A 141,997-nucleotide genomic window follows, 5' to 3' on the forward strand; every position below is an offset into this window, starting at 1 on the left:
TGCTTTTGGTATATGCTCAGTGTTAATGACCCTCATCAGGTAATCGTAGCTTGAATGCAGGGATCTATTCTTCTTACTGTACAAGGGTGTTTATGGAATATAGTCCCAAGAGAGCATAATGGCACATTGCAAATGCTTCCAGTACATGGCATCTGTTCACCTGTTCACCTGACGGTGACTCCCTACATGATCAGAAAGCTATGCAAGACTCAAAGATTAATCTGAGTCACTGAGGGGTTCGTTTGGGCTGACTTTAGAAGGCGGTCCCTGAAAATCAATTGGCTTATTCAATTCAGTGGAAAAGAAAAAAAATGCGTTACTCAGGTTGACCAAAGCTGTCTGCTGTGAAATGGCAATGTGTAGAAATTGCTTCAGTGATTTGTGACCCAAGTTAATGGAATAGTCTCAGTTGGCACAAGCCTTTTTAGCAGGGAAAAATGCTTCTCAGCTGAATTATCTTTTTTCATTGGGTTCATCCTCTTTAATGTTATCTCTCATACAAATAATGAGCATTCAGGAGTGCCGGACATGTGTTCACTTGGGAGGTGTCAGGATGCACAAATCCGCTGTCCAGATTGGTGTCACCATCTCCATGCCCCCAGCCTGCGCTTGAAGGCTCCTATGACCCCACATTGTTACCAACACTTGGCACCATTTAGCTTTCTCCTTTATGCTCACTTATTATCTGCCGGATGAAACCTCATTGTTTAAGTTTTCATTTCTCTGACTACTAATGACTGGAACAATCTCTTTTGTACATGGTTAGACTCTTGCACTTTCTCCTGTCGATAGCCTGTTCATATCCTTTGCCCATTTTTCTATTGGGTTTCTCTTTTCTTCCTCTCGTCTCATGGCCATTAAATTTTTGGTCAGATTCAAACGTCGTCCTTATCATTTTCCAATACGTTAGTGATCTACCCATACCTTTTGTCCAGGGTGTCCTTTGTGGAACATAATTCTTTATCTTGATGTAAGCAAGGTCCCCAACAACATATACTCTTACTTTTGCTTTATGGTTTGTGCTTTTGAGAACAAAACTTTCCCCCATCTTTAGACCACAAAGATGTTTTCCTACACTTTCTTCTATGACCTTTACGATGTCACTTTTCACATTTCGTCCTCTAGCCCACTTGGAGCCCGCCTTTGGGGGTGGCGTTAGTGAAGGACCCAGTTGTATCTCTCCCATCTAGAGAGCCGGTTTCCCAATGCCACGTACTGGCGTTGAAGATGCAAGAACAAAAGTTCTCAATAACATTCATGTTGCGTATTGTTCCCAACACTGTACCCATAACTCTGGACCTAAGCTCTCTTTTGTGTTATATTATTCTGGGGTATATTTTTGTGCCCCAAACACAATGTTTTCCCATTTCATTTTTACAACTGTGAGTTTGTAGTAGGTCTCAATACCTGGTTGGGTAAGTTATAGCTATTTTATCTATTTCAGGATATTTTTTTCTCCCCTATGATGTACATTTTAGAATAAGTATCTTGCATGCCTCAAGAAATCCAGATGAGCCTGACCGGGCGGTGGCGCAGTGGATAGAGCATCGGACTGGGATGCAGAGGACCCAGGTTCGAGACCCTGAGGTCACCAGTTTGAGCGCGGGCTCATCTGGTTTGAGCAAAGCTCACAAGCTCAGACCCAAGGTCGCTAGCTCAAGCAAGTAGCAAGAGGTTGCTTGGTCTGGGCTGTAGCCCTACGGTCAAGGCACATATGAGAGAGCAATCAATGAACAACTAAGGTGTTGCAATGTGCAACGAAAAGATGCTTCTCATCTCTCCGTTCCTGTCTGTCTGTCCCTGTCTATCTGACTCTCTGTCTCTGTAAAAAAAAAAAAAAAAAAAAGAAATCCAGATGAATTTTATATTGCAGGTAATTTACTTCTATTTATAATTAATTAATTTATAGATTACTTTGTGGAGGAATTGAATCTTTGGGATCCTGAGCTGTCCTTGAAAGACCAGGGACTGTCTTGCCACTTGTCCAGGGTGTCGTCTATGTCTTTTATTAAAATTTCAAAACTTTCTTCATTGGGTAAATTTTAAAATATTGCCAGTCATAATCACTGCTACTATATGTAAAGTCATCTGATCTTGTATTATTATTTTTGTGTTTGTTGTGACTGTTGTAGAGAAAGGTTATTGATATCTAGAAAACTTAGAGCGCTTTCATCATCCAATCTTGCAAAACTATGCTTTAGTTTGTTTAATGATTCTGCTGATCTTTCTTGGATAAATCACCAGATTATTCATGTCTAATCACAATGATTTTTTTTTCGATTTTATTTATTGATTTAGGGAGAGAGAAAGAAAGAGAGCGCGCAAGAGAAAGTGGAGGGGAGAAGCACGAAGCATCAACTCATGTAGCTGCTTCCTGTATGTGCCTTGACCGGGCAAGGCCAGGGTTTTGAACCGGTGACCTCAGCGTTCCAGGTCGGTGCTTTATCCACTGTGCCACCATGGGTCATGCTAATCATAATGAATTAAAAAAAACTTTTCCTGCTAAATTTATACCTTCTCTCTCCTTTCATCTGCCTAAAGCCTTGGCCACGGCTTCCAGGACCACGGGAAACAGTCTGTGATGGGCATCTGGCTTGGAAGGCAGTCTTAATGACAATGTATCTAAAAGTACTCCATAATTACAATGTTCGCCGTGGACTTCGGTGTTAGCCTTTGTCAAGATAAGAACCTTTCCTTCTATTCGTAGTTTTCTAAGAGTTTCTTTCCTAAATAGGTGTTGAATTTTAAAGAATGTTTCTCTGATTCAGATAATTGTCCAGTTTCCGTCTTTTGGTTTACTGACGTGATGAACCATGTAGGTAGACGTTTTGTTGTTGAGCCGTCCTCGTATTCCTAAAACAAGGCCAAGGTTATTATATCACATTATAAAAAAAAAAAATAAGCTCCTGGATTCAGTTAGCTAATATTTGACCTAAAGTTTTATGCGTCCATGTGCCTACCGAAACGAGCCCATTGCATCCCTTTTAAAAAATATTGTCATTCTCTGGTTTTAGGATCCAGATGATGTTAGCTGCCTGAAATGATCTAAGAAGCTTTAACTCTACTTCTGTTTCCTAGAAGAAAACTTTTTTAAGATGGACATTTTGGTGTTTTTATAAGGTTGATAAATTCACCTGTAGAATTACTTGGAACTTCCTTACAAAGACCGGCCGACTCCCGTTTTAACTTGTTGAGTACTACTGGTCTGTTCCTGTTCTCTGTTGGGTCACCCGTAGCACACAGGTTGGATGAGACCCTATCTGGAAACTGTCCCGCCCACGGTAGATGACCAAGAATGCTAGATCTCCAGGGAGGCTGAGCAGCCTCTGGCCACCCTCAGCTCACTGTCTCCCAGGGTGTCTGTTGGTGCAATCACTTAACAGTGTTCACAACCGCATCTGCTTATCTACGAACGGGATGTCTCCAGCCAAGCCCAGTGTCTCCAGGTCAACCCGAAAACGAACCATTGCACAGAGGCCACCGTGAGGGGAGGAACCAGGCTGCAAGGCGGGAGAGCCCACGAACTCAGAATGGGGCTTATATATATATAAAAAAGATGCCAAATCTACAGGGCACAGGAGTAAGAACAAACATGCTGAAAGTTAAGTGTGAAATGGGTAATTACCTAGTAATGCGATGGAGGACATGACAAAAGATGCTGCCATTTAAACCACTACATCTCAACAGAGTCATGAATGGGGGGGGACCTTCAGCTCCGTAGCGATAATCATAGTTGCCATAACAACTTAGTGTCTCTTTCCATGAGCACCCATCTTGAGACTATATTTTTAGCAATGACTATGTCAGAGCATTTTTTTTTTTTTTTACATAGCAGCTAATTTTTCAAATTACCGATCTTAAAAAAAAAATTCATTTTCATTCTCTCTGAATGTAAAAGTCTCAGGGATAATTAGGGAAATGAGCAGGTGTGTGTGAAAGTTCCTTATGACAAATGCTTTAAAGGTACCAGTGTCTTTACAACATTGGTTTCAACAGAATGTTCTCTGGACCTGTAACCCTGCATTGTTCCTCGTCAAGCGACTTCTTGTAAATTTCTGTGGGGCTCATAAATATTTGAAAACTTATTAACTCTGTAAGGTGTTTGAGGATTATTTGACAAGTACAGATGTAGGTCATGTAATAGAAATTAGCTTAACAGAACCCTGAGTGTCAGGAAGGAATGGATGAACGCTGGCTAACCTCGCTTAACAGACCGGCACTTGCCCGATTCCCAACAGAAGCAAATGATGGGTTGACTTCAAAGAACGCCATTTGAAAGAACTCAGAAGCCAGTAGGGATTCTGAGCTGCCATTTTGGTTTCCAACTTTGCCTCAGCTGCTCCACCCACCTGGAAGGTTTAGTTTTATAGCGTGGCTGGTGTCCAGGAAAGATCAGTGCCTCCCCAAGCTCCACTTACACTACTGGGAGAAGCTAATAGTGCTTTGTCAGGTCTCAGATTTAAGTAGAACACATTGTGAGGTCGAGAACAAAAATGTCTCAGAACAAAGCGCTCTTGGCCAGCGCCATGAAAGACCCTTAGTCAGGGTCAGTCATGCAACAAGGATTTATTGAGAATTTTCTGTCTTCCTTGCACTCTATTGCTTCCACAGAGGATATAAAGTTAGCAGATTATAATGATCACAAGTTTCTAAAGAGCTTATAGACTCTGGGCAAAGGGCAGAGAAGAGCATGTTTTATGGTTGTTGCCCGTTGGTAAGCGGGGAGAGCACAGTTTGGGCGAGTGTGTGAGCCCGAGTCCTATGCAGAGGCGCACTCTGGGTTCTTCCGTAGGAGAGCAGCCCTATACATGGTGTTTCAGGGAGAAAGCTGGTGAGCTTCCCTGGCAGGGTGGACAGCAAGTCATGGAGAGAGTCCTGCTGAGTATGTGTTCCATTCATCTGGCATGAGGCTCTGGAGCGTGGTCTAGGATGCTGGCCGCAGGGGTGCAGGTAGAGGTGAATCGAGGTCACGTGCCACAAGAAACAATAGGACTTGATAATATGTGAGATCTATACAGGGGTGGGAAAAGTAGGCTTACAGTTGTGGGTATGCGAAACATAGTTCATTCTTGTATTGTTCTTCATTAATTATATTACTTCCATACGAACAACTGTACACCTAGTTTTGCCCACCCCTTATATTTTATTAGACGGTAAAGGCGAGATGGGACCATCTTCATCTGGGAAAGCTGACCTTCCCGAGTGGATAGGCAGTGTTGAGAAGCAGGATGAGGCATGGAGACCAAGAACACGAGGTCGGCTGTGCCGGCCGGCCGATCTCCGGACGCACCCTGAACTCTGGCTGTGCCCTGCCGAGTCCCGGGTGAGCAGCTCCCGAGGAGGGACTCCGAGGTAGAGCTCAGGGACCGCGCTGCGGGTTGCTGCAGGTTGAGAGAATTGGCATCCATGCCATCGATTCTTGTTCTGTTTGTTCTGCCTGCTTTAAATACATGTCTCTCCATGGAGGACAAACAAGGAATAATGGAGAACGGAGACCCATGGGGCCCGTCTCCTGACGCCAGGGAGGTGCTGAAAACCACGCTGGGGTGGGACGGTCTCTGAACACTCACCAGACTCACACTGCCAGACGTGCACACCTGGATAAAGGCAGAAGAGCAGGGTGTGGTCCTGACCGCCAGTAGTTGGCTTTGTGTCCCTGCGGGAGCCTGGGCCTCAGTCTTCTCCTCTGTGTAATGGGAGGAGAGAGGCGAGGGTCAAGTCCTCACTATATCACAATCCCCCGAGGAGCTTCCTCGACATGCCAGTGTCCAGTTCCGCTTCTCAGGACATTCTGGAGGTCTGGGGTTGGGCCAGGTGTGTGCCTGTTTTTCAGGCTCTGGGGTCTTCGATGGAGGTGGTGCACAGTGTGGTGTTGGAGGCCCCTGCTGGGATGGGATGCAGGCCGCCGGCTCTCCTGTGTTTTGTGCAGCTAGCTGGGACTTCTGCACAGAAGCGCGTTGCTTGCTGCCGCCGCGGTCACATTCTGTTCTGCCACAGAAGCCCCGCGCCGGCCCGTTCTACTGTCGGGAGCGCCTGGCTTCAGATGAAAGCACCCCGTGTGAGTGCTCCCTGGGGATAGACCATGGAGGAATGTGAGCAGGCATCCAGAGGGGGTCGCGGGCCAGCCCAGGCAGTCTGGGAGAGTGGCTGGGGGAGAAGGGGGTCTGCTTCCTCTCTCACTCTGGAGATCTTTCCTGGCTCTGGGTTCTGGAATGTCCTGGGGATTGATGTCCCAGTCCAAGGCCTCCTGGTGGGGAGACAAGCTGGGGCCCTGCCTGGGCCTGCAGCCTGGGAGACCGAGAGACCTGCCCTAAGGATGGCCTGTTGGGCCGCCAGTGGTGGTGGCAGTGTTGGGGGTGTTGGGGGTGGGGGGACCAATGAGAAAAAAGAAGGCGATGAATGGGGAGGCTAGAGGCAGAGCATGGCAGCTGTCCTGGCCCACGTCCTGCCCACTGTGTGGGCTCAGAAGTGTGACACCAGGAAAATGGGGGAGTCCTTGCCCTTGTGTCCAGATTCATTCGGCTCACTGGCATCCTGGAATGGCAGGGTCCTCAAAAATGAGGGCCAATCTGTCTCTGTGGGAGGCAGAATGTCCCTCCAAAGACACCCTCCCTGCACCTCAGGGACCTATGAATATGTTGGTTTCATGGCAACATGGAGTTTGTAGAAGTGGTTGAGGTTATCATATTAAGAGAAGGGGATTATCCTGGATTGCCTGAGTGGGCCCATCTAAGTCCAGGAACCCTTAAAAGCGGAGAGAACCTTCCCCAGCTGGAAGGAGGAGAGCTCTGGCAGGAGGGGAAGTCATTGCGATTGGAAGCCATTGGAGGGACTCAGTGGACCAGCGCTGGCCCCGAGATGTGAACCCACCTGCCAGGCCAGAGGGAGGCCGCTAGGTACTCCCCACGGAAAGCATGTAGGCCGCTGGCCGGAGGAAACAAGTGCTGGCTGGGGTTGATAGCCATCCAGCCCACAGGACCACTGTGCTACCACCTGGGACTGAATTTGCACCTGTGTGAGCCTGGAAGCCCCCCCCCCCCCACACACACACACACACACTCTAGGATCGCAGCTGCCTGATTTGGGCTGGTGCCACCTGCTCAGACTTCTAACCTGCAGGTCTCCACTTTTCAGTCCAACAGAGGCACGTCTTGGATGGGAGCAGGCCCTGGCCCCATGGATACACTGCTCCCCTGAACCCTGGCCCCCTGGGGGGCTCAGCAATTTCACCCGCAGCTCCTGAGATAGGATCAGGGTCAAGTTGAGCAGGAAGGTTGGCATGCCCCGCAGGGAATGCATGACTGGTGTGGGTTTCTCGCTCCAGTTTGCTTAAGGACCTGTGTGAATCCTTTCTCTTCAGGGGTCACATTTCTCCAACCTTTAAAACGGAGGGGTGGGACCAAGGATTGGCCTAGAGCTTCCTTCCAGGGGGGAGCGCCTTTGAGTCTCTGGGGGAGCCGGCGCCCAGCAGGGCAGCTCTCTGCCTGGTGTCCCGGGTGCCAGGAAGGGGGAGGTTTGGAGCCATTTATGGGATGGAGAGGTCTCCAATACCTGCGTGCCAGGGCCAACCATCTCGGAGTTGGAGGGGAAAGGGGAAAGGGAGGGAAGAAGGAAGGGCGGGGCCGGCCCCCCTGCTCCCGCCCCCGCCTGGAGGGCCCCTGCCCGCCCCTGGCCCGGCCCAGTCGGCCCAGCCCAGCCCAGCCCAGCCCAGCCCAGCCCAGTGGACCCGTCACACGCGCCGCGGGCCAGCCGCCTCCTGCGCCCTGTGCGCCGCTCCACCGTCTGCGCCCGCTGCCCGGCCGGCGCTCTCGGCCACCGTGACCCTGCCTGGTGCACGGGGCAGAGTGGCCATGGCCCGCCGGGGGGTTGCCGCACTGGCGCTGGCCCTCGCGCTCCTGGAGGTGGCCTTGGCCGGGGTTGAGGCGCAGGGCACAGCCTTCGAGGACTCTGACTACTACGTGCAGGAGATCTGGAGCCAGGAGCCCTACTATGCGCGCCCAAAGCCCGAGCCCGAGTCCGAGTCCTTCTCGCCGCCACTGCCTGCAGAGACAGGGGAGGAGGTGCGGGATTCGCGCCCGCTGGAGTCCGGGCCGCCCAAGAAGGCGACCAAGCCCAAGAAAGCTCCCAGGGGGGAGAAGTTAGCTCCGGAGACGCCTCCACCAGGTAACTTTCTGTGCTGGCGGCCCGAGGGGGCTCCCCTGGCTATGAGCGCTCTCAGTGGTGGCCCACTGAGTCTGTGCGGGGACGGGGAAGGGTGCCTTCCCTGCCTGTTTGGGAGGAGAGCGCCCCGAGAGCCTCCTCATCGCTGCCCCCACCTTCCCTGAGACTGCGGGGTACCCGCTGGCCCTCGGAGCTTTCGGGAACTTAAACCTGACCAGCACCCCCCGCAGGCGGAGACTGAGCAGTGCAGTTGGGAGGCTGCCTGGGGACCTGGGGACCTTTTGCACCAAGTTTGAAATTTACTGAGCCAAGGATCTTTCTTCCTCACACTTCTTTCTCTGCCTCGTTTTCTGTCTTCCTCCAGGGCGTATTCTTGAGAGTGAATTTCTGATTTGGGATGCGAACTGCAGGTGTGTTTTGGCACAATGGCCTTCTGGGGACAGCTCAGCAATGGGCCTTTACTCAGCCAGTGTGTGTCCTCTCAGCTGCCTCCCCAGCTCCTGTGGGTCCTTTGACTCCTCTGCCCAGTTAGGGCAGGATGGCAGAGCCCCTGCCGGGGGGCCTTGGGCAGCAGCCGGACCCCAGTGCCCCGTGTGGAGAGGGCAAGCTGAGGCCTCTGGGAAAGGCCAGCTGCACCTGGCAGCCTGGCTGCTGTGTCTTCCATTAGTCTCTCCTCCCTCTGGAATCTGCCCCTCTCCCCCCCGCCCCAGTTTCTGCCAGTCCGGCCTTGGGGGAAATGACTTTCATTCTGTTTCTTATACGCCTTGTGAAGGGGAACTCTCTCTTAATTGTTCCAAATGTCCTTTCCTCAAATTGCAAAGGGCTTCTGTCCTTGTATTTCAAGATTGAGGAGCAAGCCGGCCTGTGGCCAAATTCTCTGGCCTTCCTTGAAAGGAGAGCGGTGGCACCTTACGCAGCCCCTGGCAGGGAAGGAACCGGGACTGTTTGGCTGAATTATTGGGGGAAGTCTGCAGTCTGCAGCGAGCAGGGGGGGAGGGGGGCAGATGGAGCCACAACTCTTGAGTGTGTGGGCCGGTGTCAGCAACTCTTTCTCTTTTGTACTCGCTGGGGGGGGGGGGGGGGCCTGCCTGCCCTATTTCAGTTCTAGGCAACTCTGTGAATCAGCAGGCCAATTCTGTGAGTTGTATAACCCTGAACAAAACCGCCTAGAATTTCCAATATTTTCAGCAGAATTATGAAAATGAAGAGTTGGAAAAGCCACCGTGGAATAGGAGTGGGAAGGGACACTCATGTTTGCAGGACCCCCTACTGTGACTGCACTAGGAGCTGTCTGTATCAATGTCTCACTTCATGCCTTCAGTGGCTCTGAGGGAGGGGCGGGCATTTTTGTTGTCTTACGGCATACCCGAGGCTCTGACTCTTTAATAACTTGCTCAGTGTCACTCGCTGGCTTAGGAGATTTGAAAGCCCTTTACCTGGGTTTTTCAACCCAAGGCCTATTTTTTGTTTTGTTTTGTTGGGTTTGGTAGTTTGAATCAAATTTGCATGTGTTTTTACTTTAGTATTTTATTTTGGTTGCAGACACGTATGTTAGGTGCTGTTATTTACTGGGGGGGAGGGAGGGGAGAAGGTGTGAAAGAAGCCCAGAATCTGATGAGAGCACTTAACACCCAGGGCTGGGGCTGAGCCTTCAGCTTCCAAGACCTCTGAGCCTCTTCATCTGCAAGTAGGAAGACTGGACCTGCGACCTCACTGTACTTTGCTAATTGCTCCAGGTGCTTTTCAACAAAACCTTGCCTGTGTCAATCAGTGCCTGGTTATGCGAGTCCTTCTGTGAACCATTCATTATTCCACAGGTTTTTATCAAGAACTTGCTCAGTACGGGGAGCTGGGAGGAGGAGGGTAAGACAGCCCTGCCCCAACCTCTTGGAACAGAAGTTGGGAGACTTTGAGACAGTAATGGCAGGCGTACCGAGGGCTGGATTGCTGATCCCCAAACTGAAAACGGCTTCCTTGGAAATTTCAGACTCGGCTCAGAGACTCAGCTCAAGATCCCCCAGGGTAGGGGGAGGGGGACATGCTTCCAGGCCTGCCACATTTCTAATTAATTGTGTGGGCTTTTTAGGGAACCCCCAACCATGACAAGCAAAGTGTGACATTTATCACACTGACTTTCAACTCCTGTCCTTTTGGGGGGGGGGTGCATTTGACCAGTGCAATCTCTCACCCAGGACCCCAAGGGGGGGGACTGGTTTAAGAATGACCTTGATTAAGGAAGTCAGTGATACTTTTGTGCAGTTAAACGGCTTATAAAAGAAATAATTTTTCCTACGTTTCGTGGTGGCTTAATCTATGGACTGTCCATGATGTAAGAGATGTGTTCATCTCTGCACTGGACCGTTTCATAAGCAGGTGTCGTAATAGCCTAGGAAGACGTTTATTTATAGAGGAAGAAGAAACACCGGGCCTCGGTTGGGGTGTTTAATGTGAATTTCAGGACTTGGCTTCATGGGGTAGATGGTGCACGGTACATATCAGGCACTGTCTGGGAACTGAGGCAGGCACGAGAGGTCAGATCCAGAAAGGAGGAAGGATGCGAGAGCGCGTATGACTAATTTAAAAGTCTGCCATGTGCTTTGTCTTTGCAGATGGTAAGATATTTTCCAGGTAGTTCTTGTCTTGCTTACAGGTTGGGCTCGAGGGAAGGCGGAAGGCACACGTTCTGTGTGTCAGAGTTCCGTCTCCGTTTCACAGGGAGGTTGGCTGAAGGAGCCAGCACGCTGGAGTCTGATTGCGGTGTCAGTTTTGGCCCTGACCCTGGGCTGCTCCTTCGTACCATCTGTGGTGACTGTCCTGTGCTGGCGTCCTGGGGTTGCCCTGGACGGCTGGGTCCTTTGGTTCGTTGAGAGTGTTGCATTTTTCCATGAGTGGTTGATTACCAGAGAAGTAGAGCTCTGATATACTGAGAAGACTTGAATCTTTAAAAGAACTTATGATTTTATTTTGAAATAACTATATAGACTCCCAGGTTACTGCAACAAACAGTACAGCGAGGTCCTGTGTGTCCGTCACCCAGCTTTCCCCAATGATAACGTCTTTGGTAACATGCACAATTTCTCAACCTTGACAGTATGGATATTTTGGGGCCAGTTTGTGTGTGTGTGTGTGTGTGTGTGTGTGTGTGTGTGTGTGTGTGTGTGTATTGGGACGGGCTGCCCTGTGCATTGTGGGATATTTAGCAGCATCCCTGTCCTTGACCTGCTAGATGCCAGTAGCGCCCACCTCCTAGTTGTGACAGTGTCTCTAGACATTGCTAGGTGTCCCCAGTGGGTTGAGAATCACTGCTATATACAATATCAAAACCCAGAAATTGATATGGGTTCAAACTATTAACTGGATTACACGCCTAATATTTCACTAGTTTTTACATTAACGTGTGCGTGCATGCACGTGCGTGTGTAGCTTTCTGCCATTTCATTGCACAAGCGGAAGTGTGGAATCACCACCACCACCATCGGGATCCAGAACAGTGCAGTCCTTTTCTGAGGTTGAGTGGGGCTCTGTTTCATACGATTTCTAAGGTCCTCACTGTGAACATCAGTTAACCCCAGAATTTGAGACTCGTAGGAAACCCCGAGGTCATTATGTGTGCCGTGACGCTCGTCCTCCGCAAGAGTCCAGCGGTGGTTTACCCAGTGTCTGCTCATGCCTTTCTTCTGGTGGGCTCTGCCTACCTCCCATTGCATCGTACTGATTGCTAGGATGCTGTTCCTCATAGGACCTGGCTTCTCGCTTCTAACTCCAGGTAGTCAGCTGTTTCTAACAGAATCCAATAGCTCCTCGTGCCTGCAGCTGGAATGCTCTGGGGTCCAGGGAGTGAGGCTCAGAGCCCCGTTTGCATTAGCCCGGGCGAAGAGTAGCTCGGGGGCCACATTGTGGGCATGCCAGTGGGTTTGGGGTGTACTTACTTTGCATGTCATCTCCAAGTTGGTGACAAGGTTTGTGGCCGTACTATTTTCAGAGAATAAGCTAGAACAGAGAAGTAAATCATAGTTGCATGACTCACGTTTTCTTTCCTAAGGGGCAGTAAGAAACAGACAAATTGATCAACAAAACCCTAAGTAGGTGATTGGAAGACTCCCCCACTCCCTTCTCCATCATGCCTTGGATTAGAAGTAGACTAAGTCATGTAGCCTTTATACCTCTTGGGTTCTGACTTGTTTGTTGCTTTTTTGAGGGGCCGGGGAGAATGCAGCACTGTCGAGTGTGCATCCGCCTGCCTCACATTCGTAGTTCCGGTTCCCAGTTCTCAGCAGTGGAATTTGCAGAGTGAGCAGCGAGCCACATGTGTTTGTACGTCTGTGCCCAGAATCTGTGAGTTTGCATTTTGTACTGTGTTGTGCCCGGGCCCGCAGGGCAATAACCGAAGAGTTGTTATTTGAGCATACTGGGGTGTAAACAAAGCCCTTTCTGTGTGTGCGCTCGAAGCCAGTCACCGGGAAGAGTCAAACGTATGAGCCTCACTCGGCTCTTGGGGGGGGGGGGGCTGGCTCTGTTGGGACCTTCGGATGACAATGTCTTCTCCTGGGCGAGGCTGGAGGTTGAGGACTCAGAGAACGTTTGTAAATATTTCAGCGTGAATTTGAACAGCAATCACCACGCTTTCAGCACACGTAAACAAGGAGCAAGACATCTTTATGTCCTGACGTTACACGCTCACTTGAAGAGTTAAATCCAGACAAACTCCCTACAAAATTCCAAGGAAAATGACGTTTCATGAAAAAAGGTAATTTCATGCACATCAGCAAACGTCTCTTTTTCCAAAGTGTTCTCCAAAGTCAACTGTTCATGCTGGCACACCCCCCTGCCTGTGCCCATGGCTCTGGGAACCAGAGTAGGTGCATTGAGAATGAAGGGGAAACACTCCACGTTTAGGGAAGCTGGGTTGGAGGCTGTGGTTCTTTAAAAAAAAAAATAGTCTCTGTGTTTCCCATGTGCCTTGAGCATTTGTGGCTGTCAGATCTCACGGTGGCAGCAACATCAGTGCCCGGACGACAGCAGTCTGGGCCCTGGAGCCTGCATTCTTGAGGCGAGGTTTCTGCTGGGTGTCCTCAAGGGCCAGGGAGCCTCGCTCTCAGGCTTGGAGCTTCCAACAATGGCTCTGCCCTCTGTGACCTTCTCAGAGCCCTGCCATCACAGCTGCCACCACAGCTGCCCCTCTGGGCTCATGAAACCCATGAAACTGGGGTGTCTTTGGAGGGCCACTGGAAGGACTAATGTCCATAACTGGCTGGCCTTCAGTCCGCTATGCATGTGGACACCACAGGATGCTTGAAATGTTACAAAACATCTTCACATGTTAATTTAAGACTCTCTGTCAGACTTTTTATGGACTAGTCAATGGCATGACATCTGTAGGTGTTTGACAGCTTGTTCAGGACTCAGAGAGAGCTGGGATCAAAATTGGGCTCTGCCACCTACGGGTACATGTGACTTCTCCAAGCCTCGGACCATTCACTGTGACGTGGGAATAATAATAAGCCACTTCCTGAGGTGGCACGAGGTGAGATGAGTCACCACACCGCCTTCCAGCCTCCAGAGGGACAGTTCAGAGGCACTTTCTATTCAGTTTCCCAGAGTCCCAGCCAGGTTGAGTCCCCAAGGGTCCTGTTCAACACATAACCTGGGTTATCGGCATTCCTTCCTCCGTGTCTCTGTCCCCTCGCTTCTTCATGAAGTCACCCCCCAGAGACTCTCCTGCACCAAGGCCTTGTCTCGGGCTGTTTCCAGCCAAACCTAAACTGAGCTGGCGAGTACCAGCAGTGCCCTGCACGTCCCTGCACACCCCTCCTGCTGCTGTGACAGAGCTGGCCCTTTCTTCAAGGTGTTTTACTTGGCTGCAAGTTAGGAAAGGTGGCTACAGCTGCATAAAGGCTGGGAGTGACTGTAGCTCATGCCCTAGGACCTTGGTGGAGACCAAGCCTTCTGCATAAAAGCTGGCCCCGAGGTGGGCAGAGGCTGACGGGGAAGACACAGGCGAGGAGGGTTTTGATTGGTTGGTTGATTGGTTGGTTGGTTGATTGACTGGTTGGTTGGTTGATTAGTTAGTTGATTGGTTGGTTAGTTGGTTGGTTGGTTGGTTGGTTGATTTTGGTCCAACCCTGGTGAAAGACTTAAAAAATTGGACTGGTACCTCCATCCCCCCCCCCCCCCAGTCCATCCAGGTCACTAAGTAACAGAAGCAAGTGCTTCATCCAACCACTCAAACTTCTTTCAGGATTCACCCGATTCCTGGGAGAACCCGTGTCCTAGGGGCGCTGGGCAGTCTCAGAACTGGGTAAGAACACAGGTCGTTCCCTCCCCCCGTCCTGGCCCTTCTGCTAACACCACTGGAGCCTGAGTGTGTGGCCACTGTTCCCCCGCAGAGACCCCGGCTCTCATAGACGAGGGTCTCCGCAGGCATGCGTGGCTGGCGGTGTTTTAGAAAGTGGTCATCATCGTCTGTCTCGATGCCCCAAGGCTGCATTTCTGGGCCGCTCCTGAGAAGCCCCTTCCATGGGGGGAGGTCTCCCTCCTACGTGGGTTCCTTACCAGGAGACAAGGCCGGGAGCCTGGGGCCCTGGGCCGAGCCCTTCGCAAGGGGGAGTACAGATGCTGTTGGGCTGGAATTTCCTGGGGAAAATTCAAATATGCAGCAAAGAATTTTTCAGTTTCTGGGGTTTGCTACTGTAAGCTCCTTGTATGGGGGGAGGGCAAATCACTTCCTATCAACTAAAAAGCATTCTGTGTGTCGCCACAGACCAGAATAGAACGCAGGGCCCACACTGGCAATCCCGTCTTGCTACTCTTAAGGAATTCAGTTCTGTCACGCAGCCCAGATGGAGATACTGATTTAAACTGTGGCTCCTTCCCTGCGCCCTATTTCCATGTGACTGTCTCCTTCCACCTGGACGGACCAGATGCCCCCTTTCTCGCTCTAAGACGGGAAGGGGCTGGGAAGGGCCTGGACTTGGAGTCGGACTCCAGCTCCGCCCGGCTCTGTCAGCGACCTTGGGTGGGTCTCTTCGCCCTCTGACCCTCAGTGTCCCTGCCTGGACAGTACTATTCATAGCCAGCTTCCCGCCCTCCGAGGGTACTTGCCAGGATTGAATGTTATCAGCTATGTGAAAGTGCCTCGTAAACTGTGAATCACACTCCATGTGTTGGCTGCTGTTGTGTTTCCAGCAACCGGAATGGCGCGTGGTGACGGGAGGTCCCCGCGATGTGGCTCACGGTGGAGAGGTGGCGGCTCCCGTGATTGCGCCCTGCCCTGGGCACTCGGCGTGTGTGGCGTGTTCTTTGCTTCCTCCCTGGACCTGCTGTCGAGGCAGGTGCCACGCCTCCTTGTCTTACTGAGGAAGGACAGGGACACAGCGGTGAAGCGGGTCACTGAGGATGCACCGTGGTCAGGGCAGTGGCAGCATCCGGAACCCGTCCTTACGCCCGGGCAGCACCGGGAGCTTCGAGAAGGTGGTCGGGCCCTTCCTCTCGCCTCTGTCCCCCACCACAACCTTCTGAGCATCTGTCCCGCACGTGTCGGCCCCCCCCACCGGGAAGCAAGCTTTCAGGGGTGTTGCACATGTGTCCCACATCTGGACCCTCCCTGGACCCCCAGAGCTGAGCGGGGGCATTTTGGCCATGGGCATGGATCCAGCGTATGGGAGGTGAGGCTGAACGTGTAGCAGGGGCCAGGCCCTTTACCCTCACGCCCCCTAGGAGGCTGCAGAGAGGTCACCCGGGCGGGGAGAAGGCAGAGAGGTCACCCGGGCGGGGAGAAGGCAGAGAGGTCACCCGGGCGGGGAGAAGGCAGAGAGGTCACCCCGGCGGGGAGAAGGCAGAGAGGTCACCCCGGCGGGGAGAAGGCAGAGAGGTCACCCGGGCAGGGAGAAGGCAGAGAGGTCACCCCGGCGGGGAGAAGGCAGAGAGGTCACCCGGGCGGGGAGAAGGCAGAGAGGTCACCCCGGCGGGGAGAAGGCAGAGAGGTCACCCGGGCGGGGAGAAGGCAGAGAGGTCACCCGGGCGGGGAGAAGGCAGAGAGGTCACCCCGGCGGGGAGAAGGCAGAGAGGTCACCCGGGCGGGGAGAAGGCAGAGAGGTCACCCGGGCGGGGAGAAGGCAGAGAGGTCACCCGGGCGGGGAGAAGGCAGAGAGGTCATCCCGGCGGGGAGAAGGCAGAGAGGTCACCCCGGCGGGGAGAAGGCAGAGAGGTCACCCGGGCGGGGAGAAGGCAGAGAGGTCATCCCGGCGGGGAGAAGGCAGAGAGGTCACCCCGGCGGGGAGAAGGCAGAGAGGTCACCCCGGCGGGGAGAAGGCAGAGAGGTCACCCCGGCGGGGAGAAGGCAGAGAGGTCACCCCGGCGGGGAGAAGGCAGAGAGGTCACCCGGGCGGGGAGAAGGCAGAGAGGTCACCCCGGCGGGGAGAAGGCAGAGAGGTCACCCGGGCGGGGAGAAGGCAGAGAGGTCACCCCGGCGGGGAGAAGGCAGAGAGGTCACCCGGGCGGGGAGAAGGCAGAGAGGTCACCCCGGCGGGGAGAAGGCAGAGAGGTCACCCCGGCGGGGAGAAGGCAGAGAGGTCACCCGGGCGGGGAGAAGGCAGAGAGGTCACCCCGGCGGGGAGAAGGCAGAGAGGTCACCCGGGCGGGGAGAAGGCAGAGAGGTCACCCGGGCGGGGAGAAGGCAGAGAGGTCACCCGGGCGGGGAGAAGGCAGAGAGGTCACCCCGGCGGGGAGAAGGCAGAGAGGTCACCCCGGCGGGGAGAAGGCAGAGAGGTCACCCCGGCGGGGAGAAGGCAGAGAGGTCACCCGGGCGGGGAGAAGGCAGAGAGGTCACCCGGGCGGGGAGAAGGCAGAGAGGTCACCCGGGCGGGGAGAAGGCAGAGAGGTCACCCGGGCGGGGAGAAGGCAGAGAGGTCACCCCGGCGGGGAGAAGGCAGAGAGGTCACCCCGGCGGGGAGAAGGCAGAGAGGTCACCCGGGCGGGGAGAAGGCAGAGAGGTCACCCGGGCGGGGAGAAGGCAGAGAGGTCACCCGGGCGGGGAGAAGGCAGAGAGGTCACCCGGTGGGGAGAAGGCAGAGAGGTCACCCGGTGGGGAGAAGGCAGAGAGGTCACCCGGTGGGGAGAAGGCAGAGAGGTCACCCGGTGGGGAGAAGGCAGAGAGGTCACCCCGGCGGGGAGAAGGCCATGAACGGCCGACTTCCGGGCAGGGTTGGGATGGAACATTCCTTCCCAGAACTTGGGCTTCTTCCTCACATATTTGGTAGAGCTTCCTGCCTGCAATGTCTTATCTTTCTGCCAAACTCAAGTCACACCCCACAAGGTTACGGCATTGGCTTTGCCAAACGGTCAGGGTCTTCGCAGACCCTCGGCCAGGCTCTTTCAGATCAGGCCATCTTTGGAGGTCACTGGCCATGACATTCCGACCCACAGAAATGGCCCGGGTGCCCGGGAGGCATCAGGCTGGGGTCAGATGCACCCAGGTCAGCAGGCTCTCTCCTCTGGCCTTTCTAGATGTTGGGTTTATTGACTTTCTTGACCTGAGGGGGACGCTTAGCCTTGTAATATTTTTTAGCTTATATGAAAAATGAAAGACCCTCCCAGCCGGTGTCATCCAAAAATATGATGGGGAGAGGCTCGCCCTTAGCTGGGCCCAATGTGCCCTTTGAGTTCTTTGCAGATTTAGGTTTTTTCTTTTTAAGTACCCTTTTCACTGTGGGTGACTGTGGAACAATCTGACATGACTTCATTAAGTGGCACGGTCCACCAGATGTTTTTGGTATTTCAGCTTGGCTTTCATAAAGTCCGAAACTAAGTGTCTTTTCTCCACAGAGCGGCTCCTCCTCTTGTCTTTGTCTCTTTGGTCACTGAGTGATTCATTACTTATTTCATTCGATCATTAGTCACGGCAGATCATCTACCAGACTCCGGAGCCGGGGCTGTGAGCAAAACCAGACGCGGATCCTGCCCCCACGGACAGATGGGCATGTGTCACCCGTGTGTGACGCTGATGCACACACAGCACAGATGTGTGGAGCTCTATCGGGGCTGCGGGCCCCCTTTTCTGCCGGACACCCAGACCCTGTGGCCGGAGTCTTGGTGCAATGGCTCACAGTGGCTTTCTTCTCTGGAGCACTGCCCTGGATGGTTACAGCTCAACACCCCCCTCCCCCAGCTGGACAGGCAGGCTGTGGCCAGAGGTAGAAAAGCAGCCCTTTACCTCAAGTGGGGAGTGGGGGACACGCCGTGTGCAGTTCCTGCTCTAGCACCCCATGGGATCAGGCTGAGGCAGAGGCCAGCTGACAGTACAGCCTTGGCCTGACCAGGTGGTGGTGCAGTGGATAGAGTGTTGGACTGGGACACGGAGGACCCAGGTTCAAAACCCTGAGGTCACTGGCTTGAGTGTGGGCTCATCCAGCTTGAGCGTGGGGTTGCTGGCTTGAGCGTGGGATCATGGATATGACCCCAAGGTCACTGGCTTGAGCAAGGATTCACTGGCTCGGCTGGAGCCCCCCCACCCCCATGCCCCGTCAAGGCACATATGAGAAAGCAATCAGTGAACAACTAAGGTGCTGCAACAAAGAATTGATGCTTCTCATCTCTCTCCCTTTCTATCTGTCAGTCCCTACAGTCCCTATCTGTCCCTATCTATCCCTCTCTGTCTCTGTCAAAAAAGAAAAAAAGAGAACACAGCCTTGCTTTGCTCCCTCCTCTGTCCCACCCTGAGCCCTCACCCCCTCTCTCCTTAGAGCGCTCCCTCAGGACACCCCTGGGCCTCCGCGTCAGTCTCTGCATAGAGGTCTCTGGACCTGAGGCAGGTGCCATCAGGGCCGTCGAAGAGGCATCGATTGAGGCCGGGAGTTCGGGAGAGCCTTCTCAGGTTGGGAACTGAGAAGCTGGTTGTGGGACCAGCAGGAGTTAGTTAGGAGGAGATGAGGGAGGGGCGCTCCGGGAGGAAGACCAGCAGGGACCAGCACAGACCAGCAGGGACCAGCATGGACCAGGACCTACTGGGCAGGAAACAGGAACCGAAGGCTCAAAGGAGTTGGGTGTTTCTGGGGCGGAAAGAGAGGGAGCGGGTGTGAGAGAAGCTGGACAGGCCCACGGGGCCTGTGCAGGAGGCTTCCTGGGTGCCACTAAGGAGTCTCGTCCCCTGCCCTCTGGGTGCCCAGCCAGGGCCTCGGAGGGACCTGTGGGGGAAGCCCTGCATGTGGGGAATGCTAGCCTCTGGGTTGGCAGGCGGGGTTCCAGGTCGCTCTTATCTGTTAGACGCAGTATCACTCTGGGTCCCAGTGAGGGTCAGAGGTGGGACCACAGGGCGCTGTGCAGTCTCAGAATGATGACCCACAGAAGTAACTTGTTGGTATCAGGTGGGGGTCCACCAGAACGTGCTTCCTCTCTTATAACCAGGAGCACCTCAGAGTCCCGGGCACATCACTGGGGACAGGTGAGGCAGAGGGGGATGGCTGCTCTGCAGGAGATGGTAGCGTTCTCGCCGCCCTGGGACAGCTCTGACATGTGTGGAAGTAAAGTCATCTCTCTCTCTCTCTCTCTTTTTAGGTAAAAATAGCAACAGAAAAGGCGTGAGAACCAAGAGCTCTGAGAAGGCTGCCAACGATGATCACAACGTCCCCGTGGCCCATGATGATGTCAGAGAGGGTAAGTGAGGTCCCACGGAGGGCCGCACCCCATCCTGGTACCGTCGCCGGTCCAATCACCGGTCCGGTCCGGCGGGCTGCAGATTCCCGCGTGGAGCTGCCGTCGGCGGGGCTGCCTCTCCTGAACCACTGACGTGGGGATGACAACCTTTAGAGCTGCCCTCTCTCCTGCAGTGCATAGTCACCCACGGCCAGATCGCCCCGTCACTCCTGAGTGTCCCGGAGCCTCTGGGACCTTCCCTGCCCCTCCCCCTGCCTCCCTGAAGACATCACTTCCTTCCTAGTGTCATGTGTGGACTTCACCCCTGGGGAACTTCTGCTTTGAGGGAGAGGACCAGTCCCTGGCTGTCTCTATGACTAAGGAGCCGTGTCAGCTGTGGCAAGTCTCCAAAACCCATCTTGGACATTGTCGTGTAATAGTACGTGCAGTTGGTTGAATTATTGGTCTAGGTCTTCACCTCCCTCTCCGTGTTCATAGTCTTTGCCATGTCACTTTTCAGTTCTCTTCAGAGAAGGTAGAGGCCCCTTGACTTTGGGCTGATCCATGCCCCTTTGTTGACTGAGACCAGTGGAATAAAGGGGAGTGACCCCCTCTGAGCCAAGAGCTTAAAAGGCATTGCTGCCATCAGTCTGTGTGCCCCAAGTCCAGGGAGGCTGAGATGAGGGGAACAGATATGCCCCAACCTGTAGCCTGGGGTCCCGAGCTGAGCCTAGCTGATCTGTAGACACATAAGAAATGCTTGTTGTGAGCCACTAGGAGTGTGTGGTGCTGGTTACACAGCAATAGCTGACTAATACAATGGAGATCAAGAAGGTTGTATAGCATTCTGTCAAAGGGATGTTCTAGAATTTATTTAACCACCTAGTGATGGGCATTTAGGTTGTTCCCACTATTTTGCTACTCTAAACAGTGTTGCAGTGAAATGACCATATGCCCCTGTTACTGGTTGTGTGTTGGTTGCATAGTAATTCCCTACTTGGCATTCAGACCCCACTGTGATTTGACTCCTTTCTGGCTTCTGCCTCTACTTTTTTTTTTTGCAGCCAGACAGGGGCTCATTCCTCACATGCCCTGTGCTGAAAACATGGCTCACGTGTCTCTTCCGTAGGAAACCAAACAGGCTTCTAAGTTGGTGATTGAGAAATTGACTTTGGGCCAGGCTCTGCCCTCAATGGCTGTGAGACTCTGGGCCAGCTACTGTTTCTCTATGACTCAGTTTCCTTCTCTGGAAAGTGAGGATCATGACCTTTTATAGAGCTATTGCAAAGATTAAATAATGTCTGTGGGGTATAGTACACACTGTATACAGTAAGCGCTCAGCATGCATTGGCTATGATTTTTATTTTCAATGTTGGGATTTTTTTTGTGCCTTAGTTACAGGAGTTGGCAGACTTTTATTAAAAGATAAGATTGTAGGCCCTGGCCGGTTGGCTTAGTGGTAGAGCGTCAGCCTGGCGTGCAGGAGTCCCAAGTTCGATTCCCAACCAGGGCACACAGGAGAAGCACCCATCTGCTTCTCCACCCCTCCCCTTCTCCTTCCTCTCTGTCTCTCTCTTCCCCTCCCGCAGCCGAGGCTCCATTGGAGCAAAGATGGCCCGGGTGCTGAGGATGACTTCATGGCCTCTGCCTCAGGCGCTAGAATAGCCCTGGTTGCAACAGAGCAATGCCCCAGATGGGCAGAGCATCGCCCCCTGGTGGGCATGCCTGATGGATCCCGGTCGGGCACATGCAGGAGTCTGTCTAACTGCCTCCCCGTTTCCAACTTCAGAAAAATACCAAAAAAAAAAAAAAAAAAGATAAAGATTGTAAATATTATATGCTTTATTTGCCAAGAAGGAAAATCAAGGATATTATGTGGGTACTTAAATAACCATTTAAGTTGCAACCATTAAAGGAATATAAAAACTATTCTGAAATCATGGGTCATATGAACACAGCAGATGGGGCTGGATTTGGCTCCCACATGGGCTCTGGATTGTGAACTCCTGATTTAGAACTTCAGGGTTCTGCAAATGCTGCCTCCAGGAAGCCCACCCTAATCGCCTCTCTTTCTGTTTTCCATACCTCTTCCTCATGGTCCCCATCCCTCCTCTCTCACATCGGTGATTTCTGTGCGTGGCTCTTCTGTTCTGGGAGAGGCCATGAATGCTTAAGAGCAGGGCCCCTGTCTGATCCATCTCAAACCATACCCAGTGTTGCTAGCAGCGCTTGATAAGAAGGGCACATTTGTTTATTGAACACCTGCCTTGTGCCAGATCTAGTCTGGGGGTGCAGAACAGGTGTCCCAAGGATGTCCAAGTGGATTCTGCATGACTAGACAGCGAGGCTAGCCTGCACATGACACAGTCTGTGATCGATAGGAACGAAGCATGGTTTTCAGCCGTCATGGAAGTTGGATGGTTTTCCCAAAGCCATAAGTGTTGATGAGTGAGAACTCCTCAGTTATTCTGCTTGGTGCCTAGAATACCATGCGTAGGGATTGACCTACTTAGAGAGTGTGTGTGTGTGTGTGTGTGTGTGTGTGTGTGTGTGAAGAGAGAGAGAGAGAGAGAGAGAGAGAGAGAGAGAGAGAGAGAGAGAGAGAGACACTTGAGGGTTTTCATCCAAGCCCTTGGTGAAGTCTCTCCCCATGGCCGCAGAGCCAGATGTTCTCTAAGGCTCAGCTCTGGTTTTCGCCTGGACATCTGGCACAGATGTTGAGGGTCATGGTGTAAACCCCAGACTCCCAATTTTGGGGTAGAAATGGCTGACATGACTTCGGCTGTGATAAATGACCACATCTCTGTGTCAGACTTGTTAGGAAGTGAGGGACGGCAAGGGGCAGAGCTGGGACAGTGTCACACCCTCCTGGACAAAACTTGTGCCCGGGAAACTGAGGGCTCCCCTCTCTTGCTGTTTTCTCCACCTTTATCCCCATCTCGAAAGGACCTAAAAAGTTTGTTTTTAGTCTTTAAAACAAAACCTGTGGCGTGAGAGGCTTATTATAGCCTTCCTTTACAGTCTGGAGAGATTTGGGGCCCTGGGCTCACTGCTGTCCACAGTAGACTCAACGGAGTGACTATTGAAACTGTGAGCAGAGTGGCCAGCCGGGGCCGCAGGCCTCGGAAACCCTGGCCTGAAACCTGAACCACAGTCAACTTACCGGTGTGGAAAGACCCCCCCCCCCAGACATGGGATCGGGGGACAGAGCTCTGCTGGGCTCAGTCGTGCCCCTGGTGGCTCTAGAAGGCTCTGTTCATTTCTGTCACTCAGTTGTCCCCAAGTACAGTTCTGGTTCACATGACTGCATTTGCAGGAGAGGACTTGTGCTGCCAGTCCTCTGGGTCCTCACGACACAGGCCAGCACATGTTTCCCTTGGCCTGGGCTTTGTTCCCTGCGACACCCTGACTGTCCCTTTGCATCCGCTCAGCACTCCTGGGTGAGGCCTTTCCTATTCTACACGGCCGGCCCTGGGATGCAGGGAGCAGAAAACCCACGTCACCATGTCATACCCCAAAACTTAAAAATATTTTTTTAACTATTGAAGTGGAAGTTGTTCTAAAATAGTCCCCCCACCCCAGATTATTTGACATTTTGACTATAAAGTAGCAAATGCATCTTGTAGAAAATTTTGGAAGATATAGAAAAACACAAAGGAGAAAATAAATCCACAGCCTCATCATCCAGAGATAACTGCAGTCAACACTTTAGAGCCTGTCTCTCCAATCTTTTCTCTGTGTGTGTGTTGATTTATAAGAGCTCTTTATATATGAAGGGCAAGGGATTTCTGTTTATATGTTGCTATATTGTGTAGTTAAGAGCTGGGGAGTCAAACTGGGTTGGGTTTAAAGCCTAGTCCACCACTTACTAGCTGTATGATCCTAGACCTAATTTAATGTATTTGTGCCTCAATTTCCTCAAATAGCATACAGAGATAATAATTGAAGGTGCTGATAGCATTGGAAGAGTATTGACTAAGGTAACTTGAGCAAAGCGCTTCTAACTGTGGCTGACACATAATAAAGCTCAATAAGGGTTAGCTGGGATCTTATTAAGGTCTCATGGAATGAGCCTCCTAACTGTCACTCAACTGAGTATTCTTTGTTAAGTAAGCAATAGTGCAGGTGTGACATGGATGTGGAAGAATTCATGAAAATAACAAGCAAGGGATTGAAATTTGACAAATGCTATTTCGAACCAGCAGTTCCTTTGTGTGTGTGTGTGGGTGTGGGGGGCTTTATATATATAAGAACAATTAATTTTCTGTGATGATGCAGACATAATGATTAGTAGGTACACTCAGTCATAATACAAATTTGTTCATTTATCAGGATATGTCGATTGGGCTGTGGGAAGGCAGTGATGAGAACTCGTAGTTTCTGCCCTGTGACGTTCGCAGTGCAGTTTTTGCACAGTCTCTAGGCGGAGGTGGGTAGGATGAGAGGGGCTGTACGTGGGGGGAGGAAGTCTTGCGTGGCTTTTCAAGTGGAGTGGCCACTGATGAGCAGTAAGAGACAGGCAAGAGACACCAGCCAGCTTCTGAGGGTCTCACCAGGGAGCTTTGGACCAGGGCCCGGGTCTCTCCACAGCTCTGTCAATCAGAGCCCGTGAGGAGGGGTCTGTGTATCTTTTGTTGTTGTTTTTTTTCCCCTAAGTTTCCCAGAAGATTCTGATGTTTGGATAGGGTGAGAACTGCTCTTGGAAGAGTCTGAGGGGGATGGTGACACATAGAGGGGCTCCTTTGAGGCGGGTGTTAGAGAGCTGTCCCAGGACAATGATAGGGTTGAGATCAGCTCCTTCCCCAAGAGCCCCGGGGAAGGCACACCCTCTGGGGGGGGGGCCAGTGACCTCCGAAACAGGCAGAGAGCCACTGGAAACACATTCCCCTGCGCACCAGCCAGTTGTCTCGACGCTCTGGTTGATCAAAGGGAATGTCGAGTTCAGAAAGGTGAAGGCAGGCATGCCATGAGTCAGAGCTACTCGATTTAGAGGCGACAATGAGAGCTAATGTTGAGGAAGGCTGTAAGCTTGTCCCTGGCTGGGCTCTCGAGGTCTTGAGAGTTCTTTGCTCCGTTTCCAAGCAGAGATCACGGCAGGCCAGACAGCCCTGGCTCTGCGCTGCCCTCTGCCCACTGTGACGCCCAGCCAGCCTCACTTCTTCTCTCTAGTGGGACCCCAAACACCCCACGCCACTTGCATTTGTGTTACACACTTGAGTGTTCAAGTTACATGGAGGTGGCCTAAGGCTTGTGCCTGGGTTTTATGTTGTGCCTGATTTTCAAATACTGACTCAAAGACCTTGTCGCCGTTTAACTCTGTTTGAGCCTCCTTAAGTCTGCGTTCGCTGAAGTGTAAATGGTCTCTCGTGGTCATTGTGAAGGCGAGAATGTCTTCAGAAGGTCTGGCTCAGGGTCTTGCACATTAACCCTGTTTGTTGCTCCCCAAGTCGCTACCCTTTGAAAATCCCTTTTATGACTTGACTCGCAGAACAACGCCCCCTCACCCCTCGCCCCGCCAGACGGAGTTGGCGCGTAGGGGGTGGGGTGTTGGGATCGGAACTCCAGATTTAGAGTTCCAGGGCAGACCTTGTTTTCCTGCTGCGCCCTGGATTGAGACAGCCTCCATGGCATTAGAGCAGCGGCCCCTCTGAGTTACTGAGGAGCTGGTGTGCCCATAGGTGATGTATCGTGATGATGAGGAGGAGGGGACCCGTCAACACGTGCTGTGGGCTGACGTCCACTCTGTACAGCGGCTGCGCTGCTGAGAGCTTCAGCAGGGGGCAGATTAGTTACCCGTGGGTGTGTGTTTGTGTGTGTGCACGTGTGCACGTGCGTGTATGGGTCGGAAGGGGGTGCTGAACGAGGCAGAGCACCCCACCTGTGCCCGCCTCCCCAGGAACGGAGCCCGCTCAGCGCAGGGTGCGCCCCTTTAAGGGAAAAGCACAGTCACCTTTGACGACTGTCACTCTCTTGCCTCCAAATCATGACTCATCTCCAGTCTCTAATTAATGTCTTCCTGAGCTGTTCTTTTCACACTTTTTTTTCTCTGTGTTCTCACCCACAGGCGTCTGAGAATTAGAGTCTTTTTTCTCTTTGCTGAAGGGTTTTGTTTGTGTTTGTTTAGGGTGGAGCAGGGAGCTGTCTCGAGGGGCACTAGGGGGGTGCTATTGGGACAGGTTGGCCCAGGGCTGAGTCCTTATGGGGTCCTTGCACGAGCCTCAGGGCAGCCCAGCTGGGGACCCAGAAAACCCGGACTGGGGAGGAAGTTCTCATTACATTCAAGCACGCTCTTCACCTTCTAATTAGCTCCTCAAGTAACATTACTATCTCGCTTACAATATAAACACATTACAGTTCCCACAAGCAGCCCGCGGGGACCTGGCCTGGCTTACTTTCCGATTGCGGGGATTGAGGTCAAACTTGGAAACACTTTTATCTCTCCTCCGTACACTTGAGCACCAGGGCAGCGCCCTATTTTCTTCCGTCAGATTTCTAAAGGAGGAAGGAAAACAGTCCTCGTGGTTGGAAGGTGTCCGCTCCTTGGCCAGGGGCAGGAGGCTTCTGTGAAGACTGAAAACCAAAGGAATTCTAGCTTCTTGTTCCAGCTCCGCGTTGCTTCTGGAGAGCCTTGGCCGGCAGTCGTCTGGGCTCCTCGGGGTGGGTGGGTGGGGGTGACTGTGTGGGGTGCTCAGCCCTCCCTGGACCATGTGACTGTGTGTATACGTCTCTGGCACGGGATCCAGAGGCTCTTCCCGCAGCGTCTGTGGTTCTGGTGGGAGGGGCACCTTTCTAAGGACTCGTAGGGCTGAGGACGCCCTGAACTACTCCAGCGTCTCACGGTGGAGTCCCGATTCCCTCTTCTTTTCCCCTGGGTCTGGGTGCCCGGGGTTGCCGCTGAGAAGCCTCGTGTCAGTCCGACGACCCCCGCCGTGGGGAGCCGCGAGTCGTGGACACACGGGGACCGTGCCGTGTCTTTCTGCCCTTCTGGAGTTCCTGTTTTGAAGACGGGTCGGTTTCCTTCTACTGAGCTAACTCGCTCCGTGGATTTTGTCGGACCTTCGGGGTGGTCACGTCAGCAGCAGCCCCGTGTGGTGTCCAAAGCCCAGGGGCTGAAGTTCTGCAGATGTCACCTCAGGAACCAGGAGGTGGCCTTGAGCGTCGGCCCGAGGGACTGGGAGCAGGTGGCCTTACAGTACGTTCCCAGTCACCCTCCCAGACTTTCTTTCCCACGCAGAGTGGCTCCGCTCTGCAGGCACACCCGCCCCACGTGGAGGAGCAGCTCCTTTGGGACATGGAGCAGACCCGGAAACACCCTGAGGATGCTGTTCCTGGAGGGCGAGGAGGAAGAGCAGGAAAAGGAGTCAGGCTGAACCCTGCTGAGCTTCTCAGAGGCAGGTGCTTAGTCCGCAGGACATGTCGGTCCTCTGTGTTTTGCATTAGACTCTTTACATCAGAGGAGAATGATCCCGTCTGTTGTCCCCTGTCCTCCAGCCTAGGGAGACCCCTCGTTTACCTGCCTGTGGAGATTTCTGCGCCAGACCTTTCGCTCTAAGTCGTTCTGATGGGCCTAGGAACCGGTCAGGATCGGTGTGACTCTGAGGGGGGTCTCTGCCTCGTGCATCTTTGCACGAAAAGGTGTGGGATAGAATGTTTGTGCTTAAGTTGCTTTATTCTTAAGACTGTTTTTGTGAATTATGAAATGTTTCAAATGTGATTTGGGGAAGGCAGGTAACTCGCCGCCGGTCCTAGCGTGTAGTTTTAGCTGAGCCTCGTGGGATATGGCATCGTGGACACAGCGCCCCGACTCAGGCGGGGGGTGTGTGTGTGTGTGTGTGTGCAGGCAGCGGTCCTGAGCCGAATTGTGCCAATGATGATGGTGACGGAGTGAACGGAGGTCACTGGGAAATGGCCGTTTGGTGGAAGGAAAGGCAGGAGGCTCTCAAAGGAGGATGGGATGGAGATCAGCCTCCCAAGCAAAGACATCTCTGGCCCCTGTGGGGGCTTCTGCTGTCTGCTGAGTGGGGACTGGACGCCATGGAGGAGGCTACCTCCTTGGAGAACTCCTTCGGCACTGGCCCGTGGAAGGCAGCTCGGACATCTGCTTCAACCAGAGGAGCCGCCGGGCTCCTGCCGAGAGCAGGTTTGATGTATGGAAGGTCGTGGAGCAGTGGGTGTCCAGGATGCGTGCCAGGGGGTTCTGGGTTAATCTCTGTGTGTGTGTGCTTCCATCCCTGCTGCTTTGGATGACACCTGTGCCATCTTGTGGCCGAGGCCGTGGTGCCCACTTGGACTGTGCGAGGGGAAGAGAGGGAGGACTCTCGGGAAGTCCTCAGACAAGGAGGAAGGAAGGAGGGAAACAGGAAAATTGTGTCATGGAAGGAAGAAGTCACGGCGGTCGCGGGCGGGGAGGGGGAACCGAGACTGAGCAGACTGCAGGGACACCAGGAAGACGCCCAGGAGTCCGAAAAGGTCACCGTATGAGGAGAGCCACCGTGCTGCCGGACAGAAGCCAGAGGGCAGATTGCACAATCCGAGACAGGAACATGCAAAGAAAAAGTAGGGGTGGTGGGGGCAGAGCCCGGGCCGGGCGGCGAGGGCAGGTGGCTGGAAGATCCGATTACGTACGCCTCAGCTACCCGACGGCTGCCCTCGGCGGGCGTCTGCCTGCAGCGCAGCACAGGCAGCCCGTCCCGTGCACAGCCCGTCCCGCGCACAGCCCGTCCCTCGCACAGCCCGTCCCGCGCACAGCCCTTCCCTCGCACAGCCGGTCCCTCGCACAGCCGGTCCCGCGCACAGCCCTTCCCTCGCACAGCCGGTCCCTCGCACAGCCGGTCCCGCGCACAGCCCTTCCCTCGCACAGCCGGTCCCTCGCACAGCCGGTCCCGCGCACAGCCCTTCCCTCGCACAGCCGGTCCCTCGCACAGCCCGTCCCGCGCACAGCCGGTCCCGCGCACAGCCCGTCCCGCGCACAGCCCGTCCCGCGCACAGCCCGTCCCTCGCACAGCCCGTCCCGCGCACAGCCCGTCCCGCGCACAGCCCGTCCCAAGCACAGCCCTTCCCTCGCACAGCCGGTCCCTCGCACAGCCGGTCCCGCGCACAGCCCTTCCCTCGCACAGCCGGTCCCGCGCACAGCCCGGTCCCGCACACAGCCGGTCCCTCGCACAGCCGGTCCTGCGCACAGCCCTTCCCTCACACAGCCCGTCCCTCGCACAGCCCGTCCCGCACACAGCCGGTCCCTCGCACAACTGGTCCCGCGCACAGCCCGTCCCGCGCACAGCCGGTCCCTCGCACAGCCCGTCCCTCGCACAGCCCCGTCCCTCGCACAGCCCGTCCCTCGCACAGCCCCGTCCTGTGCACAGCCCTGTCCCACGCACAGCACAGCCCGTCCCACGCACAGCCCGTCCCTCGCACAGCCCGTCCCGTGCACAGCTGGTCCCACGCACGTGTCACTTGTGAATGTGGAGACCCACTACTACCTTCCCCTGCTAACACCACCCAGCAGGCAGACCTGTGACCAGGTGAGTCAGGCCCTCTCTGGGAGGGGGGACAGTGGACGAGTGGAGGTGTGAGACCGTGGGAAACCCCCATTCCTCTGTGTCCCCATAGCACATGGTTTATGGTGACGGCTTCTATCTGGATGACGAGGGCTCCAGTGGCTCCACCCCACACCTGTTCCGTGTCTCTGCACCTATCTTACGTTCCTGCTCGGGTCCCTTCTGTGAGACTTCTGCCCTCCCTCCGATGAGGGTGACGGTTCCTCTAACTGTTTGCGTTAACTGTTGTTGGTTCCCGCACCCAAAGGTGCCTCACCGACCCCGTGCTCCGTAACTTCGTCTTTGCCCACCAAGGGCATCCATTTTCTCAGTGTGAGGCCACCGCTGGCTTCTTTATGAATAGCGCGGAGGACGGACAAGGCCTCCAAACTTCTCTAAGGGTCGGTCTTCTAATAAGGAAAAAAGTCCTTACCGGGATTTGCTGAGGACCACGTTTGTGAGCAGACCGGGTGTGTGCGTGCTCATCTGGGCCTCCCTGCAAAGGCACCTGTCGTCCGCTGTGCTGTGGACAGGGAGCATGGCTTTTCTGGCTGCCACCTCACCTCAAGAGCGAACGAAAGGGGACGTTGGTTTGGTGTGGCAGCTGACAGTGCTGCCGGCTATGGGACCGTAGTGACCTTCGTTACCTTAGGGACTTTCTACTTCTTGTAGTAGAAATAGACTTGGCTCACTTCTACTGCGGGTTTTTATTTTATTTTCTCCCTCCAGGGTCAGATTTGCAGGAGACAGCATCACGTGAGGATTCCTAGCCTGATGGCAGGGTGGGCGGTGAGAGCAGCTGCCCAGGAGTCAGGAGGCCCGGGCTCCGGCCCTGCAGCTGCTGTGGAACCTCTTACCCGTGGGGACCACGGGCTGGCCGGGCACCATGACCGAGGGCCTGCCGTGGGGCCAGCGTCTTATTCCAAGCGAACTGGGATCAAACTGTGTTTAACAAATACCCTTCTCCAAGTTCCCAGTTTTGCCAAGAACAGAAAACAGAAGACAGTGTTTTTCTTTTTCTTTTTCTTTTTTTCTTCTGTTTATATGGCTTGGCACATTAGCATGCGCAGTACCAAGGCCAGAGCTGCCGAAGCGAAATCAGTAAGTTCTGATTAATTTGCAGAGCTCAGCTTTGCTCCGAAACTCCTCACCGATCACGCTCCCTGGCTGAGTCACACTGTGGAAGGATCCTTAATTGCAAACAGCCTCAGACAGTAGCATGGGCAGCAACCGGGGAGAAGGGCTATCAGAGCAGGAACACCCGGAGTGGGAAGTGAGCAGGATGGCGATCCCTGAATTGGCAGTGTCTGTCAGGAAACGCCGGGCATGCCGGTGTGGGGGGCCGTCGTGCCGGGTGGGAGCTCCGGGGACACGGGGACCGGACGCTTGTGACTTTCGGTATTTGTCCTTGTTTGTAACAAGCATTGTCCTTTCCAGGTTGCCCACCTCTTGGTCTGGAAACCTTAAAAATCACCGACTTCCAGCTCCATGCGTCCACAGTGAAGCGCTACGGCCTGGGGGCGCACCGAGGGCGGCTCAACATCCAGGTACCAGCGTTCGGGGCAGGGTTCTGAGGGTGTGGCTGGCGGCTCTGGTCGTACACAAGCGGTGGCTAGCTGGGCTTGGGTCCCGCCCCATCCCCAGCATCTTGCATGTATTAGGTCCCTAGTCCTCACACCAGGAAGGACATCTGAGAGACAGCCCTGAGACCCAGGCCAGGGGTCCTTTCTGAGGACTACGTAGTGAAAAGGATGCTGCTCAGACCTGGACCCTGGTCCGTCCACTTCCATGTGGTCTGCGTGGAAAGGGCAGGAGGAGACAGCTGAACCCTGTGGGCATGGGCAGACAGTGGCATTTGTGCTCTCTCTCTGCCGGTGCCTCTGACCCCCACCACATCCCCCCCTCCGGCTGGTCCGTGGCTCCCCCCAGCGCAAACCCTTCCTGGCTCTCCTGAGCCCGGCACGTCATGCCTGGCCCCCCTCCCCGACCCTCGGGGGCCGCTGTATCCTTGGCCCTTGTGACTGTCAAGGTTCTGCTCCAAGAAGGTGGGCTCCTCACACACTTGCTCCCCTTGACTCTGGGTGTTTCCCCCAGCAGCCCCCTGCCTGCGACCCCTGTCCCTCCTCTGTGCCCGGGCGGTGACTCTGGGCGTTTCCTCCAGCAGGCCCCTCCTGTGTGCTTCTCCAACAGCATAGCTCTCTGCTGCTCCAGCCCCTCTCAGTTCAGTACCTGACCACACTGTCCTGTGTGCTTCTCCAACAGTGTAGCTCTCTGCTGCCCCAGCCCCTCTCAGCTCAGTACCTGACCACACTGTCCTGTGTGCTTCTCCAACAGTGTAGCTCTCTGCTGCTCCAGCCCCTCTCAGTTCAGTACCTGACCACACTGTCCTGTGTGCTTCTCCAACAGCGTAGCTCTCTGCTGCCCCAGCCCCTCTCAGCTCAGTACCTGAGCACACACTGTCCTGTGTGCTTCTCCAACAGCGTAGCTCTCTGCTGCCCCAGCCCCTCTCAGCTCAGTACCTGAGCACACACTGTCCTGTGTGCTTCTCCAACAGCATAGCTCTCTGCTGCCCCAGCCCCTCTCAGCTCAGTACCTGAGCACACACTGTCCTGTGTGCTTCTCCAACAGTGTAGCTCTCTGCTGCCCCAGCCCCTCTCAGCTCAGTACCTGAGCACACACTGTCCTGTGTGCTTCTCCAATAGCGTAGCTCTCGGATATCTTAGTTTTCTTTCCCCAATGGGAGTTGGTTTCCAACCCCTTTTTGCAAATACACCATCTCATTGAACCTTCTGGGAGGGGGTGGTCCTTTTATCCCCAGATGTGGGGGCTGCACTCCGGACTCACAGCTTCTGACCTGCCGGAGCTGACCCCCGGCGGTCACTGTAAATGTGCTACTGTGGGCAGCCACTGTGCCGGAAACTGGACAGGAGTGGGCGAGGCCCCTTCCCAGGGGCTCCTGGGTCGGGACATCTGAGCAGATCCCGGCTCCGCGCGCTGGCTCTTTCCTCCTCCCGCGACACTTGACCGTGTCAGGTGGACTTTCCTACCACTCCACCCTCACTGCCTGTCAGTTCAGAAGAATTCAGGCTGAGCGTTTTCAGAACCAACTAGAATGAAATCCCAAGTGGGTTTATACCCGTTCTTTTTTTTTTTTTTTTTTTAATAACAGCTGTTCAGAAACAGTCGTGTACAACTGGGCAACTTTTTTACTAGGGAATGAACTCTCAGCGTTTAAGCAGGAGTGACGATTAAAAACCTGGGTGCCTCCAGCACCTTGAACGGGCTCTGATCCTCCGAGTAAACAGTCAGACCCACGGTGGAGGGGGGCGCTGGATGCAGACAGGTGTGGGGTTGGGGCCGGTCTTTACTAGGAGCTGCCAGCCATGCCTGGACCACTTCCTCTGTAAGTGAAGTTATCCCTTTGTGGTGCTTGTTTTCTGGAGTCAGCGCTTCACGAAGTGTGATGCCATCTCCACAGGTGTTCCAACTTGCATCTTCCCACACGGAACCGCCTGAAAGGCAGTTTAAAAATAACCCCGTCTTGTCTCATGCACATTTTTTTGTAGGCGTGCCAATGAAAGGGATATATTGTGTGGGAGAAACACCAGGAGTATCAGAATTAGATCTAAATGCTGCGGGGCAGGACGTGAGGGGGCTCCTGCAGCCCTCTGCTGGCCCGCGCCACGGGCATGTGTGTGGTCCACCCCAAACGGGGTGGGGGAGGCTTGCAGGCCTGATGCCTCCTGGTTTTGCTAAGGGGCTGAGTGGTCTTGGGCAAGACGCCTGCCCCCTGTGAGGCTCGCCTTCATCAGGATAGCGGGGGTCCCACCGCCAGCTCTGGGACCTTCACAGAAGGTGAGGTTCAGGAGGCATAAGGGGAGAATTGCCCTGGGCCATGCTCAGACATCGTGTTCCTGCTGATCCAGTTCATTTCTTCGTCAGTGCCGGTGGTTGCCAGGGTCTGTGCCGGTCCCCTCAGTGGAGAAAAGCCCCTTTTCTCAGATGCCTGCCCCGTCTGTAGTGGGGGTGGGGTGGGGAGGGATGGGGGGTGGTGTCTGCTCTGACCATTTCTGGCACCAGGATTGTGCTTTCCACGCATTATTAATTCATTCATTCCTCAAGGCGAGACAAGTACAGTTTCATCACCTCTGTCTTCGGGAAAGCGGACCGTGGATTAGTAGAGTCACGTGGCTAAGACTTCCTGGGAGAGGCAGGATGCGAGTCCCAGCTGCTTTAAGCCTGGAGTCGTTGCTCCTGACGACAGGCACAAACCTGCCCCCTGCCTGTTCTGTGCACGTCGGGATGGTTCGGGGCCATGTGCAGCCCTCCTTCCTGACAGTTACCCATCTGTCACCTCGCCCGATGCTGACCCTGCGGATGGTGTGAATCTTGTTTCCCCGAGCACCCCATCCTGAGCACCCCACACTGAGCACAGTGCCTTGCCCATACGTCGGTGCTGACGAGACGTTTCTCGGTAGTTGCTGCGATGCGGAGGGATACCGTGCTGCTGTGAAGACGTCCCCTCGAAGGGGGCGGTGCGGGCTGCGCGGCTGTCCCGTCGGCGTTGCTGTCGCACGTGTGTCCTGGGTGATGGGCAAACGCGGGGCAATGCCATTATGACACAGAAGTAGCGTTGGTGCCGGTGTTGTTTTTGCCAGGACATTAATGTTCTGTGGGACTGGGCACCAGAACCGGACCCCCAACTGTACCAAGACAGCAGAGTGCAGAACCTCAGAGAATCCCGTCCTGTACACAGTGCCGGTCCTCCATGCTCCTCTGGCTTTGGGGCCACATGCTCTGTCTCAGGCGGCTGTGGCTTAGTGGGGTTTTTGCCGGTTTTGCCGTTCCCCACACCCCAGCAGCTGCCACTCTTCCTCACACACCCTCCCATTGTGCTGCCTTCACCATGTTTTTTTTTTTTTTAAGGTTAAATTGTAGCATTATGGCAATATTAAATTTTAAAAAATCAATTTCGTGTCTCCTTTAAGTCTTCTGATTACAGAGATGCATAGACTTTGCAGTCTGTTTTCCCCACGAGCTCGGTTTTTATAGTGCAGGCTTCGCGGACAATGGGCTTTTACTGAATTGCATTTGCTACATTATAGCAGAAGCACCTGTTTGTCTTAGTCTATTCGGGCTGCAATACCAGAACACCATAGACCAGATGACCTATAAGCTCCACGGATTTATTTCTCTCAGTTCTGAAGGCCGGAAGCTCAAGATCAAGGCACCAGCAGATTTGGAATATGGTAAAGGTCTACTTTCTGGTTCATACACAGATGTCTTCTCCCTGTGGTGAGAGGGGAGAAGGAGCTCTTTTATAAGATACTAATCTCATTCAAGAGGGCCCCACCCTCATGATCTAATTACCTCCCAAAGGCCCCACCTCCTAATGCCATCACCTTGGGCCTTAGGTTTCAACATATGAAATTTGAGGGGACACAGACATTCAGTCCATAGCATTCTCTTGTCTTCATCTCAAGCATAGGACTTTGAAAGAGTAAAAGCACCTTATAACTCAATTATAACTTCCTTTTATTATTATTTTTTGGAAAGTGGAATTTTGCTTGTGTTAATTTAATGGAAGCTTAGGGAAGAAACCCAGGTGTATGTATCCTCGTACATTGGGACAAGACAGATACATCCAGGAATTCAAGGAGGAGCCCTAGTTCAATGGGGTCTCAGAGGCTTGCCTTCTGCCTTGGGATTATTCTTGCTATGGGCCCAGGATCCTTACTAACTCACCTGTGAGGCTGTGATCTCATTTAGAAGACACAATCACTGTCTTCCTCTGGTCTGGGAGGAATCGCAAATTGGAAATTAACGACCTGATTCTCAAAGGGGAACGTTTTCAGCGGTGACCTCTAAATCTAGGCTTGGATCATTTGCCTGTCATTGGTCTTGGGAGGTCACCCTGTGTTCAGGTGGGTCACTTAATGGCAGTTCATCACCTGTCCTGTCTCTGTAGAGTTCTCTGAGGACCCCAACGATTGTTGGTGGCTCATAAACTGAGCAAGTAGGGTGGGTGGGTAGGTCAGAGATGCGGCTCTTCCTGCGTCACTCTGGATGCTTTCTTAGCTGGGAGGCCTTGGGAAAATGGTAGCAGACTTGTCACATCACAGGGCTGGTTTCAATTTCATAAGACTCTAAAGTTATGGTGAGTGTGAGCCTGACATGTGACCCGAAGAGATGAAAGACTGAGAACACGGCTGGAGCTCAGCTCATCACGACTGTCGCCTCTGAGCAGGAATATATGAGTGTGATGCTCAGATCAGAGTGATGGATGAGCCAAGGTTCTGAGGTCATAAGAAGACACTTGGGGCTCCGCATTAACACCTCTGTGTCCTTCTGATACCTGGTGGTCACAGTCATCGGACACTCATGTGTTAGAATGACTTGGAATCCGACCCTTAGAGCTGTTCACCTCTGGTCCCTCATTCACGAGCAAATGTCTTGGTTATAGTAGCAGCATCTGTTAGATCCACTTCTTAGCACTGCTGGCATGAACCCTGGTTAATCATTCCCTGAAAGCAGTGGTTTTCAACCATTTTCGTCTCGTGGCACTCATAAACTAATTACTAAAATATTTGCGGCACACCAAAAAAAAAAAAAAATATATATATATATATTTTTTGCCTGACCAAAAATACCCAAAAACCCCCAAACCAATGGTATAATGTTAATTCATTTATACCAGACACCTATTGTTGTGTTGGCTGTTGTCATTTTTTTTTTTTTAATTTGACACTAAGGGAAAAGAGGTTAGTGTCCCTGACTAAATAGGCAGGTATTGCATGTTTTAAAAATTCTTGTTGCACACCGGTTGAAAGTCACTACCTTAAAGCAATTCTGCAGAGCACCTGGATGCTGATATCAGGGTCCACTTTCAATATTCTGATCTTTTTTGCTGGCAATGAGGTATCAAGCCTTGAGGATGGTCGGTGCTCGTGGCTTCAGATGTACCCCGCAGGAAGACGGGAAGTCGGTTATAGAACATTGAGTCAAGTTTTATCCTGGTGTCGAGTTCAGGTGCATGGGGACATCTTACACATTGATTTGGCTCTGAGGGACCTGATGGCCCACCTTAACCAAAGGTGGAGACCATGTTTATCCTGGCCGGTGGTACATGGTCAGCATCATTTTCTCAGGGCATCACGCATGCCCACCCTACTCCTGCCTCTCTCTGGAGTCATTTGGACCTAGAGTCTTCTGACCTCAAAGCCTGTCTGTTCCTTCAGACCGTCCCGAGTCTCTGGGTGGTCACCCTCCACCCTGTTTCTGGCTGCAGAAAGCCTTGCTGTAACTCAGTAAGTCCCAGCTGGGGGGCTATCTATGTGCGGGCTCTGCGGAGGCAACATTAATCACAGTGGGTATAGCTTCCAGACCAAGGAATGTCCTACTTGTTCTGATAAAGAGATTTTGTTCTGCCTCTGGCTTCGGGAAACAGTCTGGGAGACGGCGTTTGCATGCCAAAATGCTGGAATTTGGGATATTTGGATTTTTTTTATGGGAATAACAGGACCAGCTATTTTAAATCACGACTCCCTTGGAAAATTCTAAATGAGCGTTACCGTAACGATGATAATCATTCGGGAGAAGCTTGCATGGCAGACACAGGAGCAGGCAGAAGCACTAAGACTAGAAATACGAGGAAACGAGGAAGGAGAAGGCCAAGTAACCAAGAGCCGGCTAGTGAGTCACAGATGAAGGACTCAGCACCCCTGGGTCCGAAGTGGATTCTGTTCCGCTTTGCTGTGTGTATTTTTCTTAACTATTTCGTCAGTTTTTTATTAAATTGATATTTCATTTCATCTTCAATATACTCAGAAAGTCTGTTTCAGAGATAAGAACATTGACGGCAGAGGCTAACTGATCTGGCCTAACCCCATAGCTAGTTGGTGCAGAATTCAGATGCACATTCAAGGTTCTGGCTGTGCCCCTCCCTCTGCAGCTCAGTACTTGACAGGTCAGCGTGTCTGCCGGCTTGTGGTCTTGCCAGATGTCCCATCTCGTGACTCATATCCTTGACCTCTGGCCTGACCTGCCCCTAGGACTTTCGGGATCCACCGTCTGACGGGTCCCAGAGAAGTCTGAAAGGTGTAGCAGTTACACCAACGGGGCCTTGTGTTCATTCAGTTGGTACGATCGAACTTCTCAAAGGATGCTGCGTGAGGCGGGCCCTCTGGGCTGTCTGCGTAGCCACGTGCCGGCCAGGCAGGCTGTGTCCTGGACATGCGCAGTGGGGAGTCCGTGTGCGGGCCGTCCTGTGCCGGGCTTTCCATGGACACAACAAGCAGCAGAGCGAAGAAGCCAGTGTGGGGAGAGGGTGAAGTGGGCAGGCCTCCTAGGAAACAACCTCAGTGTGTCCGATAGCAGCTGCTGCTGGCTCCTGCCGTGGTGGGACTGGTGGGGGTGGCCACAGTGGTTGGGTGTATGTTTGAAAGTAGGATTTTCTGATGAGGTGGGTGGAGGCGGTTTGGATGAGGAGGGCAAGAGATAAAAAGAGGAGTCAAGGATGCCTCCAGTGTTGTATGTCCTACAACTCCAAAAATGTAACTGGGAAATGGAATTATTAAAAAAAAAAAAAATCTTGCCAGTGAATGCACAATCACAGCCTGTAATTCACACTCAGAAGGAGAGGACCACATGCATTAGTTTTCTGGGGCTTCCCTAACAAAGTACCACAAATGGGGCAGCGTGTTTCTTCGGGAATTTTAATCTTCACTTCTAAATAGTATGTACGTATTGATATGTGCCGATTTATACATTTTTTGACTTTATCTTTCTCATTCTTATTATAGAAGATGAGAATTGCAGGCCATTTTGTACTACCTGTTCACTCCTCTTTAATGCTTCCGATAAAATTGTCTCACTAAGTGTTCAGGTAAATTTATGTTCAAGATTATTATGGCTGTGTAAATATTGCTTACTATTGAGCTAAGAAACATGGTAGTTTTGAGCCAAGAAATACTCATTTTATATCATTTTTGACAACTTTCTGTTTTCCTGGATCTGCTTATATTTTTAAAAAACATATCCCCATAACCTGAGATAGGTCCAGGTCTGTAAAATACCCTTTACTAAAAGTGTCTGTACAGTCAAACTTCTTCAATGATTTTTAGCCTCATTTCTGTTTTCTATGTTTCTGTCAATATCCCTCAGGAGCCCTTTGGCCCGCTGTATTCTGAATGGGTTGCTTTCTGAGTCTCCTGCACAGAGACTGTCCTGGGCCTTCCTTCACCATCATTTTGAGAATTCCAGAATTCTCTCCTAGGTTGGAACCCTGGATTTCTGGATCTGGTATCTACCTACTTCTTTTTGGTGTTCTGCCTCATTCTTTGTGGAACACATCCTGTAGTAGCTTCATGGAAACGGTGTATGAGGGATACATTTTTTGAGGCTCTTTGAATATGTAAATGTTTTTATTTTACATTCACAGTTGCTTGATAGTTCAGCTGAGTGTAAAATTCTAGGATGAAAAATCTTTACCTTCAGAATTAAGTCCTTATCTCTCCATTCTTGTAGCTTCAGCTATTGCTTTTAAGAATTCTGATACCATTCTATTCCTTTACTTCACTTTATACATATGTATGTATATATACACACACATACACACACACATACATATATACCTAAGAATCTCGCTTTAGGGCTTTTTCAGGTTCTGTATGGCATGCTTTTCGCTGGAGTGCCTCTTGTAAGGTAGCTGTTCCTTCTCTTGCTGAGTCATTCAGGATTCCTCCATCTGCTTTCTGTCCTCATATATTTTAACTTGGGGATTATAAGTGTCTTCTGGTTTTGTCAGAAATCCAGATTGTTATTTCTTTATCTTGTTTTCTTTATTTGGGAGAAATTTTTGAGATAAGAACTCAGAAAAACCAATATCATCTTGAAACAAACAAACAAAAATCCTATTTGATTGATTTTAAATGGATAGTATCAGGTTTTCTCTTTGTTATGGATTTAATAATTCCCACATTTATCTTATTCAAAATTTAGTCTGCTAGAGGCATTTTCATTCTTCTTTTTTTTTAAAGGTAAAGTAATGATGCCTATAACCTAATTGCCTTGAGAAAATTACTTTAATTCTTGATTTATTTCATATTGTGATGCAAATAAATCTTTCTGGCTGGTGGAGTTTTCAGGACTAGCTTATACTTTCGGGAATTAAGTCTTTTAACAACTTCTGATCAAAATACCTCCAAGATGTACGAAGTATTTCTCTGCGTTACTGAACAGAAAGGGCGGAGGGCACTTCTCAGAGAGCACTGCACAGACATCATTCACTGCAGGGTGGTGTAACATTCAGTGACATCTCTGGGCTGACGCCTCCTCTCTCACCGAGTCCTCCCGGCTGCTTGCTTTATAAATGCAGAGGTGATTTTGCAGCAGAGGCGGCTGTCATTTCCCCGTGAGTCAGTTTCAGGAAGGGCTTCTCAAGCCCTGACAACTTACTACATTTAATTGACACTCCCGTGGGTTCAGGAAGAGCTGAGATTGGCAGCAGGAGCAGAAGATCCAGGTTGGCAAAAGCCAGAACCTCCCCTGTAATTCCAGATCACAGTCAGTAGACTGGCTGAATGTCAGGAACGTAGCCACAGGTCAATAGGGGTCAACCTCCTGGGTGTGTGGCCATTCTGCGCCGGTCAGCTGAGCCCATGACCAGGCATTCTCAGCCTCAGCGTGGCTGAAACTTTGGATTGGGCAATTCTTTTTATAGCATGTTTAGCAGCCTCCCTGGCCTCGAACCATTAGTCGCCAATGGCACACTAATGGCCTCTCCCAGTCGTGACAGCCAATGATGACTCTAGACTTTGCCAAATATCCCCTGGGCGGCACCATGGACTCCTGTTGAAAACTTTATGTGATAGGTCTTTACTTTTTTCAGAGTCTGTGACTCTTCTGGATATTTGACGTTACAGAAAATTAGGTGGCAACAAACTGGAAGAGTATTGTACTTCCCTAGAATTTTATAAAATGTGGAATAATTAGTAAAAACACCCATATTTTCATTATTTGCCAAATAGTCATAGTTTTAACGGATAGGGAAACAGAGGCACAGAGCATTTAGGCAGATCACCTGAGTTTATACAGAGCATAAGTGGCAGAGCGGGGCTCACATCCAAGCAGGGGGACTTCAGAGCCCAAGACCATAGTCAGCACACTGGGCAGCGGTTGATTCTAAGATGCCAAGGCCAAGGGTCACTTTAACAAAATGCACCGAAGCCCAGTTAAGATCTGGTAGCACCCACTTGCAAAAAAAAAAATGAGCCTTTCTTTGATGGTCCCAGAAGGCTGAACCTTGCAGCACCTCTGGGTCCTTGTTACAGACACCCTGTGTGCCATCAGACCCTGAGGTGCTGGCTCACTGGGTTTCTGGAGAATGCTGATGGATAGTTTTTATTATTCACCTTCATTTGAGATGGCAGTGTGTTTAGAAGACCTTGGAACTTCAGCATTCTGACAGGTGCCCTCAAAGCCCTTCTGAGATCGTTTCAGGAAAGTCCCGGAAATGCACACGCTGTGGTTTGGTCCTGATACAAGGCGTGTATCAGCACAGTTACGGAGGGTGTTCTGCTAACGGAACCCTTGGTCAAGTTGTTCCCTTACAGTAGCCGGGCTGTCACATGACCACCGCCCATTAAAAGTAAGGCCTCTCAGAATTTGAGCTGAATGGTGCTGAGAGGTGGGGAAGATGGGCTGGCTTATCATCCCCCCCCCGAAGTGAGGAGGGGGGCGGGGGGCTGAAGACAGACTCCTGCATGCACCTGACAGGGATCCACCCGGCATGCCCACCAGGAGGCGATGCTCTGCCCATCTGGGCGTTGCTCTGTTGCAACCAGAGCCATTCTAGTGCCTGAGGCAGAGGCCATGGAGCCATCCTCGGCACCCGGGCCAACTTTGCTCCAATGGAGCCTTGGCTACAGGAGGGGAAGAGAGAGAGAGAGAGGAAGGAGAGGGGGAAGGGTGGAGAAGCAGATGGGCGCTTCTCCTGTGTGCCCTGGCCGGTAATCGAACCCGGGACTTCCACATGCCGGGCCGATGCTCTACTGCTGAGCCAACCGGCCAGGGCCTGGCCTATCATTTTTATCTTTCAAATGTCACTCAGACTCTTTTCCCTCCGATTACATACTTGTAAAGTAGCCTTGGGCAGTGGGATTAGTGCAGAAACCGTCTTCGTACACCAGGACGTTTCACTGAGTGCAAATGTCCTCTTTTTCCTTTCTTTCCTTTTTTTAAGGTCCAGGAATTCTCTCTTCAAATGGTGATAACATAGGGAAAATTCCAGAGCAGAAACGTCACCTACCTTGTAAATCTAGATCAAAGGAATCTCTGATAGCAAATAGTAGTTGACAGTCAACACATCAAGTGACTGAAGGACTAATAAATAAATACTCACGAGGTAAACTTAGCCTTCAGCACCTACCTCAACTATTACCTCTGCTCTGGGGCTTTCTGTGCTGGTCTCCCCCAGACTAAGTTAGCAGTGCTATCCTTGAATGCTCTCCCAACAGTTTGCTCCTATTCTTGAATTAACACATGCCGCGTTGTGTCCTAACTCATGACTTTCCTCCTGCCTGGATGGTGAGCTTCCGGGAGCGGGCGAGTCACCCTGTGTCCCTAGCACTTTGCATGTGTAGGCCGGTACGTGGGAGGTGGTCTGTCTGTTGGATGAGTAAGAGGAAAACTCATTAAATTCCATCTCTCCTCCTGGGCAAGAAGGGGACATGTCATACTGAAATATTTCTAACTTTTGATAATAAGCAGCTCTCTTGACTGATTTAGAACAGGGAGTTCAGGGCACAGTGGGTTGGTTGGTTGGTTGGTTGGTTGGTTTTGAAGCCCCTTTCTCATTTTCTTCTCCCAGGCAGGTCTTTCTGAAGAACACCTCTGTTTCCTTCCAGGCAGGTATCAACGAAAACGACTTCTACGACGGGGCATGGTGCGCGGGGAGGAACGACGTCCACCAGTGGATCGAAGTGGATGCCAGACGTCTGACCCGGTTCACGGGCGTCATCACGCAAGGAAGGAACTCGCTCTGGCTGTGAGTGCGGCTGGACCTGGGCTGGCGTAGGCTCCGTGCCTTGGCGCTGATGTTCTAGGGTCTGCGCAGAGACAGGGCAATGACAGAGAGGTATCTGCTGGTAGGCAGTAGGCGGGAAGAAAGTTGGAATGTGGACAGGAGGCTGGGTTGGCTGTAGACTCACATCCCATTGGGAAGGTGCATCTCTTAGAATGACCCTCCACTCCCCACCCTTACAGGAATAGGGAGAAGGACCCACTGGCAGATGAGGCTGAGTAGACAAAGGTACAGTCAAATCAAGGCAGTGTAGGCAGGTGGCTGCCATCTTGGATCCATGGTGCGTTCTTGGCACCCTGACTGGTGGCCTGAGCCAGCCTGAGGTAGGAACTCTGGACAAGCAGGGAGCAGTCGGTACAGGTCCAAGCCACTGCCCAGGGGAGAAGGTGTGCCTCTTCCAGACTTTTGGAAGAAGGACTGGAGACCTAGGCAGGTTCCCAAATAAAGGATTACTAGAGAATGTATAGAAGTGAGGAATGGACCAGCACAAGGCCTGAGAACAAGGTGGAAGCCCCATTTTCAGAATCCAGCTTGCGGTCAGGACCGGGTCAGTGACAGATGACATGATAGCAATCCCAAGAGAGGCGGACAGCAGCCCCTGAGACATTTCCACAGCACGGTACAGACGCACGTGGCATAGCCTTCAGCTATAGAAAGCAGAGGAGTTCTGACACCTGCTACAACACGAAGGACCTTGAGGACACTGTGCTGAGTGCAACCCACCAGCCACAAAAGGACACATACTGCATGAGTCCTTACACGGGGTCCCTAGAGGAGTCAGATGCACAGAGCGGACCCTACAGTGATGGCTGCCAGGTGCTGGGGGTGGGGCGGGGAGTTGGTGTTTAACAGGGCTGGGGTTTCACTTTGAGGTGATGAACGTTCTGGAGTCTGGTGGAGCGGATGATTGCACAACAGTTCATACTACTGACTTGTGCACTTAAAAATGGTTAAAATCAGCCTGACCAGGCGGTGACGCAGTGGATAGAGCGTCGGACTGGGATGCGGAAGACCCAGGTTTGAGACCCCAAGGTTGCCAGCTTGAGCGAGGGCTTATCTGGTTTGAGCAAAAGCTCACCAGCTTGAGCCCAAGGTCGCTGGCTCGAGCAAGGGGTTACTCAGTCTGCTGAAGACCCACGGTCAAGGCATGTATGAGAAGGCAATCAATGAACAATTAAGGTGTTGCAATGCGCAACGAAAAACTAATGATGCTTCTCATCTCTCTGTCCCTGTCTACCCCTCTCTCTGTCTCTGTAAAAAAAAAAAAGTTAAAATCATAAATTTTATGCTATGTATATTTTACTATAATAAGTGAAAAAATATAAGTGTGAATAACTCTTCCTACCCCCACCCCAAAAATAACCTCTCCACCTCAGCCCAGGGCTGGAGAGGGATTCCAATCTACAATGATACGACGTGTACAATTATGTCCTCTTTAACTTAACACGTGCCCACAACAGTTTCACGTCGTTTTTAATCACCTGTCATTTTCGCAGCCAGACCTCTGTCCCCATCTCAGTTTTCTGCTGTCACAGGTCATTTTGCAAGAAAACATTTCCATACTCTCTTCATCCTTTGAATTATGTCTTCCCCATAAGTCTCCAGAGCTGGGAGCATTTGTGCGCTTTGACCACACTTGCTTACATGTTAGTGCTCTTTTGTGCGTCACATTTTACCCACTTTGCTTTTCTTGGGGTAGTGCTTACGCATGTGTTTGTATACCCCGGTTTTCTTTTCCCCTGTGGTGTGCACTTCTCTCTAATGAGTGGCTCATTACCATGACAATTCTTCTCCCTGTTTAGATTCAGAAAGGCAAGAGTTTTTTTTGGGGGGGGAGGAGAAGCCAAATTGCTCAAGGAGAATGGAAACTTGGAAAGAAAGACTGATTTGAGATTATCCACGGGAGAGAGAGTGGGGATTTTGCCTTAATGCGGGGATATTAACCTGTCTGACCAGGATCGCTGGCGACCCGGCGGTCGGGTTATTATTGGATTAGAAAGAGAGCAGTGTAGGAATGATGTTCACTTTCCGTTTCAGCCAGAAACTCAAGAGGGTTTGGGTTTGCAAGAAATTGCAGTAGAACAATATCTTTCTTTGACTCAGCCGAGCCCGGGAACATCTAAGAGGGAAGACAAGGGATAGAATTGCTTTTAAGAGGCAGTTTATTTTTTTCTTTTAATGTCTAAATGTATTTCGAGTCAAATTATTCTTCAAGGACAATGAAAAGAAAGCTGGTAAGTTTCAGTTTGTCTTAGCTCCTGGAATAGGACTGTCTGTGCTAAGGACTGAATAGAAAAATGGGGCCAGCATACATTTTGGTATCTGAGTCGTTCTCCCCAGAGGCATGTACGATGCCGGAGCCATTGAGATCGGTTCCAGTATGACCAGCAAACGGGTCAACAAGAGAGATCAAATCCTACTAGTGAAGGAGACAGTAGTTCCTCCTCCTTCCCTCTCCTGGTGACATCTGTGCTCACACTGTTCCTGGTCCAGGCGTTTACGGTGCCATTTTTAATATTCCTATTTATTGGTTTCTGTATTTCTCCTCTAGTCTGAGTACCTTGAGGGTGGAGGCAGTGAGTTGATCACGTGTCCCTGAATCTTTGCCACGTTACCAGGCATCTATTAGATGCCCGATCAATGATTCTTTAATGAATGACTATTGTTAGGAAGTAGCAAATTGACAAAGGTTTGTTTTTTTTTTTTCACACCAAGTGGTAATGAGTTAATGAATCTATGAGTGTGTAAATGACCAAGAACACTCTTAAAATGTCAGCAGGGTGAGAGGAGGGCCTGGAAAGAGAAGACAAAGCAGTGACAGAGATTTCTAGAGATGGGTGACCCGTACATGGTCACTTTAGAATCGCATCATGGCTCTCAGCTCTTGTCGGGTATGAGATTTCCTCCTCTCTGAACCTCGGTTTGCTCTTCCCTGAAATAAGAGAACTATTCCCTATCTTGTGAAGAGGTGGCAACAGTTAAGTGAACCCGAGCTAACGTTTCAGAATTACCCAGCCCATAATAAGTGCTCAGTAAATGGTAGTTCTTCACTCTGCACCTCTTCGGGTTTATTTAGAGCAGTGGGTTTGCAAGGTCCATCGTTAGCCACAGAGCCTCCCTTTAGATGAGCTCTGTTTTGGAAACACTTAGCGAATACAGACAAGCGAGGCTGCTCCCTGTGAATCTGGGGGTGGCAGGCATTGCCTGCCCACCCCTCCCTCTCCCCCTCCCCCTCCTCTTTCTCCTCCTCCTCCTCACAGAGCCTCCCTGGAGGATGCATTCATCCAAGTATCACGGCCTTAACAAGCATGCTGAAAACCTCAAGGGCACCTCTTTGCAGTTACAACCCTGCCAACTCCTTCAAACACGGATGGCTGCTTCCCGAATCCTGCAGGGTGGTGGGTAGATACGGAATTCCAACCAAGACAAGCAAGGGCAGAGCTGGAGTTAGCATCTGGTGGTTCCAGTTCACGGTGCAGAGCACGCCCCGGTCTCCGAGGGTAGCAGTTTGGTTGGCAGTGTTTCGGAAATGGAAGTAAAGGAGGTTGTCGGCCCCTTGGGGGTTGGCCAAATGGATGCTGCTATTTATAAACGGCTTCTGTCTGGTTGGTGGAACACAGAAGCACTTTGGAGTTGCAGTGCAGACACGCCTCGGTGTACTGCACTCTGCTTTAGCGCATCCTGTAGATGCTGTGTTCTCTACAAATGGAAGACAAGACTCTCCACCATGGAAAAGACGGACTCGCTTTACTGAGACACCCGCTTTCCTGAGGCGGGCTGGAACCCAACCCGTAGTCTGTATTTAAGAATACTGCTAACACTTTTCACTTAGAGTTGTTATGTTTCAGTGACTGTCCATCATCTTATTTGTTCCCGGTGTGCTCTTTACATATGCATGGATTCGGTCAGCTGCTGTTGTACACTCTGGATAAGCTCTAGGCACACAAAGGTGAGCCAGAAGCCACGGCCTGTCGGGGCTTTCAGGCTAGGGGAAGAATCCAGCGTGTTAATGGGTCCACGAGAATCAGTGAAGTTTATGCTGACATGGGATGGGCCAGGGAGGCTGCCCCCAGGCCCGCCTACAATCAGAAAGCTGATCATGAGGCTTCGCGTGGTCCGGGACTAGTTCCTAACCAAGTGGATGAAAACATTCTATGATTCTAGTTTTAGTACTTCTAAATAATTCATGCTGTTTCAAAGTAACAAAGTGTAATTGTTTTCACGCTGTTTTGAATAATTTATATGTTTCCCTGGCATAAATTATCCTTCCCTACGGGTTGCAATGTAGTGAGACGTTAATATACCATTAAAAGCCCATCTTTCATTTCCCTGATTTCCAGAAGTATGACTGCTCTAGGAGTTGTTACAATTATAACCAGTGTGATGATGGAAAAGTTAATTATTCCAGAAGCTGGAGGTGAATAGATGCTTCTGCTGACTTTGGGCAAAATACAGGCAATTTCAAGTAACCCTGTTTTCCGTTTTAATTGTTTAATCAACAAAATGATTGTCATTATCTCTTAAGAGTGGAAATGTGTTCTCAAAGCGAGGTGGCGGTTTGACTGATCAGCTTGCAAGGTGATGCCCTGTGTGCCATCAGACTTGTTGGCTGAATGCTAACTGGCCAGCGGCGAAGGGGGGCGTGCCTGCAGCCATGATTGGCAGCTGCCCCAGCCCCCGCCTGAGGAGAGTGGCTTTCCTTTGTCCCTGGGAATCTTAGCGGAGGTTCCAAATGTGGGCTTCCCCTTCGAGAGCTTTGATGGTGAGGGCAAGGAGCGAACGAGGTGCGGACCCAGAGGGAGGACGAGGCCAAAGCAAAGCCTGTTCCCCGTTTCCTTCTGGAGGACGGCCGTGTTCCCAGGAGAGGGATGGTGCCCGTGGGGCAGGTCCCTGAGCGGTGCAGGTGGCAGTGGGACGTGGGGCTGACACAGGTGAGGGGCTCACTGTGGAAGGAGGAGTGCGTCTTGGTCCCCTGAGATACTAAAGGTGGGGGACTAATTCTGGGGGCAGAGAGGCATCCAGAGCCTTCACACCAGGGGGCTTATATTCTTGGGGGAGAGGGTAGGAGGTGAGTGCCGTGCAGGCAGTGAGCATGGCCGGTTTAGGGGTTGGGAACAGAGAAAAGGGCCAGGGCTCAGCGGGAGTCTGAAGCACCTGGAACTCTTATGGCCCCATTTGGCCCTGGTGGCACTTGGTCCACTAGGGGGCGGTAGAGTTGCTGGCAGTGTAACGGCAGGAAGTCCAGGGACAGGGGCAGGGTGGAATCCCGGGCTGGTCCCAGAGGGCTATTCCCCAGGAGCGAAGGTTGGGGTCAGGGATCTCCTGGGAAGATGAGGCTTCCGAAGTAAGAGTGAGTGGTGGGGAGGACAGTGGCCGTCTGAGGACTCCACGGGGCAGTAGAGGTGACACCTGGGATCAGGAGGCAGCAAACGGGGAGTCAGGGAGCAGCAGATGTCTGGGGACCATGCAGGGTTGTCTGTTCAGTGCTGTCCCGGCTGGAAGAGCCTCCAGGCCACGCTGGACCCTCGCTCGGGGGTGCGGAGGAGGCAGCCGCAGGGATGGCCGAGTCTGAGTGAGAAGGGAGAAGGGAATAGGCAGAGGCAGCCGGAGGATATTGGCCCAGAGACCGAGGGCAGAGGTTGAACCTTCCGGATGCCTTCTGGGCCCGGGTTCCGCCTGATGGCTGGACCTCTGTCCACAGTGAGAAGCGTTCGCCCTGTTCCTCCCTTTCTCTTCAGCTTCATCTGGGTTTTGCTCCCCGAGGATGGATCCTGGTGGGTCTGAGCCCCCACACAGCAGGGCCTGGTGAGGGCGGAGGAAGGGGCCCCAGGCTGGGGCTGGAAGCCCGGGAGGGTGCCGGCAGCCCCTGGAAGCAGGGCTCAGAGGAGGCAGCTGGCGCCCCATTGATTATCTCCTTGGGACAGACGGTGTGTGTGTGTCATGCCACGTCACCTCTATTATTGACAAAAATGAAATGTTGGCCCCTGAGTGGGCTGGAGAGACAGAAGTTTCCAAACTCCTTTCTGACCACTTGGAAAACTGTTAGTTTTGAACTGTGAGTTTGGCATGAAATGGAGAGGTTTTAATAAAAACATCTCCAGATTCAAGCAGGCCGGCAGTCATCTCTTCACTTTGCGCTGCCTTTCAGCAAGGCAGAGGAAGTCATCGGAAATTGAGAGCAGCTCTCACTTATAGCCCCATGGCCCACCTTGGATTTCTGGGCACCCCTGACTAAGGGGTGGGCTCTCAGATGGGAACATCTAGAAAGTTCTTCCCAGTGATGAAGCTTCCTGCTATATTCAAGGGTCCTTGTCCCCTGATTCTGACTCCCAAGAAAACTTGCTGGACACGCCTGCTTTTTTTTTTCCATCTGTTTCCTGGCGGAGGGGCCCCGCTTGCAAAGCAACCCTTGCCCTGCTTGACCCTTGACTTGCAAGGTCCTGTGTGGAATGGCTCCCTTTGCCTGTCTGAGCTCATTTCCTTTGCCCTCTGAGCCCAGGAGCCTCCTCTTTGTTTTGCAGATACAGCAAGCACATTCCTGCCCCAGGCCCTTTGCACCTGCCATTCTCTCTTCCTCAAGCCTCAGCCCTCCCTGTATTCAGAGGTTTCCTTCTGAAACCCACTTCCAGGCATCCTTACTGAGCTTTATTTGATTGCCTATTTATTTGTTTGTATTTACACTGACATCAGTCCCAGGGCCTAGTTCCTGTTTGCCACTGGGTCCCCAGTGCTAGATGAGTGCCCTGCACAGGGAAGGTCTCCAGCTCTGTCATTCCTGACACTGTCCTCTCCAGGGGCTGGACCACAGCCCTCCCCAGCCCAGGCTCTGCCTGGCATAGGAGGCCCTTGAGTGCATCAACCACTGGGAGGAAATGTGTCACACACACCCTGTGGGGACGCAGCTATCCATTGCTCCGATGTTCCTTCCCAGGCATCCAGGTCCTCACCTGGTGCGAGAGAGCTGAGAGCACAGGTGCCCGAGTGAGACTGGGGGTCCACCTTCGTAGCTGCATGCCCTTGGGTGTGTTTCAGAGCCTTTCTGTGCCTCAGTTTCTTCGTCTGTAAAATGGAGATAATAGTACCTGCCACATAAGATTGTTGTGAGGGTTAAATGAGTTCATACAACATCAGGCAGTTAAGACAGTCCTTGGCTAATAGGACCCAGGACGACAGATTGCCCAGGGCCCACCCAAGTCCTCCCCTGGCCCGGCCCCCATCCCTTAGCGCTCGAGGCCGGGTTAGAGATCCCCCATGCTCACCACACATTCTAACTGAACAGAGTTGGGCCGATCCTCTCTCTGTTCTGTAGTATTCTGTGTCCCATTTCTTTTGTTCTTTTTTCCCCCCCTAATCTCTTTCAGATTCTGAGGATTTCAGATGCCTTCTTTTCCTTTTTCTCCCTTTGCAGTAGAGCTTTTTAAACTAGGAACCGCCTCACCCTACCTACCCAAATTTATTGGATTTGGCCCCGAGCGTGGCATTTCCCCACTCTTTCCCTGGTAGACACTTTTACTGGAGGTAATGGAAAATAGATACTATTTCTAAGTGTATAACAGTCCCTCCTATGGTCTGCATTCTCAAAAAGCCATGGTAACCGGTCCAAAGTGAAAAATCCAATACATCAGCGGGCTGGCTTTGTGGTGTCCGGCGCCTGTCTGGGCTGGCAGTGTGGCGGAGCAGCTGTCACCCCTGGGACGGCGGGTCCTGCAGAGAGGGGGAGGGGCAGCAGAGAAGGGACCGAGGATACGCTTACTGTTCCTGAGTGTGGCGCGGGCCCATGCTTGCTGCAGACAAAACAGAAAATCTCGTTTTCCATTTTATGTCTAGAAGCTACTGAAGGCGAGACTGGACCTCTGGGGAGCAGCGCTTTCGCCCAGAGGTTCTCGGTTGGCCGCCAGCAGGACTGGAGTGTGCTAAGCCCTGTCAGGGAGGTGACGGGAAGGGGAAGCGGCCAGCGTCCTCACGGGTCCAACAGAAACCTGGCCTGAAAACAGGGAGGGAGTTTGGACTCCTCGTTCCTGGCCGGAGAGAGATTGAGCAGTGCTTCCCCGGTTTGGTTCGTAGGTGAGAGGAGGCAAATCAGAACTGAGGGGGCAATCGCTACCCCGGGTCCATCATAACTGAGGGTGTGCGGTTTCTGCAGGCCATGTGGTTGGCTGACCTGGCTCATTGGCCGAGTCAGGCGGTATCTTCCGAAGCTGATGGTGGCCGTCTGGGACGACCTGTGGAGAGTCCCTCTCTCCGTTGCGGTGGAGGGAGGGAAGACCCTGACCGGCCAGAGCGATGGCGGTGGGACCCTACTGTGGCAGACCCCGTTGGGTGCCTCAGGTCTTACCTTGTGTCCACCGGAATTTGTTCTTTGTGATTTGAGCCTCTCAGGGTTTTCTTTCCCCCAAATTATTTCCTTTCTTGCTGTTTTGCTTAGAGTATCTTTTGCTGTACAGAAATGTTGACTTTTTATATGGCTAACAATTCGTCCCATAAGGTTTATGTCATAATTAGAAAGGCCTTGCCCTGGCTTCAGATAGAAGTGATTTTCCCCCATTCTTCTAGGATTTTTATAATTTCAATGTTTACGTTGAATTCTTCGAAGCTTATGGAATGTATTTTGGTGTGCGGTATATGGAATAGATTACTTTTTTTCTTTTTACCTTCAAATGGCCACCAGGATGTCCCAACATCATTTATTATTATGATCCACATTTTACCCAACTGCTATGGTTGGAATGTTTGCATCCTCCCAAAATTCATATGCTAAATCCTAACGCCTGGTGTGACGGTATCTGGGGGCGACTAGGTCATGAGGGTGGAGTTCTCATGGTGGGATTAGTGCCCTTATAAAGGAGCCGCCACCGAGCCCCTCAGCCCCTCCACCGTATGAGGGCTCAGTGAGAAGTCTACATCCCAGAAGAGGGCTCCCATCCAACCACCCTGGACCCTGATCTCGGACTTCCAGGCTCTAGAACCGTAGGAAACAAAGTTTGGTTGTTTATCAGCAACCCGGTGGATGGTGGTGTCTTGTTCCAGCAGCTGGAAGGGGCTAAGACACCACCTGAGTGCCCTCCACACGGTCTACATTCCCGTCTCCCTGGGACCTTTTATCCCGTCCTGCTGCTCCGTCCTCCTGGGCCAAGGCCCCTCTGTTGTTACAGCTCGTACTGCCTCCCGCCACAGAGAGCTAGCTCTTTCTCCTCATTAATCTTTTTGGAACTTTCCTGGGTATTATTGCCACATTCTTTTCTTCATATGAATTTTTCAGTAAGTCCGAATTATCTTGAAAATGTTATTTTGGGTGACCTGTTCGAGGGGGTTGACTAGCGTGGTTAATTAGGGCAGAGCGGGTGGTGGGAGAGGCTGGCGTGCAGCCCAGGCAGCGGGCTCTCCACGTCATGAAGTCCGTTCTGAATCGCAGTCAAGGCACCGTTTAGGTCCAGAAAACGAATGTTTTCACCTCATTATTCTCTATCCAGCAGCTTCTGGTCTTCCCGGAATCTCTGGTAGGTGTCCAGCCGTCTCGGCAGAAATATCCAAATCATGTTCCGTAAGGTTGATTTGGGAGAAAAGGAGACTTTCAAATGGGAAAAGACATGACTCCTCTGGGTGCGTTGGCCTGGTCCCTTCTGGCTAAACGGCAGTCAGCTGGGTGCCCGCGTCCTCAGTATCCGGTGTCCTTTAGTGCAGGAGGCCGCCACGTTTAATGACTGCCACGGTGGAGCTCTGTGAGTAGTCCATGCGTTGTACGTGCTCACTTGGTTCCTCCCCACGTCCCTGGAGGTCAGGGGTTAGCCATTCACTCTTAGCTGCCAGTGCTCGAGGTGGCAGAGTGGGGCCGTGGTAGCGTGAGTCTTTCTGCTTCAGGATGCCTGCCCAGCTCGGGGAATTGTCCCCTCAGCTCTGCCCATTCTTTCTTGAAGCTCCAGCTGGGCTCGAGAATGCATAAGTCTCGTGGTGTGGTGTGGGTGCACTTGATGTCTTCATCCATGCCTTGTAGGAAGCATCCTATTTTCTCTCTCTTTTCTTGGAGGAGACTACACCCCCTTCAGTCCAGACTGACAGGAAAGTGTATTTATTTATTTAATTATTTTTTCCCTTCTTCTTCTTCTTCCAAGTGAGAGGAGGAGAAATAAGAGAGACAAACTCCCGCATGGGCCCAACCAGGATCCATCTGGCAACCCCCATCTGGGCCTAATGTTCTGCCCATCTTGGGCCGTGCTCGCAACCCAGCTATTTTTAGTGCCTGAGGTAGAGGTTCCATGGAGCCATCTTCAGTGTCCGGGGCTGATGCGCTCAAACCAATCAAGCCAAGACTGTGGGAGAAGAAGAGAGAGAGAGACAGAGAGAGAGAAAAAAGGGGATAGGAAAGGAGTAGAGAAGCAGAAGGTTGCTTCTTCTGTGTGCCCTGGCTGAGAATCGAACCTGGGACTTCCACACACTGGGCCGATGCTCTACCACTGAGCCAACCAGCCAGGGTCCTGACAGAGTAGTTTAGCCCACGGTTTTCCTAAGCATTTTTAAAAGTTAAAATCTTTGCAGAGTGTCACAGAATCCATTCTTTTTCTTCTTTTGAAACAACCTCGTGATCTCCAGTTTGCCTTTAAAGTCCATCTGAAAAATAACATCAGTGCAGCCAACAGAGCCGTTGGTTGGCAACACGCTCAGAGCACGAGGCGGGCAAATGGGAAGCAGAGAGCAGGACGCCCTCCAGTCTTCCTGAGGTCGGATTCCGCCGGCTCCCTCTCCAGAGCAACCCCGTAAAAGGCGAGCTCGTAACGGAGGAGAGAGAAACTCTGCTTTGGAATCCTGCCTTAAATTCGTCACTGCGTATAAACTGGGCTCACATCTTGCATATGTTGGAAGAAAATGACCCTGAACTGGGTTGAAAAATTCAGAAAGGGCCAGAACAGTGAGGCAGAAATGAAAGAAATACGGGTGTTTATTTTTTAATTAACAAATTGTGTGTGTAGTTGGCTAAGTCAAATAGCACTGCTCCTCATTAAAAATGGTCGCCCCTGTCCTACAGCCCTCTGTCTTGATTCTTGGTAATTCTAGACAGTTAGGGCACCCCCTTTAGCTATGTCTTCTATTTTATTTTTGTTAACCCTCATATTTCTGAATAAAATACTTTTAGTACTGCCTTATGATTCTTTTAAATTAGTTGTTACCTGTTGATTTTCTACTCTGGAAGGTGAGAATTTAAGTCTCTTATGGACCTACCTCTAACTTCTGTGTGTGCGTGCGTGTGTGTGTGTGTGTGTGTGTGTGTGTCTGTCTGTCTGTCTGTCTACCTCTATCCTCCGGAAGGAGTTATACCATCAGTTTTAGGTAAATCAGTATTTATTTTTTGCATCATGGTCATTATTGAACCATTATGGAAAGCTGCATCTCATGGTGTACTATAATTTATTTCCTTTCCTGAGCAACTTCTTATGCTTTTCCTACTAGAGCTAATAATCATTTCTTGTTAATGGTTTGCTTGGGTTTCCAGTGCCTCCCACTAATCTGTTCCCTAATTTTATTCAGTGAATAGGAATCTCGGGGCTTGGTCAGAACACCCCAGCCGCAGGAGTCTGTCACTCTGCCCTCCCCAGCACCCCAACAGGCCTGTCTCCCTCCCGAAGTGGACATTAGAGTTCAAAGAAACATTGAGGAAATGCCTTCCCATCTGACAAATCAGTGTTTGACCTCACAGTCCACTGACTATCATTGAAGTTTCCTGGTGTTTCTCAAAGCACTTGGCTCCTTCGGCGCTATGTGAGAAGCCGCGTTCCAGCAGAAGGTGCCTTCTCTTCTTTGCCCGTCGTGAGCCCAATTGGCAGGAACAAGTAGGTAGTAGATCATTGTCCTGGCCACTGGAGACTTCTGGAAACCCTTCCAATTCCAGCCCAAGGCTTGGTGTGCTTTTCTGAGCCTCCCCCTCCATCAAATGAGTATTTCTGCTGCACTGCTAATTGCCAACTGGCCCTGGCGGTATGCCCAGTTGGATTTGACTTGCAAGAGATGCCTAAGTACATCAATGGTTATTGACCGGGATGACTCCCCCACCCACCAGGGGACATTTATTAATGTCCAGAGACATTTCTGATTGTTATGACTGGGTGGGGTAGGTTACTATGGCAACAGGGACCTAGTGGGTAGAGGCCAGAGATGCCACTAAATATCCTGAAATTCCCAGGACAGATTCCCACAGCAAAGAGGTATTCATCCTCAGATGCCATAGGGCTGAGGGTGAGAAACACCACCGTAAACAATTCAAAACAAGATGATAATTCTCCATTTGTTTTGTTCAAAACTATTTTTCGGAAGGAATACGTGTCATTGGCAATTTACTAATAAGGAAAAGTGAGACACAGAGTTTTCAGGGGCTTATGACATTTCAGTACCCCAAAAGGTTGGCAGTTGAGTTAGAGCTACTGAAATTCCGTACCTAGGGGCCAGAAGAAAGAGGAATATGATGAAGATCAAAGGATGGGAGACCAGAGCGTCCAGGTGGGGAGAAATAAACATGATCTGACTGTCCTCTTACCCACCCAGTTAGCGGCCACACCCTTAAGGAGAAACTTCTAAAAGTAAGAGCCTGTGCGTGGAAGCATTTTGTAACCTGAGGTGCCATCTGAATGAATTATTATTAGAAAATGTTAGAATAGTTGTTCTTTCAAAGAAAGAAAAAGATTATATATGCATAAGGAATTATAAAGGCAAAGATCTGTTGTAGTTGTTGTTGTTAAGTGACAGGAGGGGAGATAGTGAGGCAGACTCCTGCACGTGCCCCGACTGGGATCCATCTGGCAAACCCTGTCTGAGGCTGATGCTCGTATCAACCAGGCTACTTTTAGCACCTAAAGCTGATGTTTGGACCAACGAGCTATCCTCAGCAAGAAGGGCAAAGATTTTGATTGCTTTCTAAGACATACTGAGCTGAAGATAGCGTCTTCACAAACAACCCTTCACAAGAAATGATCGCAGCATCTTCTGGTGTAGAAGAAGCCTACTGTATAACATTCAAGTACATGGTTTATCTTCCTCATTATATAATATCTGATGGAATCAAAAGAACGTATGTAATAGGTATATAAAGCGTTATGATAAAACTAGCACTCGTGAACACACCGCACAGCTGAGGGGAGACACCTTTGCCAATGCTGTTGAAAAGATCTGTGTGCTTCTTCCTGATTGCACCACGGGCTTCCTCCAGAAGGGGAGCCGTTGTCCTTGGAAAGGTTTTATCATCCCTTTGCCTTTTAAAGCAGTGGTCCCCAACCTTTTTTGGACCACGGACCAGTTTAATGTCAGAAAATATTTTCACGGACTGGCCTTTAGGGTGGGATGGATAAATGTATCACGTGACCGAGACAAGCATCAAGAGTGAGTCTTAGACGGATGTAACAGAGGGAATCTGGTCATTTTTTAAAAATAAAACATCATTCAGACTTAAATATAAATAAAATGGAAATAATGTAAGTTATTTAGTCTTTCTCTGCGGACCAGTACCAAATGGCCCACGGACCGGTACCGGTCCGTGGCCCCAGGGGTTGGGGACCACTGTTTTAAAGAGTCTCGTCATGTTTGTATAACACAAGTGAGAAAAAAAAAGGTATCTTTCTTGTTTTGAGCTTTATAAAAACGATTTTGTACTTCAGCTTTTGAAACTTGTCTTTCCCCACTCAACGGTATGCTTTGGCTGTTGCCATGGTTACAGTGCCTTCATCTGGACTGCTAGTTACCCTTGCGAACCTGCCACCCATTAGTCACTCTTCCCTGTTGGAGGCTGGATCCATCGCTCCCTTTTCAGTTTCTGATTATTTTATGATTAGGCTTTTGCCCTGGAAGATAACGGTGCTGTTAACATTCTTGCGTGTCTCTGATACCTAGGAATGGAAGGGGTGTGAATGTGGAGGTTAATAGGATAATGACAAGTTGTTTCCCAGAGTGGCTGTCCAGCCCTGCTCTTTCCCCAGCTTTGTTTTTTGAGTTCTTTGTGCTGCACGTCCTCACCAACATTTGGTATTAACTTTCTCCTTAATTTTCAACATAAAGACTGTAAAGCCCTTTCTTTTGTCGTTGTCCTAACTTTCATTTCCCTAACCACTAAGAGGGTTAATAAACTTATCTACCTCACTTAACTGGCCATTTTTGTTTACTGTGCAATACTTACCATGTTTCTCCATTTTTATATTGTATTTTTCCTTTGTCTCATTGCTTTATAGAATTTTAAGAATATTTTCTGAATAGTCATCCTTTTGTTGGCTAAAAATGTTCAGAGCATAGTCTCCTTGCTTAAAATTTCTCTTACTGGTTAATGATGTCTTTTGAAAAGCAAGCTTTAATTTTTTTATTTTTTATTTTGTGAGAGAGACAGACAGGAAGGGAAAGAGATGAGAAGCACCAACTTATAGTTGTGGCACCTCGTTGTTCATTGATTGCTTTCTCATATGTGCCTTGACTGGGGGACTCCAGTCGAGCCAGTGAGTGACCTTGGGCTCAAACCAGCGACCTTGGGCTTCTAGCCAGTGACCTTTGGGTTCAAGCCAGTGACCATAGGGTCATGTCTATGATCCCATGCTCAAGCTAGCAACCCCACACTCACGCCAGATGAGTCCGTGCTCAAGCCAGCAACCTCGGGGTTTCAAACCTGGGTCTTCAGCATCCCAGGTTGATGCTCTATCTACTGTTCTACTGCCTGGTCAGGCACAAAAAATTTTAATTTTAATGTAGTTTAATTTTTTCATCTTTTATGGTTAGATTGTGTTATATATAAAAATTTTCTCTACCTCATGGTTATGAAGTAATACTCCCATATGCGAAATATAAGGTCCAATTTCAGTTTCTTTTTATTTTAATATTCAACCTTGAAATCATTTATTTAATTGTTCATTTATTTCCCACTGATATGCAAGACATCTCTATCAAGTTTATATATGTGCATGGGTCTATTTCCAGGCTCTCAATTTGGTTTCATTTATAAATTTATCTATTTGTCCATCATTATCACAGTATCTTAATTATTAAAGCTTTAAAATAAGTTCTAATATACTGATAGGATAGTTTACCACAGTTTCTTCTCCTTATAAACTATTATAATTGTTTTCTTCGATATAAATTTTAGTATAAGTTTGCCAAGTTTCTTTGACGTGCTATTGGGATTTTTTTGTGTGTGTTTGTGAGAATTGACATGTTTGTAATATTTTTCTGTCCATGAACATGGTATAGATCTTCACTTATTTATGTCTTCTAAAATGCCTTTCAATAAAGCTTTCTTTTTTTTTTTTTTTCTGAAGCTGGAAACCAGGAGAGACAGTCAGACAGACTCCCGCATGCGCCCGACCGGGATCCACCCGGCACGCCCACCAGGGGCGACGCTCTGCCCACCAGGGGGCGACGCTCTGCCCACCAGGGGGCGATGCTCTGCCCCTCCGGGGCGTCGCTCTGCCGCGACCAGAGCCACTCTAGCGCCTGGGGCAGAGGCCAAGGAGCCATCCCCAGCACCCGGGCCATCTTTGCTCCAATGGAGCCTTGGTTGCGGAAGGGGAAGAGAGAGACAGAGAGGAAGGAGGGGGGGGGGTGGAGAAGCAAATGGGCGCTTCTCCTATGTGCCTTGGCCGGGAATCGAACCCAGGTCCCCCGTACACCAGGCCGACGCTCTACCACTGAGCCAACCAGCCAGGGCCAAAGCTTTCTTTATTAACATCTTGCACATGTTTTGTTCATTTTATTCTAAGTACCTTACTTTTGACTGCTGGCTATAATTAGTTTTTGTATAGTAGGCTTATATCCAGTCGTCTCCTTGTACTCTTTTATTGAGTCTAATAATATTTCTAGTTTCTTTTGAGTGTACTTTGTTGACACTTTTGAGTTCTTTGGGATCTAAATTTGTTGCCTTTATTTCTGCTGCTTTCTCATGGAACATGTTTTCTTATGCATTGAATAATGTTTTTTTTTACATTGTGAGTTCCTATGTGGTTGAACTTAGTGAAACCTCTGAGAGCCTAAATTGAAGACTTTTCTTTCGAGAAGACTTATGTGTGTATGTTTGGCGGGAGCCAAGTGGACACTAGTGGTCTGAAACCATTTCAGCTCCCTTTGAACGTCCAGGAATGTGTCCCTGTTCACTCCCTACCTTGTGTTGTCTTAGGCTTAGTGTTTTGTTTTGTTTTGTTTTGTTTTTTACAGAGACAGAGAGAGAGTCAGAGAGAGGGATAGATAGGGACAGACAGACAGGAACGGAGAGAGATGAGAAGCATCAATCATCAGTTTTTTGTTGTGATACCTTAGTTGTTCATTGATTGCTTTCTCATATTGCCTTGACCGTGGGCCTATAGCAGACCGAGTGACCCCTTGCTCAAGCCAGTGACCTTGGGTCCAAGCTGGTGGGCTTTTGCTCAAACCAGATGAACCCATGCTCAAGCTGGCGATCTCAGGGTCTCGAACCTGGGTCCTCTGCATCCCAGTCCAATGCTCTATCCACTGGGCCACCGCCTGGTCAGGCAGGCTTAGTGTTTTGATCCCAACACCACTGGTTGCATTTTCCCATAAGGCAACATTACCTTTTTTGTTTGCTCATTGTTCTTTTGTTTCCTTTGTTTTTTAATGGTTTATAGTTCTCCCTCCTGCTCCCACCCCTTGGAGATTTCCATCACTTGCTTGCAAACCCATTGATGGTTTAAAACATTTGTTTGTTTTTGTGTCACTGCGTTTGGTTCTGTCAGCATCTAGTCTGCCATTTTGTTGATGGTGGGCTGTCTTGCTTTTTATTTAAACCAGGTTTATATCAGCTACTAAAATACCTGAATGTGTTCTGTTTTTTCTGTCTGCAGCCTACCTTCTCCCTTTTCCTAACCCGAAGGAAGGCTGGCTTGGTGGGCAGTGTGGTCTCTCACAAGAGGGTGTGGTCATTTTCGGTTTGTTTTTCGTTTCTGTGTTGAGCGAGGGGCTGGCCGGTGTCCCTCGGCCTCTCTGTCTCCCTGTGCTCAGAGCCTCTGACACTGACGCGTCTCTACTTGGGCTGCGGCGCTTGGAGTCGAAATCTCTAGTCACAGAGAATTAAATGTCAAGGTGGTTTTGTGATGTGGAAAGAAAGAAAGGAGAAAAAAAACCCTCCGAGGCCAGTGGCAGAGAGCCACCGAGGGCTGCGGATTTCAAATCCTCCCCGAGGATTAAGAGGCTGGGAAGCACGGGCATCAGAGCTCCGATCTTTGAAGTGGGCTCTCTGACAACAATGGGTGTGCCTGTCACCAAAGACTCCACTGTGCGGCTCTGCTGTGAGATAAGGAGCGGGCTGCGTTCATCAACCTTCCCCCTGCCGCCCCCATTCCTCCACGCCGCACACATTCCTTTGTCCTCACATAACTTCCTGCACTTGCCCAACCCGGCACTTCATCATATTCTCTTGAAATTTCCAGCTTGCTTCCTTTTCTCATTAACCTGTAAACACCTCGAGTAAAGAGATCATATACAATTTACCTTTGCACCCCCAGAGGCTGGCCTCTTTGGAACAGAGTAACCACAGGGTTAGGGCAGCGCTTAGCACATTCCCCATCCCTTTCATTGTTTCCATGCGGAGGGGACTGTGAGACCCAGTTCAGTCCTCCCTCTGCGTTACTGATAGATGGGCAGATATCTCTTCTATCACCCTGGATTATCACCCTTCTTAATCTTGATTAAGATGTAATTAATTAGTGCTTTATTTCTTTAGGGCTGCAACAGATCATTACCTTCACGAAGGCCCAGAGGGTTGCGCTTGAAGATAGATCAGTTGCTCCCTGGAAGTGTCGGGAGGGAGCCTCTGAATTGTGTTTCTAGTTCTGCCAGTAATTTTACATAACAGGATAGCATCTGATCGTGTATCAGTGATGATAGTATTATTCAGATTAGGAGCTCAGACGAACGGAGCCATTGCCGTGTTCCAGGCACGATGCTCAGATTGTACATACCTTACCTCATTGGACCCTCATTCACTGTGGAGGTGTTACCTTCTCTTACAGCTGGGACTTAGAGGTCATGGGCTCTCGCGAAGGTCACTGCTAGTAAATGAAGAACGAAGATTTCCGTTGGGGCTTCTTTAAAGCTTGAGTTCGTAACCAGTTTGCTATAACACCTCTCCATTTGTAAATTAACATATAACCTCCTGGTAGGGATCCTCATTATTTTCTTTCTCGTTTGTTCTTTTTTAGTTTTTAAGAGAGAGGAGGGGAGATAGTGAAACAGACTCCCACATGTGCCCCAACTGGGATCCATTCAGCAACCCCGTCTGGGGTCAATGCTCCAGTCAACCAAGCCATTTTTAGCGCCTGAGTCTGACTTGCTCTGACCAACAGAGCTATCCTCAGCACCTGGGGTCATGCTCAAACCAATCGAGCCACTGGCTGAGGGGAGGGAAGAGGGAGAGAAGGAGGAGAGGGAGACTGGGAGAAGTGGATGGTTGCTTCTCCTGTGTACCCTGACTGGGAATTGGACCCAGGATGTCTATATGCCGGGATGACGCTCTATCCACCCAGGCAACTGGCCAAGGCCCCTTATTATTTTCAGAAAGGTTAGGCAGCTTGCCAAGTTTATATGGGAAACAAACAACAATGTTGCATTTGAGTGAAAATAGTTAGCATTCATTTCTTTACTCATGTTCTTATTGCACATTCGCTAAGTGCACCACAGTACTTTCAAAATATGTGTGTGTAAATAAAACAATGCTTCAGAAGCGAATAAAATCACATTTTTAAAGTAGTGAAAGAAAATAAATGTCAACCTAGAATTCCCAGCAAAAATATCATTCAAAAGTGAAGACGGAACAAAACACATTCAGAAGGAGAAACAGATAAATTCACAATCTGATTGGTATTTTTTTATCCCCCTCTTTTTATAACTGATAGAATAGCTGACAAAAAAAATCACTAAGGATGCAGAAAATCTGAACACAATTACTACATTTGGTCAAAATAGTATGTGTGGAACAGTGCACACAGCAATTAGAACTGACATTGTTTTCAAGGGCACACAGAACATTAGGCAAGACTGACCATATGTTGAGCCACCAAAGAAATCCCAGCAAATGCCAAGGGACTGACATGCTTCAAAGTATGTTCTCTGTCCACAGTGGAAAAAGGAACCGAGAGAAAACCTAGTCCCTGGGCATTTAAAATTACAATGAAGAAATCTCAACAGGAATTAATATTCTGAACTGAATCATAATGAAGATATGACATCAAAATTATGGCTTGTAGCTAAAGCCGTACTCAAAGGGAGCTTTATAACCTTAAATGCGAGTATTAGAAAGCAAGACTGAAAACCAGTGATTTCAAGAAACTACAAAAGAACAGCAAACCAAACCTAAAGAGGTTGTTTTTATTTTTGAAGGAAATAACGAAGAGTATAAATTAATAAAGTATTCATTTGAGCCTTAGAAAATTACAGATATTCAACCATTTTGATCTATAAAAATAGCAGTTTTATATGATTTAGTCCAATAGTAAACTAGTAATAGTAAGCAAAGCCAAAAGTTGTTTTTTTTAAAAAAAAAGATGAATAATGATTAATGATGATTAATGTTTCATGAATGATCACAAAGAGGGAAAAAACATCTACCAATATCAACATTGGAAAACATCGGACGATATCTGTACAGTCTTAGAGTAGGCAGAAATTTATTGAAAAGCTCACAAATACTGGGAACTAAAAACTAAAATGGAAACAATGTTTAATTGGGCTACATAAAGATTAAGAATTTCTCTTTATTAAGCTATATGACAAATTTTCCCTGGCCAGTTGGCTCAGTGGTAGAGCGTTGGCCCAGTGTGTGGATGTCCCAGGTTAGATTCCTGATCAGGGCACACAGGAGAAGCAACCATCTGCTTCTCCACCTCTCCCCCTCCCCCTTCTCTCTCTCTCTTTCTCTTCTCCTCCCACAGCCATGGCTTGATTTGAGCGCATTGGCCCCGGATGCTGAGGATGGCTCCATGGAGCCTCTGCCTCGGGCGCTGGAGATGGCTCAGTTGTGAGCATGGCCCCAGATGGGCAGAGCCTCAGTGCCAGATGGGGGTTGCCAGGTGGGTCACAGTCAGGGTGCATGTGGGAGTCTGTCTCCCTGCCTCCCCTCCTCTCACTTGGTAAAGAAGAAAAAAATATATACGATGAAGAGAATGAAAAGGAAGACAAACTAGGGAAGACATTAGCAATGCATGTATTCATAGAAAAGAAATAACGATCTCGTGAGTGTGAATAAGGACAGTTACTTTGGAAACTGCCCCAGCTGAGCGTGGGCATGTGCCCCGTCTCCCTCCACCAGCTGCCCTGCTGTACCTTTCTCATCTGGTCTGCCGTTAGGCCCCTGGATTTGGTTATCATGTGGTCTATGAGGTGGAGCCAAGGAGTCCGGGGGCTTCCGACTGACCCAGAACTATTTTTATTATCATTCTTCTCTGGCACATCAGTGACTCATTTGCTATAAATCAGGTCTTTTCCCCGTTTGTTTCTTTTTATTTTAATCAAGTGTGAATTCATTCTTTCTCACATGACAAGACATTCTGGGTGTCTGCGGCCCCTGGCACTCACACGGCTGGTTGGGCTGTGCCAGGGCTGCCGTCAGCGGGCATTTGTTTTCAGACATGGAGCCTCAGAGTCCTAAGGGGACGTTGCCGGAGGACCTGGCTGTACAAGCGTATCATCTCAAGAGTTCTCAGGGACAGCCATGTACAGTCCCTGTCCCTACTCGTTGTCTCGGCGTTCTCAGAAGACAGCCTTTCATTTTTCAGACTTGTCTCCGAGTTCTAAGGAAATGTCAAGATATATTCATTTTTCATGTTTTTTGTCTTGGGGTTGCAGGGTCATTGCTACAACTCTGTATCGTGTCCGTGTTCAGGAAATCCTGAGGGAAGTCCTTTGGCTTCTAGAAAATGACTTTCTAGTGTTATAACAGGAGACTGTGCAACTCCTGCTGTTTTGGTTTGTTGTTTTTCACATTATAAAAACTTTTGTTTTCTGAGATGAGTCAGGTCAGATAAGCCCTGGGCTGCTCACTGCGTGGGGCTAACTATACTCTCCCATAGATTTTTTTTTATAGATATTTTTCTTCAAATGAATGAAGTTTCTCTCTATTCCTAGTTTAAGGGGAGTTTTTCTTCTTCTTCTTTTAAATACAAGTGGCGATACAGTTTTCTCAAGTGTGTTTTCTGCATCTGTCAGAGGGACGTATGATTCTTCCTGGTTCTGATTCTGTTGTTCTGAATGGTTACAATGGTGGCCAAGCCACCCTTACAGTTCTGGAATAAACCCCAGGTGGGGGGATGTATTATCCCGAGACTATATTGTTGTAAACTGCTTAGGATTTATTGGGGTTTTTTTGCATCTATGCTCACACAAAAAAATTGTCTATAATTTTGCTTTTTGTTATGTCCTCATCAGACTTTGATACTGAGGTTATGCCAAATTCATAATGGGGAAATATTTCCCATCTCCTGAATAATAAATTGAAGCGTTGTTTCTTTCTTTAAGTGTTTGGAAGAATGTGGTCAGACTGTCCTGCTGTCTCTGCTCCGCTTTGCCACCTTGAGCTCCCGCCGCCATCCGTGCTCCCCAGAGTCCCGTGGTCTCTCCTCCCTCCTTCTGTGAGAGGCTTGCACTCCAGAGGGGAATATAGATGCTATCGGAGAGCTGTAGAAAGGGGTGTACACTTACACATGGAATTAGACTGTGCAAGAAGGGAATATATAAGAAAAGGAGTGGGCTAGACTGGAGGATTAGGACTGGCTTATCTGATAAGGTTTGAGGCCTGGATAAGTTGGAGGCAGACAGGAGGCGGGGGGAGGAAGAGGAGTCCAGATGGACAAATAGAATGGTCTGTGCAAAGACCCTGAGGCGAGAGAGAGAGTATAATTAGTATCAGGAATTCAAAGAAAGAGCACAGAAAACGAGGTGAGCAAGGGTCTGGTAGAACACAATGAGGATTTGGTCTTCATACTAAAATAAGAGTGATATTTGAGCAGGAGTGACATCACATTGCATTAGGAAAGTAAGACCCTGTCCACAGGATGGATGGGGGCTGTTTAAATGCCAGGAGACTAATCGGCAGCAACCGTAACCGTCCTGGTCTAAGAAGATGGGCTGGCGTGGTGGCAGTGAAGATGGAGAGTTGGGTAGATTCTAGAACGACCTGGGAAAGAATATTGACAGGACTTGTGACGATTTCAATATGGGGGAGGGAGGTAGAGGGGGGGTGCCAAGGATAACTCTGGGATTTTGGCCCCCGTGGGTAGACGGTGGTACATTGTCTGAGGCATGGACTCAGTCAGACACCTGATTGGCTGGTTTGAAAGGAATCAGTTAGTGTGGGGCGGGTCAAATACACCACATCACCGAGACATTGAGTGACCAGGTCAGCATGGCCCAAGGATGTTGGTGCAGGTCGGAGTGAGGTCCGAGCCAGTCAGCAGGGAACTAGCCCTCCAGCTGAGGTGTGGATTTGCCCAGAGGACTTTTCAAGTTTCTGCAGTTTTTCCTTGGCTTTCCTTTCCATGTCTCTCTGACCTTTTCTCTGGAGAATTCACTTGAAGGTTTCTGTCTGCCCCTCTCTCACTGTCACTTTGCTTCCTTTGATGGAGGACTCTGCTCCCCACACGTGCACGGACGCCTCGCTGTGTCCCCACGGGCGCCAACCGCGGGGAAACAGCGAAAGGAACGGCAGTTGCACATCATTTGAAAATTGCTGGCATGTGGGAAATAGGTCGCTATTTTGGGTGAGGACATGTTTGCAGACAGAGCAAAGGACGTGAGCTGTTGCCCAGGTGCCTGCGTTTAAATCTGCAGGCGTGGGCTCCAGCCCCGACCCCTCCGAGGAAGAGCATGTCGGTCGATTGATCCTGGCTTCCAGTGGGTATCAGACAAAGCTGGGAGAAGTGGGGGGAGAGAGAGGAGAAGAAGGTTTGAAGTGAGGGCTTGTTTCCAAACATGGATAGAAGCACCGGAGAATCATTTCTGTGACAAGTCAGTCAGATGCACCAGAATGAGTAGAACCCGCCGCTCTCTCTAAATGAAATTCACTAGATAGTATTCATTCAGACCGGAAACTCAGAACTCAATTGGGAGATGGCTGGGTCCTGGGTCCAGGATTTCACAGCACGGAAGGGAGTCTCAATGCCTCGGCTGGCGAACGTTCTAAAAGATCAGCCTATCTTGCTTAGGTCCAGTATCTTATTATTATTGTTTAGATTTTATTTACTTCTCTTTAGAGAGAGAGGAGAGAGAGAGAGAGAGAGAGAAGAGGGAAGAGCAGGAAGCATCAACTCCCATACGTACCTTGACCAGGCAAGCCCAGGGCTTCGAACCTACGACCTCAGCGTTCCAGGTCGACGCTTTATCCACTGCGCCACTACAGGTCAGGCAGGTCCAATATCTTAGCAATTAAAAAGATCGGTGCTCAGCGAGCCTTTTCTGCATTGCTTAACAATTAAGGTTATAAAAAAAAAAAAAAAAAGACCGAGGCAGAGAGCAAAGGGTGTTGCACACACGAAGGTGGTTTCTTTGTCAAGCTCATCACATTGACCTCCCCCCTGGGAAGTCAGATTGTGACGACTGACCGCGTGAGTCCTGTGCTGTGGGCACGAGGGCAGGAGTCTCGCTCCGGGCCCCGCTGTCACGGTAGAGGTCAGCCTTTCAAAGAGTGTGATCCTCGTGACGTTTTGTCTCCTCTTAGGAGCGACTGGGTGACCTCCTATAAGGTCATGGTCAGCAATGACAGCCATTCCTGGGTCACTGTGCAGAATGGATCTGAAGACATGGTGAGTCTCTTCTTCCCTCTGCCCTTGGTACCCGGCTGTGCCAGGCTTTGCCCAGACGGGCAACGTGTGCCCACTCAGCGTTTGCACCTGCATGTTTGCCGATTTCATGTTAACCAACCAACCACAGTGTCTGATGGACAACGACCCCCCTAACCCGCCTTCCCATGCCCGGAAGTACAGCGCCAAGTGGCCTACATTTAGGGTTCATATAAATTTCAGCGCTGCCAGGGTGCAGTCCCTTCCACAGTTCGCAGGTCAGCCTGGAGGTCGCGTGGACCCTGGGTGCCCCGGGCCCCTCACCGCTATCCAGTGATGATAGTTCCCAGACTTGCTTTCCTGACCCTGATCTTTCCTCTCCAAGACTGGCTCCAGCTCGGCCGGTTCTGACCATGTCACCGTCTTCCTCAGGTTCTCCAGGGCTTGTTCCTGACGTGCTGTCCCGTGTCTTGCACAGTGTGACTGTAGCCTCCGTTTCCAGCCTCCTGTTTTTATTCTTATCCCCGGGGCACACACTCCCTTTGTGTTCCAGAGAAAGCCTGTGGGTCCACTTCCTCCACCTCCGCCCCGGGCCCCTCGGGTCATTGCTAGAGCTTTTCTCCAGAAGCCCTGCCATTCCCTACAGACCGAAATACTGTGCCTACCAGGCCGGTTCGCCTGGCATCTCATCCCTGAAGCTTTGCCTGGTCCTTTCCTTCTGGAAACCCCAAGCTCTGTGGCTGTCCCTTTGCTGCGTCACCGATTGGTTTCAGCTGTGACATCTAAGTATTACCCTCCCTCCTGCACGCAAGGCAAGGGCTTCCAGAGGGCAGGACCGAGGCCTCACTTGGTTCTCTCTTCCCCTCGGCACCCAGCACGCATGTGGTGTCCGCCAGGGAGACCCTGTGGATTGAGTGAATCGCTGATCCGTTGGTCCCGTCATAATCGGGCTCTACGAGACTCCCCCTTCCCCCTTGTCTGCAAATAGATATTTGAAGGAAACAGTGAAAAGGAGATCCCCGTCCTCAATGAGCTGCCCGTGCCCATGGTGGCCCGCTACATTCGCATTAACCCGCAGTCCTGGTTCGACAACGGGAGCATCTGTCTGCGGATGGAGATCCTTGGCTGCCCGCTGCCAGGTGAGTTCATCTTCCGCGCCCCTGCCGGCGCCTGGCCGCGGCGGATCAAGATAAACCAAGCGAGCTTTCTCTCCTGTGAAGAGAAACGCACCTCTATTGCAAAATATTTAGAAAGGATGGGTAAGCAAAATGAAAATAAATAAAGAGCTCAGAAACAGCACGAGCATTTGGGGGCCTCAAAGTAACATGCCTACTGTGTGTGTGGTTTGCCTTCTGGAATGTTAAGAGGATGCCCATTTAAAGGTTGAAAATTCACTCTATGCTACTACCCACATGCAAGCAATGACGCATTAAAATGTCCTTGAGTGTTCTTGCAACTCTGGGTGCAGGAGGTGGTAGCAGTTCACTGTAAACTTGACCGTGTACATAGTGTCCCTCTGAGTAGCTTTCCTCGGATGCCTGCGGGTTTGAGTCAAAGTTTGCTCCTTTAGGACGGTGGTCGGCAAACCCATGAGTCAACAGAGCCAGATATCAACAGTACAACGATTGAAGTTGCTTTTGAGAGCCAAATTTTTTAAACTTAAACTATATAGGGAGGTACATTGTTATTAACTTGATTAGGGTACTCCTAAGCTGGTCTTTGCTAAATACTCAAGGGGCCAAAGAGCCGCATGTGGCTCGCGAGCCGCAGTTTGCCGACCGAGGCTTTAGGTTGTGTGCCCTTTGGCCTTATGTTCACGTGATGGTGTCTGACTGACCTCAGTGTGGCAGCAAGAAGGGGGCTTGAGTTCACATGTGCCACCTGGGTCCCAAACAGGCTGATCTGGTCCGGCTCTTGGCTGGCTGTGTCAGTGCTTTTGAGTTTGTACCGATAAGGGGCCCAGAGGCGGCAAGCTCTTCGTCCTCGCCGAACATCTCCGGGAAACCGACCCCCAGAATGTCCTGAAGGCCCTTCCTCAGGACTCGGAGGAACTGGCACATTCCTGGCCGCCGGCAATCAGGCCGCAGGGAACAGAGACCACACCATTGGGTTCTCTTGCCTGCACTTTCTACTCAGTCAGGCTTTCCTGTTCTTGGGTCTGGGCGACCAGGCATGGCTCCCCCTGCGTGTCCCGGGCTCTCCAGCGCCGCCGGGGGATGGGCGCCACCAGCCCGGATGTCCACAGGTGCCGCCACACCCACCCCACCATCTCCACAGCCATCCTGTTCCCCGCCACGCACGTCCTCTGCTGCATTTTCAAAGCCAATTTAATGTCACTTATCACTTGTCTCTCATATCCCATAATATCCCTGGTCCTGCTTTGCCAGCGATGCATTTTTAGAACACAGTCTCCGTCTTGGTGAGAAAGATGGGTCTGTCTAGCCACCTACTTACCCGCGCAGCAGGCCGATCCTTTGTTATATATTTGGACTTGTTAATTGCAAAACTTTCTTCATGTCATTGAAACTATTAGATACCATCTGTCTTGTGGATGCCTGTATCCTGGCCCACGGACAGAGTCTCGGGTTTTTGAATCTGCCTTTGAGAGTTGGAGTTCAGTGATCCTCAGTGTTTTGACTCCACCGAGACGCCTTTGTTTCTACATCGTGAGGCGTCACTGTGCACATTGTAGGGTGATGGCGTCCCCTGTGTTCTGGGGAGCATGATGGCCGATGCACAGGGAGTGTGCGTCCGCAAGGCCGGCCCAGGAGGACGAGGAAGGTCTCGCTTCATTTGGACACTGGGCCTCCTGTCATGGCCGGTTCGTGCTGGAATTGCCGTTCCGGGCCCCGCCTGCTGACCTCCAGGGTCTGCTGGGCCTTTCCAAGCGCACGGCGTGCACGGGCCCGGGAGTGGGCCGGGGTCGGCGAGGCCCTCTTTGCGCTAGGCCGGGGGGGCTTGGCCGCCTCCTCCCTCAGCATAGCCGGTGTCGCCTTGCTTCAAAGAGCAGGGTCTTGGTTTCCCTCTGCAGGCGGGAGTTCGCCCGCTGTTGCGAGAGGGCGAAGGGCAGCCCGTGAGAGTCTCATGGAATCAATCTTCCCCTGTGAAGTCATCATTGGTGTGTGTGTGTGTGTATGTGTGTGTGTGTGAGTGTGAGTGTGTGTGAAGTTAGGTCCCGGAGGCAATGTGAGCCTCAGAAAGATAGAGTGACGGTGTGAAATCTGGGTAGGTTTCAAGTGTGGACCCAGAATGGTTTTATATTCCAGCCCCTGAATGTTGAAGACCATTTTTCTTCTAGAAGCTGCTTAGCAGTCTGCCCAGAGGGTAAGCTGGCCTTTCTGCATGCTGCCTGGCGGGGGTCACACCCAGGGCCCAGGTAGCACAGGCCTCCTGCCATGTCCACAGGTCTTGGCGCTTGCTGCCCTGACGCTGGGACGATTCATTGGTACAAGTTAATGGGGTCAAAGGCAGGATTGACCCAACCACCTTAGCCGCTCAAACCTAGGGTGACCTTGTGGTATAGTATGGCCCAGGTTCTGTTTTTGAGAAAGGAAGGGAGAGACGGGGGCGGGGAGGGGAGGAGGAGGTGGAGATGAGAAGCATCCACTCATCGTTGCTTCACTTTAGTTGTTTATTGACTGCTTCTCATAAATGCCTTGACTGGGGAGCTCCATCCAAGTCAGCGACCTAGGGCTTCAAGCAAGTGACCTTTGGACTCAAGCCAGTGACCTTTGGGCTTCTAGCCAATGATTTTGGGATCACATCGATGGTCCTGTGCTCAAGCTAACGACTCCACACTCAGGCTGGCCACCTTGGGGTTTCAAACCAGGGTCCTCAGCTTCCCGGGCTGACTCTCAATCTACTGCACCACCATTGGTCAGACAGTAGTCACAGAATTTCAGTCTTGAAAGAGAAGAACGTATTAGAGGTCTGTTTCAAACAATGCAAATGTATCTAATGCTACACAACTGGAGTCTTGAAAAATGGCTGGGATGATCAAGTTTATGTCATGGGTTTTACCATCATTACATATATTTTAAATGAAAAAAAATTTGTTAATATTTTTAAAAAGTAAAAGTTGTCCAAATTTAAGTGGACTTGCCTATTTTGGACTAAAGATCTGCATGTATTAGAAACTAGGGAGAGCTTCTTTTTTTTTTTTCTTGTATTTTTCTGAAGCTAGAAACGGGGAGAGACAGTCAGACAGACTCCCGCATGCGCCCGACCGGGATCCACCCAGCACGCCCACCAGGGGGCGATGCTCTGCCCACCAGGGGCCGATGCTCTGCCCCTCCGGGGGGTCGCTCTGCTGTGACCAGAGCCACTCTAGCGCCTGGGGCAGAGGCCAAGGAGCCATCCCCAGCACCCGGGCCATCTTTGCTCCAATGGAGCTTCGGCTGCGGGAGGGGAAGAGAGAGACAGAGAGGAAGGGGAGGGGGAGGGGTGGAGAAGCAGATGGGCACTTCTCCTGTGTGCCCTGGCCGGGAATCGAACCCGGGACTCCTGCACGCCAGGCCAACGCTCTACCACTGAGCCAACCGGCCAGGAGGGAGAGCTTCTTAAGATGCATTTTTAATACTGAAAGATTCAGGTTAAGACAGACAGGGCTGGCTTCAAGGTCACAGCTTTGGTGGTCGACAGGTATTTTCCTGCCGCGAACACAGCGCCCCGGGAGCCTGCACAGAACTTCCTCACATGGTGGGAGAACTGTGCCTGGGTCCCGGGGGACAGGGATGTGTGGGCCCCGTGCTGCTCAGCAGCGACTATTGTGAATGTGCGACTTTGACTTCTCTGGCTGAAGTTGTCCCTCCTTCCACATCCTGTTCCCAGCTGCCAGGTCTGAGCGACTGTCCCTGCTCTGCGAAGGGCCGAGATGGCCGCAGTTCTCGGGCTGGACTCAGAGGGCCTTGCAGTGCATCCTGCGGAGGCCTTGGGGGAGGGGCCCCCTCCCTCAAACCTGAGGAGCTGCCGCAGGGCGGGGCCCACACCTTCCTTCTGGCTGGGCCAGGGCCACAAGAAATACTGTCTCTCCTTTCTCCTAAAACATACACCCTCCCACTCATAAGTCACTGAGAAACAATATTTTAATTGTAAGACTACCAGCTCCCTTGCTGAACTGCACTAATATCTCCGCCAGGCCTGCCCCCCCAACCCCCACATCAGTAAGTCTAAGTTGGGAGAAAGAGGGGTCATTGCATCTGCAAAGACTTTTTAAATACATCTGTTTGCTCTGCTGACTTCCACGTTTCTTTACAAAGTCAGGCCACAGTTTGGACACCCTCCTGTCACATGGGATTAGTCATCTGAGCCCAGGCCTGGGCTGTGGAAAAGACAGGAATCAGGGCGATGGCACCAAGTCGCTCCTTGTCACCCTTGCTCAGCCTCCTGTTGCCGAGGGTGGTGTTTCGGGCATTGTCTTTTGCTGAGAACAGCAGAGCTCACTGGGGTGGTTGTGCATCAGCTGCTGCCTCTCCCACAGCGCTGGCTCCCGGGCCTCCTCTGCTCAGAAGGAGAGAGAGGGTCACGTCCCCTTCCAGGGGAAGCGTGGTAAGCGTCCAGGCAGGAGCTCTGGCTTACACCAGACCTGGGCTTCCGGTCCACTTCAAACCCTCGGCAGTGTGGTCACGGGCGCGTACAGAGAGGCTCAATGCTGTGGTTCCCTCATCCGGCCCTGCAAACTCGGGGCTGAGGCCTTCAGCATCGAGACCAGCCTTTCTCTAAATGGCCCAGTGAAGAAGGTCCTGAGTGCCCGGCCCCCCTGTATTTCTGGGGGTACCTAGCTGCTTGCCTACACTGGCCGGGTCGTCGCCTTCTACCTCCTGCCTCCCTCACCGTCTCCCAGTGCTGCTCCTGGGCACCTCCCGCCGCCCCTGCCAGTTAACCTAGGTTTGAGAACGGCAGTCTCCACTGGTGCCGATTTGCATGAGGGATCACTGCTGAAGGGTTGGGGACAAGAAGGGGCCTTCCTGCGTGCAGTCTAGAAGAACCCCACGGACCTGACTGTCAACACTGTCCCTGAGGACCCTGGTCACCCCAGCAAAGATGGGGCCACCGCCATGTTGCCGAGACCTCTCTTTCCTGTGCCGACCTTTTCCTCTGCTTCCCATTTCCCGTCTGGCTGGGTCTTCTCCTGACTGCCTGGCTCTCGGGCTTCTGGGTCGGGGGCAGGCGAGTAGGATTGAACCATATGTTTGTTTGTTAGGTAAAGACCTTCCTTTTCCTCCCTCGTCTCACCCTGCCTTTCAGAGCCACGAGCTCCAGGTGAAGGACTCTGTCGCTCCCCAAGAACGCACAGAGGCTGCCCTTGTCCTTATTTGCCGCGTTTCAGCAGCTCTTCCTTTCCTGCAGGCCTTGTGAAGACTAAATACAGTCAGTGAGTAGAGGGCCCACGTGTCGTAAGTGCAGAACAACGTGTTATTTTCCCTGCTTTCCTTCCTTCCTTCTTTTCCTGGCCTGGGTTTGGCCATCTGGTTCTATGGCTGACCTATTTCTAAGGTCTCCTGACCCCGGGAATGGTGGGTAGAAGAGACCGAAGTGTGGATGTGATTAGTTAAGATGAGATCATACCAGATTAGGGTGGACCCTACATCTGATGATGGATGTCTGTAGGAAGAGAAGACAGACACACAGGGAAGCCATGTGATGACAGGGCACAAGCCAAGGATTGCTGGCAGCCACCAGATGCTGGGAGAAGCCAAGGAAGGGTCCTCCTGCTGACCCCTTGATTTTAGACTTCCAGCCTTCATCCCTGTGGGAGAATTAGTTTCTGTTGTTTCAAGCAGCCTAGGTTGTAACTTTGTTATGGCAGCCCTAGGAAGCCAGGACACTAACTGACCCAAAGATAACATAATGTTCCCTAATCATTCTCAGTCTGAGCATGTGGTTTTCACTTCCCACCCCCTCCACCCTAGTCTCCGTTTTCCATTCTGCCATGGTGATAGGGTAAAAGCATTGCAGCGGAAAGGGGCCCCTTCTCAGAGGTCTCCTAGGCGCTAGAGAGTGTTACCGTTTTCTTAACTAACCTTTTCTGAATGACTTGATTGGAATATGCATCCATGCATCCATGAACCCATCCATGCATCCATGAACCAATCCATCCATCCATCCATGCTTCCATGTATCCATCCATTCATCCATGCTTCCATGTATCCATCCATCCATCCATCCATCCATCCATCCATCCATCCATGTATCCATCCATCCATCCATCCATGCATCCATCCATGCATCCATCATGCATGCACCCATCTCTCCATCCATTCATCTCTCATTCATCCATTCACATATCAAACACTTAAGGGAACACCTGTTCTGAGGCAAGTCCCAAGGATTGAGAGAAAGGATGGACACAGGAGCTGAGCTGCCCCACAGCTCTCACAGTAAGGGAGGCATGTCCATATCTTCTTTCCCCAGCAAATCCAGCTTAATTCAAGGGGCCCCGCTGTACTGGCTGCAGCCTGTGCTCCCTGCAGCTTGCCCATACCAAGTGTAAATAAAGGTGTGATTTCTCTTCTTACTCTGACTGCCCGATGTTGATTACTTTGAGAAACTGTAAAAAAACAGCCACACTCTCAACAGCTGTCCTTCCTGACAGCTCTTCCTGTCGGTCAGGCTGCAAACTGGCCCTGGGACTGTCTGGAGAGGCAGTGTCAGCCAGGAAAGCAGGGAATTTCCTACGGGCCACCCCCTGGAGGAGCCGCGCGGTGGGGTACAGGAACCGGGGTCCTAAGGAAATAAGCACGAGTGATGTGCCGCGCTCTCTCCGGAGCCACGTGGAGCTGTGGGCTGTATGCTTTCACTGGCCTTAATGACCTGGGACAAAAACAGGCTCTGCCCGGGGGTCCCATCTCCACCTGGTTCCTCTTGGAATGCGCTGTTATAAGAACAGTCCGATGGGGTCTGGACAAACGTGAATTCTTTTCATCAGCTTTTCTGTAGAAGGCTTGGTGCTCAGTTTGCACGTGGTACCAAGTCATCTGTGCTCAGGGGTCTGTGCCGGGGGTGCCGGGGCTCAGGGAGGTCACAGGTCATCATGGTGGCATTTCCTCAGTGAGAGGCTGGCCTCGTGGCGGGTGGAGAAAGGTGTGCTGTGGCTCTGCATTCCTGACGTCCTCCTTAGTCCTCAGAGAGCACTCTGAAGCCAGAGATTGTTGTTTTTAAAAAAACTGTGGTAAAACCCATATAAGGTACAATCAACCATTTTAAAGTCTGTACAGTTAGTGGTACTTAATGTCGTCACGAGGTTGTGCAAGCACCAGCTCTGTCTGGTTTCAGAACTTTGTCATCGACCCATAACTCCCCCCCTCCCGGACCCACCGAGGAAGGAGGTCTTGATGGCATGTGCCATCCCGTGGTTGCCTCTAATCCGCTCCTCCTGATGGAGTGGCCTGCTCGAGATAGAGCACATCAAAGGAATCGAGACTCCAGGGATCCCTGATTGCAGGTGAACCTGTTTCCAACAAAGAAAGCCTTTCCCCTCCATGCTGAGCGCCCCCTCCTTTTAAGCAAGATCCCAGCCCCAAATGCGGCGCAGAGCAAAGCAGGAGTCCGGGAATCCTGATACTCCCTTTGGGTTTCCATTAATGGGGCTTGGTTTGGGATTTTACTGTTCTCAAAAAAGAAAAAAAAAAGAGACCCTATGCCCTGAGCTGGTGCTTGATTTGGGGTGGGGAGAGCAGGTGTCCCAGGAGGGAGGGGCTGGGATGTTCAGGCAGGCGCCGTTAACCCAGGGCTCTTGTAACAAATGTCATAACAAAGCGCCAGACGCTGGGTGGCCAGAGAGTTACTGTCTCACAGTCTGGAGCAGGGGTCCCCAAACTTTTTACACAGGGGGCCAGTTCACTGTCCCTCAGACCGTTGGAGGGCCGGACTATAAAAAAACTATGAACAAATCCCTATGCACACTGCACATATCTTATTTTAAAGTAAAAATACAAAACGGGAACAAATACAATATTTAAAATAAAGAACAAGTAAATTTAAATCAACAAACTGACCAGTATTCCAATGGGAACTATGCTTCTCTCACTGACCACCAGTGAAAGAGGTGCCCCTTCCGGAAGTGCGGCGGGGGCCGGATAAATGGCTTCAGGGGGCCACATGCAGCCCGCGGGCCATAGTTTGGGGACCCCTGGTCTGGAGGCTGGAAGTCCTCGATCCAGGTGTCTGTGAGGTGGCTCCTTCTGAGGCTGGGAGGGGCCACCTGTCCCAGACCTCTCCCCCGGTGTCTGATGGCTGCTGTTTGTCCTTGGCGCTCCTTGTAGACATAGTGTCCCTGTCTCCGCCTTTCTCTGCACATAGCCTTTCCTCTCTGGGCATCCAGGTTTCCTCTTTTTATAGACACCGGTCATATTCAGTTAGGGCCCACCCTGATGACCTCATCTTAACGTGATCCTTCCTTAAAGACCCTCTCTCCAAATTAGGTGACATCCTGAGGGTCCTGAAGGTTAAGACTCCACCGCCTCTTTCGGCAGGACACAGTTCACCCCGAAACAGGCATCGGCAGGCACGTTTGAGCGCCTGGAGTTTGACCCCATCGCTAAAGTGTTCCGGCAGAAACTCGCTGGTTTTCGGTACTCGTGATGAATAAAACCAACTCCTGGGAAGGAAGCAGGAGATGGATTCTGCAGAGCCCAGTCTGTGAGGACAAAGGCCTTGCAGGTTTAATCTGTCAGAAATCTGTTGCAAATGTCCGAAGTCCTACTCGGATTAGCTTAAGGGTTGGGGGGCGGGGGTCAGGGGGAGGCTGGGATGGAGGGGAAATTTTGGCTCATATAAATGAAAGTTCCAGGGGCAGATCTGACTCTGGCTTCAGGCAAAAATAGGGCTAGTGTCTCAGGGCCTTGTTGGTACAGTCAGGGTTCCCTCCTTCACCACCTCACAGACAGGGAGGCAGCTCTGGAAAAGCCCTCTCATTGGCCCAGCGTAGGTCCTGGGGTCCCGGGATCCTCTCGGACCCAATGACTGTGGTCCCAGGCTGAGGTGTTTTAATTGGCTGGACCTGGGTCACATGTCCATATCTGTGAGTGTTGGGCAAGGCTGTCCCCTCCGAACCATCCAGGGTAGGTGCCCCACAGGAGCAGGGGAGTCTTTTGCCCACGGAGAGAAGAAGGGGACGGCAGGTTTGGCTGACGAGTCAGCTCTATCTGTAGGTTCCGGGCCCAGGAGGCCTGGGCTCTAGTCTCATCTCTTCACCTACAGTGTTGGACTCTGAACAGGTTCCCAATAAAACTTGATCCAACCAAAATAAACGGACAAGTCAAGAAGAATTTTTCCAAAAAGTGGGAGGCAGGAAAGTTGTGACAGATACTTGTGGTGGCTTTGAGAGCATTCTGACACTTGTCCTTAGGCAAACTGATTAGTCTGAAGGCTGGACAGCTCGTGGCCAAGCGTGGAGCTCTTAAAGGCAGGCTTCTGGGATTTTCTTCTGTCCCTTCTAAGAACCTTGGAGGACTAACGTGTTCCGATACAAAGGGGGCTTTAAAGACTTTTGGAAAGAGGCCCCTGGGACTTGGGGTTGAATAGCTCTTAGAACACAGCATGTCTGTAAGTTAAGTGTAAATTAATGTGAAAAATGTGCTGTACCTTTGCTTTGAACACAGGGGTTTGGAAATCAAAGGCAAGGCGGCTTGCCTGCAGGGGGCGGGAGGGGTAGTCAGCTAGCACTCCCAGAAGGAAAGTCTTGAAAAGTGACGGGGTGTGTGTGTGGGGGGGGGGGGGAGGGGGGGCAGTGCTTTTGGCTAAGAGTGAATTGCTGTTGCTTTCTTTCCTGGACAGAATGCCAGTGGGCCCTCCCCCGCGACTTCCCTGTAACAGCAGTCATTTGTTTCTAATCGTCTTACTGGCAAACCTTTGGTGAATGTGAAAACCCGTCTTTGCATCGTTGGGGTCTGTGTGCGATTTTTCAGCTCAATGCACGCGGCCTCCATTCCAAGGGTGGAGCCAGTCTTGGAGAGAAGGCCGGCCGTTGTGACCCGTGGCTGTGGGGACACAGACGCGTGGCCGGCTCAGCACACTGCAGAGATGTGTACGAGGTAGTGGGCGGGTACCTTGTTCCTCTGGCAGCGTGCTCAGTGTGTTGACACGGTGCTTCTCAAACTTCCAAGCCCACAGAGTCCCCTGGTTTTTTTTTTTTTTAATGTGGATTCTGATTCAGTAGGTCTGGGCTGGGTCTGACAAGCGGCCCCAGGCTGGTCTGTGGACCACATTTGGTGGCACAAATCAGGACTCATTCTGCTTCTGGGACCACTGGGAGATCACCCGCCACTGTCCCGTGCCTCCAGAGTCACCCTTTCAGCCACTTGTATGAAAGCAACACCTGCTGGGGGTCCAGCCTTGCTTACACGCTCCCCGGGCTGGTACACTGACCTGTCAAAGCACCGTGTGCTCTCTGGTTGGAGGAGATGTGAGCGGGCCGGGATTTCTGGCGGTGTCCTCCAGATGGGGATGTCACCGCGCTGGCTGAGGGTCTGTGAGCCACGCCACGTTTCGTTAGGTCAGAGGAAAGACCTCAGGGCTCACTGAGTGGCCCCTTCTTACCCTTCTCACTGCTCCCATCTTCTCCTTTACTCCAAGTGTGTTTTATCTTTGTAAGTATATAGACAATGCATGCTTATATAATTGCAAGCATGAAGATAGAAAAAGTCAACATATATGGAGGGGAATCAAGTCAAGAGCCGATGTGTCCCCTGGGGACCCCGGAATCCCAGTCCCCAGAGGTGACCACTGTCAATACTTCTTGATTATGCCTGCCGGGGTGCTTCAGACTCAACAACAGAACCCCAGCACCCACTGGCTGAACGGGTCAAGGGACTCTTCATCTGGCACGGTTAGAAGTCCTGTGGAAACGAGGCCTCCATGGTTGGTCCACTCCTGATGTCATTGGGCTTCTCTCTGTCCTGTACCCTGGAGAGACCCTCACTCACTCTTCCTCTTCCTCTGGGACATTCAAGTCCTTTCCTTCAGTATGGAGCAGTAAGAGTGGCCAGAGGATGCTATGCTCTGATTGGCTTAGACCAGTCACACTGGACCCCAGAAGCTGGGGATGTGAGGTCTGTTTCTGAGACGTGGAGAAAGGAGAGTCCCAAAGGACACAGGCTTCTGTTAGGAAGGATAACAGTGGACTGAATTCTGGGTAAGCGATTAACAGTGTCCACCACACTTGCAAAAATTTCCATATATGCAGGCAAGTGGGGCATTCACTCATTCACTGACTGGTTCATTCATGCGTCATTCATTCAGTGCTGACAGTTTGCCAGACACACAAATTATTCCAACGACCAGCACTAAACCAGTGAGAGAGGTGCCCGTATGTTTCTGTTTATGGGTGAAGAAGCCAAGGCAAAAGCTCTTCAGTGATGTGTCCAGGGTCACACAGCAGAGAAGAAGCAGAAATGTGAGCCCAGATGGGAGCATCCTGGCTCCAGGCCCATGTTCTCCATCACTGGGTAATTCTCACTTGTAAGAAGCTTCTAGAAAGCGGTTTCTCTCACCTCAGTGGAACTGTTAGAAGCTGGAGATTGGGTTGTGTCCCCACCATGAGTCAGGCACCCAACAGAGCCACCACAAGTAATAGAATGTTAATGAACTCGAAACCGTACTTCTCTCCCCAGATCCAAATAACTATTATCACCGACGGAACGAGATGACCACCACTGACGACCTGGACTTTAAGCACCACAACTATAAGGAAATGCGCCAGGTAAGACCCGGATTTGTTAAAGGGCCAGAGGCCAAGTGCCCGCAGGTGGTAGGTTTTTATTTCCAGAAACTAGGAGGGTGTGCCCGGGATAGACTCTGAATGACCCTTTCGGTTTGCCAAAGCTGCGCTAAGCGCTTGCTGTTTCAAGGTTGAGAAGGTGAGAGCACATCACTGGGGCTCCCGTGACCAGAGACAGGCTTCCTCGCAGCAGATGGTTGAAATCGAGTCCAAACCCGGGCTTGTCTGATTTACTGCTCGAGTCCTTAAGAACCTCCGTGTGTTTGAGCAATTCACCTATGTAAACATGTTGGTCATATGCAGAGTCAACGAAGAAAGAAGATCTAACCTAACCCTCATCACAGTACTGACAGGAAGCCCTCACCAAGGACCTGCATTAATTTACCTATGTTACTGTATTGTGTGCTCAGTCCACCCCCCACCCCCCAGGAGGGCAAGGACTTGTCATCCTTATCTTACTGATGGGGAAACTGAGTCACTGAGAATCCATAGCCCTACCCTTTCTTATTCAGATTCTCTAATTCTCCATCTCGGTTGCCTATTAGAATCGACTTCGGCAGTTGGAAAGACACCCCTGCTCGAACCCCGCCTTGGGCCAGTTGAAGCAGGATCATTAGCAGAAGGGCCCCGGGGAATCTAAATCTTCTAAAGCTCCCCTTATGATTCTAATGTACGGCCAGGCTCCAGAACTACTGGCGGACACCCTGATAGCTCCAAGGTAGTCCCAGGTGACCCCCTCCCCCCAACTTAATCACAGAAACTGAGAAATCCTGAGCTATTGATGGCATTTTTCTACTGGGTATGGAAGGGAGAAAGGGCCCCTCATTGTGTGGGACAGGCTGAAAGGACAGTCCTGATGCGGCATGCTTAGCTTCCGGAATCCTGCTCGGGGTCTGTCCCCAGCCGGGAAGTGTGAGGAGATGCTGGCAAATGAGAGATCCTTGAGTGTAAAGATCTGTTTGCAGAGAGGGAACAAACAGGGCCGTGCCCTGAAGAATATACTTACCGGATAAAGACTCATCGGGGCCAAACTCACAAGGCTCACAGCAAGGGCTCCTGGGTGCTGAGATGGGGAACCGGCTGCCCAAGTACAAGTTCAGGGATGTGCCTGAGGTCGGAGCAATTAGGCTGAGCCCCGAGGGCTCTCTGCCTCCTCGGAGGGAATCAACAAACCTGGTCTGTCTCCCTGTCACTGAACTGGAGACACTCACACACTGAGCTCCCAGACACCTGTCAGCGCAGACTGGGAGGTGGGGCGTGCTGCAGAAATTGTCTCGCTGTCTTGCTCTCCCGAAATCACGGTAATGTGTTTGGACTTGAGGTCCGTGAATCATCCTGCTGCTCCCCATTCCGGGCTGTTTCTGTGGCTCTGCTTCCTGTTCCAGTTTACGGAGCACTTGGGCGTTAACTCGGCTTGGCTCACCGAGCATCTCGGGACATCATCTCGAGTCCAGGAATTAGACAAATATCAACTCAGCCGGTGCAATTAATGTCAGAAGCAATACATCTAAACGCATCTCAAAACGAGCCCACTGCAGGGAGAGTCCTGGGCGCTAGCTGGTCTCTAGATAGTCGTCCCACAGGCAGCACGGGGTGGTGCTCGCATGAGAAGAGGCGGGGCTGTGCTTCATCACCATTTTTAGTAGATGTCAGAGCTGGGAGAAACACGGGTGTGGTCCGTGCCGCCCTGCGGTGACGTGGGTCACCCGTCCCGAGGTTCCAGGGCCCACAGCATTCCCTGCAGGGCATCGGTTCGTCCTGCAGCATGGTCAAGCAGGAAATGATTTGCCACTTGGATCCCTGGCTCCGGGGATGAGGAAGCAGCCAGCATTTTTTTTGCAGCTTCCCATATGGAGCCTGCTGGGTTACTGTAGAAATCGGTCTACTTCGGGGAGGGGGCAGGGAAGCAGTGTTAGTTTATCCTAGTATTGAAAGAGACATTCACAATCAACAAACAATAAAATAAAATAAAAAGAGAGAGAGAGAGAGAAACAGCAGAGAAAAGGAAAAGAGAAGAGAAAAATGGATAGAAAAACTTGTCTTGGAACGGGAAAATCTCGAGTGTGTGTGTGACTCCTGTGTGCTGGGGACATTTCCAGAGCAGGGACTTGTGAGGCACTGTCCCCACGGGGGGAGCCCCGGTGGTTGGATGGGGAAGGGAGGTGGAGACGAGAATGGTGCACAAACACAGATGTCACGAGGCAGGGAGTTGATTGTTCCCAGAGCGCTGAGGGCCTTCACAGCTCAGGGCACGGTTTATAAGAGCTTTCGTCACGTGTTTGTCCCATGTGCACATTGCCTTTCCCATGATTGGGTCCACGAAGACAGGCTGTCATTGTATCGTAAATTCATAACGTGTAGTAGATTACCATGAACATTTGGGGTCATCCCAGGGGAGACACTTGGGAGCAGGAGGAACAAGAGACCAGCCTGGTTGGCCATGGTTGGGGCTGTGGTTGAAATGGAGCCGCTGCCCTCCGAGGCCTGGCCTGGCTTGGGCAGGCGGCGTCGGACACGGGGCTCAGAGCACTGAGGGCAGCCTGAGCAGAGGTGTGGCGGTGGGGACAGATGGCACGTTTCTGAGCAGTTAGCTGTCTGTTGTGGGGAAGCTGGCTGGGGTGCTGGGAGACGCTTTTGTACTGAATCTGAGCATCACAGGAAGTTGCCCTGTGAGCGGAGTTCAGAGACGTCAACCTGGCATTTGTACGGGGAGCAGACTGGCGGGCGCTGCCAAGCCCCCAGGTCGGGGCCCTCCCCCAGAGGAGGGGGAGCTGGGGAGAGGCACTGCTGAGGGGGACTGGCCGGGCTTGGTCAGTTGCTGGAGTGAGTTCGGGAGTACGAGGGGTCTGGCATGCTTCCCAGGGGGCCGGTTCCAGCCGCAGAGGGAGGAAGGGGTGGTCTGGAGGGGGAGGCCAACAGTGTGACCTGGGGTTGCGCGTGGCGCTGTCAGGTGCCAAGTGCGCAGGCAGCCCGGCGGGTAGGTGCGGAGCGAGGCGACAGAGCAGTCCACGGAAGCACGGCCGGAAGGCGCCCAGCTCGTGGTGTGGACTCCAGGGCAGCTGAGGATGGCGGACGCTCCACGCTCAGCCTGGCCCTGGGGTGGGTGACGGAGGCCGGAAGCCAGGGCAGGGCAGCAGGCCCGCAGAGCCAGACAAGCCCACTCCTCACCCGTGGGGGCCTCTTCCTGGGCTCCCCTCCCTCCCCGTCCCTCGGGAATTCCTTCCCCATTCCATCCAAACCAGCGCCTGTCTCTCAGACACATGAGCAAAGATGGTGGGCGAGGACTTTTTCACTTCTTTCCTTTTTAACATGTTTAACTCATTAGATAAACAGTATTCTATCAGCAACAGCAGGTGCAAACCAGAAGCCTAAAAGTTAATAATCATCCGGGAACTCCCTCACCTCGGAAGTCAGCGGTTTTCTCTCCCCCCATTTCTACCCAGGGTTTGAATTTCTGTGCCCCTGAGATTCACACGGTTTTGTGCAGAGGGTGATTGGAGCGTGCCCTGCTGGTCTCCGTGAATCCCGGCTCCTTAGCCGTTGTCCATGCTGTCTTCATAGTAATTGTAACTCTGCAGAACGTTCTGGACATGAGTGGACGCCTCACGGCTTCCTCCGCTGCCTCCCTGCTCGGCAACGTGTGGGTGGTCATCGCCCGACTTCCCGCGAGTCCTGAGAAGGCAGGAAACATGCCACAGCAACTGTCATCGGCACCTCATTGCGCCCATCCCCGGGAACGAATTCCTTCCGATACAGCACCGACACGGAATTCCGGGGAAGGGGCTACTGCCCTGTTTCCTTCAGGAGAGGCGGAAGCAGCAGAGCCTGTTGAATTCAGTGGGTGTGCGGATGGCAACGTTCATTCCTGTCCCGGCGGTGAGGAGAGGAAGTCTCGATGGGGCTAAGGGTTTTATTGGCCCAGGTTCTCTCTAAAGCAGTGTTTCTCACCCTTGTTTCGTTAGTGCTGTCCCAAGAGGGCTTTGTAGACAATTTCATTATCCTCCCCCTCCATGATTTTGTTGGGTAAGGTTGAGCTTTGGAGGATCACAAAGCATTGTTAATAGCTAAGACATTCAGCCCCAAAGAGCCAGTGTTTGCCTTCTTGGAGATGACATCACCCCTGTTAAGAATGCATGGTCCAAAGCATCGGTTTTCCACCAGCAAGTGCCTGAGAATCTTTAAAACATGCAGTGCCTGACTATTTCGTCAGGGGCACTGACCTCTTTCCCTTAGATTGCCAAATAAAATAAGTGACAACAGCCAACACAACAATAACCACCCAGTGTGAATAAATAAAAATTGTACCTATTTGCGTGTGTGTGAGTGTCAGATCCACATGTATTTTTTGACGTGCCACAAAATTTCAGCAGCTCATGTGTGCTGTGAGGTGGCTAAGGTTGAAAACTGCTGCTCTTAGGCCATGAAGAAATTCTGGTTCTTCCTCTCAAGACCCAAACATTTACCACTAAGACCCGAACTCCCAAAAACGTCTCTTGACTATTTTCGGGACTGAGCAGGCGGACACCGCCCAGGTCTCTGACGGTGCTGGTGGCCACCAGAGAAACCAGAAGGCCACTGTGCAGGGAGGATTGTAAAGGACCCTCACAGAACAGATTCTCCAAACGCCAGTGATCTCAATTCTCCTGCGTGGGAAAGAGGCTTGTAATAATAGCAATAACGCACTCTATGAGCGCAGCACAAAGCAGGAGGTGTGGCTGGTGTGCAGACATGGCGGCAGCGGGTAGGACACAGAGAAGAGACTGATGATCGTGGCCGAGAGCATCCCAGACGGCGAGGCGACCCATGGTTAAGAGTGCATCCAAGGGAGGGTGGCATTTGTCTCTTTCGATGTCCACGTCATGATCTCTGACACAGGTGGCACATTTCTCCAGCAGCTCATTGGAAGGGGAGGGGAGGGGTAGGCATTCGATGGCAGCCCCGCTCTGTGCTGAGTGTTCGCGTTCATTGCCTCGTTAAGGACGAGCGGAGTGGCTCTGGGTCTGCAGAACTCATTATTGACCTCAATGGAAGACAGGGGATCACTAGCTGATCAGGATTTGCTGAGGCCGATGCTGGTAGCTGAGAACGACTGTGCAGCCATCAGGGACTAGTAGGCAGGGCACCCGGTCACACGGTGAGTGTTCTGGGGCCATCTTTGAGAACGGTCACAGTGTGCCATAGAGAAAAGAAAAAAGATGATGCTTTTCCTTGCTTTGCTATCTGTTTACAGACAGGTAAGAGCCCCAGAGTCCAAAGTCTAAACTGGCCCTGGCTCCACTTGGTACCAGCGGGAGTACCCTGGGCACTCACCATGTCTCTTTTAGCCTCAGTCTCCATATCTGTAGAATGGGGACAATCACTTATCCTTATCTATGTCACCTAGTAGTGGTCATGACAGTGAGATTGCAGTAGAGAAACAGAACTTATTATTGCTGCGTTGGACAAATAGAACGCACTCTTACTACAGAGGTTAACGTTATTCTGACATTATTGCTGCGTCTCTTGTTAAGTTGTGGTGCATCTCGTATGTGGCTCCTTTTCCATCCTGCACTACGTACAGCTCACGGTGATGGGTATAGACGCTACATTTCCCTTGTGCGCTATTTCTCCTCCTGTGGGCTTCTGCTCTTGCCCTCTTGTGGACAAACGTCCTTTATACATTATGGTCAGCTCTGTCTTTCTCTCATCTGGATGTAGTAACACAAAGTGGGTTGTCACAGACCGAGACACATCTGCCCCCAGGAAAGAAATAGATCCTGGGTTCCTGATCATGGCTGCCCCTGTAACACCTCCGTAGGCATGTCGTTTACAAAGCCAGAGCTGCTAGAAAGCCCTTGGTTCCTTTAGAAATGCCGTCCAGGGAGGAGACAAAAGAAAACGGAAAGACACAATGAAAAGGTGGTAACCACAGCCAAGGGGTACTTGGAGAATAGGTCACCCCAAGGAGAACATTCCAGGCAGAGAGGGCAGAGCTGGTGTGTGGTGAGGGTGCAGGCAAATGGGGGCTGTGGGAGGGGTGCAGGTCTAGCTGTCTTCTGGGAGGCTCCGCCCCCCTGGCTCGTGCAGCCTCATTGCTTAGAAACCTGATCCATTCTGTTTTTCAGTTGATGAAGTTTGTGAATGAAATGTGCCCCAATATCACCAGAATTTACAACATTGGCAAGAGCCACCAGGGCCTGAAGCTGTATGCTGTGGAGATCTCTGACCACCCCGGGGAGCATGAAGTTGGTGAGGTCGCGCCTCTGGGATCCACATGTCCCTTTGTGTCCAATGAGACGGTCACTGCCTAAGGACGCTCACGGGACAGGGCAGGAGCCGTCCATGCACCAGCCTCACTCGGATTCTGCAAAGTTTGGTTCAGTGACCCTCTCGTCTTAGGATATGAGCCCTCAACTAATTTATGCCAGAAATACCCTCTTTTTCTCCAAATGGACCATTTTTTAATTCTGTTCTCCAGCTCTGAGCCCAGGCACTCTAAATCAGTGGTCCCCAACCTTTTTTTGGGCCACGGACCGGTTTAATGTCAGAAAATATTTTCACATACCAGCCTTTAGGGTGGGTGGATAAATGTATCACGTGACCGAGACAAGCGTCAAGAGTGAGTCTTAGACGGATGTAACAGAGGGAATCTGGTCATTTTTTAAAAATAAAACATCGTTCAGACTTAAATATAAATAAAACGGAAATAATGTAAGTTATTTACTCTTTCTCTGTGGACCGGTACCAAATGGCCCACGGACCGGTACCGGTCTGCGGCCTGGGGGTTGGGGACCATTGCTCTAAATAACCAAAGAAGAAAATGGTCAGAGATGGTTAGGACAGAGTTCTTTCCTGGATGAAAATTCTGGACTCCCGGGTCATTAATGGTTCCAAGTTAGAGGAGGTCCCTAATTTTTTTTTTTCAATATTTCAATCCTAATTCCCATTTGTCACCCCCGAGCCTGTGTCCACTCCAGGTCAGAGGGGCTTCTGTGGTTTTCCTTCTGGTGAATCTGCAAGCCCTTTAGAAATTCCCCTAATGCTTCAGTTTGGAGATTTGTCTGATGCATCCGACTTTAACATTTACCCGTATTTTGGAATTGCCTCTTAGGATTTTCTTTGTTAAAGGGCTTACTTATCTGCTGATAGAATCACATTTCCTCAGAAGCAGGGGCTTTGCAGTGGGAGAGGGAGGAGTGTTGTCTCTCTGTGCCCAGCCCCGACACGCCCCGGCCCCGACAAAGCTGAGCTTTGAAGAGGAGAGGTTCAAACACGGTCCCTTCTAAAACTGAGGCATTGCCGGCCTGCCCTACTGCTTGTGTTTACTCATCCTTGTGTCCTTGGGAAATCTAATAGGAAGTTCTTTTAAGAAAAGTTATTGCCTCCCAAAAGAGAAAAATAATTGCGATGGCTTGTGTTTTATGTGTAGATTCAAACTGCCAGCACCGTGTTCTCTTATCTAGTTTAGGATAAGAGACTTCTAACTAGGAATCAACATTCTCACCCAGCGGCTGATCTCATCTGAGATTTTTCTGCACATTTTCTTATTCACCTGTTTGGGAATAAGAAATGGTGCTGATAACGGTTTGGAAGTTTGTTTGAAAAAGATCAGATAAGGCAAAGATTGTCAGTTTCTATTATTCAGAGATTTATGTCACTGCCCCCCCCAGCACAGTGTGATAGGGCTGCTGTGCTCCCCAGCCTCTGACGTGAACCGTCTTGTTCCTGCCTCCGGGTCCAGGGGAGCCCGAGTTCCACTACATCGCGGGGGCCCACGGCAACGAGGTGCTGGGCCGGGAGCTGCTGCTGCTGCTGGTGCAGTTCCTGTGCCAGGAGTACCTGGCCGGGAACGCACGCATCGTCCGCCTGGTGGAGGAGACCCGCATTCACATCGTCCCCTCCCTCAACCCCGACGGCTACGAGAAGGCCTACGAAGGGGTAAGGGCCCCGCGCCCCTTGCGCCGTGCACTTGGCCTCGAGTTAGTAAATCCACGCTCGGAGCTTCCTTGATGGGTCTCTCCGCTGAGGCAGGGAGACCACGTGGTTTAGGAGAGATACAAAACCGGGAGTGAGAATTTGGGGGAGAAAGCAGACCTGAGTAATATTGTCATACAGGCACTGATGATGATAGAATAATGTCACCGGACATGAGAACTTGATCAAGGCATGCTCTACCCTTGATCATTACCTGTCATCCTCTCGTCAGTCCCCTGAGGAGAGCTCTCTTTTCGTGTGTAAAGCCAGTATCCATGGCCACCATCACAGCTGCCTGGCCCATGCAGGTTCGCATTGGATTCGGACAGATGGTAATGAAACAACGGAGCCAAGAACTGGTGGGCCATCATCTTTAATCCTAGCTTGCACCCGGCGGGCAAGTAAAAACACACACTGGGCTCCAAAACCCACTCATTCAGTGCTCACAAAGCTACTGACTTATCCAAGTTTCCTAGCATCAAAGGTTTCTAGCTCACTAGACTTACTCACCTCTGCTCCCCATCTCCTACTCTCTGCACAAACTGGCTTCTCACTCAGCACTCCACCATCTTGGCTGCTTCTCCTGGCCTCCTCCACGTGGCCTTTCTCTGCTCTCCAACCTGCTCTCCTCTCTAATGCTAATCTCAGGAACCGAGAGAGCAAGCTCCTGGTCTGCCCCACTGTATAGTGCAAAAATCAAAACCTTTAATCCAATATACAAAATAGGGAAGTCTCTAATACAAAGTCACTTATCTGAGGCATGATGGAATTGTACCACCCCACATCAAAAAGGGTGGGAAAGGCTTAGTCCTAAAACCAAGCCCCAGGCTACAAGGATCCTGCCTGCCCACAGCCTGCCCCCAACACACATTAATATCACCTGGGCGACAGCTTCCACGTGAGCAGCGCCATCTTTAACAAAGTGAACATAATATATTTTATCTGCCCAACATCGTGATTCTGCTATATCATATATATTTTATGTTCTCATTATGATGCAGAATTCTGGATAGGTTACAGTTATGTATAGAATAAATACATATTTAGAATTAGGTATAGACTAGAGTTAGTATTACTTAGGAATAGAATGGAAAACCATACTTGACACAATATTACCTATTGAATGCCAGCTTTACAATACAGAATTTCAGTTTTATTTATATTTATTTATTTATCGGAACAAAGAGCGATTTGATACAAAGAGGGATTTGCAGTGCCAGTTGGTGAGAGAGTGAGCCACACTTGTGGGCCAGACAGGAAGGCTGTTGATTTTGCAATGAGGAGCTTTTTAATTCACTACTAATCAGTTTCATCTGACCAGTGTAAAGCTCTCAGAGGACGTAGGAGTGGGGACGAACGGACCTAATACTTTCTAAGCCCTGCCAGATTGCAGAAGCCGCTCTCTTTGGAGTGATAGGGCTGTATCATCCATCACCCACCAAGTATTACTGGAAGGTGTTTCAGTATTCTCCTTCGGACATCATCTTTGGGTCAGAGGGCGTGGAGAGACTTAGAGACACTCCCTACCCCCAGATGGAGATGGAGGCCTCTTGTGTGTGACTGGGGTCTGCCCTGTCCAGACGTCGGTGGTTTCCTCTCGTTCTGAATTGCCCCCCTCCCCAGGGCTCAGAGCTGGGAGGCTGGTCCCTGGGACGCTGGACCCATGATGGAATTGACATCAACAACAACTTTCCTGACTTAAACACGCTGCTCTGGGAGGCAGAGGACCGACAGAACACCCCAAGGAAGGTCCCCAACCACTACATTGCCATCCCCGAGTGGTTTCTGTCTGAGAATGCCACGGTGAGTACAACACCCTATCCTCTGCCAGCAGCAGAAGGCTAAAGCGAACCGCACGGGCCTTCGCAGAGGATGTGACATTTAAGAACAAGACACAACCATATCTCCTATGTTTTCGCCAGAAGCAGGGAAGTGTGCTAGATAACCAAATACCTTTCAAGTGGATATTTGAGGAGATTCTTTATACAAATCATTTAATTATATTTCTGTACAGGAAAACGGTGCTTTAAAAAAAATCCCCGATTTGAACATGTTTGCAACTATCATTATTACTCTGGTAGTTATACTGCTATGAAGTTGCCCTTAGCCCTCACTGATGGCTTGGGATGCTTTTATTTTTATTTTAACTACTCCCGTGGGTTTATTACCTGGGATGCTTCTTTGGAAGGAAAAACACAATTAGGTGAGAAATGTTTCCCCAAAATTTCTTAGGTCGTATTTCACAACTAGGTTATAAGCAGCTAGATCGTCTAGCAGCATTGCCCACGGTCCAGGTGCAGCTGACTGTGTCCTTGTGATGTCAGGTAACATATTCCTGTTTCTCAGAAATTGGCAGTGAATTCAGACCCCAGGAGGCTGATTAGAGCCGAGGTGGGCCAACTCCAGCCGATAGCCACATCCCCCCGGGTCTGCTTTTGTAAATGGTGTGTTCCTGGGACACCTCACATTCATTCATCGGCATGTGGTCTGTGCTGTTTCCCTGTCGAGTGGCTGCAACTGTCGAGTGGCTGCAAGGTCTAAAATGTTTACATATGGCCTGATCCCTTACAGAAGTCTGGACTAAAGGTGTAGTATAGTCTATACTTTCTAAGCCCTGCCAGATTGCAGAAGTCACTCTCTTTGGAGGGATAGGGCTGTATCATCCATCACCCACCTGGACTAAAGTCTGACCTAGCGCTGACGCTGACATACTGAAGGCCTGTGCTCTTCCATCAGCCGACGTGTGGAGTGTGGCTGTCTCTTTCTGAGCTCTTTGTAGCCATTGATGAACACAGCCGGCCCATTTGCACCAGAGTTGCAGAAGGCTAGTACCCTAACTCTGCCATTCTCTCTCTTTGTCATTAACTGACCTATTTCCCACAAAAAGAAACTTCCCCTGGGTTTCTCTTTCTTAAACCCATTCTTTCTACAATGTCCAGTTTTATTTTTCCGGACCGATTTGGAAGTGCTCAGTTTTGCTAAAGACACTTCCGTAGAAGGAGGGCTTTTCCAACCTCGGCCCTGTTGGGAGATCCACGGAACGAAGGCCGTTCTGTTCTCGTTTTTCTCACCACGGCGCGTTTAATTGGGAATGCCTGCAGGTGGCCATGGAGACCAGGGCCGTCATCGCCTGGATGGAGAAGATCCCCTTCGTGCTGGGCGGCAACCTGCAGGGCGGCGAGCTGGTGGTGGCCTACCCCTACGACATGGTGCGGTCCCTGTGGAAGACGCAGGAGCGCACCCCCACCCCGGACGACCACGTCTTCCGCTGGCTGGCATACTCCTACGCCTCCACGCACCGCCTCATGACAGATGCCAGGAGGAGGGTGTGCCACACGGAGGACTTCCAGAAAGAGGATGGGACCGTCAACGGAGCTTCCTGGCACACAGTGGCCGGAAGTAAGTCTCTGGTCGTCCCACTGTCATCCCGGGGCCACATGACAGTGGACCGCAGGGGCAGGGAGGGACCCTGTGGGCCACCTCTTCCCGACCCCTCCCGTTGTCAGTATCAGAATAAGAGCTCCAAACAGTGAACCATTTAAAGGTCCCCCACACTCTGCAGGTCAGCAGGGAGGCCTCCCAGCTATACCGCGGCGTCTGGTGGACGCCCAGCTGAGTGTGCCCAGGAAAATATGTGGTGCTGCCCCCGGCATCCACACGGGACCAGCGGCTTCCTGTAGAGAAACTTCAGGTCCAAGTTTCAGGATAAGCACTTTCACTTCCTCTGTCACAGCCGCTCCTGGCCCAAGGCTCCCAAATGAGGCGGGATAAGGATGTCACATTCTCTGAGGTCCCTCTGTGTCGGGATGGCAGGACCCCAAGCATCCGGTTCCTTGCTCATGTTCTTGACCTTGTGAGCATTGGTCAAGCCACTGATGAATTTGAAAAAAATATCCCATGTCAAATAGGCCTGGATTCAAATTCTGATTCATCAATTGGATGCTGTGTGACCCTGGGCAAGTCACTTTACCTCTCTGAACTTCCATATCTTTCATATGTAAAATGGGTATGATGAGGATGACAGAGGTGATACTGATCTCCCTAGGACTATCATGAGGATTCTGTAGGTGACAGATGTGCCTTTCTGCTATGTCTGGCTTATTGGAAACACTCAGGTGTGACGAGTTCATACTCAGGTGTGATAACCTCTTTCACTGAGCGTGCATCCATATTCTCTGCTTCACTGGAGTAATCAACGTGAATATTATTTTACTTTGCTGGAGACTCAGCCTCCCCATCCTGAATCTCAGGTGTGTTTCCACCCTTGGGAAAAGAGACATTAAAAAGTAGCAGAACCATTCGTTTCTGTGGCCCATTTTCAAACATAAGAGGGTGCCATCCTTTTGTGGTTGTGTGCCACGCAGGGGCATTTCCTTTGTCTCTGGCATGGTTCTGTGGTTTTGCTCTGTACAAAATAAAAATATAAATGCAAATCCCTCTCTGTTGGGAACATTTCCTAATGGCCAAAAAAGCGCTCTTGCTTTTCAATACCAGCCCCCCCAAAACCTACAGTAATCTTTCCATGCCAGAGTTACTCATTTTTTCTGGCTGCTGTGACTGATTGGGGTGCGGACACGGCTGCATTGCTTCGCATCCGGTCAACAGCAGCATTCTGAGTGGTTGGCTGCCGCGCGGTGACGTCGGTGGCATTTAATTTTTTTCCTCTCTTTCTCAATTACATTTTCCATTATTTCGGGGACTCGTGTGGCAGAGCCATGTGGCGGCTTGCTCCTCTTTAATCATCCTTCCTTCTGGCGGTGTGATGAAGCCTGCCCATTCATTGTTTTGTGGATTAATGAAATGCAATTTCTAATTTCCTCACGGCCCCTCCGCCCCCATCCCCGCTGTGTCTCTCCGTCTGGGGCTGCGCTCGCGCTGGTTCGTTTGTTAGCGCTGCGCCGAGCGGCACCAGTTCACGGGCATCTCAAAATGCACATGGTTTGTGGCGTGCACGTTTGAACTGCAGGTGATGTTAGACCCTCTGGGTTCCTGCGTCCTCCCGGTCAGTGAAGGCAGGTGTGGGGGTAGCATCGGGCACACTGAGCTCTGTGCTTCATGTGGGAGCTCGTGACCAGAGCAGGGTTCCAGGCAAGGAGAGAACACAAAGGAGTCTCGATGTCCCCAGCCAGGACTGATGGCTTGGGGAGACCGGTCTGGGTCTCCCCCACTATCTTGCCCACGCTTGCTGTTGGCCGGCCTCCCCACGTTCTCTGTAATCCCACAGCTTTGGTTTGACTGAGTGAGGTGACCCGGCCTTTGGTCCAGCCTCCTTCAGCCAGACCAGGCCCCTGCGAAGGAGGTTTTGTTAACTTCACGCTGTCGCCCCGCCCTTTTATCCCACGGTGCTCACGTCCTTGTTTATCGCAGATGTGTTGGCAGATGACGGGTGAATGGTTTGAGCCTGGGCTTGGTAGAGAAGAGTGACTGTGTCATTTTGTGCTGTTTTGCCTGTGACTTGAGAGATTAGGCAGCAGATTGACGCAGAAGTGCTCTTGACATCCAAAGTCATGATGTTCAATCACGCATTTAGACTGAGCGATGCGTCACTTAGCATCATGGTGAGCAGGGGGAGGAGGTGGGGAGCAGGGGGCGGGCGAGGACCGAGGCTGGTGGGGTCATAGGAGGACCTGCTCTTTTTCTCAGTCGGCACAGAGGAACCCAGCCTGCTCGCTCCGCGCTCTACAGAGCACAGGGAGGGCTCCTTAGAGGCCCCTCGGCTGGGCGCGCTTCCTGGTGACCATGTCGTCCGTGCTGTGTTCCTGCTGACCACCCGGTTTTCCAGAAACAAAAATGTTAGGGAGAGAGGAGAGCCACTGGGACTCTGGGCCGTCTGACATTCATTCATTCATTTCCCAAATATTAGTGACTTGTTGTGGGTCAACTGGTAGCCTCCCCCAAAATATACGTTGACTTCCTGGTCTCCAGAGCCTATCTGTGAACATGACCTTATTTGGAAAATGGGTCTTTTGCAGGGTGATTCAATTAACGGTCTCAAGATGAGGCTCTTTCTGGGTCACCTGGATGGGCCCTAAAATCATTGACAGGTGTCCCTCTAAGGGACAGAAGAGGAGAAAGCACAGGCGAGGGTCATGTGAAGACAGAGGCAGAGACTAGACCCGTGCAGCCCGAAGCCTCAGAGCACCAGGGGCCAGCAGAAGCTGCCGTTGGCAGGAAGGGTCTTTGAAGGGGCCGCAGTCCCAGTAACACCTGGATCCCAGACTTCTGGCCTCTAACCTATGGGAGGATACATTTCTAGTGTTTTACACCCCCGCTCCCCACCCCAGATTGTGGTCTCTTGTACACCAGCAGCCCCAGGAAATGGATGCAGGGACCAGTTCCATGTTAGAGTTCCAGTGGCTCTCTCCCTAACATTTTTGTTTCTGGGTCCTTCACATCCGGCTGTGGTCACGTCAGGCTGCATAAGGCTTGTTGGCTCTGGAGCTTAGTGGTGAGAGCTGCTTTGCTCTGTTTGGAGGTAAGATCGACGGCTTGTGCTCACACGCACTTAATGGGATCAGACCCCGACTCTCACCCTCGCCTGACGCGTGATTGTGGACACGCATCTTAGCCGCTCTCTGCCTCAGTTGTTCTTATTTATAAGATTGTGCTCTGCTGCCCACCTCCCTGCTGGTTGGTGGAGGAGATTTCGTGACCGAATGGATGCAGAGTGCTAGGTCCTGGCTCATTGGGTGAGGCACTCAGGTAACTCATGGAGGTCTGGACAGCTTTCTTTACAAATTAAGAGTAGAAAATGGTTACAAAGCTGTAGCCGAGAGCAGCATAATTATAGAGATCAATTCAATCAGACACTGAAAACTCATACTGTTAATTCATGATACCGTTATTCTAAAAGTAGCATTAAACTGAGTTTAATAAGATAAAAGGATTTTGTCTGAAAAGCACTTATTTCAGCGTTACTTCTGTCTAAGGCAGGGGTCCCCAAACTTTTTACACAGGGGGCCAGTTCACCGTCCCTCAGACCGTTGGAGGGCCGGACTATAAAAAAAAACTATGAACAAATCCCTATGCACACTGCACATATCTTATTTTAAAGTAAAAAAAACAAAACAAGAAGAAATACAATATTTAAAATAACAAACAAGTAAATTTAAATCAACAAACTGACCAGTATTTCAGTGGGAACTATGCTCCTCCACTGACCACCTATGAAAGAGGTGCCCCTTCCAGAAGTGCGGCGGGGGCCAGATAAATGGCCTCAGGGGGCCGCATGTGGCCCGCGGGCCGTAGTTTGGGGACCCCTGGTTTAAGGTGCTCTCGCCGGTGCCTGTCTTCCTGTCAATCATTCCGGCTGCATCCTCCCCCTTGTTCAACCTCCCATCCCCCTCCCCAACATTTGCCCTAATTAATTTTCTGTCTGGAGTAGATACTATCACCTCCTTGTCCAGATGACCTCTTCCTAACGTTCTTGCATGTCCTTGCTGTCCCCCCACGGGAGCTTGGAGCCCTGGTCAGTTACCGCTGTCCCATCGGCTTGGCAGGTCTCAACGATTTCAGCTACCTTCACACAAACTGCTTCGAGCTGTCCATCTACGTGGGCTGCGACAAATTCCCACACGAGAGTGAGCTGCCCGAGGAATGGGAGAATAATCGGGAATCCTTAATCGTGTTCATGGAACAGGTATGGCGTGGGCACGCGCTGGGATGGGAGGAGCAGCTAAGGAAGGAGGCCCTTTCGGTGGCCAAACATGAGAGATCGAGTCGGTGCTTCCAGCCGTGGCTGTCGTCCTGGGCTGCCGGCGTCCTGAGATGGGACACTCCAGTGTAGGAAGGAACCACTGTCTGTTTGTATGTGCTTGGCCCCAGCACATGAGCTCTGAGTCAATGGTGATTACTCCCACCGGTTCATGGGGGTGAGACTAGTCCCGGGGGTTCTCAGATACTTCTCTGTGGGGAGGGAGGCAACGTGCTCAGGCCCCCTTGTATTAGTCTGCTCGGGCTGTGTAACAAAATATACAGGCTGGCGGCCTAACCAGTAGGAATCACAGTTCTGGAGGCTAGAAGCCCAAGATAAAGGTGTCTGCAGGTTGCTCGCCCTCTGAGGCCTCTCTCCTTGGCTGGCAGCTGGCTACCTTCTCTCTCCTGTGTCCTTGCATGTCTTTTACCCTGTGGGCATACAGGCCTGGTATCTCTGTGTGTCTCCCTTTCCTCTTCTTATAGGGATGCCAGTCAGATCAGATCAGGGCCCACCCTAATGACCTCATTAGAACTTCATTAACTCTTTAAACATGCTGTCTCCAAATGCAGTCACATTTTAAGGTTCTGGGGGTAATGAAATTTGTGTGGGATACAGTTTAGCCCAGAACAGCCCTCAGGCTGAAGGGTCCTTGCTGCAAGAGGCAGGGCATCCTCTGGGGGCAGTTCTAGCAAGTGCCCACGATGATCTGAGGTTCTGCGTGCAGCCCGGGGCGGGGGGCACGGGAGCCCTGCTGTCTGCATGGGGAGGAGCCTCACAGCCCTTCCCACCCTCCCGATCTCAAGGATATGCCCGCCCTGTCGCACTGAGTAAACTGGCTGTAGTTTGGTGCTAAAATTAACCAAATAACATCCATGCCCCATGAAGGAACAGACTAAATGGAAACCAGAGGAATAAATGAAAACGAATGTTGAACCTGTTCTGTGACTCTATTCTGATTCCCGTCCCTTCAAAAGTAAGAGCCTGAGGCTGTGCACGGCGGCTGCCCCTTCTTCCTGTCGGTCCTGGGATCCGGCATCTGAGTCTGCCCAGCGAGGGTCCCCGGACGGTCAGTGCAGCATACAGTTCACTGAGCTGGCACTGAGGGTGTGAACTGGTTTTCCCACCTTGGGAAGCCATGAGCAGATGTTCTGTCCCCACCCTGGGATTTTGTCAGGGAAATGAAAAAAAAAAAGAGAATTCCCTAATCCTTCTAAAGTCACGATCCCGGGTTAGCCAAAGAGCCTCCCCTCCTGTGGATAAAGTACCCAGGCATAGTAATAGGTATGAAGAATGTCTTTGGAAACAATGCCATGTCACCTTGGATTGTCACACCTTACTACAGATGGGAAACTGAGGCACGGGGTCCAGAATTGCTGTATTGTGTGACATAGCTAATCAGTGGAAGGGCCCTTCAGACCGAGTTCGTGTTTACAGGGAACGTCTGACTCTTCTTTCCTCTCTGACTCTGAAGTGAAGTCTATCTACGAAGTCCACAGACTTCAGGACAATTAAACGGGTGCATAAAAATTCTATTTCTGGTGGATTCTTTTGTGAACCATCTCAGGTCTGAATATTTTTTAAACCTCTGGAATATTTTTCACTCCAATGGAGGACTTGACTCCTGGGACCCAAAAGCAACACAGAAGTTTGCACACCAGATGCATGTAGAGCTGGGGCGCGTTTGAGCTCAGCGTGCCTGCGTGAGGGTTGCTGGAGGCGCTGGGCTGGCCCGAAGCTCCGCGTGCCTGCGTGAGGGTCGTTGGAGGCGCTGGGCTGGCCCGAAGCTCAGCGTGCCTGCGTGAGGGTCGTTGGAGGCGCTGGGCTGGCCCGAAGCTCAGCGTGCCTGCGTGAGGGTTGTTGGAGGCGCTGGGCTGGCCCGAAGCTCCGCGTGCCTGCGTGAGGGTTGCTGGAGGCACTGGGCTGGCCCGAAGCTCCGCGTGCCTGCGTGAGGGTTGCTGGAGGCACTGGGCTGGCCCAAAGCTCAGCGTGCCTGCGTGAGGGTTGCTGGAGGCACTGGGCTGGCCCGAAGCTCCGCGTGCCTGCGTGAGGGTTGCTGGAGGCACTGGGCTGGCCCGAAGCTCCGCGTGCCTGCGTGAGGGTTGTTGGAGGCGCTGGGCTGGCCCAAAGCTCAGCGTGCCTGCGTGAGGGTTGCTGGAGGCGCTGGGCTGGCCCGAAGCTCAGCGTGCCTGCGTGAGGGTTGCTGGAGGCGCTGGGCTGGCCCGAAGCTCAGCGTGCCTGCGTGAGGGTTGCTGGAGGCGCTGGGCTGGCCCGAAGCTCAGCGTGCCTGCGTGAGGGTTGCTGGAGGCGCTGGGCTGGCCCGAAGCTCCGAGTCCGCAGCGTGTAGGTGGGGGGGAGGGGTGCATTGCTGAGCTCGCCCCGTGTCTTGTCGTGTTTGCTGACAGGTGCATCGTGGTATCAAAGGCGTGGTGAGGGATTCCCATGGGAAAGGGATTCCGGACGCCGTCATCTCCGTGGAGGGTCTCAGCCATGACATCCGGACAGGTAACCGCAAGTGTGCTTAAACCCTCTCTCAGTAGGAAATGCTCGTTTCCTGGAAGTGAATGAGTGAATGAATGAATGAATGGACATTTCTTGGTGTTGCCAAGAGGACACAGCGAGGGCCGAGCCAATGCAGGGCCCTTCCCGTCCCCCCAGACTGTCGTTCACATGCATTATCTTCCCCTGTCCTTCCAACAGATCATCCCATTTGACCTGCGCGGCAATGGAGACCCTGGGACACTAGCCTGGGGTGAGGCTGGGGTTCAGACCTGGAGTGGCCACGTGTCCATGCCAGGCTGCCTGCCTGTGTGCCCGGTATAGAAGGCCCATTACTGCTAAAATGGGTGAAATGTATCTGAAACACCACCAAGTACTCAACTGCTGTGTACCACTCAGAAGCAAGTTCTTTCATGTGGTTGCCTATTTCTTTACTTGACAATGTTTTTGTGCTGTGTAGCATGGTATTAGGTGCTTTTCACCCCTCATAGGCATCACTCACTCATTCATTCACTATTCATTCATTCAACAAATGCAGATTGTGAATGTGTAAGGGCCAGATACCTGTCCTTTACAAATGAAAGAGGCTGTTTGGTCCGTTCTGCATACGACTGTATTTTAAACATTGCTAATCAACCTCTTTAAAAGAGTGATTCATAAAAGAGCCTGGAACATTCCCTGGACTATTAGTGCCTTGTCCTCACTGTGAGAAAACAGGAGGGTTTCCAGCGGAGTGGGAAATAAAACAGCCCCGGAGCCCACAAGCCTGCAGAGAGGACTTTGCCAAATCGGCCCTGAATTTCAAGTCCCTGTAATCAAGCAGACAGTTTTGATCAGCTAATGGGAGTCGCATCTCCCTCTGCCTTTACCTCCCCCATAAATAACTTCCCAGGGCGTTCTCCCGTGCTGCGCGCGGTACTTGCTTTACGGCACTTGCTTTACGGCGCTTGCTTTACGGTATCAGGTATCCGCGGCAGCATCTGTCTCCGCACTCAGCATCGGCTCCGGCTTGGCCCTGATCTCTGACTGAGGCTATGCGATCTGACAGGTTTCATTTCAGGAGGGATTTTGTGTAAAATAAACGGGTATTAAGCGAAATTCTGCAGGGAAGAGAAGCTTCCTAAATGCACGTAAATGTGACGGGCTGAGTCCCAGGCTCAGAATGCCACGTGACTGTTCTTTGCTTGGCGGACACTAACCTGACCTGCTGAGTGGACAGACACTGGGGCCTGGATTGGCCCTTCTGTCCACCAGTGCCGAGTGCCACCGGCTGCGTGCCAACCTCCCCGTGCAGCTCCACGGCACGCTAACCCCCGGGCAGACTCCATCACTCAGAGGGTCAGGAAAACCAACAGCAGTTGAGACGCAACCTATCCAACTTCTTGTGTTCATGAGGCATTTTGATTCATGGTCCCGTGTCTCTTCATCCTACTCAGGGGAACCAGCGTTAGTGGAGGATACGCCTTAGGGAACCGCACCTTAACATGGGGCCAGGACAGGAAGAGGAGGACGCACGGCCTGGTAGGAGGACACATGACCTGAGGAGAGCTGGCCCCTTCATTTTCCCCGGGAGCCGTAGGGGCCTGAGAGACATCTCCAAAGGGGGGGAGGGCTGTATCGTGGGCACAGGCCGTCTGATCGCAAAGTGAAGACAGCCTGATGCGGGTCCTGCCTTTGGGAAAGCGTGGAATGGCATTGAATTTAGCAGAAAACCTTGCGTCTTCACTGAAGGAAGACACAGAGCACAGAAGTACCAGGGAGCCCCCCACCTGTGTGGAGCCCCCCACCTGGGCTCTCTGGCTGAGTCCTCGTTGCCAGGGAGCAGACTGTGTGAGTGTGTGACAGACAGCCGTCATATTTTATGAGTTGTCGCAGATGAACCAAGTATAATGTAAATTTCAACATGATGCTCCAAAGATGTACCTATGTCTATATGGTGGGTATGTGGTCAGACACACACACACGCACACACGCACCACGCACACACAGAGTTTTCTTCCATTTCTTAAACTCCAGGAGTTGTATAGATGAGTAAACCTTGCCCGGGGCCAACTCCACACCCAGCCTTTTCTCTGCCTGGCACTGGGGCTTTAGACCAAGCAGGGCATTCAGACCGTCCCAGGAGAGAGAACCAAGCCTGGCCCCGGAAGACCCACTAACTACTAGCGGCGTGACCTTGTTTGTGCAGGACGTCAGATCACTCCCATAGGAGAGGGGCTCTTCTGTGACCTACCTCAGGGTTCTGCTCAGAGGGCCAGCGGGTCATGCGCTGTAGTCTCGGTGTCTGTGTGTGTGTGTGGGTGGGTGGGGGGGTCCACCATGTTTCCTTTTCCATCTCACAGCCTCTTTAACGTCAGGCGCCTGTGTTCTCAGCAGGTTGTGAGCTCCTTGCAGGGAGTAGCCTTGGCCTAGACCCCCGCTTTATACAACAGAATCTAACCTAGAGCTAAGGATGGTTACAGATCCCGTTAGATGCTCGTTGGGTGACTGACCGGTGGTGTAACTGCGGAGGCCGGGGGTCAGCCTCGCAGCGCCCGATGTGACTGCTCCTGCAGCTCCAAGTTCCTCTTGAACCCAGGACGTGGAATAAGGGCCATAGAATGAGGTGCACGTACTGGGGCCTCCTCTCACATCACTGGCCCTTGTCCCATGTCACCCTTCTCTTCTCAGAAGTGAGGGGCCCCAGCCCTAACTGACTCTTCTATATTGATAGCCATGCTAAGGGAAGCCACGAAGCCACTCGCTGATGGCTTTTCAAGACGGCACCGTGCGGTGAGGGCGTACCATGTGGAAGCCCAAGCCCACCGTGAATGGCGCGTATTGTCACAGAGGAAGGAATGTTAGTGATTATTTCTCCATCTCCGCTCCTGTGCATTAACACTGTGGGGAGCCTGCGCCCCAAAGCCCTGCCTGTTAAAACCATTAAGGGGGCTTCCAAAGAGGAAAACATCTTGGCTTCCAAAACGCATTAAGAATTTGCATCCACAGGGACTCGACTTCACCCGGCCGGCCTCCGAGTCTCCCTGGTTGCTCTTGGAACGACGGGGCTGCGAGCATCACGTTACGTGCGCAAGGGCCGCCGTGAATTCCTCTGCTTTCTCTTCACAGCCAGCGACGGGGATTACTGGCGCCTCCTGAACCCCGGAGAGTACGTGGTCACGGCCAAGGCGGAAGGTTTCACCTCGTCCACCAAGAACTGCATGGTCGGCTATGACATGGGCGCCACACAATGCCACTTCACACTCGGCAAAACCAACCTGGCCAGGATCAGAGAGATCATGGAGAAGTTCGGGAAGCAGCCCATCAGCCTGCCCGCCCGGCAGCTGAAGCTGCGGGGACGGAAGAGACGACAGCGCGGGTGACCTCCCTCCTGACGCTTGAGCCAGCCGAGTCCCAGACCCCCGCAGACGAAACCGCGCCGGCCTGCCGGTAGTAGCTCCACAGAGGACGCGCCCCCTGCTGTTCTCCCTGTAATGCTGGAAGGCCTGGGAGAGAATGTGTGCACGACAAGTCTGGTCCCCAACCCCCGGGGAGGGTTGAAGGCTTAGGGGTCTTTTCTTTTCTTTGTTTCCATGTATCCAAATAATTTGGGCAGAGCAGCAGAGAAGGGCTGGTGGTGGGAGTGGGTGCATTCAGCAGGTCAGACAGAGTCAGAGAGAGAGAGAAGACCTTGCCTGCTTGGGGGCTCCTGCCTGTGCAGGAGGGCGGACTGGTGCCTCCCCCCTGTTTGCGTGACAGCAAGTTCCCTGAGCATTTGCAACGGGCAATGGCCGAAATTGCTGCATTCCTGGGGCCCCGCTGTCCCAAATGTCACCCTTCGAGATGCTCACAGGCATTCTAAGGGAATCCACCCTCTCTGGCCCTGGGATATTCCCAGCTGCTGCAAATCAATTCTGCAGTCTGCCTACCAACAATAGAGACATTAGCCAAGTGAGCATCCTGCGGCCTTGAGTCAGTTCCGTTTCCCTTTCAACAAAGGACCATGCTCAGAAAAGGAGAGAAAGGCTGAAGTAATTCACGAGTGGTGGTCAGGGCAGCGGGTGAGCCGGGGGCTGGTGGCATGCTTACTGGGTTTACAGAGAACCTCCAGGTTTCCTGCTGGTCCAGTAGCATGGGGAGGGGGCTCCCTGGGTGGTGACAGCAGGAGGCGCCAGCTTCCTAAGGAACCACATGTCATATAGTCCGGCTCCTCTGTGAGCTGCCAGGACTTGGAAAGAGGTGACAGGCTGACCTGCAGCCCTCTCTCGCCCCCACGCACTCCTCCTTCGTGGCAGGTGAATGCTCCTAACCTGCGTGGCATCCCTGTGGAAGTTACTTTCGATGTCCGGGACACCAGACCGCCGTCCACATGGCACTACTTTGGATGAAAAGCCCGTTAGAATGGTCTGTGGAGCCTCGTCGGTTCAGGAGGGGGTTCTTGAGTGACCATGTGTGACCATTTGTCTCACTTTTTATTTGCGTTGCTGCCTCACTGACCTGGGAAGAATGAGAACAATAAAGAAAGCAAATGGTCAGGTGCTTTCAGTGTGTGCTTTGCCCGGGTAGCCTCGCCACCGCGCCCAGCGGGACCGGCGGCAAAGCTGTGGGGACGGGCTCTTCGCAGCCTGATTCTGCCGCTGAGCCGATCTCCCCACAGCCCCGGGAGCTCTTCCTCCTGCCCGTCCCTCCCTCGCCACGTAAACACAGCCACGGTACCAGGAGTCTGGGGAAAATGAGAGAAAAGAAGTCAGACAGGTGGACAGAGTCAGTGCCTTCCGGGGGGCACGGAGAAGAATGACAGGTCTTCAGGGCTGAGGGGGTGTCTAGGACAGGGGTCCCCAAACTTTTTACACAGGGGGCCAGTTCACTGTCCCTCAGACCGTTGGAGGGCCGCCACATACAGAGCTCCTCTCACTGACCACCAATGAAAGAAGTGCCCCTTCTGGAAGTGCGGCGGGGGCCGGATAAATGGCCTCAGGGGACCGTAGTTTGGGGACACCTGCTCTAGAGCAAGGAGTTCTGGGCTGGCGGCCAGGCTGTCTCTTGCAGACCAGCTCTGATTTATTGGCGGTACTTGCTTGGAGCTCTGTGTTAAGAAGGATTCCGACGCAGGGTCCCAGCTCAGTGGGAAAGGACGCTGCCAGGTATCGGCCGTGTGCGCTGTGGGGATAGGAAGGGGTGACAGTGGGGATGCCTCAAATTCCCATCCTGGAACTCGTTTGACGCCCCTAGACTGAGAAATGGGGACACTGAGGCCCACAGAGGGGCCCTCGCGAGGCGGTTGTGTGTTGTGGGCAGGGCAGGCCACTCAGGGTAATTAATGCTCCTTTAACTCTTTGAGGAGTGAGTTTTATTCATGCTCGCTGACCCCCGGAAGTGAGTTTGTTTTTTTCAAACAATGAAATTAGTTCCAGTTCCAGTTTTATTAACTTAAAATCATGTTTTTTGATAACCAATTTATGGAAACAAGAACATACATTTGCTTTTTTTGTTAACGTTGCCTTACACATTTTTTTTAATTTTAATTAATTTTTTTTTATTCATTTTAGAGAGGAAAGAAAGGGAGAGAGAGAGACAGAGAGAGAAGGTGGGGAGGAGCTGGAAGCATCAACTCCCATATGTGCCTTGACCAGGCAAGCCCAGGGTTTCGAACCGGCGACCTCAGCATTTCCAGGTCGACACTTTATCCACTGCACCACCACAGGTCAGGCACCTTACACATTTTTAAAATAAAAATCTTTGTCCGATCGTACTCTGGATGGTCAGGAGGCACCAGGACATCCATGAGCGTTCGGACTCCTCAAAGGGTGGACTGCCTTCCGGGAAACGGTAGTTGGGTCCTGGAACAGCCCCGGGGCCTGTGCCTCTGGGCCTGACTTTCTTAGGAGCAGATCAGGTCCCCAGGCAGTGACAGTAGCCTTAGGAGCCATGGGTGCCTTTCAGGAATCAGAGGACAAGTGACAGGATCCCTCATTTGATCAAGCTGTCGGGGAAACTGTTAGTGAGGAGCTGATCAAATGTGTGAAAAGCCCACCGAGTCTGATTGTGGCTCCTTTCTGCCACCATAACTCCCTGTCCGCTTGATACAACCTAACGGCTGGGGCTGTCCTGAATCCGGCCCCCTTTGGATTTCCGGTTGATGATGCTCATCAGAATTGGCTTCCGCGTCTTCCGCAGCCTGGTCTGTTGTCTGAGCGTGGGGAGGTCAGCACGACATCGGTGTTTGCTGCTGTCTGACCTATCATGAGAGGAAGGGGGCCAGGGCTCCGTTCACGCTCTCAGGCCTTGGTGAATGGACCATGTCCACGCCTCATCCATCTGTCAGCTTTCTGGGGCCCCTCCAAGCCTCTCCTTGGAATAAGGCTGAGCAGTGAGGAGGAGCTTTAATGTCCGTCTGTCCCTGGGGGCCAGCGGTGGGCTCCACCTCACTCACCTCCGGGCTGTGTAGAGCCTCCTCCTTGGAACCAGGAGACCTAGGCTGTTGTCCCAGCCCTGCCCCTTATCCCCCGCACGACCCTGAGCAACTTGTGTGATCTCTGCGAATCTCAGTCTTCTCCTCTGTGGAATGGGGATAGAAACAGAGCCCACCGCGCATGTCTGTTGCAAGGATGCAGGTTCTGAGCATTTAGGCGGGCGCTGGGCATGTTGCCGATGCTGAGAAGCAGTGAAGTAGGTAATTTCTATTTTCAGATACTATGTTTCCACCACTGTGCAAGATCTTTAAACTTTTTTTCTTCTTCTTCAATGACAGTTCACTTTTCATGTTATTTTATGTTGGTTGCAGGTGTACAGCATAGTGACTCGACCAGCGGTTCTCAACCTGTGGGTCGTGACCCTGGCAGGGGTCGAACGACCAAAACACAGGGGTCGCCTAAAGCCATCGGAAAATACATATTTTAATAAACAACCACTGGCACTTATTTTAATAAATAAGCCGATGGCTTTAGGCGACCCCTGTGTTTTGGTCGTTCGACCCCACCGGGGTCGCGACCCACAGGTTGAGAACCGCTGGGCTAGACAGTCATTTACTTCACAAAGTATCCCCCCTGGTATTGCCAGTACCCTACCGGCACCATCAGTTTTAATCCTCCCAGCTGCGCTTGGTGTAAATACTATTGCTGTTCCCATTTTTCAGATGAGGAAACTGAGGCTGGGGGTGTGCAGAGACATATGCAGCCAGATCATCTCTCTGTTCCTTGATTTCACTCTACACCTGCATCAGTCGAGCACTGAGGAAAGTGGGAGCCAAGCTCAGGGAACAAACAATACCTCCTGGGCTACAGACACAGACTGCCCAGCCACAGAGACATTGTAATGCGCAGTGTCCGCTTCTCATTGGCAATGCTCTTACCCGCTCCTCCCGCTGTTAGTAGGAAATGGCAAACCACACATGTTTGCTGAGCTCACAGAAGTGTTTGTTAGGGATTTACAGCCTTCGGGTAACGGCGTGTGGACTCTGATTCAGATCGAAGCTTCTGTCCACGGTGCTGGTCACTACTGGATGTCCTGCACATGCTGCTGGGGTTGGATCTTAGGGTCATGGTCTCGTTCCCGCCCGGCTCTGTTGTGCTGATGCTCAGTGTTATTAAGGTAGCAGGGGTACTTTGGGACCATGGTGTTTCTGAGGGTTTTGAGACCAGTGGTGCAGAAATGAAATGGCCACGTCCTTCCTGTCCATCACCTCTCCCCCCTGGAGGCTCCCAGGGGCGCCACACAAGGGAGAATGATAGTGGATCGAGAGTCAAGGCCACTTTATAGAGAGCCGAACCACTGAAGGCTCCTCTGGGCACAAACCAAGCCTTTCTCATCCCGATGGCTGTGCTGGACCCAGTAATTCCTCAGGGCTCCTGCCCTGCGCCATGAGAGGGAGTCGGAGTGAGAGCCTGCCCGACGGAAATGCGGGGCCTGCCTAGGCCAGAGCAGTTCCTGACCTGAAGTTCCTAAGTCCACCCAATGGGAAAAACATGACAATGATTGTCATGGATTCTGGCCAACCACGTGAACAGCTCAGCCCTCAGGGGTGCCAGGGACCTGGGAAAGGGAAAATTTGTGTCAGGTCTTGAGCCAGATGAGACCAAAGTATTCAGTGACCGTCCTGGGACCCCTTATAGTTAGGATGGAAAGATATCTGGACAGAAGTGGAACCCGACGTTCCAACGACCATGTAGAGTTGATTCTTTCCTTCCTTTCATGAAGGAAGTCTTGTGTCCTACTCTAAGGACTGTATTGTGTGTTCTCTCACTAAACTGAGATGAGCTCTGTTGTCAAAGACCTTTATCCAGTGTCTTCTTTGGTCCCCTCCTGATGGGCACTGGCACTTAAGCTGGAGAAGACCCCAGCCTCTCAGCCAGGACACAGGCAAGGACAGGGACAAGCCCAGGTACCCAGAGGGCCACTTTAGAGATCGGTCATTTCTCTCTGGTGACTTGGGGGTGGTGCGGGGCAGGAAAGGGGACCGTCAGCTGGAATGGGAAGGTGAGCCAGAGATCACAGGCAGAGCAGGAGAGGGGGAGCAATGACAGAGAGACACAAGGTGTGTGGTCTTTGAGGGGCTCGAAGACGACCCCACAGCAGACGGGAAAAGCGGCGAGGGCAGGCAAAGAGGAAGGCGGGGCTGAATAGAGTTTTGAGCGCCGTGGGCGCTACGGGTACTTGGGAAGCAGCAGAGGCCACACACAAAATTCCAAGAAATGCAGGAGAGTGGGAACAACGAGGCCATTTCAGTGAGTCTAAAAATAAGTATGCTAAAAACCCTTTTTTTCAAAATAAATGGAGTGAAGAAATGGTTTAGTTCTATAAAAAGGAAGATAAATAGGCTTTTTTTTAATCAAGAAACTGCAGAACAGGCGTTTGGATTTTATTGCAAACCTAAATTTCCCAATCTGGTACCCTTGCCAGCACTTGTCATGTGTCAGGCTGCTGGGTGCTGCCCCCAGGACCACAGCGGGACTGGGGGAGGGAGGTGTGACTATTTCCATTTACTGATGGGGAGATGGGGCCCGCGGGAGGTCGCTAGTGTGCCCAGGCTCGGTTCAGCTTGCTTACGGGAAGCAGAAATGTTGAGGGAATAGCATTTAGTCAAAGGATAGATATTTGAAAGGTTTACAAGATGAGACTTCGGAGCAGAATAGGGTATTTTGTCTTAACTGCAGGCCTTGGGTTGGGATCCCCTGAAAGTAAAGTCTGAGATAAGAGCTTGGGCACAAGGAGTTTATTTGTGGGGGAGATTCCAGGAAGCAGGAGGGAGGGAGCTGGGTAAGCGATGGGGGGAAAGAGAAGCCAAAAGGAGGTCGCTGTGGCGGGCCGTGGCGGGCCGCACCCCGACATCTGCGAGAAGAGTGTGGGTGCCTCTTCCTGTTGTCCTCATGAGGGACAGGAGGTTGGAGCTGGTGTGCAGCTGGGGGGCTCCTGGGTGTCAGGGGAGGGTTGAGTGTGCAGCACAGAACCCTGAGGGTACAGTGCCAGCAGGAAGTGAATGTGAAGCTCGGGTGACAGTTGGACCGTGGGGCACTGGCACTGGTCACCAAAATGCACCTGTGTCCCCAATAAAGATGTGTCTGAGAGGTGGGTCCGGGACACTGACTCATGCGTGTGACGGTGAGGGGAAGAGGTGCTGAATTCCGCCCGGCTCAGTGCCCTGTACCTGTGAAGGCCCCAGGGACAGCCGGCAGCAAGGGGCCTGGGCGTTGGGACGGAGACTTCTGTTCACTGATCCCTTCACTCAAAGACTTACTGAAGCCCGCCATTCACCGGACACCGTGCTGAGGCTCAGGGGAACGGCAGGGAGGGGCAAGGAAAGGCCTCTGTCCTCATGGACACGGCATTTTCCAGGAGTTCTTAGTGGTGCCGGGTGTTCCGGCCCCAGCGGGCTTGTTGTGGACGAGTAGAAGGTGGAACCATGAGCTCACAGATGGAGTGAAGCAGGTGAGGTGATTCCTTGTCAAAGTCCTGGTGTGTTCGTCTTTGCTGCTCAGCGCCTTCCAGGAAGGACACGTGGGAGAGGGTCTGCTGTGTGTAAATGACTCCGTCCAAGAAAGTGGGTTTCTGGAGAGAGGAGGCTGAGAGTGAACGCCGAGCCTTCCTGCTGGGGCCGGGCCGGGGTGGGGTGGGAGGATGGTGGGTGTTGGGGGGGCACACAAGGCCTGATGAGTTTTATAAGGAGTTTATCTATGCATCTGTAAAACCGAGGGGCTGAGACCCTTGTGGCATCAGCAGAGAGCTGCAGGAAGGGGGTGTCTGATACAGGGACTGCTGCAGGCATCTGCTGACACAGGGGTTGGTGCACCTGGACAGCTCAGATTAGCATATCCTGGTTTGTGGCCTTGCTCACAGGCTGTCTCCCTTTCCCAACCCTCAGGCCCCTCCTGAAGGCCTTGTCCCAAGGACACTTCCCAGAACCTTCCCAGGGTAGGGGGAGTTGCTTAAGGGGAGGGGGAGTTCGGGTGAGGGAGATGCTGAAGGGGGAGGCTGCCCAGAGGGAGGGTGGGTGAGGGGAGTTTGAGTTTAAAGGGGCCTTGAGTTTAAAGGAGCCCTGGACCCAAACCTGACAGTGGGATTAGGAGACGAGGGTCCTCTAGCTGTAGGGAACGAGCTGTCCTGGGGAAGAAATGCACCCCCCTCTGTGAGGTCCCGCCGAGACGGCGGCAGCAGCTGTCCAGGCCCTCACGCAGCGCAGCGGTGGTTGAGCAGCGCTGAAAGGCACTGCGGATCCAGGGATGAGAGCTCTTTCTCAAAGGCACATACCTGTCTTATATTTTAGGAAAAGAAATTTCAGCAGCAAGAAGGGTAGAGGCGGTAGGAGCAAGACCGGGGACAGAAGGAGGCATTGGGACACGCTACACCCATGCGGGCGAGAGACCACAGAGGTCCGGAGTGGCCGGGGCCGCAGCCATGGGGAAGTGACATCCCACGCCCAACCTCCGAGGGCTGGCTCAGAGGAATGCCGTGCTCCGGGTTCCGTGGAAATGTCAAGTCTCAAGTCCCACAGCTCTAATTTGTCCAGTTAGTGCTTCAGAACGTGGAAGCTAGCCATGGCCTCTGGTGCTTCCAAGCCAACCCTGCTCCTGCCCTCACTGGGTAGGACGGAAGCCCGGGCCTGAGGGTCAGCTGGGCAGCCAGGGCTCTTCCCATCATTCCACCAAGTTCCGGCCAGATTTCTTTGAGCTGAGCTGATTAAATCCATCAACCTTAGCCATCTCCCCCCCAAAAAAACAACAACAACAAGAACAACAACAAAAATAAGGCACTGTTACCACATTTTAATATCCTGTCTTCAGACAGGATTCTCTTTCTAAAAGTTTCATGAGGAAAACACTTTACCTTTGTAACAATGGTAGAAAACGGAAGTCATCTTTAGCTTAGAGGCGGGACATCTGCTACCACTTTATTAATTAGTTACACTTTTTTTCGGAGATCAGCTCGGTCTTTTTCTATACTTCAGAAATGGCTTCAAAGGAATGCCAGTTTTCCCAACCATTGCCCAATAGAAGTCTTACTCATCTGTCATGTGCGGAGTAACCAAGCAGAAGATGTAATTAGTTACATTGTATCCTTGTCTGTCCAAGCAGCTTCACATCCCAGGCGCCGTGTAACCTTTCCCACACAGAACGGCCCATCTCCTTCTGGGGGCAGGAAAACGCTGTTGACAGTGGCCATGTCCTGCGGAGAAATTACGCGTCCACTTGGGGAACACGTCAGTCTACTGAAAAATTAACGGCATCCGCTCAGGCATTTAACCAGCCATCAATCTTCCCTCTCAGCGTAAATGCCAGTGGGCTGATTTACATGCCTGTTCCTGACATGGGTTCTGGATTTAATATTTGTCAGGCCATAGAAAAATGATGGTAGGCGAGAGCAACGTCAGGATCTTTCCAGGAGCGTCCTTCGGGGCAACAGTTGCCAGCTCCCGGCTTTTACACCAGGAGGAGTTGCCCTCCTGAAGCCCAGAGCCGCTGGGCTCTGGGTATGATTAGCATGAGACCAAGTCATTGCTACAAATCTCCATGCACTTCCTGGAAGGTGAGTCACCCGTCTGCGCCCGCAGGCTCCCGGGCCAGCCGATGGTTTGCAAGGGGAGGTGCCATCTTACTTTCCTCTTACTTTCATTTGAGCTGAGAACCAAGACAGGGATAGCAGCATGCTGGGAACAGGCGATGCCCAGCCCCGAATTCCTGATCACCGCTGCTGAAAGGCAGCCCAGCGGTGCCAGAGTCAGCTGGCTTTTCAAGAAAAGACAGAGATCAGGATTTTTATAGGATTAATATGTTGGTCACAAATTTAAAAATAATGTCTGGGGCCAGATTCTGTTTGTGGGGCTACGTTTGTGTCTTTGACTAGAAAAGAACTATGTTCATTTTTTCTTTCCTTTTCTCCTCCCCACCAGCCCCCAAAGAACTAGCGTATCTAAGCTAGGTCTCTAGATTCATGTCAATAACTCTAGAAAGCAGGGGGCACCTTTATTTGAACTTTTAGAGGCTGATTTTATCGTTTTAAAGCATTTAACTCAATTACACTCTCAGCCAGTCCCCAAGACGTGTCATTGGGAGGCATGAGCTCTGTGGGAAGGTGATGTGACCAGGACCATCAGCTCCTCGTCCTTCTCTGAAGACCCAGGGCTGGGATTCTAATCATGGCTTGGTCGTCCCGGTGACCGGCCCTCACCCAGGAGCCACCCAGAGTCACCCCACATAAACAAAAGGTGCTCTTATCACCCAGGACATTCCAAGGGATTTAGGAGCTCTGTGTTAGAAACCTGGGTCCAAGACCAAAAGCTAGCAGGAACCCAGGGCAGACACTACATACGTACAGACAGAGACAGACAGACAGACACATATTTCTTATTATTTCACAGGTTGCCTGTCCATCTCTCACCCGATGTCTTTGCACAGGGGATGCAGTTCTCCAAGGCTCAGGTTTCGGTTCCGTGTCTACCTCCACGGCCGGAGGAGAGGATCGCACTGATTCTATGAATGTGGCTGGAGAATGGGAGAGAGGGTGGCTATGCAAAGGGAAACAGGACTGTTGTTTCCAGACGAAGAGACTGCTGGGCTGCCAGATATGCAGATTAGCTCCATGCAGACAGGGACTCTTGCTGTCCACGTGGAATTATGTCCACTCTGTTGATAGTTCCCTGGACTGGGAGCAGGAACACGTTGATCTGGCCATTACAGCATCAAGTTCTTATAAGTGATCTTGATGAAACCATCTTACCTACCCGGGCCTCTCTTTTCCCTTCAAGCACTAAGACTGTCTTTGAGTCTGATTAATAAGATGCCACAGCTTGATACGCCAAGGTTGCGGGTTGGATCCCTGGTCAGGGCACATACAAGAAGCAACCGACCAATGAATGCACAACTAAGTGAAAAAAATTGATGTTTCTCTCTCTCTCTCTTCCTCTCTCTCTATCTAAAATCAATTAAAAATTTTTTAATGAAAAAAAGAGACTCCATGAGCCGCACAAGGAAATGTGTCTGCCTCTCCCACTTAGAATAGCCCCACGTTGTGTCTGCAGGAACAGCACTGGTGGGCAGGTAGCCTCCCCCCCCACTTCTCTCTCTGCCGGGCTGGCAGGTAATCTGTGGAAGCCACTTTGACACTTAGTGGCCCTGAAGGACATGGTGTGTTGGGGACAGAGGGCAGCAGGGACTCGAGGACTACTGGATATGAAGAGAACAAACTCAGATGACACATCTCTTTGCTTTTGGTCACACTTTCAACTTCAATTTGCAGGTACCCCTTATTAGTGTATTTTTTCTAAACCCCGTCTATCTATTTAAGAACATTTGTGTGGCTGGTTGCGTGTCGTTTCTGAGTGTGTGTCTGAGAAAACGAGAGAAAGCCCTTAAACATGTAATAGTACATTTCTGCCATGAAAACACAGGACGTGGGTTTTCTTTTTTAATTAAGAATTTCTGAAAAAAATAAAAAATTTCTGTAAAAGCCTGGCCTATGATGGCACAGTGGATAAAGTGTCAACCTGGAACACTGAGGTCACCAGGTCAAAACCCTGGGCTTGCCTGGTCAAGGCACATATAGGAGTTGATGCTTTCTGCTCCTCCCCCTTCTCTCTCCCTCTCTCTCCCTCCTCTCTAAAATAAAGAAATAAAAATAAAATCTTAAAAAAATGAATTTCTGTAGAAAAGTGTACTTTGCAATGTCATGATGATTCTAACTCTGGGTCAGGGTACAGGAGGACCTGGACAAGGACTTTATTTGAGGGTCTAGTAAAGGGTAAAAGCCCAGTCATGAGCAGGAGGGTAGTTCATTCTGTCCTCTGTCCACCTGCTGATTTTTCTTCTCCTGATCCTGAACCCAACCAAGGGTAGATTTGGGTTTAGGAACTGGGGACAGAAGAGTGCACAGTCCCCATGGAAACGCCCTGGCAGTGTTATGAAATGCCTAGAGTCAGATGTACTGGGGCAGGAGGAGCTGGCATACTTCTGCTTTGAACCAGCTGACCCTTAGGTGAGCCTGGGACTCAGGCAGTGTTTGGTGACTGAAGACGGTCTGGGCGCCATGTTGGTTTTCAACCAAAACCCATGTGTGGTCCAGGAAGACTGAGCGTGGATGCCTGCCGTGTCAGCATCCTGGCCAGGGCTCCTAGCAGTGAGTGGACCAAACTTGGGGTCCCTAAGCAAGAGGGTCTGACAGTTGTGGAGCCCAGAGGATATGTGTCCCATCCCCTGCCATTCCCTCTGCTGTCTTGAAATGACTACAGGAGAGCGCCCACCCACAGCCACAGCTCCCCTGTCGCCTGTCTCCCTCGCAGGTCAGACGCAGGCAGCACGGCCGGAGTCCCAGGAACTCTGCTCTGACCCCAAGTTTCTGCATCCCTTTTATGCAGAAGCTCCCCCGTCAGCCCTCGGCCCCTCACTTGCTCCCTCTGCTCCTGCCTTCCCACCAACTGTGGTCGTCTCCTCACATCAAACGGTCCCCTTTCTTCGGTGTTAATTAGGGTTGTGTCTGCATGACCCCTGGGAGCATCTGGTTTATGCTGGTGACTTTCACCCCATTTTGTGACGCAAACCTCCCTGAGGGACTCTAAGAACGACTCAAGTTTTAAAAACCAGAAAACAAAGCTGGATTTGGGGTTACCTCCTACCCTTAGTGCCAATAAAGAGAGACAAGGACTGAATGGGGATATAAAGTGTGTCTTTAATTTCAGATTACAGCAAATTGAGAAGGCAGGTGACTCCCGTCCGACAGAACTGCCTTAACACTCTCAGGTGCTGCTGGTTTTTATCGGAACCCAGGGCAGACACTACAAGGAAGGTCCAAGTGCAGTTCCCAGAACAGGGGCAGCATGTGCGTGCATCACAGACCCAGATGTCAGGGCAGCAGCCTGCCCGCCAACCACGGGGACCCCCCAGCAGCGGGAGGACACCAGTGGGTTTGGGAATCCGGGGCTGTTTCTGCAACTCCAGCAAGATGAATCTTTGTGCAACTCACAGGAGGTAATTTTTGGGGAAGCATAGTAAATGCTCAACTATCGATAGCTAGTGTTTTGTTTTTATTATTATTACAGAAAGTAGCTCCATAATATTAGTAATAGCTATTCCTCCCTCGGCAGACTTCAGCCCAGATTTGGTCCCTGCACAAGCTATATTTACACAGAAGTACATTTGGCTCTATTTAAAGGACTGTCCCCAGCCTACGTGGCCCCAGTATTTAGAGTCAGAGGAGTGTTGTGCTTGTCTATTTGAAAAGTCATTGTCTTATTAACTCTTAGCCCCGGGGTCTGGACTCTGATGGAGCTCCTCATTTAGAGACAAAACACTCAGCCTGGCCTAGTCCTGTCTGGTGTCAAGGTTTCCATGGAGACTGGGATGGAGGCAGAGGTAGCTTCGGGAAGCTTTGACACTGTCTCCTGCAACCAGCACACTGGCAGTCCTGGGGGCTCATCTGTGAGATCAGAGACAGGTGGTGAGGGGTGTGTGTGTGTACAAATGTATAAATATGTTAGAGGCTTGATATTATATACCCACACGTGCACAGATGGTCTCAATAATCTTGAACTTTTTCCTGTAGCAGGATCAAGGAAGAATTAGGTAGATGATGTTGGCTTAGCAACCGGGAACCAGCCAGAGGGGCCCTCAGCTACCCACCACTGACCATTTCTTCCCCACAATTGACTGAGTCCTATTGGTCAGACAGAGAAATACTGCTTCACCTTCCAGGTGACTTACGCCCACACTTTGGGAGGGTGCTGGTCCCTGCGGATCGACTGATTTAAAAGTTGGGAAGGAGTAAGAGCTGCAGAGAGCTAGAGGCAGAGAGAGCTAGAGGCAGTGGGCATACCGGAAGGGGTGGGCAGACAGGACCCCCCCCCCCGTGCCCCCTGACACCTCCATCCCCTTCTCTTTCCCCCTCCTGGTCTAAGGAAGTGCTTGACTGCACAGTGCACTTGGGTCCTGTGGTCTGACTCATTTCCCGTCGGCCATATCCTGTTGGGACGAAGAGCCTCTTTCAGAGGTGGCAGGGTTGGGGGGGTCTCAGGGGCGTCTCACTTCCATTGTGACAATAGACAGCCGCTTAAGTTGCTAATAGGTTGACATTCAAAGAAGGGAGGGAAAATGCCACGAAGCAAGAGGGCTGGACCGAGTTCGTCTTCTTCAATACACCCTGCGAACAGAGTGTGGGAGGGAGCCTTCCATTTCCATCAGCTCCCCGGCTGTTTGTCACGGGAAAGGCGCCTCCTTCCTAACACAGTCGTGGAGAAAGTCACTTTGAGACGACAGCTGTTGGGTAAATAATCAGACGTTTCCTTGTATCTTAGAGCCCATGCAGGGGGGAATTCCAAAGGAGTGGAAAATTGCCCGGGAGAGTCAAGTTGTAGCTTCTTTTGCTTTTAAACGACTTAATGAGGGGCCCTAAGAGGGCCCCCCCAGGTCCTTCCATTTCGTAATATTTTACTAAATGGGTCATGGCGCACATCAGCAGTGCCGTAGTCCGGTTGGAGCAGGAGACCGAGCTTGCGAGGTTTAGGATCCGTGATGGTCAGTCCTGCGCCTCAGCTTGGCCAGGCGCGAGCTGCCCCTGGTGGCATCAAGTGCTAGGTGTTGCTGGGAGGTGTTTTGTAGGCATGGCTAACGTCTACAATCAGCTGACTTTAACTGAAGGAGATTGCAGTATTGCCCTCCTTAATGGGAGGGGGTGCTTGTCCAAGCCGTAGAAGGTCTTAAGAGCAAAAACTGAGGTTTTTCTAAGAAGAAATTCTGTCTCAAGACCGCCTGAGTTTCTAGCCTGCCAGCCCTATGAACTTCAGACTTGCTAGCCTCACAATCACGAGCTAATTCCTCAGAATCAATCTCTTAATGTAGTCCCTTTCCCTGGAGAGCCCTGGGGTGCATCATGGGTTTTTAAAAGTAGTTCTAAGGCAAGAGTGTGACAGCACACACATACACGTGTGCGCATGCATGAGCGCGCACATGCACACACACACACACACCCCACAACCTATGAAGCCCTTCTCCATTTTCATTCACGGCTCCGACTTCTGTGCTCTGACTTCCACTCCATTCTGTACCCTAATCAGAGGTCCAGTCCCCACAGACACCCGTTCCTCTGGCCAAGGTTATTTAGAAGACCTCATCTTACTGGCCTTTTCCGCCACGTTGTCTCTCTTTCTCAAAACTTCCTCATGCCCTGTCTGCCACGGGACATGACAAACTTCCTGATCTGTCACGGGACCTCTCTGCCTCTCCTCTGTCTCCATTCTCCCATCCCTCCATCTCCCTCGTCCATGTCGGGGTTCTCTGGTCCTCTCTCACTGAACGCACCCTTGCTGGGTGATCTCGCTCTGTGGTCTGGTCTCAACCACCTCTGAAACCTTGATGATTCCCAGATGCTTGTCTCCCTCCCTTCCAGAACCCTCCCTCCCTCTTCAAAGTCCAACTGTGCAGCAGACCCCCACCCCGAGTCCTCTCCCCTCCGCACCTCAGTTCAACCTGTCTCCAAGAGGACCTGCCGTCCCCACCCCGTCCGTGTTCCTGGTCTCGGCTGGCAGAATATCCATCCACTGGCCGGCCCAGCTTGTGTCTCCCTCATGACAAGTCACTCATTTCTGTCCATGCCTGATTTCCTTCAGAGCAACGTAAATGCTCTCACTGCACCCAGAGGAGTGGAATTGGAGTCCCCTGAGGCATAATTAGCATGCAAGCTGCATGACTTCTGTAATGAGATGATGGGCAGGCTCTGCCCCTGCTCACCTGAAATGAGTAATATGGGCACATGTTTTTAATCAAAATGAAAAATACTATAAATACCATCCAGGGGCTGTTGGGAGGGGCTGGAAGTGCGTTGGCTTCTGAAGAGTTCACGGGGCCACGAGCGGTTGGAACGCATCCTGGGGAGTGAGAGGCTACAAGGTGAGTTTGGGGAGACGGGCGGAGAACAGAACCCCGGGGACTTCTCGCCTTGATCAGGACATAATGGGAAGCCATTGGAAGGTTCTGGAGGGAGTTGTGAGATGATCAGACTGCTGGTCGACAATCATGCTGAGCTCTGTGTGGGGCAGGGTTAGGCAGGAACGAGCCCAGAGTCCTCATTCCGATTCAGTGGCTCTGCGGTGGGACCCAGGCGTCAGTGGGGTTTACAAGGGAACCCGGGAGAGGCTTTGTGCACTATTCCTAGTTGTCTATAGCTGGAGACTCAGCGTGGCCCCGCAGAAAAGGGTCACACAGCCTCGGCTTCAACAGCCCGGCAGCCACGAAGAGCTCACGTCTCACGTCTCACCGGGCTGCCCAGCTCTCAGCGGTGACTCTGATGGTGAGAAAACTCTCCATTAATCCAAGTCCAAGTCTTCTCCGTTGGCTCAGCTTTGCCCCCTGCGCAGAGTAAACATGCCGATTCTTCCAACAGCCCCACACATGGGCTGGGCTCAGGGGCCCGGGTCCTTCTTTTATCTTCCCTTTCTTTCATGTATAATGCAGGCACGGAGGACCAGAAAGCATAAAAGGTACGCTGAAGGGTAGAGCCAACCTCGAACGCCAGACCTCTGGGCCCCAAATCCTCCAGAGCCCACCGTGCTACTGTTTTCTGTCTTTTCAAAGGAAAGATGTTATGCCTTTACAAAGTCTACACACCTTTTAGACAAAAATACTACATAGACTTTTTGTTTTTTTGTGTGTGTTTTTTTTAAACCTAATGCTTCACCTGATTCTTTTCAGAGCTGCCATATCATTCAATAATAGCTATCTTACCTGACCAGTTCCCCATCGATAGACATTAGGTAGTTCTCAATCTTTTTGCCACTATAAGCAAAGCAATTATTATCTACCTCTTGGTAGAGGTTATTCGTGTGATAAATTCAGAGCAGGGCAGTTGCTAGATCAGAAGTGTGTGTACTTTGAATTGAAATCCCCATTGCCACACTGTCCCCCAATGAGGTGGTACCAGATCCCCGCCTGCGCCAGTCACCCTTCTCTCATCGCGCTTAAGAGACAGGTCTGTTTGTCACACCTTCCTGGGACAGTTTTGTCCTGAATCAGACCCACAATTCCCATGTGACCCAATGACCACAGTAAATGTGGGCCGTCCCCTCTCTTACTCCAGTCGCTTACGCCGAGACAAAGAAACAGAACTCCACACGGCCGCTGCCCCTCTGCCCTTGTGACCAGGGCCCTGCCACCGACCTCCAGCCATTGAGCTCTGTTATGAAGGGCGCAGCTGGACCATTCCTCCCGCTGTGGACCTGGGCTAGTCGAGTTTTGTACACAAACGACAATGTTTCCATTCGCCTGTGAAATGAGTTTCCTTTTGCTGCTGCTACGCGTTCCGCTCAACACGGGGTCGTGATCTTACAGTTCTGTTGGCTCCCCAAGTTCAGTCCGCGTCTCCCTCTTCTCATAAGCTACCAGCTGGGGTCAGACGTAGGGGTTCCCTTCACCCATTTAGCAGCACGTTTTCATGCTTTCACCACCCGGAGCTTACGGCAGCCCCATCACTGAGCCAGCCAGGGCTGGGAGACTGTCACCAGATCCCTGTGTAGACCCTGAGGGAATGGGCCACGGCCACAGAAGACTCATTGCCTCTCACTGTCTCTTGTAGACATGGCTGCCCTGGAACCGAGAGACTCTGAAAACCTCAAAGAGTCTGCCTGCAGTCCAGAGCACGTGATACACTTCTTGGAAAGTGGAGGTAAGTGCATCACTAGCGTCAGTGAGGTCCCAGAAGTGTGGATCACCGGGTCCATCTCACACTGTAGGAGCCATCATCACCATTTCACGGGTGGTGGCTCTCAAAGGTTAAGGTCACGGGGATGGCAATGAATGGATTCTATACCGGGTCATCTGATTCCAAAACCTACAACTTTTCTGCGCACCCATGCTGGAGGAGGTGCAAAGTGGAGTTTCTGGTCAAAAAATAAATAAATAAATGTAGTCCCTCCTGGTGAGGGTGGGAGCGCTCAGCCTGTGTTCAGGTGTGCAGCTGCTGGAGTCAAGTGAGCGCAGGGTGGGAAAGAGCAGGCTGACCACCCCCTGGCTGGTGTCCGGGGACCCACAGCCCCCGGGAGCAGCCAGAGTCCTCTCCCGACTGGCTTGAGAAGGGAAGTCCAGCCCGAGGGCTGCCAGACCTGCAGGAGAAACGTTAGAGCCAGTGACCACGGTTCAAGTTACCGCTCAGATGACTGACTGGCGTTAGAGCTCGTGATCTGTCCAGAAACGTTCCCGGGGCTTGCTTTGATCACGCTTAGTCAGAGTCGAGCTTCATTTCCATTTTGCTTCCATGCAGACCCCATCTGCTGCTTGCTCTGGGCGCCTTATCCCACCGCTAGAGACTCAGGCACATAATTATCCAACTCCTACGCCTCTTGCTTGTTCTCGCTCTCTCCGGGTTTAATTTCCATGAGAGGCTCTGCCTTGAGCTTGTTTAAAAACCTGCAATTATGAGAAGCACCTAATGAGACCAGGAGCGAGTGTCTGTACAGCTCAGCTATTTTTTTTTAATGAGATAAATGGGGGTGGGGGGGGAGGGACATCAAACAGAAGGGTCTGTCTGTTTCTTTGAAGACTAAAAGGGTACCCAGCACTGCAAGCAGACATGGTGCAATTAGCACATGTCCGAGGCGTTGTGCTCCCTGGGTCCAGGGGCTTCTTGGCGGTGTCACCGGTTCTTGTCCAGCTGAGCACCCACTGGCCCATACTGGGCCGGCCTAGAATGCCCCTTGGTTGTGGTCAACAGAGAAGTGCTCTTGGAAAGGCTGCCGTTGTGAAGGCAGAGTGCTGACCTTGGCTATTGTGTGGCCGCCTTTCCGGGAGAGGTTTGTTTTCCTCCCTGAGCTCATTACGGGGTAATGAGTCGGGCTGTGGAAACGGCAAACAGTGTGCATCTTAATGAGTGTTCTGGCTTGGAATCCAGTATTCTCCGTGACTGCTGGTGTCTGTGCAAACTCAGAGGTGACAAAAATCTATCATGAAAGTGCCATTTACACAGTGTGGCTAATCATGGGAATTAATGACAGAAGCATTTATTTGATGCCTGCTGTATACCTGGCTCTGTGCAGAGCACTCAGGATACAGACATGAGGAAGATGGAGCCTCCATCCTTCTTTCGGTCGTAATGGAGAGAATTGGACAATTAAAACCCATGCTTATTTTGGTCAATTGATATTTGACAAAGGAGGCAAGAACACACAATGGGGTAAGTCAGGCTGGTCAAGAAATGGTGCTGGGAAAATTGGAGAGATACATGCAGAAGAAATGAAACTAGACTGCCTTTTTATATCTTATATGAGAATAAACTCAAAATGGATCAAACACTTAAATGTAAGACTCAAAAGCATAAAACTCCTAGGAGTAACCGTAGGCAGTAAAATCTCAGACATTTCTCTTAGCAATATTATTTTCTGACATATCTCCTCAGGCAAGGGAAACAAAAAGAAAAAATAAACAGAACTACATCAAACCAAAAAAGTTTCTGCACAGCAAAGGAAACCAACAAAATGCAACGATAACGTACTGAATGGGAGGAGATGTTTGCCAGTGATATATCCAATAAGGGGTTACTATCCAAAACTTATAAAGAACTCACACAACTCAACACCAAAAATAGCAAACAATCCAGTAATAAGTGGGCAGAGGACCTGAATAGATACTTCTCCAAAGAGGACATACTTATGGCCAACAGACATATAAGAAGATGCTCAATGTCACTGATCAGACACATGCAAATTAAAACCACTATGAGATACCATCTCACATCTGTCAGAATGTCTGCCGTCAGCACGTGAACAGACAGTAAATACTGATGAGGATGTGGAGAAAAGGGAACCCGTGTGTGCTGTTGCTGGCAATGCAGATTGGTGCAGCCTCCACGGAAAACAGGGAGGTTTCTCAAAAAATTAAAAATGACCCTGTCTTATGACCCAGCAATCCCACTTCTGGGTATTTATTCAAAGAAACCGGAAACGCTAATTCAAAAGAATAACATTGCAGTGTTATTTACAATAGCCAAGCTATAGAAGCAACTCGAGTGCCCATCCATAGATGAGTGAATAAAAAAGCTGTGGTGCATATATACAGGGGAATATTACTCGGCCATGAAAAAAAAACACAAAATTTTACTGTTTGGCCAGCATAGGTGGACCTAGAGGGCATTATGGTAAGTGACATGAGTCAGTCAGTGAAAGACAAATACCATATACGTAATTTAACTTGTATATGAAATCTAAAGCACAAAATAGAAATAGACTCACAGATACAGACTGATGGTTGCAGGGGCGGGGCTGGGGTGGAGCTGGGTGGAAATGTTGAAAGGACTAAGAAGTACTGATTAGCAATTATAAAATGGCCACAGGGATGTAAAGTGCGGTGCAGGGAATATAGTCAACAGTTTTGTAATGACTGTGTACGGTGCCAGCTGGGGACTAGAAATATCAGGGGGAACCCTTTGTAAAGTATAGGATTGTCGAAGCGCTATGCTGTACACCTGAGACTAATACAGAACAACATGGAATGTAAACTGTAATTCAAATAGAAAAGTCCTGATGTAGGTAACAAAATCTTCCCCCACAGCCTCCCCTCCTCCCTAGTGTTAGATATAGCCAACAAAAGGGAGAGAGGGTGTCAGGCTTAAGATTTCTCTTGAACCAAAAGCCACTTCAGGCTCATTTTTCCTCTCCAAAGGGAGAACCCTCTCCTCCCCTCCTCCCCTCCTCCCTCCTCCTTCCTTCCCTCTTCCCCTCCTCCTCTCCTTCCTCCTTCCTCCTCCCGTCTTCCCCTCCTCCCCTCCTCCCCTCCTCCTCTCCTTCCTCCTTCCTCCCCCCTCTTCCCCACCTTCCCTCCTCCCTCCTCCTTCCTCCCCTCCTCCCCTCCTTCCCTCCTTCCTCCTTCCTCCTCCCGTCTTCCCCTCCTCCCCTCCTCCCCTCCTCTCCTGTTCCCTCCTCTTCTCCTCCCAACGCAGGCTGGGAGGTCCTGGCTGACCCCTCCCAGGCTCGGTGCCTAGGCCCCCACCTGGCCTTGCCCTGGAGCTCCCTGTACTGCTCATCTGACAGTGCAGATGCTGGGCCCCGCGGGCAGCTCTGGGACTGGTCCCAGGAAGCATGTTTTGACTGACCAGTCCAGGTGGTACTGAGGCATGGTCAGGCTTGGGAGCTGCTAACCTAGAGCCAAAGGAAGATCTTCCCACCTTCAGCTGATGGTATTGGCAAGAGCCTCTTTCTTCTCTGGAGCATTTTCCTGTCCTGTGAAAGCACACTGGACGATGTCTGAGGTCCACTGCCTCTAACCGCCTGTGTGTCCACAAGGCAGACCACCTGGGAGACCACCCCCGAGGTCATCCTTCCCTCGCAGGGCCTCCCAGCAAGCTAAGGGGAGAGGCGAGCGGGTGAGCCTAGACCTGGTGCTCACCCCAGCCCCTCCACTGCTTCCTGGGTGACTTCGGTGAGGCCCCTCCCCTCTCTGGGTCTCAGGGCTGGGTAAATCTGTGAGGACTTTCAGCAGGTAACCACCTTTTCTTTCCCTTGCTTTTTCTTAGGGAATGTTTGCATGGCAGAGAGCAAAGGCCCTTAAAAGTGAAGTGAAGGGCTCTGGGGTTTGCTCTAGCTTCCCGGCAGTGAGACAGGAGGGAAGGCTGTGTGGACAGGCTGTGTGGACGGCTCTGGGCTGGGCCTGGCCCTGCCGGCTCCGCCTCGACCGCCCGGGGGCGCTGGAGCTGCCCATGGGGCTGGAGGAGGCTCTGTGTCCATTCACATTCCACCAACAGCACACGGGAGTCTCAGCTGTTCCGCCTGCCAACACTTGGTATTGTCACTCTTTAATTGCAGCCATTCCCTGTGTAGTGGCATCATGTGGTTTTAATTCACGTTCTTTCCTGATGGCGAGTAACACTGAGCACCTTTCATGTGCTGGCCGGCCACGTGCATAACTTCTGCCCCTTTTTATAGAGTTACATTCTGTCTTTTGCCAGATGCATGAATTGCAAATATTTTCCCCATTCTGTAGCTGGGTCGGCTGGTTTCCTTAATGGTGTTTTCAAGTGCAGAAGTTTTAAATTTTGATGAGCTCCTAGTCTTCCATTTTCTATTTTATGGTCATGCTTTCTGCATTCTGTGGAAGACATCTTAGCTTCCCCCAGAGCTGCTAAGGTTTGCTCCTATGTTTTCTTCTGGAAGTTTTATACAGTGTGTCCGTAAAGTCATGGTGCACTTTTGATCGGTCACAGGAAAGCAACAAAAGACGATAGAAATGTGAAATCTGCACCAAATAAAAGGAAAACCTTCCCAGTTTCTGTAGGATGATGTGGCAGCATGTGCGCATGCGCAGATGATGACATAACACCGTATATACAGCGGAGCAGCCCACGGCCATGCCAGTTGAGATGTGGACGGTACAGAGGAAAGTTCAGTGTGTTCTGTGGCTCACTAAATTCAAATCCATAACCAAAATGCAATGTGAATATTGGTGCATTCATAATGAAGCGCCACCACATAGTAATAACATTACTCGGTGGGATAAGCAGTTGAAGGAAACCGGCAGTTTGGTGGAGAAACCCCGTTCTGGTAGGCCATCAGTCAGTGACGAGTCTGTAGAGGCTATACGGGATAGCTACCTAAGGAGCCCTAAAAAATCTGTGCGTGAGCCCACATTGAACTGCACTGAATAGGTATGAAACTAGGAGAGTTTTCCTTTTATTTGGTGTAGATTTCACATTTCTATCATCTTTTGTTGCTTTTATGTGACCGGTCAAAAGTGCACCATGACTTTACAGACACACTGTATTTTCAGTCTCTACATTTGGGTCTGTGATACATTCAAATTAAGCTTAGTGGGTGGGCTGAGGCATGGGTCATGGCTTATTGCTTCTGTTTGCTCATGAGTATCTCGAATTCCAGTACCACCTGATGGAAGGACTGTCCTTTTCCACTGAATTGTCTTAGCACCTTTTTCTTTTTTTTTAAATCAACTGACCACTTACACGTGGGTCTGTTTCCAGACTCCCTATTCTATTCCTCTGGTTTGTGTGTCTAACCTAACACCACAGCTTTCTTTTTGAAGATGAGAGATCAGGGGCTGAGAGACGGAAGAGTCCTGTCCGAGGTTAAAACAAATAAGTCAGAGGCCAGGACGGAAGGCAACTCGTGTAAATATCTGTAACTCTTGCTGAAAGTCAGCCAGGAGGGACCTAGTATAGTGTAGATACTGATGCTGGGAGCCATGCTTTCTGGGCACCCACCAGACTGACCGTGCGGTCCGTGCAGAAGTAAGAGAGGCCAGTGTGACTGGGGACAGCGCTGGCTCTTCACATGGCAGCCGTGTGACCTTATGTGAGCTGCTCTATCTTTGTAGGCTCCAGTGTTAGCCAGGGTTCTCCAGAGAAACAGAACCACACACACACACACACACACACACACACACACACACACGTACACACACGCACGTGCGCGCGCGTGAATAATAGACTCATGTACTAGGGCAGCTGAGAAGCCCCACAATCTGCCATCTGCAAGCAGGAAGCCCAGGAAAGCAGAGGGTGCAGAGCGGTTCAAGTTCAGAGTCCTGAGAACTGGGGAAGCCAAGAGCAGGAGAGGATCCATGTCCCAGCTCCCACAGTCAGGCAGGAGGGACGGAGTCCTTCCTTCTCTTCCTTTGTGTCCTACGCAGGCGCCCCCTGCAGACTGGGTGATGCCCGCCCACATGGGGAGGGTAAACCAGCTCTACTGAACTCACTGATTTAAATGCTAATCTCACCTGGAAACATGCCCACAGATACACGCAGAAAGAGTTAAGCCAAGTATCTGGGCACCCTGGGACCCCTCCCTGTTAGTTCCTCGCCTGTAAGATGGGTAGGGGCAACGCCGACCGCGTAGGAGGTGGGTAGGGGCGACGCCGACCGCGTAGGAGGTGGGTAGGGGCAACGCCGACCGCGTAGGAGGTGGGCAGGGGCGACGCCGACCGCGTAGGAGGTGGGCAGGGGCGACGCCGACCGCGTAGGAGGTGGGCAGGGGTGACGCCGACCGCGTAGGAGGTGGGTAGGGGCGACGCCGACTGCGTAGGAGCACAGGGGATGGGATGGGCGGGTGCCTGGGACATAGTGCGGCATCTGGAACACAGCAGGTGCTCAGGAGAGGCTGCCTGTTCAGACCCCTAGTCAGCGTACGGGTGCCTCCACCTGGAGCTGCCTGCAGGAGTGTCCCCTGATGGTGAGGGGCCCTGCTGGCCGGGCCATCACATTCCCAGCCACAGCCCTCCTCTGTCTTCCCTGTCCTGGGGGCTAAGTCGTGACCCATGGGAAACCCCAGCAGAGGCCGCATCAGCACAGTGGCCTGGACCCCACCCAAGAGAATGTCCCTGGGGTCCACTCCGGCACCCCCAGGGCAGTGATGCCTTGGCAAAGTGGCCATTCTTGAGGCCTCTGTGGGACTGAGGTTGGGATGAGGACTGGGGGTCCTGAGAGGTGTTAGAGGGGCCAAGCACCGCACAATTCCTGGCAGGGTCATGCCTGAATCTCCTTGCTGAACTCTCTTGGTCAAGTATCGGGCCTGATACTGCTGTGCCAAGCTGCTCAGAAATGACTCACGCTGAGCTGTGTGGGCACGGTGGAGCCCGGCCGAGCCGCCTCTCCCCGACAGCCTGCCAAAGAGGGGGAGAGCAGGAGGCAGGGGAGAGAGAAGCCCCAACACAGCTGATAGTGAGTGCTCCAGTTAGAAACAGTCCAGAAGGATAAGAGATGGGAGCTTTGGAGAGAGTCGGGTGACATCAGTCGGGGGGGGGGGGGGGGGGGATTAGTTACCTCTTATTAGCTTTCTCTCTTTCCTCAGAATCCCCTCTGACGTTCAATCACATTCTTTTTTGTCTAGCTTGGGGATTTATTGCCGAGCACTGGTGTTGGGGACTCCAGGGTGTTCCTCCATAATCATGTGTCGAAGCCCTAAACCCCCCAGCGTGACTGTATTTGTAGAGAGGGACCTTTGAGGAGGTGCTTAAGATTAAACGGGGCCATCAAGGTAGGGCCCTGATTCCGTAGCACTGCTGTCCCTGTAAGAAAAGGAAGAGACATCAGGGCTGTGCTCCCACAGAGACCAGGCCATGTGGGGACACAGAGGGAAGAGGGCCATCTGCAAGCCAAGGAGAGAGGCCGCAGGAGAAACCAAAGCTGTCAATACTCCAAGCTGGGACTTCCAGCCCCAGTCTGTGCTACTTTGTTATGGTGGCCCGAGCAGCTGGGGACCTTCTGGGGGACCTTTGCCTACGATGAACCAAGGATGCTGATTTCGTCCTCAGACTGAGCCGGGTGTTGTCCAGGTTGACACGGTTTAGGTGCACGAGGTGGAGGGCCTGTTGACATGGATGGATCCACCTGGGGTCTTGTCCTCCCTACCTCTGTCCACAGCAGCCCCCCAGGGGCTGAGGTATAGTATAGGGACACCTAGATCACTCGTGGAAAGAGTGAATGAACCGTCTTCATGCAGAAATGGGGTTTGGACATCCGGAAATCCAGGGGGTGGACTGCGAACCCAGTTGGACCATGCTTGCTTTGGAAAGTGGGGGGCTGTGCGTGGGAGTGACCCTCTCTCCTGTGAAGAGGGCGTGGAAGGGCCCTCCCAGCCCTGGAATGTCACCGCAGTCCTCTCTGGTCACCATACAGACAGCAGTTCTCAACCAGGGACAGTGTTTTGCTTTCCAAGGTGACATTTGGCAATTTCTTTTTTTTTTTAATTTTATTATTATTATTATTATTAAATTTAATGCAGCGACATTGATAAATCAGGGTACATATGTTGAGAGAAAACATCTCCAGGTTATTTTGACATTTGATTGTGCTGTATACCCCTCACCCAAAGTCAAATTGTCTTCTGTCACCTTCTATCTGGTTTTCTTTGTGCCCCTCCCCTCCCCCACCCCCTCTCTCCTTCCTCGCCCCATCCCCCTTCCCTCCACCCCCACCCCCATTGCCATCACATTCTTGTTCATGTCTCTGAGTCTCATTTTTATGTCCCATCTATATATGGATTCATATAGTTCTTAGTTTTTTCTGATTTACTTATTTCACTCTGTATAATGTTATCAAGGTCCATCCATGTTATTGTAAATGATCCGATGTCATCATTTCTTATGGCTGAGTAGTATTCCATAGTATATATGTAACAAAGCTTTTTAATCCACTCGTCCTCTGATGGACACTTGGGCTGTTTCCAGATCTTCGCTATTGTGAACAATGCTGCCACAAACTTAGGGGTGCATTTCTCCTTTTGGAGCCGTTTTATGGTGTTCTTGGGGTATATTCCTAAAAGTGGGATAGCTGGGTCAAAAGGCAGTTCGATTTTCAGTTTTTTGAGGAATCTCCATACTGTTTTCCACAGTGGCTACACCAGTCTGCATTCCCACCAGCAGTGCAGGAGGGTTCCCTTTTCTCCACATCCTCGCCAGCACTTATTCTGTGTTGTTTTGTTGATGAGCGCCATTCTGGCTGGTGTGAGGTGATATCTCATTGTGGTTTTAATTTGCATTTCTCTAATGATTAGTGATGTTGAGCATTTTTTCATATGCCTATTGGCCATCTGTATGTCCTCTTTGGAGAAGTGTCTATTCATTTCTTTTTCCCATTTTTGATTGGATTGTCTGTCTTCCTGGTGTTGAGATTTACAAGTTCTTTATAAATTTTGGTTATTAACCCCTTATCAGACGTATTGTCAAATATGTTCTCCCATTGTGTAGTTTGTCTTTTTATTCTGTTCTTATTGTCTTTAGCTGTGCAAAAGCTTTTTAGTTTGATATAGTCCCATTTGTTTATCCTGTCTTTTATTTCACTTCCCCGTGGAGATAAATCAGCAAATATATTGCTCCGAGAGATGTCGGAGAGCTTACTGCCTATGTTTTCTTCTAAGATGCTTATGGTTTCACGGCCTACATTTAAGTCTTTTACCCATTTTGAGTTTATTTTTGTGAGTGGTGTAAGCTGGTGATCTAGTTTCATTTTTTTGCAGGTAGCTGTCCAATTTTCCCAACACCATTTGTTAAAGAGGCTGTCTTTACTCCATTGTATTTCCTTACCTCCTTTGTCAAATATCAGCTGTCCATAGAGCTGTGGGTTTATTTCTGGGTTCTCTGTTCTGTTCCATTGATCTATATGCCTGTTCTTATGCCAGTACCAGGTTGTTTTGAGTACAATGGCCTTGTAGTATAACTTGATATCAGGAAGTGTGATACCTCCCACTTTATTCTTCTTTTTTAAGATTGCTGAGGCTATCCGTGTTCTTTTTCGGTTCCATATAAATTTTTGTAATATGTGTTCTATATCTGTGAAGAATGTCATTTGTATTTTAATTGGTATTGCGTTGAATTTATAGATTGCTTTGGGTAATATAGACATTTTAATGATGTTTATTCTTCCTAACCATGAGCACGGTATATGCTTCCACTTGTTTGTATCTTCCTTGATTTCTTTTATCAATGCTTTGTAATTTTCCGAGTACAAGTCTTTAGTCTCCTTGGTTAAGTTTACTCCTAGGTACTTTATTTTTTGGTTGTAATAGTGAAGGGGATTGTTTCCTTAATTTCTCTTTCTGACTGTTCATTGTTGGCATATAAAAATGCCTCTGATTTCTGAGTATTAATTTTATATCCTGCCACTTTCCTGAATTCATTTATCAGGTCCAGTAGCTTTTTGACTGAGACTTTAGGGTTTTCTATATACCATATCATATCATCTGTAAATAATGATAGTTGTACTTCTTCTTTTCCAACTTGAATGCCTTTTATTTCTTCTTCTTGTCTGATTGCTATGGCTAGGACTTCCAGGACTATGTTAAATAAGAGTGGTGAAAGGGGGCACCCCTGCCTTGTTCCTTGTAAGGTATTTTTCCCCACCGAGAAGGAAGGAAGAGGGCTGGAGCCACAAAGTGTGGAATAGCAAACGATTTTATTGAGTACAGAGCACACATCCCACCCGGCAAGGTTCCCTGGCCCCGAAGAAAGACAGATGGAGGCCAGAGAAGTTGCACAGATTAAACCACGTGGGAGATATTTAAAGGGGTCCCTCTAGGGAAGTGGAGCTACTATGACGTGGTGAAATCCCACTGGCTGGTAGACGGTAGCTTTTTTCCAAACGGTTCCTGTGAAGTTTCCCTTGGCGCGCTTGGTTGTGGGGCGGTCCCAGCCCAAGTTCGCGGGTCTGAGTTCCCCACATGACCATCCCCCATTATCCACCGACCTTACATTCCTGATCTTAAAAGGGGATTGCTTTTAATTTTTTCCCATTGAGTATGATGTTGGCTGTGGGTTTCTCATAGATGGCTTTTATCATGTTGAGGTATGTTCCCTGTATTCCCACTTTGCTGAGAGTTTTGATCATGAATGGGTGCTGGATTTTATCAAATGCTTTTTCTGCATGTATTAAAATTATCATATGGTTTTTCTCCTTCTTTTTGTTTATGTGATGAATCACATTGATTGATTTGTGAATATTGTACCAGCCTTGCCTCCCCAGAATAAATCCCACTTGATCATGGTGTATGATTTTTTCCATATATTGTTGGATCCAGTTTGCTAATATTTTGTTGAGGATTTTAGCATCTATATTCATCAGAGATATTGGCCTATAATTTTCTTTCTTTGTGTTGTCTTTGCCTGGTTTTGAAATCAGAATTATGCTCGCCTCATAAAAGGAGCTTGACATTTGGCAATTTCTACAGATATTTTTGGTTGTCACAACTGGGGTGGAGGCTCTCCTGGCATCGTACCAGGTAGGGGTCAAGGCTGCTGCTTAAACATCCTGCAATGAACAGGCCAAAGAACTGCCCGCCATGGCCACAGTGCCCAGGTGAAGAAACCCCGCAGTGAGGTTCAGTGTCTGGGACCACGATGATTTAATTAGGGAATGTCAGTTCTAAATAAAGAGGAGAGCTGTGTGAAGCAGGCCGGAAGCTTTTCTTCTGGGGAAAACGGAGCAGCTGGGTAAGCTGACTCCGCTGACTGTGGTGTGATGCAGGCAGAAGCGTTGGCCTCTGAGGAGCCTCGGAAGGCTTCCTCCTCCAGCTGCCGCAGCCTGCGCTCGGCCTGGGAGCCAACAGGTGGCCACGGCCGTGGGCCTTGTTCGGAAACGATGGGACTGGCTGGGTCTCTTGCCCCTTCCTGTGGGCCCACTTGAGAGCACCCGGTCCTCTGGGTCCCCTGTCCTTCTGCGCCCTCTGTGCTGTGACCAGGGCAGGAAGACCAGGTAGTGCTGGGGGGGGGGTGCTGGAGGGTGCCGGGTCCTGGAGGAAAGAGGGAGAGAGTTTTAGACCGAAGCAGGGGGAAGGCACCCCTTTTCTGTGAGACGGGCGGGAAGCAGGAGTGTTTCGACACGATGCAGCAGTCAGTTGGCAGACAGGCGAGCGGGGGGCGGGGGTGCTTCCATCAAGCGCCCCGTCTTGTAGGACATCTGCTCCGGGTCGGGCCTGGGCGGCAGTGGGTGCAGGATGGAGGGGAAGGTCTGAAGCCGTGACTGGCTGGCAGCGGTGCCTCCAGAAGGTGCTCTCAGGTCCAGAGGCGCGTTGACTGAGCCGCAGGGCAAGGTGCAGCCTGTCGGGGGTGGGGCTGGGGGTGGGGTGGAGGGACAAGGACGAGTCAGACCAGCCCCTGAACTCCAGAGGCTTGAGGTTTCCTCGTGTTGTTGTCTCTCGGGCAGATGGGTTCTGTTGGGGTCTGTGCCGAATGCTCCAAGAGGAAGACGGGCTTGGGAACAGAGCTGGGAAAATGCCACGCGCGTGCCCACGGCCTGGAGTGTGCACTGATGAGAGTGTGCACCGATGAGCGTGAATCGCTCGCAGAGAAATCCGCAGCGAGAAGCCGGTTCGGGTGGAAGCAAGCCTTTCCCAAACCTTGTTTATTGGCTGGTTGAGGGTTGGGTCTTCTAGATTCATCACATAAAACCATCGGGGTGCCCAGAAAGGTTCTAATCTCAGATAAACAACCGAGAATTGGGACATGGGGACGTATTTATACTACAAATTCTATTCACTTATCTGAGATTCAAATTTAACCAAACATCCTGTGTTTTACCCGGCAGCTGTACCGGCAATGGGTGCGGGGAGGCAGAACTCTTGTGGGCGTCAACACTAACTCCTTCCCATCCCACATCGTGTACGAGCCACCTCTCCAGTCCCTCCTTCTGCAGCCCGCTTTGCGATGTCTGCCCTCCTTTGTCTAGTGACGCATATTTGGGTTTCTGGCCAATCATTGTCTGCCATCCTTGACTGCCCAGGACAGCTATGAACCCAGAAATGCATGAAAGGCACCACCTGGTGCAAGCAGAGCCCAGAGTAGCCAAGCCAAGGCCAAGCTGGCCGGATCCTCGTGGGGCTGGCAGATGATGAAGCATTCTTGGGCCAGCAGCAGCTGAGGGTGTGGACGAGCTGTGAGGAAGCAGCAGAGAAAGGACAGAGAATAGACGAGGAGAAAGAGGAGAGTGGCAGACGGCGCTGGAAGGAGAGATGACAGAGGATGCTTGCAGTAGGGACAGGTGGCAGATGGGGCAAGCTCCGTCCGGCTGCAGTTGCCTGGGGGCCTCCATGGAAAGGCTCCCTGTCCCTCCCAGTGGCTCTGATGAGCAAGACCAGGCCTGATGACAATCGGAGCTGATACTTAGTCAAGGCTCACTGTGCCTGCCTTGCATTAGTCCCGGCTTCCTCCCCTCCCCTTCCTCCTCCCCCATGCTTTAGCCTCACTGGGCTCTAATATTTCTGTAACACTCTAGGCATGGTCCTACCCCATGGCCTTTGCACATGCTGTCCTCCTTGACCAGGATGTTTCCCCCAGAATGTCCTCCTGGCTCACACCTTTACGTAGCTTCCCATCCTTGTTTAAAAACCCTTGGAGGGCTTTGCTCAACTACCTTATTTTAAAATGGCAACGTCCCTACCTGGCTTTATTTTTCTCCATAGCACACATCTGAGAGTCTGTATGTTTTCCCTGTTTGTTTGCTTTTTCTTCTTTTTTTTTTTTTTTTTTTTTTTTTGCATTTTTCCGAAGCTGGAAACAGGGAGGCAGTCAGACAGACTCCCGCATGTGCCCAACCAGGATCCACCCGGCACGCCCACCAGGGGACGATGCTCTGCCCATCTGGGGCATCGCTCTGTTGCAACCAGAGCCATTCCAGCGCCTGAGGCAGAGGCCATAGAGCCATCCTCAGCGCCCGGGCCAACTTTGCTCCAATGGAGCCCCGGCTGCAGGAGGGGAAGAGAGAGACAGAGAGGAAGGAGAGGGGGAGGGGTGGAGAAGCAGATGGGCGCTTCTCCTGTGTGCCCTGGCTGGGAATCGAACCCGGGACTCCTACACGCCAGGCCAACGCTCTACCACTGAGCCAACCGGCCAGGGCCGGCCTTTATGTTTTTTTAATTAATGAGAAAAAATCTTGCAGTTCAAAGCCCAAGTTTTTTACCCTAATGATCACTTTTCAGAAATGATATTATAAGACTTGGGATGGGAGGAGTTTTTTGTTTATCAATTTATTCATTTGCTTAGGTCTGTGGTACCTGGGTTTTTTGTTGTTGTTTTTTTTCATCTTTTCCTCCTGAGGACACACAGAGTGAGAGCCCCCGCTCTCCACAAATCACAGCTCCTGTGTCCGAGTTTGTCGCTATGCTAGTGGATGAGCCCTCCCTCTCAAACGTTCGGACGTGTGTCACACGACACCTCCGGCGGCTCCCGAGATACATACGAGCGTGGCCGTGGGAGTGAGGGAGAGGCTGACAGTGAGGGCCTTCCGTTCAGAGGCGCTCTCTTTCATTTTGATTGATGACCATCAAGGCCGTTTCTCCCAGAGCTCAGCAGGGAGAAAGCCGTTTGGGGGTGTTTCTGAGGATCAGCCTCGTGGTGTGTCTGCTTTCTATCAAATCAAACCTCTTTATTAAATTGGTAGAAGAATTTATGAATATGTAATGATGAGATAAGAAAAAACAAAACAAAAACTTTTGGCATTGCAACTGCTGGTGAAAGTGGCCAGATGAAGGATTTATGGCTTCCAGTATATGGCGTTTGGCCTGGCCTCCCAGAGACTTGGGATGTGGAAACGCCACTCAGACCTGCAGTGGCTCATGTGGAACAGCCTCCCGTGTCTCGGGGTCATACATTTTTATTTTTGCTCTTGGCGATGACGTCGAGGACAATGCTGAAACGGGGAGAAGGCCGGGCGTCCTGGCTGCTGGGATGGGCTGCCCAGAGCTGGCCGGCACTTACTGCTTGGCTGGCGATTTTGATATCAGACATTCCCTCTTGAAAAATCAAAGGAATAAGAATCTCTCTGGTTGCATCAGTGGCCTGTCCTTTAGGTGACAGGGCGATTATTCAGCTCTGATGCTTTCCTGGGAGGGTATTAGTAGGTGAGAGTAGGTAGAACAGCAGTTTCCATTCTAGACAAGCTGAAGTGAGTCTGGAGCCCTGACTCAGGGGAGGATGGCCACGCCCAGCCCACTCTTGTCCCCCGCCCCACCCCATGCCTAGGAGGGCTGGTGTGTTTGGCCGAGGGTTCTTCTCTTCAAGAGCCTAGGGCTGTGAACTCACCTTTTTAGGGCATTCTCATGGGGGGGGGGGGGCTCACAGTTGGCTCCATGAGACCCTTCCAGCGTCCCTAGCTGGGCACTGCATTGTCACTCTGGGTGGGGTCTCCCCGTGGACGCCTCCCTCATTCCCCATCCTCGCTCATCCATTTGCTGTCCCACTCCTCCAGAGCTGGTCTCATCGGAACGGTGGCACGCCTGTGGTTGTCATCCGTCCATCACCACTACTGTAGGCCATTGATCAGGGCCACCATAGATGGTGAGGTCCTCATTTGTCCGTGTAGAAGTCCCAGCACGGCGGGGATTCACCGTGGCTGTGGGTAGGATGAGCGTCCTCTCTGGGCGGCCGTGGGTCTCTCCACGTGCGGGAGGCACACACCCATATGTCCCGTCTGGGTTCTGTGTCCTCGCCTGCACTCACCTAACCAGCAGCCTTCCTTGTGGAAGCGGGAACTCAGGCCCAGAGAACTTGGCTGTTTAGGGCCAGAGTGAGTGTCACAGTGTTTTGAAGTTAAAGCCAGTTTCCACCCGCCTGCACTAGTGGCCCCAGCCCCTGGCGCTGTGGCTGTGGTCTAACCGTCACCAATGCTCCACGCCCGCGTGACCCCTGTCCTGCCACCGTTGTCCATTCTCATCACACACACGTTCCTCAAGAGAATGCTTTAGGCTCATAAAAGTGAACACTTAGAATTCGGAGCAGAAAGACACTTCGGTGCTTTCTGTCTGCGTGGCAGGTAGTCGCAATCGATTTCTTTTTTCCGGCTTTCCTAACAACTGCCCTGATGATCTGTTTTGCTTCCATTTTCTGTTGCTTCTTGCCCTTTGCTTGCAAAACAAAACAGGCAAGCCTGGTAAGTAAACGCTTTTCGCCTAACTTGACACCTTGCCCGTTGCAACCCTCGTTTGTTCGTTTGTTTGCTTGCTTTTCTATTTTTGTTCCCTTTGCTTTTGTGTACTGGCTGCTTCCCCACATGATTTCGTAATGTTTTGCCTGAAAAGCCAGAACATCTCCAAGGGACATCGTTTTTGTTGTCAAGTCTGGAGCATCCTGGATTGGGGGCTGATTTCCTGATTCGAAGAACGTCACTGCCTTGGTAATTGACAAAAAAGTACCGTGACCGCGCCTGGCCACCACACCTCCCTGGAGCTGGGAGACTATTTTTACCAGGGTTGTGCCGGGTAGGAAGGAAACCTGAGGCAGACGGAGTCTCAGATCCAGGAAATCAGAGGGACCCCTGTGCTGACAAATGGCTCCTTTCCACGCCAAGCGAAATGTGTACGTGTCCTCGAATCGGCCCGGAATGTGCGTTGTACGGCGCGCTGAGGCCTGAGGAAGCGGCTAAAATCCAAAGAATGAGAAGCATTCGGTCCCGGTGAAAGGGCTCAACGCCCTTTCTTTGGGGAGTCTGCATGTGGCAAGATTGCGGGCAGTTCCGTTCTTGCTGTATGTCAAGCTCCCCCTTCGTGGGTCACTAAAGCCCGCCGTCCCCCCAGGTCCCCGGTGCCAGTGGGGCTGCTGATGACGGGCCACTGACCCGGGCTCTTCCTGTGTGTTGAAGGCTTTATGTACACATTCTTGTTTAATCTCCCCCCCTCCCCCAAATGCCGTGAGATATGTGCTGTGACCCCCGTTTCTGGGAGGAAGGCTGAGACAGAGGTTAAGAGCTCACGCCTGGGCTCTCGGACTCCGGCGCCGAGTTCTTGGCCTCTGCCCTGCCCTGGTGGTGCGGGCTGTGACAGGGAGGATCGGACGGGGCCATCGGGTCTCTTCCGGGCCTGAGGTTCTCCAAGCGTGCTCCCTGGACCTGGGAACTGGCCACAGATGCGGATTCCCAGCCCGACCCCAGACCTGCTGAATCTGAACCGGCGGGGTGGGGTGGGGTTGGGGATCCGCCAGTTTATGTCAGGACTAGAGCTGGAACCAGGACGTGGCCCCTGGTCCATCCTCTTCTCCCCGCACCACGCACACGAGTGAGCTGACCACGGGGTACGGCGGCATGCTGATCTGTTAGGAATCTCACAGCGAAGGACCCAAAGCAGCATCCACCTTGTCCTCATCCTGGGGCCACCGCACTGTCATCCCCCTCCTGGTCCGGTCCATCTTGGAATCACAGGACCAGCTGTGGACGGAGCTGAGGCCTGGTTTTGTCCGAACTTTGTTTTGCAGACCAGTGTCAGAGAGAGGACTCCCTCAAGGTCACAGCAAGTTAGTGGCCAGTGTCCGGCCCAGGCCAGTGCTCCTTTCCCATTGCTGAGACCACCCGCTACAATCTAGGACTTGAGGGCAAGACGTACATGCTGGGAGCCACCTGGTCCCGGTGGAGTCCCCGCGGGTGCCTCTCACAGCACACACCGTGTCCAGGGCCCTGATTCCTTGGCACCAGGCTCTTTAGGGCCAGCCTGCAGGCTCTGAGGCCTCACACCCCAAGCTTCCAGCCCCGGGCGCCCCGGGCTTACACTCTCCACCGAGGGAGGCTAAGGACGTGTCCAGGGTCACACAGCTAGTCGGTGCCAGCACCCCCGTCGAGATCGCTTGTTTTCTCAGTGTGCCCCACAGCCCTCCACACGTGTGACTGGGTGGAGTGGGCAGGATTGGGCCATCTGGTGAGGCAGTGAGCTCCTCATCCCTGCAGCATTCAAGAAGGAGGCGGACGTCCCGCTGGAATACCCCGTCACTGTGGCACAGGAGACTGGTAGAGGCGGCTGTGTTGAGACCCGTGCTCCATGAGGTTGGGTGTCTGAGCCGCCGAAGGCCTGTGCTCGTGGGGTTGCTGACTGGGCTGGGCCTGCGGAGCCGGGTCACTGCACTTCCAGGACACGGCGCAGCTGCAGGGCAGGGCTTTGAGGGGAAGGCCCTGGGGCCGCCACCATTCCCTTGGATGCGTTGTCTTTGACTTTGGCTAATAGCTCAGCACCCAAGAGCTCTGTGGGGGATGCATGTTCAGAAGGCTGAGGGAGGATGGGTTAAAGGCCCTGAGTCCGTGAGCTCAGGTGCTGTAGGGAATGGTGGACCCAGCCCAGGCCTGGTAGGAGTCCCGCATAGGGACCGCAGAGAATGTGGTACCCTGGGCACTTCCCCAGAGTGGCCACGAGAGAGCGCCCAAGGGCCTGCTCTGATCTGTGACTCAGAAGTGCCTACCTGAGGGACCCCGGCTGGCCCCTAATGGACATAATAGTCCTGGGCAGTGTATTTCAAACACTTTCATGGAAACCTTACATGAGTCCCCGCATTCCAGGGGCGGGTAGCTGGGGGCAGTTGGGGTGGAGGGGAGGGAGCCACAGGGAGGGAGCGAGTCTGTCCATGCGAGCAAAGACATCTGAGATGTGACCGTGACCCACACAGAAATGGACACACACGCACGTACACACACAGAGCTCATCCTGTGTAAGAGCAGAGCACAAGGTAGGGAGGGACGGGTGCATCCAATTCTCCACGGCAAGAGACGTCTGTCGTACTCCGTCGGGGCCGTGTTTGGTGGCTGGGCTCTGAGGGGACCAGGGTAGGGAGCCGCGTGGGATACCCCACAGGGACCCTTCGTCTGTTACTGCAGAGTCCCAGATCTGGGGGTGGGGGGGCGTTCGGAGGTGCCTCCCAATTACAGCGTTTTTGTTCCCAGAAGCAATTACAAGGAGGCAGGGCGATGGCCTTCTTGTTTTACTTCATAATTTACGTGAGAGGTCATGCGCGAGGGCCCTGGAGGAAGCCCGTCCCCGGGTCTTCTGAGCTGCGCTGACTCCAGGCTCCTAGTACAGTCGCTGGAATTTTGGGGAGACCTGGGGGGAAAGGGGGCAGGACTTCGATGGACCAGGTTCCCCCCCCCCCCCGGGCTCTGCAGACCAAGTGTCTGAGGACACGACAAAATTCCACCTTGGTGCCGGAATGCAGGCTCCTGGCCTGGTCCCCGGCTTTTAGGCAATTCTTCGTTCCAGGAGACGGCAGATTAAAAATCATCTACCAGCCCTGGCCGGTTGGCTCAGTGGTAGAGTGTCGGCCTGGCGTGCAGGAGACCCGGGTTCGATTCCCGGCCAGGGCACACAGGAGAAGCGCCCATCTGCTTCTCCACCCCTCCCCCTCTCCTTCCTCTCTGTCTCTCTCTTCCCCTCCCACAGCCAAGGCTCCATTGGAGCAAAGATGGCCCGGGCGCTGAGGATGGCTCCTTGGCCTCTGCCCCAGGTGCTAGAGTGGCTCTGGTCGCAACAGAGCAACGCCCCAGATGGGCAGAGCATCACCCCCTGGTGGGCGTGCCAGGTGGATCCTGGTCGGGCACATGCGGGAGTCTGTCTGCCTCCCCGTTTCCAACTTCAGAAAAATAAAAAAATAAAAACATAAAAAATAAATCATCTACCAACCAAACAAGTCAGCAGGCATCGTTCTCGATGATGTCCAAGTCCCCGGTTTCTTTGTAAGTATTTTGGTCAAACCATCTCTGGACACGAGAGGTGGAAACGGAGCACCCAGAAGGCCAGAGCTGAGGGGGACCCGAGAACCTTCCATTTCTCCGACGAGGGTCGGGGGTTGGTTCTCACTGTGGCTGTTCCCGAGAATCTTCCCGGCTCCCCCGGTGCTACAAGCAAACAGGGCTCTACAGGACCCGGGATGGCGCTGCTCCCCTAGGCAGAGAGCTTGGGGCAGAAGTGCGTGGCCCCGGGTGGGGGTCTCTGTGAGATGCCACCAGTCCCGTGGCCCCAGCTGTGCTGAGACCAGGCCCGGAACAGGAATGCTCGGAACCTTCCCCGACGTTGCCACGGCGCCCGCCACAACCCAAGGACACCGCGGCCAGCTCCCCTGCCAAAGCCCCTGGGCCCAGAGGAGAAGGAGCACGGTGATCCCAGCGGTCATGCGCGCTCTGAGGACTCGGCCTCAGAGGGTGACCAGCCCCCAGCAGTCCCGCCATTGGGAGACGGAGGCGATGCGAGTGCCTCCGTGGGACGAGCTTCTCCTGTGAACGCAGGCGTGGTGGACCCCGGGCTCCAGAGAGTAAGGGTGGCGGACTCTCCACCCACTTGGGAATACCTTCCACCCCCGGGACTGGCGCGGTGGACCTGGCAGGGGAGGGGCTTTGGGGGGTTCCAGGCTGGGAGGCACAAAGGGTCCGGGAGCCCCAGGACCATCACAAGTAGCAAATTATACGATCAGCCTACTCAGAGCCCTCTGGTCTCCATCCCTCGGGAAAGGGTGAAGAAGCACAGGTTATGTTCCATTTTGCTTTATCGGAACCACTTTCCCGGCACAGTAAAGAAGCGTCAGCCTACGAATGCACTTCTTAAGAAACGAGATATTCTCTCGGTTTGAAAGACAACCCACCCACAAGGCTTGACTCGTTACTTCTGTGACAAAATATAGCTTCTTTCAGCCAGCTTCCTCCATAACCTTTGGGAACGGTTCAAAAACATCAGCATTACCTGTTTTGTCTTCCAGGGGCCTCTCCCCTCTCACCCCCCCACCTCCGTGAAAGCCCCGCTACCGTTCTCGAAAATGTTGAAGCCCGTAAGTAGCCCCGCTTCCCAGGGGGGCAGGGAATGGTGCGGCCCAAAGCTCCCGGTCCCAACGGGGGCGGGTCCTGGACCAGGGGGACCTCAGGCTTCGCTGGCTGACTCTGCTGGGCAGAGGGTGTCAGGTGCCGGGTTCCGAGCCGACCGGCACGCGCATCTGACGTTACGGGGAGACTCAGATTCCAATGTTTCCAGCCACCCACCGCCATACTCCAGGCACTATCTACTAAGGCAGGGTTTCCAAATTGGATCTTATTTGATCATTTTCACATCACTACCAGCACCCTCACCACCCCACCATCATCCTCATCCTCATTATCATGGTCACCATTCCCATGTCACATACGGGGACCAGGAGGTCCGATGGCTTGCCCAAGGGGTGCACAACTCAGTTCCGCCCACTTCCTGTTACCTGCGCTCCCCACCATGCTGCTGGTAGCTGGCTAGGCTGTGGATGAGTTGCGCCCGTTCTGACGGGTCCCTTGTGTTCTTGTCCTGGCTGGGTTTCCTTGAGCCACAGTGGCCGAGGTCTACCTTCATGCTGTGTATCCCTCTGCTCCCTGAAAGAAATGGCTGGGGGGGGGGGGAAATGTCTTAAGTACAAGTCCCTTCCCAGGGACCCAGCTGTTCGACTTCTGGTAGCATACACAGATGAATCCAGAACAGGTGTTCAAATAGAAACTTGTCCATGAATGCCCAGCATAGCACTATTCACAATAGCCACAAGGTGGAAAGAGGCTGAGTGTCCGCCTCTGATGAATGGCTAAAGAAAACGTGGTCTAGCCATAGAATGGAATATTACTCGGCCATAAAAAAGGAATGGCATTTTGACGCATGTTGTAGATACCGTGGATGAACCTTGAAAACATTATGCTGAGTGGGAGAGGCCAGACATAAAAGCCCACACATTGCACGACAGCATTTATATAAAGTATCCAGAGTGGCAAACCCACAGAGGCAGAAAGCAGATTGGGGGTGCCACCAGGAGCTGGGGGGGATGGGGATCAGGAGACAAGGTTTCTTTTTGGGGTAACGAAAATATTCTGAACTAGTAGTGGCGACAGTTGTAAAACATTGGCATGCACTAAAGTGCCACTAAATTTCCACCATAAAATGGATAAGATGGTGAATTTTATGTTCTGTGTATTTTGCCACAATAGGCTCTCCTCGGTTTGGTATCTGTCTGGACCACACATTAGGATAAGGACTTAAAGAGCAGTTTCCTGAGGCACAATCCTATCCCTGCTCATGGGTTGTTCAGAGTTTCAGACAGAGAAATGACCTTCTATCCCTGGCATCTTTGCCTCTGGCACCTCCCCTCCTAGATCCTAAATACCAAGTGACTCTGTGGCTTGAAATGGTCTGTCCACTGAGTATACAGTGTGTCCGTAAAGTCATGGTGCACTTTTGACCGGTTATAGGAAAGCAACAAAGGACGATAGAAATGTGAAATCTGCACCAAATAAAAGGAAAACTCTCCCAGTTTCATACCTATTCAGTGCAGTTCGATGTGGGCTCACGCACAGATTTTTTAGGGCTCCTTAGGTAGCTATCCCGTATAGCCTCTACAGACTCATCACTGACGGCCTACCAGAACGGGGTTTCTCCACCAAACTGCCGGTTTCCTTCAACTGCTTATCCCACCCAGTAATGTTATTCCTATGTGGTGGCGCTTCGTTATAAATGCGCCGATATTCATGTTGCACTTTGGTCATGGATTTGAATTTAGTGAGCCACAGAACACACTGAACTTTCCTCTGTACCGTCCACATCTCGACTGGCATGGCCGTGGGCTGCTCCGCTGTATTCACGGTGTTACATCATCATCTGTGCATGCGCACATGCTGCCACATCATCCCACAGAAACTGGGAGGGTTTTCCTTTTATTTGGTGCAGATTTCACATTTCTATTGTCTTTTGTTGCTTTCCTGTGACCGGGTCAAAAGTGCACCATGACTTTACGGACACACTGTATTTGCCTTGGGAAGATGGCTTCGTGGGAAGTGTTGGGCGGTCTTGATAAGCAGTCTTCATTTTCTTTCTGCTGTACTCTTTGGATGATCGGGCATTTCTGTGAGTTGAAAAACCTATTGTCTCTTTTGTTTCCCAAGAAGCCTGGAGCTCGGCTGGAACGCCAGATAGCCGGCTCCACCACCCGGTGGCGTTTCCCCCGAGACCCCTTCTCCGGGGACCTGCTGGCGCTCTCCCAGATGTCCAAAGCTGTGAGCATAGACTCTGATGACGTTCTGAAGCACCCAGACAGGTAGGGAGGTCAAAGAGCCCATGGTGGGTACACCCCATTGGGATAGACCAAATTTCTGGGCGGTGCCCATGGTTGGGCTGCTCTCATTGGGCTGTTACGAGGCCCAGGGGCAAGGCCACCTGCCTTGGGGACCACCCCTGAGGGAGGGACAAGGTCAGTGCGACCCCTTCCTCTGAGAATGCGTGTGGCGGTGAGAGAAGTGCAGAGTGAGACTGACCATTTTCTTCCGCTGGCTTTTCCTTTGTGTTGGGCATTTTGGACCGTAACAGGATTGCTATAAGTGTATCAACTCATTTGTTGACAAACAAAACTTAGCCCGTCCTGCCTCTGAGTCCGCACCCCTCTTGCAAATCTGAATTTCCATCCAGTCCGTTGAGTTCCCATGGGCAGCTGGCTCTACCCCACCTCCCTCCCAAGGGGTTCTGAGCAGCAGGCTTACAGCATCACCTCTTCATGGTGCGAGGTCCTTCTAGCCTCTCTGGGGACACAGAGCGGGGCCCTGTGGCAGAAGGGACCCCTCACTTCCTGGTACCTCCAGCCTGACCCACTGCCCTGTCTGGGCCCCCGGCATCTGCTTTCTGAGCGCACGGCCACAGCTGCCAGCACGTGGCCTGTGCCCTGGGCGGCGCCTGCCACGGAGGAGCTGTTTGCTCTGTGTTTACAAAGCAAGTATCCAAGTCTTTTCTCTCTAGACCCTCTGGCCAGTCCTGCGGCAATGGCCCCCACCCCACAGGTTTGAATAAATCAACATCCATCTGTGTTTGGGGTTTAAATTCTCTGATGGCCCCATGAAACTCAGGTAAGAAGAGAATGAACGCTATGGATTGCAGTAGTTACTGGTCATGTGCTTCGATGACAGCTGTGCTCTCTGTGTGGAAGTCCATTTCCCCTGGATACCTTGATTACCTAAAGCTCAACTGCTTTAGAGTAAGAATCTGTGGTCCGTGAGTGTGGGGGTGTCCTGGGTTGTCCCCTTTGGTCCGTGGGTCCCAGAGCGGCTTTTCCTCGGAGTCCCTCCTGGTGTGCTCTCTGGAGGGCTGCACTGTTAGCCTCCAACGTAGAACTGTGAACCCTGAGCCGTGCGCCGCTCTAGGCAGGTCTTTGAGCTCTCTTCAGTTTTCACATGAGGAAACCGAGGCGCAGAGAGGTTAAGTCACCTGGTGCAGGTCACAAGCAACTCAGTGCAAAGTTGGTATTTCATCACACGGACGTGGTTCTTAGATACGGCATGCACAAAGATATTACCTTTATAAGTTAATATCTTCTGTTAAGCAGGGGCAGGGGGGAGGTACTATCCTAAAGCAGCAGCAGCAGCAGCTGTGACATCAGGGAGCCAGGACGACAATAATACTTGCAATATCCACTGGGTATTCCTAAATGTGAGGGGATATCGCCCCATTGGGAAATAGAAATGGTAATGGATTTTTCTTTTTTTTTTCTCTCTTTTTTTTTCTTTTAATGGAGCCATGCATCTGTTTAATAAATTAGAAGAAAATAAAGTTCAAGCCACAGTGTTGACAAATGGGAGTGGAGGCTAAAATCTGGCTTCCTTTGCTTAACACCTGTCGCGCGGCTGTTTGTGAACATTCACGCACCTGTGTACACGCACAGGCACAGAGTCCCAGGTGCACACACGTGGGGGCGAACGTGTTCCCACATCAACAGGCAGATGTCCACCCCTTTCCTCTGGGTCTGACATTAGGAACAGAACATTGCATGGGAGCCAGTCATTGACAGGTCACTTTGTCCCCAGGAATGAAACAATCTTTTCTTTTCCCTTCATTCTCATTTCCCAAAGTATTTTTGAAGTGTCCAAATATAATTTCCCCGTGGGATACTACACGAACTAGCACAGACCTCCGTGTCCTTGCTGCGGGCCCCTCTGTCCTCTCCTGGCCCGCCCCCGGGTGCCCTGGACTAGGATGGTGCCAGTGCCCGTAGCCCACTCTGCACAGACAGGAAAGAGTAAAAATCTGTGAAAAACGGAAGGAATGCCAGGAACCGGGCTCTGTGCTCTCACTCCTGGAGGCTTCCAGGAATTCTGGGCGCTGCCTCTGACCAGTCTCCGCCCACACGAGGGCAGCGAGGGCTTTGTCCTGGGCACTGAGCAGGGTTGGCACGAGAGACGGGCAGGAGCAGGTCTGAGGTCCCTGCCTCCCTTCCAGGGGCCGGGCCAGGGCCTCAGCCCCCAGCAGAGCCAAAGCAGCTGGCCAGGCATCAGACTCGCTCTCCGAGGGCCAAGAGGCCACTTGGTCTTGAGAGAAAGTGGGAGCCCACTGGAAGGTGGGGT

General features: G+C 51.6%; 1 protein-coding gene across 2 annotated transcripts; it reads left to right on the plus strand.

Annotated features, from left to right (window-relative positions):
• The first annotated feature begins 7,754 nt into the window (after window positions 1-7,754).
• On the plus strand, window positions 7,755-101,499 carry CPXM2 (carboxypeptidase X, M14 family member 2). Of its 2 annotated transcripts, none has more exons than XM_066355361.1 (14): window positions 7,755-8,163; window positions 19,711-19,809; window positions 30,759-30,868; window positions 42,227-42,366; window positions 66,077-66,161; window positions 67,126-67,276; window positions 78,749-78,837; window positions 84,960-85,088; window positions 86,581-86,772; window positions 88,432-88,611; window positions 89,910-90,207; window positions 94,308-94,447; window positions 96,907-97,006; window positions 100,109-101,499. In XM_066355361.1, the coding sequence occupies exons 1-14, from the start codon at window positions 7,851-7,853 to the stop codon at window positions 100,360-100,362; spliced, it is 2,280 nt and encodes a 759-aa protein (XP_066211458.1). In that variant the 5' UTR covers window positions 7,755-7,850; the 3' UTR covers window positions 100,363-101,499. The 2 variants fall into 2 exon arrangements, with proteins under 2 accessions (XP_066211458.1, XP_066211457.1); XM_066355360.1 differs by having other exon boundaries at window positions 84,960-85,083; window positions 86,576-86,772.
• Window positions 101,500-141,997: the final 40,498 nt, after the last annotated feature.

This window comes from Saccopteryx leptura, chromosome 13, assembly GCF_036850995.1.
Source record: "Saccopteryx leptura isolate mSacLep1 chromosome 13, mSacLep1_pri_phased_curated, whole genome shotgun sequence".
NCBI lineage: Eukaryota > Metazoa > Chordata > Mammalia > Chiroptera > Emballonuridae > Saccopteryx > Saccopteryx leptura.

Bases quoted from the DNA above. Each gene is read 5' to 3' on its own strand.
- CPXM2 (XM_066355361.1), top strand. From the start codon at position 7,851: ATGGCCCGCCGGGGGGTTGCCGCACTGGCGCTGGCCCTCGCGCTCCTG. The intron at 90,208-94,307 runs GTAAGTCTCTGG...TCGGCTTGGCAG, and splicing joins CTGGCACACAGTGGCCGGAA to GTCTCAACGATTTCAGCTAC. The intron at 97,007-100,108 runs GTAACCGCAAGT...TTCTCTTCACAG, and splicing joins CAGCCATGACATCCGGACAG to CCAGCGACGGGGATTACTGG.